At 51.8% G+C, this 140,155-nt stretch overlaps 5 protein-coding genes and 2 long non-coding RNA genes across 16 annotated transcripts; 6 read left to right on the top strand and 1 right to left on the bottom strand.

The window, feature by feature from the left end:
- The first annotated feature begins 18,065 nt into the window (after positions 1-18,065).
- LOC309614887 (cytochrome P450 11B1, mitochondrial-like) lies at positions 18,066-20,317 on the top strand. The gene is made up of 2 exons (XM_082363743.1): positions 18,066-18,918; positions 19,265-20,317. The coding sequence occupies exons 1-2, from the start codon at positions 18,680-18,682 to the stop codon at positions 19,422-19,424; spliced, it is 399 nt and encodes a 132-aa protein (XP_082219869.1). The 5' UTR covers positions 18,066-18,679; the 3' UTR covers positions 19,425-20,317.
- Positions 20,318-31,158: 10,841 nt separating this feature from the next.
- Positions 31,159-76,031, bottom strand: LOC309614884 (cytochrome P450 11B1, mitochondrial). Of its 5 annotated transcripts, XM_082363735.1 has the most exons (10): positions 75,680-76,031; positions 40,862-41,041; positions 40,367-40,522; positions 39,296-39,495; positions 39,005-39,208; positions 38,582-38,736; positions 36,869-37,035; positions 36,355-36,433; positions 36,063-36,260; positions 35,618-35,862 (listed from the first exon to the last, which is right to left on the bottom strand). In XM_082363735.1, the coding sequence occupies exons 1-10, from the start codon at positions 75,907-75,909 to the stop codon at positions 35,749-35,751; spliced, it is 1,683 nt and encodes a 560-aa protein (XP_082219861.1). In that variant the 5' UTR covers positions 75,910-76,031; the 3' UTR covers positions 35,618-35,748. The 5 variants fall into 5 exon arrangements, with proteins under 5 accessions (XP_082219860.1, XP_082219862.1, XP_082219861.1 ...); XM_082363734.1 differs by having other exon boundaries at positions 31,159-35,862; positions 36,063-36,433; positions 75,281-75,806; XM_082363737.1 differs by lacking the exon at positions 75,680-76,031 and having other exon boundaries at positions 40,862-41,577.
- Positions 44,359-58,544, top strand: GML (glycosylphosphatidylinositol anchored molecule like). 3 transcript variants are annotated; one of them, XM_082363739.1, is made up of 4 exons: positions 44,359-45,168; positions 52,120-52,200; positions 52,805-52,912; positions 57,964-58,544. In XM_082363739.1, exons 2-4 carry the CDS (start codon positions 52,140-52,142, stop codon positions 58,257-58,259), a joined length of 465 nt encoding a protein of 154 aa, XP_082219865.1. In that variant the 5' UTR covers positions 44,359-45,168; positions 52,120-52,139; the 3' UTR covers positions 58,260-58,544. The 3 variants fall into 3 exon arrangements, with proteins under 3 accessions (XP_082219865.1, XP_082219866.1, XP_082219867.1); XM_082363740.1 differs by having other exon boundaries at positions 44,359-45,334; XM_082363741.1 differs by lacking the exon at positions 44,359-45,168 and having other exon boundaries at positions 51,925-52,200.
- On the top strand, positions 73,098-75,711 carry LOC309614890. The gene is made up of 3 exons (XR_014236453.1): positions 73,098-74,197; positions 74,615-74,752; positions 75,067-75,711. It is a non-coding gene; the product is annotated as an uncharacterized lncRNA (long non-coding RNA).
- A 13,840-nt stretch (positions 76,032-89,871) lies between the features above and the next one.
- Positions 89,872-94,039, top strand: LY6E (lymphocyte antigen 6 family member E). Of its 4 annotated transcripts, none has more exons than XM_082363744.1 (4): positions 89,872-90,030; positions 92,421-92,531; positions 92,911-93,030; positions 93,117-94,039. In XM_082363744.1, the coding sequence occupies exons 2-4, from the start codon at positions 92,480-92,482 to the stop codon at positions 93,335-93,337; spliced, it is 393 nt and encodes a 130-aa protein (XP_082219870.1). In that variant the 5' UTR covers positions 89,872-90,030; positions 92,421-92,479; the 3' UTR covers positions 93,338-94,039. The 4 variants fall into 4 exon arrangements, with proteins under 4 accessions (XP_082219870.1, XP_082219871.1, XP_082219872.1 ...); XM_082363745.1 differs by having other exon boundaries at positions 89,874-90,030; positions 92,426-92,531; XM_082363746.1 differs by having other exon boundaries at positions 89,899-90,030; positions 92,405-92,531.
- A 6,416-nt stretch (positions 94,040-100,455) lies between these two features.
- Positions 100,456-103,082, top strand: LOC309614889. Its single transcript, XR_014236452.1, has 3 exons — positions 100,456-100,809; positions 102,494-102,526; positions 102,668-103,082. It is a non-coding gene; the product is annotated as an uncharacterized lncRNA (long non-coding RNA).
- A 15,121-nt stretch (positions 103,083-118,203) lies between these two features.
- On the top strand, positions 118,204-130,224 carry LY6L (lymphocyte antigen 6 family member L; the record flags this gene model as incomplete). Its single annotated transcript, XM_082363205.1, has 3 exons — positions 118,204-118,276; positions 118,356-118,603; positions 119,385-130,224. 3 exons carry the CDS (start codon positions 118,204-118,206, stop codon positions 119,667-119,669), a joined length of 606 nt encoding a protein of 201 aa, XP_082219331.1. The 3' UTR covers positions 119,670-130,224.
- Positions 130,225-140,155: the final 9,931 nt, after the last annotated feature.

Below are 140,155 nucleotides of genomic sequence, written 5' to 3'. Positions count from 1 at the left end.
GGTGTCTTCTTGGAGCGACAGGTGAGCTCAGACTTGGTGCTGCAGAACTACCACGTCCCGGCCGGGGTGAGTGAGGCCGCAGGGCTCCTCTGTCAGACACCCCGCCCTCTGACCTTCACCCACAGGGCTTCTGACCCTGCCCCCCCCCACCTGTCTGCAGACGTTGGTGAAGGTGCTACTGTACTCCCTGGGTCGAAACCCCGCCATGACCAAAACCCTCTTCTAGAGACTGGTGACCTGGTGCCCACCTAGCTTTGATATGGAACTCTTGAATCCAGGGCAGCAAAGAAATGAAAAGTACTAAGTAAGAAATGTACTAACGACACATGTTACAACTTGAATGAACCTTGAAATATTACACCAAGTGAAAGAAGCCAGACACAAAAGGCCATATACTGTACGATACCTTTTGTGTGAAATATCCAGAGTGATGGGTGATTTCACGTCTCAGCTTAGCTAAGCTATGGTGTTCAGTTCACTGGCCAAACACCAATCTTGATGTTGCCCTGAAGATATTTTTAAATGCGATTAGCTCTTTCATCAGGAGACTTTGAGTACAGCCAATTATCCTCCATAACACGGGTGGGCCTCATCCAATCCGTGGAAGGCCTTAAGAGCAAAGACCCACCTTGAGAGGCGGCTCGAGTCACGCGGGGCGTGTCTTTCTGAGCCACGCAGGGCACTGGACACAGTCTCTATGGCAGGCCCAGACAGTCCACATACCACCGCATCTCCAGGACCCTGGTCTGCTTCCGTTGTCCCCACCTGAAAACTGGGAGGATGCAGGCTCAGGTGCCTCGGGTACCCGGGGTCTGAGCAGACCTGGCGCCACTCTCTCAGGGGGCACGTAGACTCTGCCCTGTGACTGTTTTGCTTTTATTAAAATATCCCATCTCTGCTCCCTAAAGTGGCAAGATATTTTTGTCTATGTGTGAGATGATGCCTAATGAGGGAAAAAGGGATCAAATGCTAAAACCACAAAGAAGTCTCTGAGTCCACAGTACCCAAACAATAATGCTGTTTATTTCTCACTTGAAACAAGCCCTCAATGGGTAACTCGCCAAGGGGGGCCCTGGGGGGTCCGTGTCTCTGGCTCACAAGAAAGCAAAGGACCACCAACTCATTCTGCGAAACAGGGAGACGATCGGTCCCTCCACAGGGGCTTCTCACGCCAGTGTTTTGCTGACTAGGATGGAGACAAAGCTCAGGAACAAGGTTGACCCCCCCGGTCGCACAGTTCCTTCCAGTTCCTCCTCAACTGTATAATCGGGTAAGATGTCCCTCTCAAGATTAGTAGGTCCTCCATAATTGCAAGTCATAGAACTACAACAACTAACCCAGTAGAAACTGTTAGTAAGAAAATATCTTTTTCTGGGGGCTTCAGGAGGCTGATGGGCTGCATACACAAACGTGCAGTTGTCTGTACAGTTCTTGTAAACGAGCAGTTCCCGAGGACTCAAACCTAAAAATGAAGTAGAGATGCAAATCTTAGATTTCACGATTTCTACTTGCAAATATCAAAGCACGTTTATCTTAACTAGCTCCATCCCCCAAATGTTGTTACACTGCCTAAAATTCTTGACTGAGCAAGAATATTCAAGCCCACTAGAGGTTTTGGTTATTCCGTGAAGAACTTCCCCTGGAGATGTCTTTCAACCTACACTGCCACCTCATCTAGGCATCTGGCCTCCCTAAGTAGTTTTATGGTCCCTTGGCCCGTAGCTATACCAATGAGTCGTCCTGTTCGTTGTTTGTCATAAGGATTCCAGGGACCCAGAAATAAAATGGAGACCTGGACACATGTTTTGTTTGGATCCCAAAGATCACACAGACCCTCAAGCAGAGAGCCCCTATACTAGGGCCTTCAGCTGATTTTCTGCAGTTGGCATGGCCCCTCTAGATGAGCTCCTGCTGAGCCCCTCTGCCTCCTGTTCCCAGCTCCTGGCCCAATATAGAAACGCTGATGCCCCAGGGCAGACCTGACGCACCATCCCAGGCAGAGCCCCACGAACACTGTGATGACCTTCGCTGGAGGGCTCACCAATGGCCTAGACCAACCAATGCTATCTGATCAGGGCTCCCCCTGAGACCTGCCTCGTGAATCCCTGCGTTAAATTCCACAGGCCTCATTCACCTGTTCTGTTCCCCTTGTGTCTCACAGCCTTTGCACAAATACTTCCTTTCCTCCTGGAGCTAGCCAGGATGGATGTACCCACTCGTGCATCTGATGTCACCTCTTTAAACACATCAGAACGAACTAACGGCTACACTCCAGTCACTTGCTTTTCTTTATGTTTCATATGTGATAAAGAGCTCATTAAAGTCCAACATTCAAAAGAAAAGTGCATAATCGTAGGCCAACATCTTTAATGGATTTTCACCAAGTGCATATCACCATGTGACAGCACCCAGCTCAAGAAACAGAACTGGGTGGAAAGCCCCGAATTCCTCCCTCCGTTCCTCCATTCAGGCACTAGAAGTGCCATGGCCAAAGATAAGAAGGAAGTGTCTGCATTTCTGAGCCTATACATGAGTTTGCCTGCTTCTGAATCAATGCCCATGAAATCCTACTTTGTTTTTGCGGCTACCTTCTCTTCTCTGCTGGTGTTTGTGAAATGCGTCCCTGCCTTTGTACATGGTTGTATGTTCTTCACTCTCGTAGTTGTATACTTGCCATTGATGAATATAAACCACAGTTTACTGTTGATGGACATTAAGGCCGTTTCTGGTTGTAACTACCCCAGGTGGTGCTGCAGTGAATATTCCTGTCCTTGTCTTGAGGTGGGGCATTGCGAGTGCTTCAGGAGCTCCGTACCCAGAAGTGGTAATGCCGGGTCTTTGACGTGCTTGAGTACAGCTTTGGCAGAGGCTGTTGAAGAGATTTCCACAGAGTGTACCTGCTTATACTCCACACGATCCTGCACACTTCAAAATCTCGCCAACACATGGTGTGGTCGTCATTGAATGTTTAGTCATTCCCATTGGGGTCATCGTATTGTGGTTTCAAGTTGCATTTCCACCAAGAGGAATCGTGTTCAACAACTTTTCTTATACTTATTACCCATAAACATTTCACATCTGGTAAACTGCCTTCATGCCTTTTGCTCAAATTTCTATTGGATGATCTACTATTTTAGTTACTGATTGGTAGGAAGAAGTTCATTCTATATTCTGAATACGAGTCGTTTAGCAAATATGTGTTTGAAGTGCTTTCTCCTCATCTATGGTGTGCATTTTTACTGTCTTATCAGTACCTTCTCAGGGGCAGACGTTATAAAGTTTTAGATAATGCCAGTTATCATTTTTTCTTATGTGACCAGCAGAATTTTGTTCAGTTTTGAAAATTCTTAATTTTCCAAAGGGCATAAAGATAGCCGTCTACATTTTCTGTTTTAACAACTTCATTTTTGAGTATTTATTAAGATCCACTAATTTCCCGCACCTGCTTCTTTTGCGTGGTGTGAATACCGTGTACCTTATCTCATGTATCCACCACTCATCAAGGCAGTCAAGAGTCTATCCCCACTCAAGGGCAGGGTCGGCTTCGTCAGGAAGCCCGTAACTAGATATATGTGTTTTCTGACTTTGCTTTTCTCCTCTGTTGGTCTATTTTTCAATCCTGAGCCCACTCCCACACTGTCTTCATAAATGAAACGATATAAATGCTCTTGGTAGTTGAGTGTGCAAGTCCTCCAGCGTTTTTCTTCTCCCACTAGCTTGCCTTGGCTAATCCTAGCCCTTTCCATTTCCATAAACACTTGAACATTTGGAATCAACTTCACGCGCCCGCATATACACACACACACACACACACACACACACACACACACACACACACACACATAGCACCTGCTGAGACTCTGACTGCAATTTCATTGAACTTGTCGATTAATTTTTACTCCATTGGGACTCACCACCATAAGCTTGCTGTATCCTTCTATTGGTTTAAGGCTTTAACTTCCATAGTGTTTTTGTAGTTGCAGTGTGGAAATCTTGCACAAATCTAGTTGGATTTCTTCCTAGGTAGTGATACTTTTGTGTTTTTTGTAAATTTCACTTTCAGTTGGTCAGTCGTTGGTGTATAGAAACACAATCGATTTTTAAGATTGATTGCTGAATACTGACCTTGTATCCAGGGCCTGTGCTAAATTCACTTGTTGTTTCCAAAGCCTATGGTCTTTGGTGACTTGTAGCAGTGTAATTCCTGTCTTTCCAATCACCATGTGTTTTGTTTGTTCCTCTGGCCTAACTGAACCGACCATGAACTCGGTCCCACGGGGAGCAGAGGTGGTGATGGCAGGCATGTGCACCCTATTTTGACTCAGGAAAATCCTCCCACCCTTCTATTGAAATATCATAATTTCTATGAGATAAAATTCCCTTCTGCTTCCATTTCCTTACACTTTTCTTCTTAACTGGGAAAGGGTATTGGATTTTAACATAAAAATTTCTGCATGTTGATCAACACTCTATGATGTTTCCTATTTTCTTTGTTAATGTGGGGAATTGAACTAGTAGGTTTCAAACTGTAAGCCACAATGCAATTCTGTAATCACTCCCCTCTTGTCTGTCATCACACTTCCATGGTACATTAGTCCCAAATGATGAATGAATATTAATAAATTCTTATTAACTCAACTCCACACTTATTCAGAGCTCATTCATTTCCCCTTTTTGTTCTTGTCCTATTCCAGAATCCCATCCAGGGTAGGCATGCATTGGGCATCCAGCAGGTCACGTAGACAAGGGTTTTTTGGCAAATGTTTGGTTAGTACCTTTGCATCTCTAGTCATAAGAGATGATGGTCAGAGATTTCCCACTCTTCCACTGTCTTTCTCGGGTTTTGCGTTAGGCTTAAGCTGCTATGGTAAATGTGCTGGGGAGCAGCCCCTCCCTGTTGGTTATCTGGAGAGGATTGTGGAAGATTGGAGTGATTTCTCCCATGAAACTAGTGAGGTATTTGCCAGGGAAGCAATCTGTGGTTCATAGGTTTTTTGGAAAGTATGATGGACACTTCAGCCTCCCAATCTCACTGGGAGGCAGTTATGCTTAACAGTGTTTTTCAAGTTTTTCCCCATTTCATCAGGAATCTCACATTTACCACAGGGAGCCTACACATAACAGCCCCTTATTTTCTTTGTAAGGTCAGTGAGGGCTGATTGATGCCTCCCTTTCCATTTTGATATTGGCAATGAGAATTTTATTCTTCTTCTTTGTGATCTCTTCTTCTGTTTTATCAATACCATAAATCCTTCCAGAAAACCAACGTTGGCTTTGTGAATTTACCTTGTGTTCATTTCTGCTATCCTCTTTATATTTCCTTCTCATTTCTTTGGGTGGATCATCTATTCTTTTTCTAACATCTTGAATGGAAGCTGAGAAAACTTTCACCCTGTTCTCTCTTCTACTAGATGCCTGTGATGTGATATATTTTGCACTAAGCACTTTTTCAGCTGCTTTCCCCACACTTTTAACTTGTCATAACTTCATAATCGTTTAGACCTTACTATTTCCCAATTTCTGTTGGGGCTTGTCTTCTGTGTAATTGGTTTAGAAATGCCCTGAATGATCACTAAGCAGTTGGGGATCTCTTGGTTCTCTTTGGAGTAATGATTTCTAGCTTAATTTCACTGTAATAGAGAAGGACCTCTAGGTAATGTCAATCATTTGAGACTTGTTGATGCTGGGTTATATCATGGCATGAACTCAACAAGTAGAGTCATGTGTGACCCTGTAAAAAGCTGTATCTGGTCATCTCTGGGTCTGCTGTTTTATGTGCTGATTGTTCCTAGTTTGTTAACAGAGCTGTTCAGACCTTCTGTAGCAGCGGTTGGCAAACAGGAGCCTTGGGACAAACCCCATCCACCAACCATGTCTGTAAATAAAGCTTTGTTGGAACACAGGGACGATCATATGTTTACTTATCCTGTATGCCTGCCTCTATCCCGCCAAAGACAGTGTTTTGTAGTAGTGACAGAGACTAGAAGGCCTACAAACCTGAAAACATTTGCTGTCTGCTCCTTCCAGGAAACGATTACTGACCTGAGTCTACCACTGTGGTAAGTTTGTCTCCTTATTCCAGCATCCAAAAGCTGGGGAGAATCTTTTGTGTGGTAGGTGTTGTCCCAAGGAGTCCAAGGTGCATCTACTTCTTGGGCCTGCTTTGCTGGAAGGCCTCGCCAGAGGACCACAATCCAAAGGGCGACAAGGAATTGCCCAGGCCGCACTGGGGCATCGACCCACATGACCAGGGACTGCCAAGGCGCGGAGGCCTTGAGGTGCAGCTGTCCTCCCAGCCCCTGGAGACATCGCAGGTCACGTGTGCACAGGAGGCTCCACCTGGCAGGGTTTGTGTCTCTGTAAGAGGCTGCTACTGCCCGTTCCTGGGGCTGAGCCTAGTTCTGGGAACATGCTCTCAGGATGGGGACAGAGGAGGCCATGGCCAAGGGGCTGGGCACAGAGAAAGGACAGAGTGGCCCTGTCCCTGAAGCTGCTCAGGTGGGGTGACTAGTTCACAGGTGTAAGAAAGATAATCAGGTACTTACGAGTGGAGACAGTCAGGCAGCGCCTGAATTCATAAGGACACTCTCTAACATTTGGACAGGTGAAGCTGTTTATGGCCCAACAGTCATGGCATTTCAAATTATAGGTCCCTAGATAACAGAGGGCAGTGTCAGGCTTCTGCTGCGACGTGCCTTTTCCTCTTCGTTGCCACCCGCTGCACCCATCCGGCAGCTGTCCCCTTCCCTCAGCACCAAGGGCTCCCCGAGGCTGCACAGCTGAGCCGTCCGTGGGCCCTGAGCCAGGGCAGGATGGGCTCCCTGGACAGAAGCCGGCTATACCCGGGCGTTTTTCCTGTTCTCAGAGACAGCTTCCCAGGAACACCTCCAGGCGGCCAGGTGTGTGAAGCCTCTGCTCTGTTGATTGGACCCACCTTTTCAAGGAAGGCCTGGTGGTCATAAGAGGCCAAAGCCCCCCTGAATTCCCTGAGCTCAGCCACTCCTGCCTGTTCCAGATGAGGAAGGGCCACAGCTGGAGGCTGCCCCGCCCCCTCAGGCCCCAGGGTCCACTGGTCTTTGGAGGAAGCCTTCCTCCTCCCTGACCCTCCCCTTGCTCACGGACACCCGTGCCCCCCAACGGCACTGATGATGGAGATCTCAGCTGGCTGAGATGATGAAAGTTCCATTCACACCCTTAAAATGACCCCAATTAAGAGAAGTCTCATCCCCTCCAAGACACAGAAGGCCTGATACTCACAGGCTGAGTCAGCGAAGCCCAGGGGCCAGCCCGGGAGGAGCAGTAAGGCCAAGAGGAGTATCGTCCCTGTGGGGCTTCAACCTGCAGGTGAGGAGACCCGGGGGCGCAAGTCAGCGGGGGCGTGGCTCCCCCCGGGGGCTTCCGGCTCCCAGCTGGACCAGCACGCGAGTGCCAGCCCCCTTCCCGCCTTCCAGCGCCTCTCGCTCCGGGCTGGGCGCTCCTCCGCAGGGACCGGGCAGCAGCCCTTCCCACACACGATGGCTGCGCCCAGCTCAAGCCTTCATCCTGGACGAAGGCATCCTGCCTGCTCTCCACCGGCAGGGCGCAGCCGGGTCAGCGAGGCCCCGGGGCTGTCTCCACGTGGCCACACGGCCGCACGTGTCCGCTTATCTGCTCGCTGTCTCCCGATCTCAAGGGCGCCTCGTGCAACGAGCTCGAACATCGCCCACTCGAACATCGCCCACGGAGCTATATCTCCCGCTTGCACAAGCACCGCGACAAACGCAGGGGGCGGTGACTAGAGCAGGGGAAGGAGTGCAGAGGCGCCGGGAGCCTAACGTGCCCTGTGGCTACGAAGCGTGGACCCCGTGCAATCATGTCTCCCGGGCCTGGGCATCACAGAGCCACGAATTCCCAGCAGGGGAGGGTCTGGGGCTCGTCACACCCGAGTCCAGATGCCAGCACCTGCTCCAGGGGACGCCCGCCAGGCGCCAGGCAGGGCCCGCATCTGAAACACTTCCGTGCGGGGACCCATGTGCACCCCGACTGCTGCCAATGCCCATGGTTCTCCTGGAAACTGCCCCCCCCGGCCCTAGGCAGCCGTCTCCCTGGGGCGCCCCCTCCCCCTTGCCAGGAGCAGGACGTGCCCTCAGTGCCCAGTGGGGCTCCTCTCTGAGGGACGCTGCCTCGCCTGCTGCCGCCCGTCACCCCGAGGAGACCCACCCAGCTGCTGGCAGCCCCTGACGTGCACCTGCCACAGCACCAGCTGAGGGGCTCGGGACGGGGGCTGACGGTGCAGAGCCAGCCGTGACCCTGAGGTGGGGACCATACGGGTTCCTCCCCGGCCCCCCTGCCTTCCCAAGTCCAGCTCTCTCAGGGAAGGCTAGGCCTCGACCCTGCTTGTAGCCAAAGGCCCTCCCGCTTGGGATGAACACGGCTGAAGCACCCGGGTGCGGAGGGCCGGGGTGGAGGGGCTCAGCGGCAGTGTCCGGCGGGGCTGCTGATTCGCTCAGCCAGTCGGCCGCCCACGTGGATGCCCCCACGCCCAGGCCCTGCTTCCCCACTGCCCCTTCCCACGCGGTGCTGCCTGCTGTCCCTCATCTGTCCCCTCGCTCATGCCACCCTTGCTCCCAGGGCTGGTCTCACCAGCGGCTCATGACCCAGAGTCAACGCCCAGAGGCCCTCTTCCTCTACTTGCCACGCCACTCTGAACCCTCCTGAACTGCAGATACCCGAGTGGATGCTGACCAATTCCTACCAAATGTCTTCACTGACGCCCCGCTGAGACCTTTAGGCTGATGGGGAAATACTCAAGAGCTAGGATGAAGTACACAGCAGAAATCAGACCGGAAAGTGTCCACGAGCAGTACAATTTCCTGCACCGTTTGTTACCCCCCAGCGCTCAGAGATTCGGGGTTTGACAGCTGAACAGGTCCTGGAGACGAAGCCAGGGCCCCTGAAAGGTGAAGAGTGGGGACTAAGATTCTCACACCGAGCAAACAGGATCCCCCAGGAGTGAAACAGGAGCAAAGTGTCAGAGAGCGAGGTGGGCCGGCGAGTGTGGCCTGCGGGCACAGAGATGCCTGGCGAACTCACGTGGGCCTGGGCTTCAAGGAAAAGCACGGAAGGAGCGCGCGTTTCTCCACAGCAGGCCTGGGGTCAGGAGGGACGTGACTGTGGGACTGTAAACTTCGGGCAGGAAAATCGCTTTGCAAAGGTCATGAACGTCCTCGTCCTGGGAAATGTGGCAAAAGCATGAGAAACCCCCACTGGAGGGACATGCCTTCCACTCGGTCACTCGGCCTCCAGGCAGAGTCGTGATGACCAGTGCAAGCTGACCACAACGAGAGAGAGGCAGGGTGCTACTCGGGCTGCCACAACCAGGAAACCCGGCTAGGTTTAAGTCCCATTTTTTGAGCTTTAGGACAGATGTGGAGGCACCAAGGCCCAGATGAACTGAAACTGCAAAGAGGGACGAGCCCTTCCCAGGGGAGTCACTGTCATCCCAGGTCCTTTGGCCTGTCTGGCCACTGGCTGAAAACCAGGCTGGCCTCAGGCAGAGGGAATCTGGTAGGGAAGGCCAACCAGGAGGGCTGTCTGCGCTCACGGGGGCTGGCGAGGCCCGCAGTCTCCAGGACCCATAAAGACCAAGCAGATTTTCCCACGGCAGAGCCTCCAAGAGCTCTCGGTGGATCCTGGGAGACCAAGTGCTCTGGAAGTGGAGCCTGTGCCCATCACCCCACCAGCATCTGCCATCAGCCTCTGGTCCACGTGTGACAGGTGTCGGGGAGGAGGTGAATGAGCTAAAGTCAGAAGGCAGACAGGGAAAACCCTTGGAACTGAAGATTCCAAGTGCTTAGAGGTGAACCTCACTCTCTAAGCACTTCCTCTAAGGTCAGGAACAAGAAAAGGATGTCCACTTTTTTTCAGGATAGTTTTGGAAGCTCTAGCCACAGCAATCAGAGAAGAAAAAGAAATAAAAGGGATGCAGATTGAAAAAAGAAGTCAAACTGCCACTGTTTGCAGAGGACATGATCCTATACATAGAAAATCCTAAAGATGCTACCAGAAAACTACGAGAGCTCATCAATGAATCAGTAAAATTGTAGGATACATAAGTAATACACAGAAATCTCTTGCATTTCTATACACTAACAATGAAAGATCAGAAAGAGAAATTGAGGAAACAATCCCATTCACTATCACGTGAAAAGAATAAAATACCTAGGAATAAACCTACCTAAGGAGACAAAAGACCTGTACTCTGAAAACTATAAGACGCTGATGAAAGAAATTGAACATGACACAAACAAATGGAAAGATATACTGTGTTCTTGGATTGGAAGAATCAGTATTGTCAAATTGACTATAATACCCAAAGCAATCTACATATTCAATGCAATCCCTATCAAATCACCAATGGCATTTTTCAGAGAACTAGAACAAAAAATTTTTAAATCTGTATGGAAACACAAAAGACCCTGAATAGCTAAAGCAATCTTGAGAAAGACAAATGGAGCTGGAGGAATCGCACACCCGGACTTCAGACTATATTACAAAGCTACAGTCATCAATACAGTAACGTACTGGTAGAAAAACAGAAATATAGATCAATGGAACAGGATAGAAATCCCAAAATAAACCCACCCACCTAGGGTCAATTAATGTACAACAAAGGATGCAAGAATATAAAATGGAGAAAAGACAGTCTCTTCAATAAGTGGTGCTGGGAACACTGTACAGCTACATGTAAAAGAATGAAATTAGAACATTTTCTAACACCATATACAAAAATAAATTAAAAGTGGCTTTAAGACCTCAATGTAAGACCATGTACTGGACTTCCCTGGTGGCGCAGTGGTTGAGAATCCGCCTGCCAGACATGTGTTTGAGCCCTGGTCCGGAAAGATCCCACATGCCGCGGAGCAACTAAGCCCGTGCACCGCAACTACTGAGCCTGCGCTCTAGAGCCCGCGAGCCACAACTACTGAGGCCCGCGCACCTAGATCCCGTGCTCCGCAACAAAAGAAGTCACCGCAATGAGAAGCTCGCAGACTGCAACAAAGAGTAGCTCCTGCTCACCACAACTAGAGAAAAGCCTGCGCACAGCAACGAAGACCCAATGCAGCCAAAAATAAATTAACTAATTAATTAAAAAAACAAAGAAAAAAACCCAACCAGGTACTATAAAACTCCTAGAGGAAAACATGGGCAAAACACTCTTTGACATAAATCTCAGCAATCCCTTTTGGGGTCCATCTACTAGAGTAATGGAAATAAAAACAGAAGTAAACAAATGGGACCTAATCAAACTTAAAAGCTTTAGCATAGCAAAGGAAACCATACACAAAATGAAAAGACAACCTACACAATGGGAGAAAATATTTGCAAACCATGAGAGAGACAAGGGATTAATCTCCAAAATATACAAACAGCACATACAGCTTCAATATAAAAAACAACAAAAACAATCAAATCATGGGCAGAAGACCTAAATAGACATTTATCCAAAGCAGACATACAGATGGCCAAAAGGCAAATGAAAAAGAGGCTCAACATCGCTAATTATTAGAGAAATGCAGATCAAAACTACAATGAGATATTATACCAGTCAGAATGGCCATCATCAAATAATCTACAAATAATAAATGCTGGAGAAGGTGTGGAAAAAATGGAACCCCCCTACACTGTTGGTTGGAATGTAAAGTGGTGCACCCACTATGGAGAACAGAATGGAGGTTCCTTAAAAAACTAAAAATAGAGCTACCATATGATCTTGCAATCCCACTCCTGGGCATAAATCTGGAAACAACCATAATTCAAAAAGATACATGCACCCCAATGTTCATTGCAGCACTATTTACAATAGCTAAGACATGGAAGCAACCTAAATGTCCATCGACAAATGAATGGATAAAGAAGATGTGCTATATATATAAACTGGAATATCAGTCATAAAAAGAATGAAATAATGCCATTGGCAGCAACATAGATGGACCTAGAGATTTTCATACTAAGGTAAGTTAGCCAGACACAGAAAGATAAATATCATAGGATATCGCTTATATTTGGAATCTAAAAAAAAAATACAAATGAACTTATTTCCAAGTCAGAAAGAAATTTACAGGCATAGAAAACAAATGTATGGTTACCAAAGGGGAAAGGGGGGTGGGGGAGAGACAAATTAGGAGGTTGGGATTAACAAATATACACTACTGTATATAAAATAGATAACCAACAAGGACCAACTGTATATAGCACAGGGAACTGTACTCAGTAGTCTGTAATACCATTTAAGGGAGGAGAATCTGAAGAGGTATATATATGTATATCTTGATATATATATATTTATATATGAATCTCTGTGCTGTACACCTGAAACTAACACAATACTGTAAATCAACTATACTTCAATTAAAAAAGAGATATGTTAATTGCTTGGGAAGCATTGTCAAACAAGTGATGCGAAAACACCCTTAGATTATGTTTTTGTGGATATATGTTATTAGTATAAGTATTCCAGCAATTATATTAAATTCTTAGACATCTGATATGTTATCACTTGTAAGTCTACCTATTATCTTGAGGTGTTATCTGTCACAGAAATAACCCACTTTCTTTGACAGTTGTAACTCTCATCGGATCTTTACCTCTGGCCATTTTTTAAGTCTTCTGGCACTTACAGTTATTGTTCTACTCTGATGCTTTTATGAAAGTGTTCCTGCAAAAGTGCTTCATCTTCAGGGAGATTCACGGAAAGGACTCGGACAAGCACTCTAGAAAACACCTTTCTGATAACACTTCAAATCATACCACTGAGCTAGGGAAGAGTTTACAGAACTCTAAGGGAAACACCGATGGCTTCAGAAAACCTCTCACAAAAGAAAGATCAAGAGCAACAAGAAAACTCACACAAGGAAGACCAATCTCAGACGTACCACAGCTGAACGGTGGAAAGCGATTTTTAGTAAGAGAAAATCTGCACATCAGCCAGAGGAAACCCAGGCCGCACCTTTAGGCAGCCAAATCCCAGCCATGTCTGGTCTTTCCACAAAACCAGGAGAAACAGAAAACCTCACGGACAATCACTTCCAAACGCTGTAGAAAGAAGACACCGATCACCAGGACTTCTATTCTAAGGAAGGGAAAATATGCTCCAAAAAGGAAGGTAAAATGAATATGGTTCGACACAAAAACAGTTCGGCTGTCGCCTTACCAGCAGATCCCACTACAAGGCATGTTTACTGCACATCGCATTTAGAAATAAAGCATTTGACAACAAGAGCCCCACGCAGAGGGGGTAACAGAATTGAGATGTGGAAACAGCTCCATTAGTATCAGCCAGTGTAGACTTCAAGGCAAAAAGTAGCGTGAGAGTTAAAGGCAGATGGAGATTTCACATCCATAAGGGATTTTTGAAACTCACTCAGATACCTTTCCTGACTACAGCGGCGTTAAGCAAAAACCAGTTGCTTCATGTGTTCGGACATTAAGAACAATTCCAACTAATAAAGCCTCCACACCCCTATCACTCCCAGGAGAAAACAAAAACTATTTTGGGCAGCACGATAATTAAAATACTACACAACAAAACCAGACCTAATCAGCCCCAAGGCGTGGCAGGAAAGGAAGGGAGGCCAAGCACACATCAGAAAGGCAGAAAGGCTGAAGCCCAAGGATCTCATTTTCCATCTCAAAAGTCAGGAAAGTGACAGCAAATTCAGCCCAGAACAAAGGGCCTGAAAAAAGACGCAACGGAAGCTGGAATGGGGAGGGGCCGCTTCCTGGGAGGTTGGAGGTTCCTGTAACCAGTGGAGGGGCGGCTAGGGGGGTAGGGGAAGACCAGAGACCCCATGGGTGGGCCTGCTTTGGGGTTCGGTTGGCTGACTGGCGCCCGCGGGATCCCGGAACCTTGCTCGAGGGGGTAGGGCCGAACCTCAGGACCGGCAAACGCTGACCGGAGGCCGAGTCCGAGCCTGTTACACGGCGCCCACCGCCCGTGACCTGCCCAACCTTCTAGAAACGTCAACGCTCCCCGTGTCCTGCCCGGACCTTCTGGAACCTTCTCCCCATCCCCGTGTCCTGCCCGGACCCTCTGGAACCTTCCCCTCCCTGCCATCCCCGTGTCTTGCCCAGACCTTTTGGAACCTTCTTCGGGACCCCGTGTCCTGCGAAGACCTTCTGGAACCTTCCCAGCCTGTGTTCTGCTCAGACCTTCAGACCCTCCCTGTGGCCGCATTTCCTGCCCAGACCTTATGGGACGTTTTCCGCCCCCCCACGACCCCCCCACCAACGTCCGACCTTTTGGAACCTTCCCCGTGACCCCGTGTCCTGCGAAGACCTTCTGGAACCTTCCCTGATGCCCGCGTCCTGCCAAGACCTCTAGAACCTTCCCTGTGGTCCCGGGTCCTAGCGAGACTTTGGAACGTCCGCCGCAATCCCCGCCCCCTCACCCCGCCCCGCCCCGCCCCACCCCGCCCTTCTTGCCCAGACCTTCTGTAAACTTCCGGGCACGCAGGACTCGTCCAAGCTGTAACCTAGGCGGTAACTTCCAGGTCCCCAGCGAGCCTGCTTTCCTGTCTCCGCCATACGAGGCGTCATCACCGGATCTTGTCGCTCCTCCGCCTTTGATCCTATTTGAAACAGTTATTTGGTGCATGTAATTGTCTAGTTCAGTTCAGATGCAAAGTGTATCATGATGTTGCAGACTTTTGATATGTGTTCTCACTCATTCAATGTTGTCTTGGTAGCTCGTCCTTCTATAGTTGGTCATCCTTCTTAGTGCGTGTCCTGTAGCAAATCCTTCCACCGTTGTTAGCAATTCAGTCGTGTGACTGTAAGAAAAGGGCTCACGGTCTGTGCTTGTTCATGCTTATTAAGATAAGTATGGGCTTCCCTGGTGGCGCAGTGGTTGAGAATCTGCCTGCTAATGCAGGGGACACGGGTTCAAGCCCTGGTCTGGGAAGATCCCACATGCTGCGGAGCAACTAGGCCCGTGAGCCACACAACTACTGAGCCTGCGCGTCTGGAGCCTGTGCTCCACAACGAGAGGCCACGATAGTGAGAGGCCCGCGCACCGCGATGAAGAGTGGCCCCTGCTTGCCACAACTACAGAAAGCCCTCACACAGAAACGAAGACCCAACACAGCCAAAAATTAATTAATTAATTAATTTTTTTTTAAGAAAATCAAGTTGGCATAGATTACTGCCATTAAAAAAAAAAAAAGTATGTAAGTGAAAGGTAAACCTCGTTTACATCACTCGTACAATTCAATTGTGTGAACGTTCCACTTTTAATTTTTATTTATTTATTTTTAATTTTAATTTTTTAAAAAAGTTTATTTATTTATTTTTTGCTTCGTCGGGGCTTCGTTGCTGCGGTGCGGGCTTTCTCTAGTTGGGGTGAGCGGGGGCTACTGTTCGTTGCGGTGCACGGGCTTCTCATTGCAGTGGCTTCTCTTGTTGCGGAGCACTGGCTCTAGGTGTGCGGGCTTCAGTAGTTGTGGCACTCAGGCTCAGTAGTTGTGGCGCACGGGCTTAGTTGCTCTGCAGCATGTGGGATCTTCCCAGACCAGGGCTTGAACCTGTGTCCCCGGCATTGGCAGGCGGATTCTTAACCACTGTGCCACCAGTGCCACTTTTTAAAAATTGAAGTAGAGTTGAGGTCCAATACCATACAAGTTACAGGTGTAGAATATAGTGATTCACAATTTTAAATCTTATACTCCACTTAACTTATTAGCTTAAAATATTGGCTACATCTCCTGTGCTGTACAATATATCCTTGTAGCTTATTTTATGCATAATAGTTTGTACCTCTTGATCCCCTACCCCTATACTGTCCCTCCCTCCCTCCCCCTCCCCACTGGTAACTGCTAGCTGGTTCTCTATATCTGTGAGCCGGTTTCTTTTTTGCTACAGTCACGAGTTTTTATTTCTTAGATTCTGCGGATGCGTGATAACATACAGGATGTGTCTTACTCTGTCTGACTTACTACACTTAGCATAACGCCCTCCAAGTGCATCCATGTTGTTGCACATGGCAAAATTTCATTCTTTTTATGGCCGAGTAGCAAGTTCATTCGGGGTTTTCCGTAAGATGGCATGGAAACTAGCTAACTAACTTTTTGGACACCCAATATGTGCCACGTTGTCCTTATCCATTCATCTGTGGATGGACACTTAGGTTGCTTCCATGTCGCGGCTATTGCAAACAGTGGTTCTAACATCGTTTTACATTAGCGTGTTTAGTTTTTCGGGTATGTACCCAGGAGTGGAACCGCTGGGTCATTCTCCGTCTTTTTCTCTTGGACACAGACTGTTAGTAACCGCATGGACCTGGGAGCAGGCGTCCCGGGTCGCGGGGCCTGTGAAGTCCAGGCTTCAAGGAGAGGGCAGGCCCTTGCCTCCTCCAGGCGGTCCTGGCTGGCCTCACGCTGCAGTTGGCATTCCCGCCCCCAGGCGGCGGCCAGGAGGGCAGCCATCCCGGCCAGCGGGTCCTGGGGCTCTGCGTGGGCAGGCAGGTGGGGCAGGGGCTGGGTCGCTGCTGGAGCTCCGGTTGCCTCCCCCAGCGCAGGGCAGAGGGAACAAGTCTGGGAACCTTCCTGGGGCTCAGGCTCCGTGCCTGGAGTGGAGATAGGCAGGACCGGGGATGAAGTGTGGAGAAGCCGGGACCCAGCACCCGGGGGAGGACGCAGGTTCTGCTTGGGAACGTCCTCCATATTCAGGGCCACCGTGCGCTGGCCTTGCCCGGTGACGCCTCTGACCCGCGTTCCTCTCCAGCCAACACCGGCGCGCCCTCACCAGGGTAGGAGAACGTCAGGGCGGCGCTTCCCTCTCAGGCCCCTGGGCCTTGTGGGGCTGGGCTGGGCCCTTGCCCACAGCTGTGCCTCCGGGGAGACCTCCCGGCTTGCTGGGCCTCAGCACAGGAGGAAGTCTGCAGGGAGGGGCTGCAGGCCCACGGGGCGGTGACACGGGGAGCAGGGCCCTGAGAAGCCTCTGGTGTCTTCATCAGTGAGGAGCCATTGCAAGAAGGCTCTCCTGGCACCTGCACCTTGGATTCAGGGCCGGGCGGTCTGGGAGGCACCAGGACTTCAGCGCAAGTACCGGGGCCTGTGGTGCCGGCGCCTCGGGGTGCAGCCGCCTCTGCAGTTCCTCGCGGCAGGGGGTCGGCTTTGGGCTGAGCTGTATCTCCAGCACCCTGCGGCAGAATGTGTAAGGACGGGGAAAGCTGGCACACGGCAAAGCCCCGACAGCCCCAAGGGCAGACCAGGAGAGGCCGGGAGGGGCCGCGGGGTGGAGGGCACACAGGCAGGAACGGGCAGCAGGAGGCTGGCCAGAGTGGCCTGGGCCGATGCGCCAGCACACCAAGGGCAGGCTGCGTCTTCTCGGCCCAAGGACGGCTCTTACACCATTTGGGGATGAGGCACGTCGTACATCTCAGCTTGACGAGGGGCCTTGGCGGTCCTGACTCACCACCCCAGCCGAATATTCCGCAAGGAAGCGTCAGGAGCGGAGAACGGATCAAAGTAGAAGGACCAGTAACCCTCAGGTCATCAGCCACCTGCTAAGCCCACACGTACCCTCCGTCCTGCCTCCAGAGCCTGCGCTGCGCTGGCCTCACCATCCCACCCCCAAGTCAGGGTCAGGGCGCTGGGGCCCCTCTGGCACACCGGGCGGGACGGGGGACCTTGGGAGGTGACAGAAGCCCCGGGCGTCAGTTGCCTGTTGAGAAAATGGGAAGGGCGACGGCGCTACCCAGCTCAGGGGAACGCTGCCAGGCATGGGTGAGACGAGCCGGGGCCCCAAACCGTGGACCCCCTCCTAGGGTCGGCTCTTAGGCTTGGCTCTGGCTGCATGCTTGCTGGCCAGGGTCCTTGGGAGAGGGCGGAGTCCATGACCACACCCCCGTCATCGACTCTGCCCACCCCGGGAGCACAGGTTCCAGCGGAAAGGAGGGTGTGGGCCCCGAGCACAGGCCCCGTGGGGAGGCGGGGACCTCCACCCTCCCGCCTGAAGAGGGGCTTGCAGGCCACCCCCCCAGTGACCCCGCCTTCTAGGTGTTCTCTGCTCCTCAGCTGGACCAGCAAGGCCAGGCAGACAGGGCCTCGGCCACATTAGCGCCCTGGCAGCCCCAGTGCCCCCGCCTGTGGTGTCTTTGGATCCCCCTCTCTGCCCCCGTGAGACTGAAAGCCCCCCTTGGGAGACCCCCTTGCTGGCTCCTGCCTCCACTCCCTGGACCCAGCACAGGGCCCGGGGAAGAGTGGACAAAACACACGTGGCCTCAAGAAATTAGAGCAAAGCCCTCACCACTGCTTCCCACTCTGGTCCTTGTAGAAAAGGGCTGAAAATACCCAAGGTCCCCTTTCATCCCTTGCTAAGATAAGGCACCTATCCATCTTGCTTGTTTCCCTCACTGGAGGGGGAGGGAGGCCTCTCGCCCTCACCCCCACCCCATCGGGTCCCTGCTCCAGACCCTGCCCCTGCTCTCAACAGCCACCCCCCAGCAGGCCTGCGTCACTGCCGGACTAGGCGCCCATCCATCTCTTTCCTCCCCCCGCTGGAGGCCTCCAGCCCTGACCACTGCCCCGGGTTTCCTGGTCTGGCCCAGGGACAGTTTCTCCTCTGACGTGATCCAGTCGGCTGGTCCAGCGAGCCAGGCGAGATAAAAGGATGGGGCTGAAGGGGGCGGGGGCGCAGCAGGATGGCGCTGTGGGCAAAGGCCAGAGTGTGGGTGGCAGGGCCCTGGCTGTCCCTGCACAGGGCACGCACACTGGGCACCAGAGCCACTCCGGCCCCCAAGGCGGTGCTGCCCTTCGAAGCCATGCCCCGGTGTCCTGGCCACCAGTGGATGCGGGTGCTGCAGATCTGGAGGGAGCAGGGCTCTGAGAACATACACCTGGACATGCATCAGACCTTCCAGGAGCTGGGGCCCATTTTCAGGTAAAGCTCTCCCTGTCCACCTGGCGAGAACACCCTAACTTTCTGTCCCTACTGGCAGCTGAGTCCCTGCTGGGCGCAGGGGCGCCCCAGGAGTGGGGGGAAGGGGCAGGAAGGGGGCTCAGCGGGGCAGGTCTGTGCCTTTGATGCTGCAGACTGGGGCCTTCGTGAGCACGGAGCCCTGCGTGGCTCGCGGCTGGGAGCACAGAACGCAGACCCCCAGAGGAGGGGAGGCTTCAGTGAGGCGGCGGGAGGGACCGCCCGCTCCGGGCCAGCGGCGGACTGGCTCTGCAGATGGGGCCCCGGGGAGGACCCGGCACCACGGCAGGGCTGGGAGCTTGTCCCACAGGTACGACGTGGGAGGGAGACACATGGTGTTTGTGATGCTGCCCGAGGACGTGGAGCGGCTGCAGCAGGTGGAGAGCCCTCACCCCCGGCGGATGTTCCTGGAGCCCTGGCTGGCCTACCGACAGGATCGTGGGCTCACGTGCGGCGTGTTCTTGCTGTGAGGGCGAGTGGGGATGCGGACGGAGGGGGCGGGCAGCCTGGGCGCAGGGAAGAGGCGAGCCAGGGAAGACCCTGAAGCACGCCTGCCCGGGAACCATCTGGGTGGGTGGAGAGAGGGTGACCACTGGCTCCGGATGCAGATCGTGCCCATGCCCTGGGGGGGGGGTCGTGTGTGCCCTGGGGCCGCGGAGGGGAGCCCGGCCCCTTCCTGCAGGGCCAGAGGAAGAAGGGTGATGCCTGCCGTCAGGGAGCCCGGCACCTGCACAGGCCTCCGAGGGGCTTGCGTGTGGCTTGGACTTCTCCCCTGGTCCATCAGGGCCCCGTGGAGGCCCTGCAGGCAGCCCCCCGTTGGCACTGGGCTCTGTACTGTAGACAACTCCGTGATCGCAAATTACTTCTCATCAACAGTTCCCTCTCCATAGCTTCTAGATGCTGGAGCTAGGAGGAAAAACTTGTCACAGCTATAGACCCAGATCAACAATCGTTTCCTGAAAGGACCAGAGAGCAAATGTTTTCAGCTTTGTAGGCCTTCTGTATCTGTCACTACTACAAAAGATTGTCTTTGGCGGGGTGGAGGCAGGCATACAGGATAAGTAAATATATGATCGTCCCTGTGTTCCAACCAAGCTTTATTTACAGACACGGCTGGTGGATGGGGTTTGTCCCACAGGCTCCTGTTTGCCAACCGCTGCTATAGAAGGTCTGAGCAGCCTCATTAACAAACTAGGAAAAATCAGTATACATAACAACAGACCCAGAGATGACCAGATACAGCTTTTTACAGGGTCACATATGACTCTACTTGGTTGAGTTCATGCCATGATATAACTCAGCATCAACAAGTCTCAAATGATTGACATTACCTAGAGGTCCTTCTCTATTACAGTGAAATTAAGCAAGAGAGGCCGCGATAGTGAGAGGCCCGTGCACTGCGATGAAGAGTGGCCCCCGCTTGCCGCAACTAGAGAGAGCCCTCGCACAGAAACAAAGACCCAACACAACCATAAATAAATGAATTAAAAAAAAAAAAAAAGAAATGAGGAAGGAAATATAAAGAGGATAGCAGAAATGAACACAAGGTAAATTCACAAAGCCAAAGTTGGTTTTTTGGAAGGATTTATGGTATTGGTAAAACAGAAGAAGAGATCACAAAGAAGAAAAATAAAATTCTCATTGCCAATATCAGAAATGGAAAGGGAGGCATCAATCAGCCCTCACAGACCTTATAAAGAAAATAGGGGCTGTTATGAGTAGGCTCCTGTGAAAAATGTGAGATTCCTGATGAAATGGGCAAAAACTTAAAAAACACTGTTAACCGTAACTGCCTCCCAATGAGATTGGGAGGCTGAAGTGTCCATCATACTTTCCAAAAAACCTACGAACCAGAGATTGCTTCCCTGGCAAATACCTCACTAGTTTCATGGGAAAAATCACCCCAATATTGCAAAAATCTCTCCAGATAACAAACAGGGAGAGGCTGCTCCCCAGCACATTTACCATAGCAGCTTAAGCCTAACGCAAAACCCGAGAAAGACAGTGGAAGAGTGGGAAATCTCTGACCATCATCTCTTATGACTAGAGATGCAAAGGTACTAACCTAACCTTAGCCAATAAAATCCTTACCTATGTGAGCTGCAGGACCTCCAATGCATATGTATGCTGGATGGGATCCTGGAACTGGACACGAACATTGAGGGGAAATGAATGAACTCTGAATAGAAGTGTGGAGTTGAGTTAATAAGAATTTATTAATATTCATTCATCATTTGGGACTAATGTACCATGGAAGTGTGATGAGAGACAAGAGGGGCGTGATTACAGAATTGCATTGTGGCTTACAATTTGAAACCTACTAGTTCAATTCACCACATTAACAAAGAAAATAGGAAACATCATAGAATGTTGATCAACATGCAGAAATTTTTATGGTAAAATCCAACACCCTTTCCCAGTTAAGAAGAAAACTGTAAGGAAATGGAAACAGAAGGGAATTTTATCTCAAAGAAACTATGATAGTTCAGTAGAAGGGTGGGAGGATTTTCCTGAGTCAAAATGGGGTGTGGATGCCTTCCATCACCACCTCTGCTCCCCGTGGGACCGAGTTCATGGTTGGTTCAGTGAGGCCAGAGGAACAAACAAAACACATGGTGATTGGAAAGACAGGAATTACACTGCTGGTAGTCACCAAAGACCACAGGCTTTGGAAAAAACAAGTGAATTTAGCACGGGCCCTGGATACAAGGTCAGTATTCAACAGTGAATTTAAAAAATCAATTGTGGGGACTTCCCTGGTGGTGCAGGGGTTAAGAATCCACCTGCCAATGCAGGGAACATGGGTTTGATCCCTGGTCCAGGAAGATCCCACATGCTGCGGAGCAACTAAGCCTGTGCACCGCAACTACTGAGCCCACATGCCCTAGAGCCCTCGCGACTTAATGACTGAGTCCACACACCGCAACTACTGAAGCCAGTGTGCCTAGAGCCCGTGCTCCATAACAAGAGAAGTCACCCCATGCACCGCAAGGAAGAGTAGCTCCCGCTCGCTGCAACTAGAAAAACCCCTCACGCAGCAACGAACACCCAAGGCAGCCAAAAAAAATGATATAAATAAATAAATAAGTAAGTAAATAAATAAATAAATACAAATAATAAAATAAAAATCAATTGTATTTCTATACACCAATGACTGACCAACTGAAAGTGAAATTTACAAAGAGCACAAAAATATCACTACCTAGGAAGAAATCCAACTAGATTTGTGAAAGATTTCCACACTGCAACTACAAAAACACTTTTGAAGTTAAATCAATAGAAGGATACACCAAGCTTATGGATGGTGAGTCCCAATATAGTAAAGATTAATCTACAAAATCAATGAAATTGCAGTCAGAGTCTTAGGAGGTGGTGTGTGTGTGTGTATGTGTGTGTGTGTGTGTGTGTGTGTGTGTGTGTGTAGCTGATTCCAAATGTTCAAGTGCTTATGGAAATGGAAAGGGCTAGGATTAGCCAAGGCAAGCTAGTGGGAGAAGAAAAATGCTAGAGGACTTGCACTCTCAACTACCAAGAGAATTTGTATCATCTCATTTATGAAGACAGTGTGGAGTTGGGCTCAGGTTTGAAAAATAGACCAACAGAGAAGAAAAGCAAAGTCAGAAAGCACATATATCCAGTGACAGGCTTTCTGACGAAGCCGACCCTGCCCTGGAGTGGGGATAGACTCTTGATTGCCTTGACGAGTGGTGGATACACGAGATAACATACTCGGTATTCACAGCACGCAAAAGAAGCAGGTTCAGGACATTTGTGGATCTCAATAAATACTCAAAAATGAAGTTGTTAAAATGGAAAATGTAGAAGGCTATCTTTATGTCCTTTGGAAAATTAAGAATTTTCAAAACTGAACAAAATACTGCTGGTCACATAAGAAAAATAACTGGTATTATGTAAAAATTTACAATGTCTGCCCCTGAGAAGGTACTGATAAGACAGTAAAAATGCACACCATAGATGAGGGGAAAGCACTTCAAACACATATCTGCTAAACGACTCGTATTCAGAATATAGAATGAACTTCTTCCTACCAATCAGTAACTAAAATAGTAGATCATCCAATAGAAATTTGAGCAAAAGGCATGAAGGCAGTTTACCAGATATGAAATGTGTATGGGTAATAAGTATAAGAAAAGTTGTTGAACACGATTCCTCTTGGTGGAAATGCAACGTGAAACAAGAATACGATGACCCCAACAGGAATGACTAAACGTTCAAAGACGACCACACCATGTGTTGGCGAGATTTTGAAGTGTGCGGGATCGTGTGGAGTATAAGCAGGTACACTCTGTGGAAATCTCTTCAACAGCCTCTGCCAAAGCTGTACTTGAGCACGTCAAAGACCCGGCATTACCACTTCTGGGTACGGAGCTCCTGAAGCACTCGCAATGCCCCACCTCAAGACAAGGACAGGAATATTCACTGCAGCACCACCTGGGGTAGTTACAACCAGAAACGGCCTTAATGTCCATCAACAGTAAACTGTGGTATATTCATCAATGGCAAGTATACAACTACGAGAGTGAAGAACATACAACCATGTACAAAGGCAGGGACACATGTCACAAACACCAGCAGAGAAGAGAAGGTAGCCACAAAAACAAAGAAGGATTTCATGGTCATTGATTCAGAAGCAGGCAAACTCATGTATAGGCTCAGAAATGCAGACACTTCCTTCTTATCTTTGGCCTTGGCGCTTCTAGTGCCTGAATGGAGGAACGGTGGGAGGAATTCGGGGCTTTCCACCCACTTCTGTTTCTTGAGCTGGGTGCTGTCACATGGTGATATGCACTTGGTGAAAATCCATTAAGATGTTGGCCTACGATTATGCACTTTTCTTTTGAATGTTGTACTTTAATGAGCTCTTTATCACATATGGAACATAAAGAAAAGCAAGTGACTGGAGTGTAAAAAGCAAGTGACTGGAGTGTAGTCGTTGGTTCCTTCTGATGTGTTTGAAGAGGTGACATCAGATGCACGAGTGGGTACCTCCATCCTGGCTAGTTCCAGGAGGAAAGGAAGTATTTGTGCAAAGGCTGTGAGACACAAGGGGAACAGAACAGGTGAATGGGGCCTGTGGAATTTAACGCAGGGATTCACGAGGCAGGTCTCAGGGGGAGCCCTGATCAGGTAGCATTGGTTGGTCCAGGCCATTGGTGAGCCCTCCAGCGAAGGTCATCACAGTGTTCGTGGGGCTCTGCCTGGGATGGTGCGTCAGGTCTGCCCTGGGGCATCAGCGTTTCTATGTTGGGCCAGGAGCTGGGAACAGGAGGCAGAGGGGCTCAGCAGGAGCTCATCTAGAGGGGCCATGCCAACTGCAGAAAATCAGCTGAAGGCCCTAGTATAGGGGCTCTCTGCTTGAGGGTCTGTGTGATCTTTGGGATCCAAACAAAACATGTGTCCAGGTCTCCATTTTATTTCTGGGTCCCTGGAATCCTTATGACAAACAACGAACAGGACGACTCATTGGTATAGCTACGGGCCAAGGGACCATAAAACTACTTAGGGAGGCCAGATGCCTAGATGAGGTGGCAGTGTAGGTTGAAAGACATCTCCAGGGGAAGTTCTTCATGGAATAACCAAAACCTCTAGTGGGCTTGAATATTCTTGCTTAGTCAAGAATTTTAGGCAGTGTGACAACATTTGGGGATGGAGCGTGCTTTAAGATAAACGTGCTTTGATATTTGCAAGTAGAAATCATGAAATCTAAGATTTTCATGTCTACTTCTTTTTAGGTCCCAGAGTTCATGAGCTATATGTTTACAAGAGCTGTGCATACAACTGCACGTTTGTGTATGCAGCCCTACAGACCCCTGAAACCCCCAGACAGTTAAGAACTAACAGTTTCTTTTGGACTCGTTGCTGTAACGGTATATTTTGAAATGAAGGAGAACCTACCGACATTGAGAAGGACCTCATACACGGTAAACAGTTGAGGAGGAACTGGAAGGAACTGTGCGACCGAGGGCGGGGGGGTCAACCTTGTTCCTGAGCTTTGTCTCCGTCCTAGTCAGCAAAACACTGGCGTGAGAAGCCCCTGTGGAGGGACCGATCGTCTCCCTGTTTCGCAGAACGAGTTGGTGGTCCTTTGCTTTCTTGTGAGCCAGAGACACGGACCCCCCAGGGTCCCACCTTGGCGAGTTACCCATTGAGGGCTTGTTTCAAGTGAGAAATAAACAGCATTATTGTTTGGGTACTGTGGACTCAGAGACTTCTTTGTGGTTTTAGCATTTGATCCCTTTTTCCCTCATTAGGCATCATCTCACACATAGACAAAAATATCTTGCCACTTTAGGGAGCAGAGATGGGGCATTTTAATAAAAGCAAAACAGTCACAGGGCAGAGTCTATGTGCCCCCTGAGAGAGTGGCGCCAGGTCTGCTCAGACCCCGGGCACCCGAGGCACCTGAGCCTGCATCCTCCCAGTTTTCAGGTGGGGGCGACGGAAGCAGACAGGGTGCCTGGAGATGCGGTGGTATGTGGGCTGTCGGGGCCTGCCATAGAGACTGTGTCCAGCGCTCTGTGTGGCTCAGTCAGACATGCCCCGCGCGACTGGAGCCGCCTCTCAAGGTGGCACCAGGCTGCCTACAAGGGACGGATCGTTTCCCCAGATGCTGGCATCTGAGAAGGGCGAGGGGCCTGAAGGCCAGCTGGTGACCGCCTTGAAATGGCAGGGAGAGAGGTCCGGGGTGCTGCTGTCACTCTCCATGCCCCCATGGCCAGTATTGGGAGAAGGTGTGGACGGAACAGAAAATCAGACCGTCGTTGCTCTCCTCCTCCTCCTTCTCCTTTAACTCAATACCTGAATTGAAGTGACTGAGATAAAATTCACAGAACATCAAATTCATCATTTTAAAAGTGTGTACTTCAGGGTCTTTTAGCACCTTCCCAGTGTCGTGTAACCATCACCACTGTGTAATGCCAGAATATTTCACACCCAAAGAAGCCCCACGTCAAGCAAGCAGCTCCTGCCCGTCTCCACAGGCCTTGGCAACCACTGATCTGCCTTCGGTCTCTGTGGATTTGCCTGTGCTGGGTCTCTCCAGCAGGGTTCTCCAGAGAAACAGAACCCGCAGGAGACATAAATCGACGTCGTGAGAGAGGAGGGGACGGAGGGAGGGATCAGCGGACAGAGAAAGAGAAGGCATTGGAAGGAGACAACTATTTTCAGGAATTGGTTCACACACTTGTAGGTGCTGGCAGGTCTAAAATCTGTAGGGCAGGCTGCCACGTTAGAAATTCAGCTAAGAACTATGTTGCAGCCTTGAGTCTGAATTCCGCAAGGCTGTGGGCAAGAAACTCAGGCAGGGTGTCTGTGCTGTAGTCTTTCAAGGAGAATTTCTTCTACTTGGGAACCTGGGTCTTTGCTCTTAAGGCCTTCCACGGATTGGATGAGGCCCACCCACATTATGGGGGATAATCTGCTGTACTCAAAGTCTCCTGATGAAAGAGCTAATCGCATTAAAAAATATATTCAGAGCAACATCGAGATTGGGGTTTGGCCAGTGAACTGAACACCATAGCTTAGCTAAGCTGACACGTGAAATCACCCATCACTCTGGATATTCCACACAAAAGGTATCATACAATATATGGCCTTTTGTGTCTGGGTTCTTGCACTGGGCATAATATTTGAAGGTTCATCCCTGTTGTAGCATGTGTTGTTACCTTGTTTGTTTGTTTGTTTAGATAGCTTTACTGAGATATAATTCACATAGCATGCCATTCACTCATGTAATGTATAGAATTCAATAATTGTTAGTATATTCATAGCTATGTCAACCATCACCATAGCCCATTTTAGAATATTTACCTCACTTTGAAAAGAAATCCCATACCTATTCGTGATTATCCCTTTACACTGCCCAGGCTCAACCTCCCATCACTAGGCAACCACAAATGTACTTTCTGTCCCTATAGACTTCCCTGTTCTGGACATTCTCTGTGAATGGAATCATATAACCCAGAGTCGATTGTGATTGGCTTCTTTAACTTGCCTTAGAGCTTTCAAGGTTCATCCATGTTGTGGTGTGTTTCAGTACTTCCTTTTCCTGGCTAAATAATATTCCATTGTGTGGTTGTGCCTCATTTTGTTTATCCGTTTATCAACTGAAAGACATTTGGCTTGTTTCCACCTTTGGTCATTATGGACAATGCTGCTACCAGCATACATGTGAACATCTTTTATGTGGACATAGGTTTTTAATTCTCTTGGGTGTATGCCTAGTAGTGGAGTTGTTGGGTCCTGCGATCACTCTCTAACCATTGGAAGAACTATCAGGCTATTCCCACAGTGGCTGCACCATTTTATGTCCCCACCAGCAGTGCATGAGGGTTCTGGTTTCTCCACATCCTCACCAGCACTTGTTATTTTCTGATTTTTTGATTCTAGCCATCCCAGTGGGTATGCGGTAGCACCCCTCTGTGGTTTCATTTGCGTTTCCCTGACGGCTCATGAGGTTGAGCACCTTTTCATGTGTGTGTGGGTCATTTGTGAGTGCATCTTCCTTGTAGAAATGTCCATTCAACTGATTTGCCCAACTTTAAATTGGGTTGTCTTTTTTTTTTTTTTTCCCCTGAGCAGCATGTGGGATCTTAGCTCCCTGACCGGGGATCGAACCCTCGCCCCCTGCTGTGGAAGCGCAGAGTCTTAACCACTGGACCACCAGGGAAGTCCCGTGGATTGTCCTTTTATGACAGAGTTTTGAGTGTTCTTTATACACTCAGAAAACAAGTATCTTATCAGACATATGATTTGGAAATACTTTCTCCCATTTTGTGGCTTGTCTTTTCACTCTCTTGGAAGTGTCCTTTGAAGACCAAACATTTTTAACTTTGATGAAGTCCAAATTATCTAGCTTTTCTTTTGGCGCTCGTGCCCTTGCTGTCATATTTAAGAATATTTTGCCAAAACCAGGATCATGAAGAATTACCTTTATGTTTTCTTCTAAGATTTTTACAGTGTTAGCTCGTATGATTAGGTCTTTTGTGCATTTGAGTTAGTTTTGTTTTTTTTTTTTAATTTTTTTTTTAAATTTATTTATTTATTTATTTTTGGCTGTGTTGGGTCTTCGTTTCTGCGCGAGGGCTTTCTCTAGTTGTGGCGAGCGGGGTCCACTCTTCATCGCGGTGCACGGGCTTCTCACTATCGCGGCCTCTCTTTGTTGCGGAGCACAGGCTCCAGACGCGCAGGCTCAGTAGTTGTGGCTCACGGGCCTAGTTGCTCCACGGCATGTGGGATCTTCCCAGGCCAGGGCTCGAACTCGTGTCCCCTGCATTAGCAGGCAGATTCTCAACCACTGCGCCACCAGGGAAGCCCTTGAGTTAGTTTTTGTGTAAGGTCTGAGTGAGGTAAAGGTCCAATTTCATTTTCTCCCACGTGGCTATAAAGTTGTCCCAACATCATTCCTTGAAAATATATGCTCCCCAGTGGATAATCTTGGCACCTTTGTAAAAAATCAAGTGACCACAGATGTATCACTTCATTTTTGAACACTCAGTTCTCCTCCATTGGTCTGTCTGTCTGTCCTTGTGCCAGTACCACCCTGTCTTGATGATTGTGGCTTTGTAGTAAGGTTAGAAATCGGGAAGCTTGAGTCCTACCTTGTCCTTCTTTTTAAAGATTACATTGGCTACATAGATTCCTTGCATTCCATGTGAATTTTAGAATCAGCTCGGCACTTTCTACAAAGTCAGCTGGAATTTTCATAGGGGTTGCATCACATCTGGAGACCAATATGAGGAGTATTGTCATCATAGCAATATACCAGCTTCTGACCCATGGATGCAGGATGCTTTCCAACTCTACAGATCTTCTTTCATTTCTTTGACGGTGCTTTGTAGTTTTCCAAGTATAGAGTTTGAACATCTTTTGCTGAACTCATTCCTAGGTGTTTCACGTTCCTGCAAATGGAATGGGTTTCTTAATTTTATTTTCAGATTCGCCCTTACAAATGAAGAGAGATATGATAGATTTTTGTATCATGCACGTGTATCTTGAAGTATTGCTGAACTACTTTATTAGATATAATAGTTTTAAGATGATTTCCTTAGGATAGTCTATATACAAGATCATATGATCTGTGAATCGAGATAGGTTTCCTTCGTCCTCTGCAATCTGGATGACTTCTGCTTACTGCCTAACTGCTCTGGCTAGAACCTCCAGGACCACGTTGAGTAGGAGTGGTGAGAGCAGACATCCTTATTCCTGGTCTTAGGAGGAAAGCAGCCAGTTTTTCACTGTGAAGCATGATGTTAGCTGTGGGTTTTCCATAGGTGCCCTTTATCTACTCCTAGTTTGTTCCGGATTTCTTACCACGATGAAGGTGTTGAATTGCGTTAAATGCTCTTTCTGTGTCTCTTGAGTTGGGGAGAACGTGAATTTTCTTTTCTATTCTACTGATGGGACTATTGTCCTCTTACAATTAATTGACCTTTGGATATGAAACCAACCTTTTATTCCTGGGATGAATCCCCCTGGTTCAGAATGTCTACTTCTTTCTATATGTTGCTGAATTTGGTTTGCTGGTCATTTGATGAGGATTCTTGAAGGAGGTGGGGAGGGGGGTGAGCCTGAGCGGGCCCTGGAGAATGCAGGGGACATGCAAAACGCCAGGCGAGGGGCTCTGGGTCCTTCTCCATCCCCAGGGTGTCAGCTAACTGGGGGACGTCCTTGCAGTGGAGCTCCCCTGCAACGGTGGCTTTCACATCCACTCTGTGTCTGCCCACTCATCGTCCTGCCTGGCACGCCCTCCACTTTGCTGGCCCAGCCCCACCAGGCCTGGTCTGGGGCAGAGGATGAGTAGTTTCTCTAGTGGCTAAGGCCATGACCCAGGGCTCCCTCCTCGGGTGACAGCTTCCTGGATCCCTGCCTGTGCGGCCGTGGTGAGCCTTTGACTCTGTGCCCCAGCCGCCTCCCATAAAGTGGAGAGAATCGTGGTGCCTGTGAAGGGGACCAGACAAGTCAGTGTTTGCAAAGCGCTCAGAGCTGTTTCTGGCACAGAGCACGTGCCATGTGTTTACCAGTAAGTGGGCAAGAAACTGTTCTCCAGCTCGGGAAGGCACTCCCATCAAATGCCTGGGTGGGGTGAGAGGGACATTTCTTACTTAGTACTTTTCATCTCTTTGCTGCACTGGATTCTGAGTTCCATATCAGAGGTAGGTGGGCGCCAGGGCTCCGGTCTCTAGAACAGAGGCTGGTCACCCTGGTTGAAACCTACCCCAATGCGGACAGAGCGGTGGCCACACGGTGAGGTCCCCAGAGGGTGTCTGTGTCACCTCTGCTGCCACACCCTGACCACTGCCCCCGTGTGGACAGGCCCTTCTTGCCTCCCCAGATGGGGGTCACTTCCTGGGGGACTGTGAGGACACCCTGTTCTTCTTCTGGACTGAGGCCAGTGCCCTGTCTGGACCGTTCCGGAACCCCAGGGCCCCTTGTGCTCATCTGGCTTCCTGTGATTGGGGTTCACTGCTCCCCCTCGGAGCGGCTCTCGGATGGCGGCTGATTCATGAGTGCCTTTCCCTCCTGCCACAAGAATCAGCCTTACTCCCTCTGGAATCTTCTCTGGTGACTAGGCAAGGCCCTGCCAGGCGCCTCACCTCAGCAGAGACCAGGTCAGTGGCTGCCCACCTCTGTGGCTTCGACCCGACGACGTCCGCCGCGAGGGGTTTGGTCAGGCTCCCAGGCACCTGTGTCACGCGAGGCGTGCCCCCCGGCGTCCTGCGGGGTGCGGGCGCCCTCTTTCCAGGCAGCTCTGGGCTTCGGCCCTGGCTGCTCCCGCAGACCTCACGGGAAGGAGGGCCTGAGGATTGGAGGCGATGGCTGTGCAGCGGGTGTTGGAAGGAGGAGCACCAGACCCGTGACAGGGACCATCGGGAGGCCCCACGCGTCGCGAGGAGCCACAGGCGCAGGTGCCTGGATGGAGGCGCTGCGGGCGGTGACTGTCTCTGTCACCCGAGACTCTGTTACCGGTGGTCGCCGGGCATGACCACAGCACGGCGCCCTGAGTGTCGTGCGGGGCGTGCGTGCGGGGCTCTCCTCGCGTGGGTGGGTGCTAGCCGGGGGCAGCCTTTGGTGGGGGGGGTGTTAGTCCTGTTGGCAGCAGCCCGTTTGCTGGGGGCCTGGGGTGCCTGGATGCTTGTTACTTCAGCTACTGAGGCCCTGGCGGAATGCTGGCCGCTCGGCCCCTTCGCCACCGAACTCCAGAGTCCGTCCCAGCTGGGGCCTGGAATCCTTCAGCCTGTCTAGCTGGGGTCAGCTTCCCCAGGGCTGTTCCTCCTCACGCCCCCTGACCTCTGACCCTCCCTCCCCTGGCAGGAGTCCTCTCCCCTGCCTGGCGTTTTGGGCGAGCCCGGGCGGAGCTCAGGCCCTGCAGTCACAGGGATGAGGGTTCCCATCCCCACTGACCCGTGGATTAGCCCTGAACCCTCGGACAAAGACCCTTGTTCTCTGGGCCCCATTTTCTGATGGACGAGATGGGACAGTGACAGATCCTCACTCACAGCCGCGTCTGGATGGGACGGATACAAAATGTGGATCCGGTAACACATAAGTGCTCCAGATTGCTAGTGGCTGATACGTTAAAGCCATACTAGTGTGACTATGCCGTCATTATTCCTGTAGCGTCCTTGCAGATTTAGGAGTGATCTGGAGGATTAGAAGGAGTTCCACGGCTTTTCCAAGCTCACACAGCTGTCGCTAAAACGGCCACTCAGGCTCCTGAGTCTCCCCAGCAGGGAAGCCCGAGGCTGAGGGCGCCTGGCCCTGTCCAGGAGCGTCCGGTGCTGGAGATAAAGGGCCTCGGCACATGCTGAGGGTTCAGAGGGGCTGGTTCTGAAAGCTGAGGAAGAGCGCACATCACAGCAGGGAAGCGACTCTGGAATGCTCTAAGTACTTCAGTGCTAAGTCCTGGGGGGCGCATACACCCGCGCCCACAAGATCTGTGCCCTTGGACCTCTCCACAGTCAGGGATTAATCGAATGTAGCCGTGCGTTGTCAGCTGCTGGGCTCACACTCCCACTTTAAATCCCGCATCTTCTCTCTAGGGTCCGCGTTCCTTCCGTTGAAGCAAATTCCGGGTAGCTCTTTTGGTGAAGGTGTGACTAGCGAACTGCTTTTGTCACTCGTCTTTTCTTTGAAAATGTTTCCCTTAGCCAGTATTCCTGAATGGACATTGAGCGGATTTAAATCCACTGTGGATGGCCATTTTCCCTATACCCGCGAGTGTATTGTTCTGATGTTTTCTGACATCTAACGGTGTTGTCGTGACAAATCTACTGGACACTTGTCTTTGATTTCCAGAGGTTTTCTGATAGTTCTCCTCACTGTTAATGTGCTGCTTAAAACACAGTAGAATATAGGTTTATACTGTGGTTGTGTGTCTGTCTGGGGCTGTGGGTGTATCTGCAAGAATGTGTGAGCCCATCCGCATCCTGGTGTAACTCTGGGACTCGCCTTTTTCGTTAACACCTGGTGAACACCGTCCTATACAAATGCTTGCACATGGACCTCACTTTTTCATTTCACTGCTGGTTAGGCTTCTAATGAACAGACACACCGAAAGTTAGCCATCCTTTTACTGAAAGAAAATTACATTGTGTCCATTTTTGACATTATGAAAATTATTGAAATAAATATCCATTTCTATAGTTTAGACTCATAGGATATAATCCCACTGAGGTCTTGTCTTTCTCACTACCATATAGCACAGTGCCTGACACGTAGAAGGTCCCAGTAAGTATGTGTTAAGTGGTGAATGAAATGGGGTACAGCCATTTTAAACTTTGGCTAGCAATCGTACCATTGTCCCACATTCTACCAAGCACATACAACCACCAACCAGTAATTCTAGGACCTCTCCTGCAAGGCAGGCAACTCGTTCCACAAGGAAGCTGAAAAACATTTTGCAGAGATTTGAATTGACAATTATGGGGATGCCCGGTCCTCCCCCGGGGCAGCCGCAGACGGAGAGCCTCCAGACACCGACTGCCTATTTAAATGTGCCACTGAAGGTCTTCAGGTTCGAGCAAAGGAATGGAGCTGATACTCTGAAAATCCTCCCACTCCAGCAGCTCTACAGAATCAAAAACATGTCAAGAGTGCATTTCTGGGCTGGCAGAAAGGACAGGACCTCTTCAGGATCCTGAAACAAGGAGGGACCTGGGCCAGGGAGGAGGGAGCACAGAAACCAGTACAGCAGCCAGCAGGGGAGGGCTGGGCACAAGTCACCAAGTCTAGTGATCTGGTGGCCCCAGTTAGAGGGGGGAAAGGACGAGAGGCGTAGGACACAAGTAAGATTAGAAACTGTGATCAGAACCCCACGGAAAGGCAAGACTTTTAAAACACTACAACAACACTGAAAATGCAGCCTGGAAACCTGCCGTCCAGCACTATGGGGAGGCGAGGAAGAAGCCTAGCTTCCTAAGGCTGGGATGGAGGACGGTACGTGCTCCCCCCGAGAACTGAGAAAAGGCCCCCACGCTGGTTTAGGATTTATGTTACTCATGCCTCAGAGGAAACCCCAGGCTGCGTAATTAATACAAACAGTGGCCCTGGGAAAGCGATAACCCTTGGGCGACTGGAGGACACAGCCTCAAACCAGGCCCCAGCGGCACACGGACCATGGAAGATGTTCCAGGTCTTGGCATCGGGCTTCTTAAAGGCAATACTATTTCTACCTTGAAAGATGTGAAGAGGCATAAGAATTATGTCGATTACACAGTAGACTGTTGAGATAACCTGGAAGACTTTTACAAAGAGCCAGATGGACACTCACACTGGAAAGGCATGGGAAATTCCAAGCAGGATAAAGAAAAAGAGACTCCTACATAGGCTTGATACGGGAAAACTGGAGAAACACGGAAAACCAAGAGACGATCTTGAAAGCATCCAGAGATGCTTTAAATTGGAGGTTGTCTCCAAGATGTGCACGATCACTCCCAAGCCAAGGTCCTTCAACGGGAAGGAGATGCACTGAGGGCCTTAGAGATGGGATTGGCATCCTGGCTTCGGTGGTACCCCTGCCAAGGATGCGCTGTGAGACTCTAGCAGGTGAATGAACTCAGCTTCCTCGCCTGCAAAATGGGGATGAGCACAGTGGGTGCCTCTTAGGGCTGCTGTGAAGATCAAGCAAACACACGTGCCAAGCTTCACAGAATGACACACCTTCACCCCAGGGTAACGAGGTTTTCATTCCATTCCTGCCATCACACACCCTCCACTCTCCACAGAGCAGGGCCACAAACAAGGAGACAACTTCTGAGCAGTGGGAGAAGAAATCCCCATTTATTCAGTGCCGGTCGAGCCAGAAAGCTGGGCACTTCCCGAGCACCAGTCTCCCTGCGTGGCCTTGAGGCCTGGTGAAATCGTAGTTATATCCCCAGAGGAAGAGCTTGTGGCTCAGAGGGATTGAGGGCTGGGCCCACGTGCTAAGCCAGGGCTCCAGCTTGTGCCTGTGTGACCACAGAGTCTGGAAACTCCTCTCTTCTCCGTGATTCTCCAAGTCTCCCTCCACAGTGCCGGACTGGGGCAAGCGAAGACCACACTGGTGGCAGCAGGCCTCTTCCGCTGCGGGTGGAGCGGAGTGGCCAGGGGTGTGCAAGCTCTTGTTCTCCTCCAGGGATCTTTGCACCGAACAGATGCCATCGAGGTGGCTCAGTGCCAGCAAGGCCGGCACAGCCAGAAACACAACTCCTCCTGCCCTACTGCCTCGCCATGACTGAGTACCTGCTTCTCACCAGACGAGGTGGGAGTGGGGAGGGAGGGAGAGTGGAGAGGCCCCACCACCCCCTCTTGCCTCTGGGCCCCCTTTCTACCTGGGGGTGTCACCTGACCCCAGGTGGCATGGGACAGACATGCTCCTGCCAACTAGGGGACCCCAGCTGGTTCTCAGTTGTTCAAAGCCTCTTCCACCCATGAGGTCAGGGTGGCCGCTCTGCTCTGGGGCATGGGGCACTGCACGAGGGCCGCGGGGCCATCCAGACCGGCTCCGCTAAAGGGAGCACGAGATGGCCCCACGACCTCCTCTAGAGGCTTCTCTGCGGCCCCCGAGCTCCTGCCAGAGGCGGTCAACATCCCTCCTGCTGTCAGATGTGTACCATTGACCCAGATGTCCAAGTTGGCTCTTTGGTAGCTACTCTTCTAGTAAACATGACTGCTGACCTGCCTATGCAGGCCCTTGGCTGGGCACTTCGGCCACAGTCCCAGAGGACCGGCTCTGCCAGGAGGAGCCCACGCGGCCTGAGTGGAACAGGTAGATGGACAACTAACAACCCAGCTTGAAGGGCGAGTCCACGCCAGAGCACTGCAGACAAAAGGGCGGCATTTGAAATGGCAACGAGCAGGGCAGGGGACGCCCAAGTTGTCAGCTCCTGCAGGGGGGCAGAGTTTAGCACAGAGGGCATAGAGACTGGACAGGGAGGCAGAGGGCGGCGTCTGAGGCCCCTTTGCTTGGATGGACTCACGGGGAGCCTGGAGCTAGTGCTGGGGCGACAGGGGCTCCAAGACCCTCAGATGGTGCCCCCTGCAGGACAGGGCCCTGGTGGGACCGGGCACATGACCAGGACCTGAGACCAAGTTTCATCCCCAGCTCTGCCCAGGCCTCGCTGCACAGGCTGGCAAGCCCTGACCCTCGGAGGGCTGGGCTGTTGCATTTGTGCAACGTGCGGCCTGGACGGTGGTGTGGCTCAGGAAGCAGGGCCCATGGGAGAAAAGAGGGGTGGCCTGGGCTGAGGCAGAGGGAGCGTGTGGTGTGACTAGCCCGACCGAGTGGCGACGTGACTAGCTGATGGCCCTGAAGGTGAGGAGGGGGAGGGTAGAGGGCATCAATACGAAGCGGTAGATCATCTTTACGTCCTCTTGCACCAGCGTCTCCACCAGGAAGTTTTTCAGCACCTAGGACAGAGGCGCGGGTTCTGCCTGGCCCGGCCTCCCCTGCCTTCCAGGTCCCGGAGGGTGGGTGCCCCAGGAGCAGAAGCCTGAGGTTCCCGACCAGGCTGCCCGCCCAGGCCCCACCCAGGCCCCACCCAGGCCCCATCCAGGCCCCGCCCAGGCCCCATCCAGGCCCCGCCCAGGCCCCGCCCAGGCGCACTCACGTGGTGCAGCAGAAGCAGCATCTCCGCCTCTGCCAGGCGCCGCCCCAGGCACTGGCGCACGCCAAAGCCAAAGGCCAGGTGTGGGAACCTGGTACCAGAGGCCCGGCTGTCCAGCCAGCGCTGGGGATGATAGCGCTCGGGCCTGGCGAACATGGCGGGGTTTCGACCCAGGGAGTACAGTAGCACCTTCACCAACGTCTGCAGACAGGTGGGGAGGGGCAGCGTCAGAAGCCCTGTGGGTGAAGGTCAGAGGGCGGGGTGTCTGACAGAGGAGCCCTGCGGCCTCACTCACCCCGGCCGGGACGTGGTAGTTCTGCAGCACCAAGTCTGAGCTCACCTGTCGCTCCAAGAAGACACCCACGGGGTACAGCCTGCGCACAGGGGCGGCCGACAGGGCCCTCAGCTGGGACAGGGCCCTCGCTTCCCTTGTGCAGCCTTCCTAGCCCGGCGCCCCCGGCCCGAGGGCAGCTCCCCCAGCGCCCTCACAGGCCGCTCCTGGCACCGGGAAGCCCAAATCCCGAGGGGCTGCTTCCTTGCATCTCCTGAGTCAGCCAAAGCTGCCCCGGCCTGAGCAGCCCCGGGCCAATGAGGACACGACCGACGATGGTCCCGGGACACTGAGGTGGGATCCCAGAGGGAGCAGCACCCCCATCCCTCTAGGGAGAGGAAGAGGAGGTGCAGGGGGACGTGGCCTTGGGCCAAGCTGCCGATCAGCAGCCCCGGCGTCCGCCTGCAAGCCCCGGCGAGCGGGCTGTCCCGACGGCGGGGCCAGGGCAGCGGGGGTAGCCCAGGTCTACCACGCCTACCTCAAGGTCTCCTTGAGGGCCGCCCGCAGCAGGGGCAGCTCCGTGGTTGCCCTCTGGGGATCTTCTGAGACCCTGGCCTCGGCCCCCAGGCTCTCCTGGCGCAGGGCCTGCTGCACTTCCGGGTTCCGAGCCAGTTCAAAGAGAGTCATCAGCAAGGGGAAGGCCGTCTGCAGGAGCCACGGGGCCAGGGCTCAGACCTGGGCACAGGCCGTGCCCCTCCACCCCCAGGGCACCCCTCCCAGAAAGATGGCCGCCGTCCCCTGGGGCAGGGACCTGTGTGCCCGGAGATGACAAAGCCCAGAGACCTGAACCCCAAGATCCTAAAGCCACCTTGTCTACTTCCCCTGAATCCCTCGGGGAAGGTGTCCCCAACCTCCGTGAAGACCCAGGCCTCCTCCAGCCGCGTCAGAGCCCGGCTCTCACCCTCCTCTGGGCCCAGGAGGCGCTCACTCTTGCCATCTATTCAGCGGGGAGGGTTCAGGGGCCCCGGATCCATCTGCTGCCAGTGGGTCACCTCCCTGGCCAGCCACAGGCAGGTCCGAACACGGGGTCCTAACATGAACCAGCCACCCCAGGCCCCAACCGTTTCCTCCTCCTGGATCATCTCCATGTGCAGGGAGAGGTGTCCGCCAGCCCAGCCTGAGATCTGGGAGGCTCAATATCTCCTAAATGCCATCCCCAAGGCAGTGCGGCCCTGGCATCTCCGGATATGCAGATACGGCTCCCTGCTGCTCCTCAGCTTTAGTCCGTGCTCTGCCCTGTGGCCCGAGAGGGTGCAGAAGTCTGAGCGAGACACTCCCTACACTGGCTTCCTCTGGCCTTGGATACAGGCCTGGTGCCCAAGGCCCCTCCTGACAGGGGCCCTGACCCCGCCTACCCTCCTCTGCCCACTTGCCCTGTTCCCCCCACTCAGCCTCACAGCCCTTCCTCGCTGTCCGCTCTTGCAGGCCCTGGCCTGCTGCCCTCCCAGCCTCCTCTTCTTGGCCTAACTTCTGTGTGGTCCTTCCACATCCAGCGCAAAGGTCTCCTTCTCCAGGAAGCCTTCCCAGAGCTACCTCCTGAGGCACAGGCCCTGCCCTGGGCTCTCACCTTGTGGTTGCATCACAGCCCCTGCTCAGGGAGTGTCTGCACCAGGGGTCTGTGCCTCTGCTCAGGATCCTGGGTGCCTGGCCCAGAGCAGGCCCTCAGAGATGCTGGCGGGCGCAGGTGCGGTCCAGAGGCAGGCAGCTTCGGCTGCACTCACGCCCCGGGGCCCACCCTGCCCACTGTACCGTGTTGCCAGACACCTGCTCTCCCGCCCACACACTGGAGCCCCTTGCTGTCCTTCCCATCAGTCTGTCACTGCCAAAGGATCTTGAGTGAGAGCCAAAGGTACTCTGTCCCTGGGAAAGGTCCCTGTGTGGGCCTCCAGCCGCGCCTCAGCCCTTCCCCGCGCCTCCCCCGCCCCTGCCGCAGGACCTAGATGGCCCCCGGGGTCTCTGCTGCATGTCCCTGGGCCTCGTCCACTCTGCACGCTGCCTGGAGCGTGGTTTCCCACCAGAGTAACCACAAACCCCTGCCTTTGAGGCTTGGCTCCCGTGCTCCCCCTTCTCAGTTCGGAAGCTGGAGCCGTAGACTGGGGAGGGGCTCGGAGGAGACGTTTGCCATGGGAGGGGGCAGCCTGGAGGCAGGAGGGCTCCCTGTTCCATGGGAAGGGCTGGGCGCTGGCCTGACCGTGTCCACGCTCCCAGCAGTGAGGTCGATAGAGTTGGCCTTGATGGTGTCCAGGGTCATGTCCGCACGCATCAGCAGCTCTGCCACGATGCCGCTGTAGTGCCACGGGTGGCCGAGGGCCAGCTCCTGATATATTCTCCGGATGGCTCTGTTGGCTGCGGGACACACAGAGACAGAGGCCCTGGGTCTGGTGCTGGGAAGCACTTTTTTTGTCATCCTCCTACCCTTCAGCCCTCAATACCCCCAGGTCTCCATGTCCTACCCCCATTCTCAGATCGGCCCAGTCCAGCCTCACTGCCAACTCTCTTGGGGACCATGAAGAAGCCACAGGTCCCTCCTGTGGCCTCCGTTCTCCCCAGACTGTGGTGCATGGAGGAGGCCCTGGGGCCCCTGGTCGCAGCGCTTCGCGACCGCCGCCCTCACCGTACTGGAAGATGTAGTCCCAGGCCTCAAAGTGCTCCTGCCACATGCTGCTGCTCGTCCAGCGAGACAGCCTCCTGGGCACGAACATGAGCTGCACGGTGGACTTGAACATGGCCTCCAGAGCGTGGATAAAGTTCAGGCTGTCAGGATTCGGGTGCTGGGCAAAGAGGCCCAGCTGCTCTCCATAAAGGACTAAGTGGCTGGCTGCGGGGAGGAGGGGGTTCCTGAGCCCGAGGCCGCCCAGGGCCCCACGACCACCTCCCCCGGCCCGCCCCGGTCGCGAGCCCACACCTTCGATGGCGTAGTGGAAGATGCTGGGCCTGACGTCCAGGGTCAGACTGCCCCGGGCGTTCTGCAGCACCCTCGCCTTCAGGGCCCGGGAGAAGTCCCTGGCCGCCCGATCCACCAGGGGCGCGTACTTCTGCACAGCCTGCAGCGACAGCACGTCTGGGTTCAGCCGCAGCCGGTCCAAACGCCACTGGGGCCCGTTTCTGTCGAGCAGGGAGCGGGGCATCAGGGCGTCCAGCGTCAGCAGCTGGCCGCGGCCCTGTACCCCACCTTCCTTAACCCAGAGGGAAGCGGGCGAGGCGGGGAGCCGCCTGTTGGTTCCTAGGGGGCAGGCTGCCCGCGTCTGGGCCTCGGCGGCACCTCTTCCTCAGGGCGGCCTCGTGCGCTTCGCCAGGGGAGACGGGCGCCTCTGCCTGAGCCTGCTGCGGGGGTTTGTGCAAACTGGCAGGCCCCGTGCCTGGCACACCGTCTCCCACCCGGGCCCTCTCTGGGGCTGAGGCTTTTGCTGTGAGGAAGGGGGCTGAGCCCCCAGGCAGGCCTGGCCCAGCTTTGCTCTCGTCACACCCCAGAGCGGGCGAGGCCCCTGGAGACCTTCACCTGCCGGCTCCTGCGATGCTGCCTCGGTGCCAGCCCCACCTGCCCCCTCCCTGCAGAGCCTCTGCTGCTCCGTGGCAGGAACCAAGTCGTGTCTCTCCTAATGTCCACGCAGAGCCCGGTGCCGACGGGGTGCTGCCTGCAGGGCCTCCACGGGGCCCTGATGGACCAGGGGAGAAGTCCAAGCCACACGCAAGCCCCTCGGAGGCCTGTGCAGGTGCCGGGCTCCCTGACGGCAGGCATCACCCTTCTTCCTCTGGCCCTGCAGGAAGGGGCCGGGCTCCCCTCCGCGGCCCCAGGGCACACACGACCCCCCCCCCCCAGGGCATGGGCACGATCTGCATCCGGAGCCAGTGGTCACCCTCTCTCCACCCACCCAGATGGTTCCCGGGCAGGCGTGCTTCAGGGTCTTCCCTGGCTCGCCTCTTCCCTGCGCCCAGGCTGCCCGCCCCCTCCGTCCGCATCCCCACTCGCCCTCACAGCAAGAACACGCCGCACGTGAGCCCACGATCCTGTCGGTAGGCCAGCCAGGGCTCCAGGAACATCCGCCGGGGGTGAGGGCTCTCCACCTGCTGCAGCCGCTCCACGTCCTCGGGCAGCATCACAAACACCATGTGTCTCCCTCCCACGTCGTACCTGTGGGACAAGCTCCCAGCCCTGCCGTGGTGCCGGGTCCTCCCCGGGGCCCCATCTGCAGAGCCAGTCCGCCGCTGGCCCGGAGCGGGCGGTCCCTCCCGCCGCCTCACTGAAGCCTCCCCTCCTCTGGGGGTCTGCGTTCTGTGCTCCCAGCCGCGAGCCACGCAGGGCTCCGTGCTCACGAAGGCCCCAGTCTGCAGCATCAAAGGCACAGACCTGCCCCGCTGAGCCCCCTTCCTGCCCCGCCCCCCCACTCCTGGGGCGCCCAGCAGGGACTCAGCTGCCAGTAGGGACAGAAAGTTAGGGTGTTCTCGCCGAGGTGGGCAGGGAGAGCTTTACCTGAAAATGGGCCCCAGCTCCTGGAAGGTCTGATGCATGTCCAGGTGTATGTTCTCAGAGCCCTGCTCCCTCCAGATCTGCAGCACCCGCATCCACTGGTGGCCAGGACACCGGGGCATGGCTTCGAAGGGCAGCACCGCCTTGGGGGCCGGAGTGGCTCTGGTGCCCAGTGTGCGTGCCCTGTGCAGGGACAGCCAGGGCCCTGCCACCCACACTCTGGCCTTTGCCCACAGCGCCATCCTGCTGCGCCCCCGCCCCCTTCAGCCCCATCCTTTTATCTCGCCTGGCTCGCTGGACCAGCCGACTGGATCACGTCAGAGGAGAAACTGTCCCTGGGCCAGACCAGGAAACCCGGGGCAGTGGTCAGGGCTGGAGGCCTCCAGCGGGGGGAGGAAAGAGATGGACGGGCGCCTAGTCTGGCAGTGACGCAGGCCTGCTGGGGGGTGGCTGTTGAGAGCAGGGGCAGGGTCTGGAGCAGGGACCCGATGGGGTGGGGGTGAGGGCGAGAGGCCTCCCTCCCCCTCCAGTGAGGGAAACAAGCAAGATGGATAGGTGCCTTATCTTAGCAAGGGATGAAAGGGGACCTTGGGTATTTTCAGCCCTTTTCTACAAGGACCAGAGTGGGAAGCAGTGGTGAGGGCTTTGCTCTAATTTCTTGAGGCCACGTGTGTTTTGTCCACTCTTCCCCGGGCCCTGTGCTGGGTCCAGGGAGTGGAGGCAGGAGCCAGCAACGGAGTCTCCCAAGGGGGGCTTTCAGTCTCACGGGGGCAGAGAGGGGGATCCAAAGACACCACAGGCGGGGGCACTGGGACTGCCAGGGCGCTAATGTGGCTGAGGCCCTGTCTGCCTGGCCTTGCTGGTCCAGCTGAGGAGCAGAGAACACCTAGAAGACGGGGTCACTGGGGGGGTGGCCTGCAAGCCCCTCCTCAGGCAGGAGGGTGAGAGGTCCCTGCCTCCCCCCACGGGGCCTGTGCTCGGGGCCCACACCCTCCTTTCCGCTGGAACCTGTGCTCCCGGGGTGGGCAGAGTCGATGACGGGGGTGTGGTCATGGACTCCGCCCTCTCCCAGGGACCCTGGCCAGCAAGCACGCAGCCAGAGCCAAGCCTAAGAGCCAACCCTAGGAGGGGGTCCACGGTTTGGGGCCCCGGCTCGTCTCACCCATGCCTGGCAGCGTTCCCCTGAGCTGGGTAGCGCCGTCGCCCTTCCCATTTTCTCAACAGGCGACTGACGCCCGGGGCTTCTGTCACCTCCCAAGGTCCCCTGTCCCGCCTGGTGTGCCAGAGGGGCCCCAGCGCCCTGACCCTGACTTGGGGGTGGGACGGTGAGGCCAGCGCAGCGCAGGCTCTGGAGGCAGGACGGAGGGTACGTGTGGGCTTAGCAGGTGGCTGATGACCTGAGGGTTACTGGTCCTTCTACTTTGATCCGTTCCCCGCTCCTGACGCTTCCTTGCGGAATATTCGGCTGGGTTGATGAGTCAGGACCGCCAAGGCCCCTCGTCAAGCTGAGATGTACGACGTGCCTCATCCCCAAATGGTGTAAGAGCCGTCCTTGGGCCGAGAAGACGCAGCCTGCCCTTGGTGTGCTGGCGCATCGGCCCAGGCCACTCTGGCCAGCCTCCTGCTGCCCGTTCCTGCCTGTGTGCCCTCCACCCCGCGGCCCCTCCCGGCCTCTCCTGGTCTGCCCTTGGGGCTGTCGGGGCTTTGCCGTGTGCCAGCTTTCCCCGTCCTTACACATTCTGCCGCAGGGTGCTGGAGATACAGCTCAGCCCAAAGCCGACCCCCTGCCGCGAGGAACTGCAGAGGCGGCTGCACCCCGAGGCGCCGGCACCACAGGCTCCGGTACTTGCGCTGAAGTCCTGGTGCCTCCCAGACCGCCCGGCCCTGAATCCAAGGTGCAGGTGCCAGGAGAGCCTTCTTGCAATGGCTCCTCACTGATGAAGACACCAGAGGCTTCTCAGGGCCCTGCTCCCCGTGTCACCGCCCCGTGGGCCTGCAGCCCCTCCCTGCAGACTTCCTCCTGTGCTGAGGCCCAGCAAGCCGGGAGGTCTCCCCGGAGGCACAGCTGTGGGCAAGGGCCCAGCCCAGCCCCACAAGGCCCAGGGGCCTGAGAGGGAAGCGCCGCCCTGACGTTCTCCTACCCTGGTGAGGGCGCGCCGGTGTTGGCTGGAGAGGAACGCGGGTCAGAGGCGTCACCGGGCAAGGCCAGCGCACGGTGGCCCTGAATATGGAGGACGTTCCCAAGCAGAACCTGCGTCCTCCCCCGGGTGCTGGGTCCCGGCTTCTCCACACTTCATCCCCGGTCCTGCCTATCTCCACTCCAGGCACGGAGCCTGAGCCCCAGGAAGGTTCCCAGACTCGTTCCCTCTGCCCTGTGCTGGCGGAGGCAACCGGAGCTCCAGCAGCGACCCAGCCCCTGCCCCACCTGCCTGCCCACGCAGAGCCCCAGGACCCGCTGGCCGGGATGGCTGCCCTCCTGGCCGCCGCCTGGGGGCGGGAATGCCAACTGCAGCGTGAGGCCAGCCAGGACCGCCTGGAGGAGGCAAGGGCCCGCCCTCTCCTTGAAGCCTGGACTTCACAGGCCCCGCGACCCGGGACGCCTGCTCCCAGGTCCATGCGGTTACTAACAGTCTGTGTCCAAGAGAAAAAGACGGAGAATGACCCAGCGGTTCCACTCCTGGGTACATACCCGAAAAACTAAACACGCTAATGCAAAACGATGTTAGAACCACTGTTTGCAATAGCCGCGACATGGAAGCAACCTAAGTGTCCATCCACAGATGAATGGATAAGGACAATGTGGCACATACTGGGTGTCCAAAAAGTTAGTTAGCTACTTTCCATGCCATCTTACGGAAAACCCCGAATGAACTTGCTACTCGGCCATAAAAAGAATGAAATTTTGCCATGTGCAACAACATGGATGCACTTGGAGGGCGTTATGCTAAGTGTAGTAAGTCAGACAGAGTAAGACACATCCTGTATGTTATCACGCATCCGCAGAATCTAAGAAATAAAAACTCGTGACTGTAGCAAAAAAGAAACCGGCTCACAGATATAGAGAACCAGCTAGCAGTTACCAGTGGGGAGGGGGAGGGAGGGAGGGACAGTATAGGGGTAGGGGATCAAGAGGTACAAACTATTATGCATAAAATAAGCTACAAGGATATATTGTACAGCACAGGAGATGTAGCCAATATTTTAAGCTAATAAGTTAAGTGGAGTATAAGATTTAAAATTGTGAATCACTATATTCTACACCTGTAACTTGCATGGTATTGGACCTCAACTCTACTTCAATTTTTAAAAAGTGGCACAGGGACTTCCCTGGTGGCACAGTGGTTAAGAATCCGCCTGCCAATGCCGGGGACACGGGTTCAAGCACTGGTCTGGGAAAATCCCACATGCCGCAGAGCAACTAAGCCCGTGCACCACAACTACTGAGCCTGAGTGCCACACTACTGAAGCCCGCACGCCTAGAGCCCGTGCTCCGCAACAAGAGAAGCCACTGCAATGAGAGGCCCGCGCACGGCAACGAAGAGTAGCCCCCGCTTGCCACAACTAGAGAAAGCCCACACCGCAGCAACGAAGCCCCGACGCAGCAATAAATAAATAAACTTAAAAAAAAAATTTAAAAAAATAATAAATAAATAAAAATTAAAAGTGGCACATTCACACAATTGAATTCTACGAGTGATGTAAAGGAGGTTTACCTTTCACATACATACTTATCTTAATAAGCATGAACAAGCACAGACCGTGAGCCCTTCTCTTACAGTCACACGACTGAATTGCTAACAACGGTGGAAGGATTTGCTACAGGACACACACTAAGAAGGATGACCAACTATAGAAGGACGAGCTACCAAGACAACATTGAATGAGTGAGAACACATATCAAAAGTCTGCAACATCATGATACACTTTGCATCTGAACTGAACTAGACAATTACATGCACCGAATAACTGTTTCAAATAGGATCAAAGGCGGAGGAGCGACAAGATCCGGTGATGACGCCTAGTATGGGGGAAACAGGAAAGCAGGCTCGCTGGGGACCTGGAGGTTACCGCCTAGGTTACAGCTTGGACGAGTCCTGCGTGCCCGGAAGTTTACAGAAGGTCTGGGCAAGAAGGGCGGGGTGGGGCGGGGTGGGGCGGGGCGAGGGGCGGGGATTGCGGCGGAAGTTCCAAAGTCTCGCTAGGACCCGGGACCACAGGGAAGGTTCCAGAGGTCTTGGCAGGACGCGGGCATCAGGGAAGGTTCCAGAAGGTCTTCGCAGGACACGGGGTCACGGGGAAGGTTCCAAAAGGTCGGACGTTTGTTGAGGGGGGGGCGGGGGGGGGCGGAAAACGTCCCATAAGGTCTGGGCAGGAAACGTGGGCACAGGAAGGGTCTGAAGGTCTGAGCAGAACACAGGCTGGGAAGGTTCCAGAAGGTCTTCGCCAGACACGGGGTCCCGAGGAAGGTTCCAAAAGGTCTGGGCAGGACACGGGGATGGCAGGGGCGGGGAAGGTTCCAGACGGTCCGGGCAGGACATGGGGATGGGGAAGAAGGTTCCAGAAGGTCCGGGCAGGACACGGGGATGGGGAAGAAGGTTCCAGAAGGTTCGGCAGGTCACGGGCGGTTGGCGCCGTGTAGCAGGCTCGGACTCGGCCTCCGGTCAGCGTTTGCCGGTCCTGAGGTTCGGCCCTACCCCCTCGAGCAAGGTTCCGGGATCCCGCGGGCGCCAGTCAGCCATCCGAACCCCAAAGCAGGCCCACCCATGGGGTCTCTGGTCTTCTCCTACCCCCCGAGCTGCCCCTCCCCTGGGTACAGGAACCTCCAACCTCCCACGAAGCGGCCCCTCCCCATTCCAGCTTCCGTTGTGTCTTTTTTCAGGCCCTTTGTTCTGGGTTGAATTTGCTGTCACTTTCCTGGCTTTTGAGATGGAAAATGAGATCCTTGGGCTTCAGCCTTTCTGCCTTTCTGATGTGTGCTTGGCCTCCCTTCCTTTCCTGCCACGCCTTGAGGCTGATTAGGTCTGGTTTTGTTGTGTAATATTTTAATTATCGAGCTGCCCAAAATAGTTTTTGTTTTCTCCTGGGAGTGATGGGGGCGTGGAGGCTTTATTAGTTGGAATTGTTCTTAACGTCCGAACACGTGAAGCAGCTGGTTTTTGCTTAACGCCACTGTAGTCAGGAAAGGTACTCTGAGTGAGTTTCAGAAATCCCTTATGGATGTGAAATCTCCATCTGCCTTTAACTCTCACTCTACTTTTTGCCTTTTAGTCTACACTGGCTGATACTAATGGAGCTGTTTCCACATCTCAATTCTGTTACCCCCTCTGCGTGGGGCTCTTGTTGTCAAATGTTTTATTTCTAAATGCGATGTGCAGTAAACATGCCTTGTAGTGGGATCTGCTGGTAAGGCGACAGCCGAACTGTTTTTGTGTCGAACCATATTCATTTTACCTTCCTTTTTGGAGCATATTTTCCCTTCCTTAGAATAGAAGTCCTGGTGATCGGTGTCTTCTTTCTACAGCGTTTGGAAGTGATTGTCCGTGAGGTTTTCTGTTTCTCCTGGTTTTGTGGAAAGACCAGACATGGCTGGGATTTGGCTGCCTAAAGGTGCGGCCTGGGTTTCCTCTGGCTGATGTGCAGATTTTCACTTACTAAAAATCACTTTCCACCGTTCAGCTGTGGTACGTCTGAGATTGGTCTTCCTTGTGTGAGTTTTCTTGTTGCTCTTGATCTTTTGTGAGAGGTTTTTTGAAGCCATCGGTGTTTCCCTTAGAGTTCTGTAAACTCTTCCCTAGCTCAGTGGTATGATTTGAAGTGTTATCAGAAAGGTGTTTTCTAGAGTGCTTGTCCAAGTCCTTTCCGTGAATCTCCTGAAGATGAAGCACTTTTGCAGGAACACTTTCATAAAAGTGTCAGAGTAGAACAATAACTGTAAGTGCCAGAAGACTTAAAAAATGGCCAGAGGTAAAGATCTGATGAGAGTTACAACTGTCAAAGAAATTGGGTTATTTCTGTGACAGATAACACCTCAAGATAATAAGTAGACTTACAAGTGATAACATATCAGATGTCTAAGAATTTAATATAATTGCTGGAATACTTATATTAATAACATATATCCACAAAAACATAATCTAAGGGTGTTTTCGCATCACTTGTTTGACAATGCTTCCCAAGCAATTAACATATCTCTTTTTTAATTGAAGTATAGTTGATTTACAGTATTGTGTTAGTTTCAGGTGTACAGCACAGAGATTCATATATAAATATATATATCAAGATATACATATATATACCTCTTCAGATTCTCCTCCCTTAAATGGTATTACAGACTACTGAGTACAGTTCCCTGTGCTATACAGTTGGTCCTTGTTGGTTATCTATTTTATATATAGTAGTATGTATTTGTTAATCCCAACCTCCTAATTTGTCTCTCCCCCACCCCCCTTTCCCCTTTGGTAACCATACATTTGTTTTCTATGCCTGTAAATGTCTTTCTGACTTGGAAATAAGTTCATTGGTATTTTTTTTTTTAGATTCCAAATATAAGCGATATCTTATGATATTTATCTTTCTGTGTCTGGCTAACTTACCTTAGTATGAAAATCTCTAGGTCCATCTATGTTGCTGCCAATGGCATTATTTCATTCTTTTTATGACAGATATTCCAGTTTATATATATTGCACATCTTCTTTATCCATTCATTTGTCGATGGACATTTAGGTTGCTTCCATGTCTTAGCTATTGTAAATAGTGCTGCAGTGAACATTGGGGTGCATGTATCTTTTTGAATTACGGTTGTTTCCAGATTTATGCCCAGGAGTGGGATTGCAAGATCATATGGTAGCTCTATTTTTAGTTTTTTAAGGAACCTCCATTCTGTTCTCCATAGTGGGTGCACCACTTTACATTCCAACCAACAGTGTAGGGGGGGTTCCATTTTCTCCACACCTTTTCCAGCATTTATTATTTGTAGATTATTTGGTGATGCCCATTCTGACTGGTATAATATAATATCTCATTGTAGTTTTGATCTGCATTTCTCTAATAATTAGCGATGTTGAGCTTCTTTTTCATTTGCCTTTTGGCCATCTGTATGTCTGCTTTGGATAAATGTCTATTTAGGTCTTCTGCCCATGTTTTTATTGTTTTTGTTTGTTTTTTATATTGAAGCTGTATATGCTGTTTGTATATTTTGGAGATTAATCCCTTGTCTCTCTCATGGGTTGCAAATATTTTCTCCCATTGTGTAGGTTGTCTTTTCATTTTGTGTATGGTTTCCTTTGCTATGCTAAAGCTTTTAAGTTTGATTAGGTCCCATTTGTTTATTTTTGTTTTTATTTCCATTACTCTAGTAAATGGACCCCAAAAGAGATTGCTGCGATTTATGTCAAAGAGTGTTTTGCGTATGTTTTCCTCTAGGAGTTTTATAGTACCTGGTTGGTTTTTTGTTTGTTTGTTTTTTTAATTAATTGGTTAATTTATTTTTGGCTGCATTGGGTCTTCGTTGCTGCGCGCAGGCTTTCTCTAGTTGCGGCGAGCAGGGGCTACTCTTCGATGCAGTGCGCGAGCTTCTCATTGCGGTGGCTTCTCTTGTTGCGGAGCACAGGGTCTAAGTGCGCGGGCCTCAGTAGTTGTGGCTCGCGGGCTCTAGATCGCAGGCTCAGTAGTTGTGGTGCATGGGCTTAGCTGCTCCGTGGCATGTGGGATCTTTCCGGACCAGGGCTCAAACACGTGTCCCCTGCATTGGCAGACAGATTCTTAACCACTGTGCCACCAGGGAAGTCCAGTACCTGGTCTTACATTGAGATCTTTAAGCCACTTTGAATTTATTTTTGTATATGGTGTTAGAAAATGTTCTAATTTCATTCTTTTACATGTAGCTGTCCAGTTTTCCCAGCACCACTTACTGAAGAGACTGTCTTTTCTCCATTTTATATTCTTGCATCCTTCGTTGTACATTAATTGACCCTAGGTGGGTGGGTTTTTTTTGGGATTTCTATCCTGTTCCATTGATCTATATTTCTGTTTTTCTACCAGTACGTTACTGTTTTGATGACTGCAGCTTTGTAATATAGTCTGAAGTCTGGGTGTGCGATTCCTCCAGCTCCATTTGCTTTCTCAAGATTGCTTTAGCTATTCAGGGTCTTTTGTGTTTCCATACAGATATTTTAAATTTTTGTTCTAGTTCTCTGAAAAATGCCATTGGTGATTTGATAGGGATTGCATTGAATCTGTAGATTGCTTTGGGTATTATAGTCAATTTGACAATACTGATTCTTCCAATCCAAGAACACAGTATATCTTTCCATTTGTTTGTGTCATGTTCAATTTCTTTCATCAGCGTCTTATAGTTTTCAGAGTACAGGTCTTTTGTCTCCTTAGGTAGGTTTATTCCTAGGTATTTTATTCTTTTCACGTGATGGTAAATGGGATTGTTTCCTCAATTTCTCTTTCTGATCTTTCATTGTTAGTGTATAGAAATGCAAGAGATTTCTGTGTATTACTTATGTATCCTACAATTTTACCGATTCATTGATGAGCTCTCGTAGTTTTCTGGTAGCATCTTTAGGATTTTCTATGTATAGGATCATGTCCTCTGCAAACAGTGGCAGTTTGACTTCTTTTTTCAATCTGCATCCCTTTTATTTCTTTTTCTTCTTTGATTGCTGTGGCTAGAACTTCCAAAACTATCCTGAAAAAATGTGGCGAGAGTGGACATCCTTTTCTTGTTCCTGACCTTAGAGGAAGTGCTTAGAGAGTGAGGTTCACCTCTAACCACTTGGAATCTTCAGTTCCAAGGGTTTTCCCTGTCTGCCTTCTGACTTTAGCTCATTCACCTCCTCCCCGACACCTGTCACACGTGGACCAGAGGCTGATGGCAGATGCTGGTGGGGTGATGGGCACAGGCTCCACTTCCAGAGCACTTGGTCTCCCAGGATCCACCGAGAGCTCTTGGAGGCTCTGCCGTGGGAAAATCTGCTTGGTCTTTATGGGTCCTGGAGACTGCGGGCCTCGCCAGCCCCCGTGAGCGCAGACAGCCCTCCTGGTTGGCCTTCCCTACCAGATTCCCTCTGCCTGAGGCCAGCCTGGTCTTCAGCCAGTGGCCAGACAGGCCAAAGGACCTGGGATGACAGTGACTCCCCTGGGAAGGGCTCGTCCCTCTTTGCAATTTCAGTTCATCTGGGCCTTGGTGCCTCCACATCTGTCCTAAAGCTCAAAAAATGGGACTTAAACCTAGCCGGGTTTCCTGGTTGTGGCAGCCCGAGTAGCACCCTGCCTCTCTCTCGTTGTGGTCAGCTTGCACTGGTCATCACGACTCTGCCTGGAGGCCGAGTGACCGAGTGGAAGGCATGTCCCTCCAGTGGGGGTTTCTCATGCTTTTGCCACATTTCCCAGGAAGAGGACGTTCATGACCTTTGCAAAGCGATTTTCCTGCCCGAAGTTTACAGTCCCACAGTCACGTCCCTCCTGACCCCAGGCCTGCTGTGGAGAAACGCGCGCTCCTTCCGTGCTTTTCCTTGAAGCCCAGGCCCACGTGAGTTCGCCAGGCATCTCTGTGCCCGCAGGCCACACTCGCCGGCCCACCTCGCTCTCTGACACTTTGCTCCTGTTTCACTCCTGGGGGATCCTGTTTGCTCGGTGTGAGAATCTCAGTCCCCACTCTCCGCCTTTCAGGGGCCCTGGCTTCGTCTCCAGGACCTGTTCAGCTGTCAAACCCCGAATCTCTGAGCGCTGGGGGGTAACAAACGGTGCAGGAAATTGTACTGCTCATGGACACTTTCCGGTCTGATTTCTGCTGTGTACTTCATCCTAGCTCTTGAGTATTTCCCCATCAGCCTAAAGGTCTCAGCGGGGCGTCAGTGAAGACATTTGGTAGGAATTGGTCAGCATCCACTCGGGTATCTGCAGTTCAGGAGGGTTCAGAGTGTCTGGCGTGGCAAGTAGAAGAAGAGGGCCTCTGGGCGTTGACTCTGGGTCACGAGCCGCTGGTGAGACCAGCCCTGGGAGCAAGGGTGGCATGAGCGAGGGGACAGATGAGGGACAGCGGGCAGCACCGCGTGGGAAGGGGCAGTGGGGAAGCAGGGCCTGGGCGTGGGGGCATCCACGTGGGCGGCCGACTGGCTGAGCGAATCAGCAGCCCCGCCGGACACTGCCGCTGAGCCCCTCCACCCCGGCCCTCCGCACCCGGGTGCTTCAGCCGTGTTCATCCCAAGCGGGAGGGCCTTTGGCTACAAGCAGGGTCGAGGCCTAGCCTTCCCTGAGAGAGCTGGACTTAGGAAGGCAGGGGGGCCGGGGCGGGACCCTTATGGTCCCCACCTCAGGGGCATGGCTGGCTCTGCACCGTCAGCCCCCGTCCCGAGCCCCTCAGCTGGTGCCGTGGCAGGTGCACGTCAGGGGTTGCCACCAGCTGGGTGGGTCTCCTCGGGGTGACAGGCGGCAGCAGGCGAGGCAGCGTCCCTCAGAGAGGAGCCCCACTGGGCACTGAGGGCACGTCCTGCTCCTGGCAAGGGGGAGGGGGCGCCCCAGGGAGACACCTGCCTAGGGCTGGGGGGGGGCAGTTTCCAGGAGGACCACGGGCATTGGCAGCAGTCGGGGTGCACATGGGTCCCCGCACGGAAGTGTTTCAGATGTGGGCCCTGCCTGGCGCCTGGCGGGCGTCCCCTGGAGCAGGTGCTGGCGTCTGGACTCGGGTGTGACGAGCCCCAGACCCTCCCCTGCTGGGAATTCGTGGCTCTGTGATGCCCAGGCCCGGGAGACATGATTGCACGGGGTCCACGCTTCGTAGCCACAGGGCACGTTAGGCTCCCGGCGCCTCTGCACTCGTTCCCCTGCTCTAGTCACCGCCCCCTGCGTTTGTCGCGGTGCTTGTGCAAGCGGGAGATATAGCTCCGTGGGCGATGTTCGAGCTCGTTGCACGAGGCGCCCTTGAGGTCAGGAGACAGCGAGCAGATAAGCGGACACGTGCGGCCGTGTGGCCACGTGGAGACAGCCCCGGGGCCTCGCTGCCCGGCTGCGCCCTGCCGGTGGAGAGCAGGCAGGATGCCTTCGTCCAGGATGAAGGCTTGAGCTGGGCGCAGCCATCGTGTGTGGGAAGGGCTGCTGCCCGGTCCCTGCGGAGGAGCGCCCAGCCCGGAGCGAGAGGCACTGGAAGGTGGGAAGGCGGCCGGGACTCGCGTGCTGGTCGAGCTGGGAGCCGGAAGCCCCCGGGGGGAGCCACGCCCCCGCTGACTTGCGCCCCGGGTCTCCTCACCTGCAGGTTGAAGCCCCACAGGGACGATGCTCCTCTTGGCCTTACTGCTCCTCCCGGGCTGGCCCCTGGGCTTCGCTGACTCAGCCTGTGAGTATCAGGTCTTCTGTGTCTTGGAGGGGGTGAGACTTCTCTTAATTGGGGTCATTTTAAGGGTGTGAATGGAACTTTCATCATCTCAGCCAGCTGAGATCTCCATCATCAGTGCCGTTGGGGGGCACGGGTGTCCGTGAGCAAGGGGAGGGTCAGGGTGGAGGAAGGCTTCCTCCAAAGACCAGTGGACCCTGGGGCCTGAGGGGGCGGGGGAGCCTCCAGCTGTGGCCCTTCCTCATCTGGAACAGGCAGGAGTGGCTGAGCTCAGGGAATTCAGGGGGGCTTTGGCCTCTTATGACCACCAGGCCTTCCTTGAAAAGGTGGGTCCAATCAACAGAGCAGAGGCTTCACACACCTGGCCACCCGGAGGTGTTCCTGGGAAGCTGTCTCTGAGAACAGGAAAAATGCCCGGGTATAGCCGGCTTCTGTCCAGGGAGCCCGTCCTGCCCTGGCTCAGGGTCCACGGACGGCTCAGCTGTGCAGCCTCGGGGAGCCCTTGGTGCTGAGGGAAGGGGACAGCTGCCGGAGGGGTGCAGCGGGTGGCAACAAAGAGGAAAAGGCACGTCGCAGCAGGAGCCTGACACTGCCCTCTGTTATCTAGGGACCTATAATTTGAAATGCCATGACTGTTGGGCCATAAACAGCTTCACCTGTCCAAATGTTAGAGAGTGTCCTTATGAATTCAGGCGCTGCCTGACTGTCTCCACTCGTAAGTACCTGATTATCTTTCTTACACCTGTGAACTAGTCACCCCACCTGAGCAGCTTCAGGGACAGGGCCACTCTGTCCTTTCTCTGTGCCTAGCCCCTTGGCCTTGGCCTCCTCTGTCCCCATCCTGAGAGCATGTTCCCAGAACTAGGCTCAGCCCCAGGAACGGGCAGTAGCAGCCTCTTACAGAGACACAAACCCTGCCAGGTGGAGCCTCCTGTGCACACGTGACCTGCGATGTCTCCAGGGGCTGGGAGGACAGCTGCACCTCAAGGCCTCCACGCCTTGGCAGTCCCTGGTCATGTGGGTCGATGCCCCAGTGCGGCCTGGGCAATTCCTTGTCGCCCTTTGGATTGTGGTCCTCTGGCGAGGCCTTCCAGCAAAGCAGGCCCAAGAAGTAGATGCACCTTGGACTCCTTGGGACAATGCCTACCACACAAAAGATTCTCCCCAGCTTTTGGATGCTGGAATAAGGAGACAAACTTACCACAGTGGTAGACTCAGGTCAGTAATCGTTTCCTGGAAGGAGCAGACAGCAAATGTTTTCAGCTTTGTAGGCCTTCTAATCTCTGTCGCTACTACAAAACATTGTCTTTGTGCAGGTGGAAGCAGCCATACAGGATAAGTAAACATATGATCGTCCCTGTGTTCCAACCAAGCTTTATTTACAGACACGGTTGGTGGATGGGTTTTGTCCCAAGGCTCCTGTTTGCCAGCCGCTGCTATAGAAGGTCTGAACAGCTCCGTTAACAAACTAGGAACAATCAGCACATAAAACAGCAGACCCAGAGATGACCAGATACAGCTTTTTACAGGGTCACATATGACTCTACTTGGTTGAGTTCATGCCACGATATAACCCAGCATCAACAAGTCTCAAATGATTGACATTACGTAGGGGTCCTTCTCTATTACAGTGAAATTAAGGTAGAAATCATTACTCAAAAGAGAACCAGGAGATCCCCAACTGATTAGTAATTATTCAGGGCATTTCTAAACCAAATACACAGAAGACAAGCCCCAACAGAAATTGGGAAATAGTAAGGTCTAAACGATTATGAAGTTATGACAAGTTAAAAGTGTGGGGAAAGCAGCTGAAAAAGTGCTTTGTGCAAAATATATCACATCACAGGCCTCTAGTAGAAGAGAGAACAGGGTGAAAGTTTTCTCAGCTTCCATTCAAGATGTTAGAAAAAGAATAGATGATCCACCCAAAGAAATGAGAAGGAAATATAAAGAGGATAGCAGAAATGAACACAAGGTAAATTCACAAAGCCAACGTTGGTTTTCTGGAAGGATTTATGGTATTGATAAAACAGAAGAAGAGATCACAAAGAAGAAAAATAAAATTCTCATTGCCAATATCAGAAATGGAAAGGGAGGCATCAATCAGCCCTCACAGACCTTATAAAGAAAATAAGGGGCTGTTATGAGTAGGCTCCCTGTGAAAAATGTGAGATTCCTGATGAAATGGGCAAAAACTTTTAAAAAATTGTTAACCGTAACTGCCTCCCAATGAGATTGGGAGGCTGAAGTGTCCATCATGCTTTCCAAAACACCTACGAACCAGAGATTGCTTCCCTGGCAAACACCGCACTAGTTTCATGGAAGAAATCACCCCAATCTTCCACAGACCTCTCCAGATAACAAACAGGGAGGGGCTGCTCCCCAGCACATTTACCATAGCAGCTTAAGCCTAACGCAAAACCCGAGAAAGACAGTGGAAGAATGGGAAATCTCTGACCATCATCTCTCATGACTAGAGATGCAAAGGTACTAACCAAACATTTGCCAGAAAAACCCTAGTCTCCATGCCCTGCTGGACGCCCAATGCATGCCTACCCTGGATGGGATCCTGGAATAGGACAAGAACGATAAGGGGAAATGAATGAGCTCTGAATAAGTGTGGAGTTGAGTTAATAAGAATTTATTAATATTCATTCATCATTTGGGACTAATGTACCATGGAAGTGTGATGACAGACAAGAGGGGAGTGATTACAGAATTGCATTGTGGCTTACAGTTTGAAACCTACCAGTTCAATTCCCCACATTAACAAAGAAAATAGGAAACATCATAGAGTGTTGATCAACATGCAGAAATTTTTATGTTAAAATCCGATACCCTTTCCCAGTTAAGAAGAAAAGTGTAAGGAAATGGAAGCAGAAGGGAATTTTATCTCATAGAAATTATGATAGTTCAGTAGAAGGGTGGGAGGATTTTCCTGAGTCAAAATGGGGTGCGGATGCCTTCCATCACGACCTCTGCTCCCCATGGAACCAAGTTCATGGTCGGTTCAGTTAGGCCAGAGGAACAAACAAAACACATGGTGATTGGAAAAACAGGAATTACACTGCTAGTAGTCACCAAAGACCACAGGCTTTGGAAACAACAAGTGAATTTAGCACAGGCCCTGGATACAAGGTCAGTATTCAGCAATCAATCTTAAAAATCGATTGTGTTTCTATACACCAATGACTGACCAACTGACAGTGAAATTTACAAAAAACGCAAAAGTATCACTACCTAGGAAGAAATCCAACTAGATTTGTGCAAGATTTCCACACTGTAACTACAAAAACACTATGGAAGTTAAAGCCTTAAACCAATAGAAGGATACAGCAAGCTTATGGTGGTGAGTCCCAATGGAGTAAAGATTAATCGACAAATTCAATGAAATTGGAGTCAGGGTCTCAGCAGGTGGTGTGTGTGTGTGTGTGTGTGTGCGCGTGAAGATTCCTAATGTTCAAGTGTTTATGGAAATGGAAAGGGCTAGGAATAGCCAAGGCAAGCTAGTGGGAGAAGAAAAATGCTGGAGGACTTGCACTCTCAACTACCAAGAGCATTTATATCGTCTCATTTATGAAGACAGTGTGGGGTGGGCTCAGGATAGAAAAATAGACCAACAGAGGAGAAAAGCAAAGTCAGAAAGCACATATTTTCAGTTACAGGCTTTCTGATGAAGCCGACCCTGCCCTGGAGTGGGGATAGACTCTTAATTGCCTTGACGAGTGGTGGATACACGAGATTACATACTCGGTATTCACACCATGCAAAAGAAGCAGGTTCGGGACATTTGTGGATCTCAATAAATACTCAAAAATGAAGTTGTTAAAACAGAAAATGTAGAAGGGTGTCTTTACGTCCTCTGGAAAATTAAGAATTTTCAAAACTGAACAAAACACTGCTGGTCACATAAGAAAAAATGATAACTGGCATTATGTAAAACTTCACAACGTCTGTCCCTGAGAAGGTACTGATAAGACAGTAAAAATGCACACCATACATGAGGAGAAAGCACTTCAAACACATATCTGCTAAACGACTCGTATTCAGAATATAGAATGAACTTCTTCCTACCAGTCAGTAACTAAAATAGTAGATCATCTAATAGAAGTTTGAGCAAAAGGCATGAAGGCAGTTTACCAGATATGAAATGTGTATGGGTAATAAGTATAAGAAAAGTTGTTGGACACGATTCCTCTTGGTGGAAATGCAGCTTGAAACCACAATACAATGACCCCAACGGGAATGACTAAACATTCAAAGACGACCACACCATGTGTTGGCGAGATTTTGAAGTGTGCGGGATCGTGTGGAGTATAAACAGGTACACTCTGCGGAAATCTCTTCAACAGCCTCTGCCAAAGCTGTACTCAAGCACGTCAAAGACCCGGCATTACCACTTCTGGGTACGGAGCTCCTGAAACACTCGCAATGCCCCACCTCAAGACAAGGACAGGAATACTCACTGCAGCACCACCTGGGGTAGTTACAACCAGAAACGGCCTTAATGTCCATCAACAGTAAACTGTGGTTTATATTCATCAATGGCAAGTATACAACTACGAGAGTGAAGAACATACAACCATGCACAAAGGCAGGGATGCATTTCACAAACACCAGCAGAGAAGAGGAGGCAGCCACAAAAACAAAGTAGGATTTCATGGGCATTGATTCAGAAGCAGGCAAACTCATGTATAGGCTCAGAAATGCAGACACTTCCTTCTTATCTTTGGCCTTGGCGCTTCTAGTGCCTGAATGGAGGAACGGAGGGAGGAATTCGGGGCTTTCCACCCAGTTCTGTTTCTTGAGCTGGGTGCTGTCACATGGTGATATGCACTTGGTGAAAATCCATTAAAGATGTTGGCCTATGATTATGCACTTTTCTTTTGAATGTTGTACTTTAATGAGCTCTTTATCACATATGGAACATAAAGAAAAGCAAGTGACTGGAGTGTAAAAAGCAAGTGACTGGAGTGTAGTCGTTGGTTCCTTCTGATGTGTTTGAAGAGGCAACCTCAGATGCACGAGTGGGTACATCCAGGAGGAAAGGAAGTATTTGTGCAAAGGCTGTGAGACACAAGGGGAACAGAACAGGTGAATGAGGCCTGTGGAATTTAACGCAGGGATTCACGAGGCAGGTCTCAGGGGGAGCCCTGATCAGATAGCATTGGTTGGTCCAGGCCATTGGTGAGCCCTCCAGCGAAGGTCATCACAGTGTTCGTGGGGCTCTGCCTGGGATGGTGCGTCAGGTCTGCCCTGGGGCATCAGCGTTTCTATGTTGGGCCAGGAGCTGGAAACAGCAGGCAGAGGGGCTCAGCAGGAGCTCATCTAGAGGGGCCATGCCAACTGCAAAAAATCAGCTGAAGGCCCTAGTATAGGGGCTCTCTGCTTGAGGGTCTGTGTGATCTTTGGGATCCAAACAAAACATGTGTCCAGGTCTCCATTTTATTTCTGGGTCCCTGGAATCCTTATGACAAACAATGAACAGGACCACTCATTGGTGTAGCTACGGGACAAGGGACCATAAAACTACTTAGGGAGGCCAGATGCCTAGATGAGGTGGCAGTGTAGGTTGAAAAACATCCCCAGGGGAAGTTCTTCATGGAATAACCAAAACCTCTAGTGGGCTTGAATATTCTTGCTCAGTCAAGAATTATAGGCAATGTAACAACTTTTGGGGGATGGAGCTAGTTAAGATAAACGTGCTTTGATATTTGCAAGTAGAAATCGTGAAATCTAAGATTTGCATCTCTACTTCATTTTTAGGTTTGAGTCCTCGGGAACTGCTCGTTTACAAGAACTGTACAGACAACTGCACGTTTGTGTATGCAGCCCATCAGCCTCCTGAAGCCCCCAGAAAAAGATATTTTCTTACTAACAGTTTCTACTGGGTTAGTTGTTGTAGTTCTATGACTTGCAATTATGGAGGACCTACTAATCTTGAGAGGGACATCTTACCCGATTATACAGTTGAGGAGGAACTCGAAGGAACTGTGCGACCAGGGGGGTCAACCTTGTTCCTGAGCTTTGTCTCCATCCTAGTCAGCAAAACACTGGCGTGAGAAGCCCCTGTGGAGGGACCGATCGTCTCCCTGTTTCACAGAATGAGTTGGTGGTCCTTTGCTTTCTTGTGAGCCAGAGACACGGACCCCCCAGGGGCCCCCTTGGCGAGTTACCCATTGAGGGCTTGTTTCAAGTGAGAAATAAACAGCATTATTGTTTGGGTACTGTGGACTCAAGAGACTTCTTTGTGGTTTTAGCATTTGACCCTTTTTCCCTCATTAGGCATCGTCTCACACATAGACAAAAATATCTTCCCACTTTAGGGAGCAGAGATGGGGTATTTTAATAAAAGCAAAACAGTCACAGGCAGACTCTACGTGACGTGCCCCCTGAGAGAGTGGCGCCAGGTCTGCTCAGACCCCGGGCACCCGAGGCACCTGAGCCTGCATCCTCCCAGTTTTCAGGTGGGGAGGACGACGGAAGCAGACAGGGTCCTGGAGATGCGGTGGTTATGTGGACTGTCGGGGCCTGCCATAGAGACTGTGTCCAGCGCCCCGCGTGGCTCAGGCAGACACGCCCCACGCGACTCAAGCTGCCTCTCAAGGTGGCGCCAGGCTGCCTACAAGGGTCGGAACGTTTCCTCAGATGCTGGCATCTGAGAAGGGCGAGCGCCTGAAGGCCAACTGGTGACCGCCTTGAAATGAACTGTCTCCTTTCATTTACCTCCCGGGAGCAGGCCCCCCGGAGTCCGCGCAAGGCTGCTGCGGGCTCCGGGGCGGTCACCTGGCGCGCTCCCCGCGTGCCGTTACGCAGCGGTGGCCGCGCCAGGCCCCGCAGAGCGCGCGGGGAGCCCCCCAGCCAGCCCTGACCCGCCGCGCCGAGCTCGCCTTGCCGGTAGGTAGTTGTAAGCGAATAAGCCTGTAGCTGAAGGTCAGGCATTTTAAGAGCTCCGAGGAGCTGGTGAGGACGGGGCAGGGGCGGATTTCCAGGCTGCAGCTGGAAACAGGTGGGCACCCGGGGCCGGTGCGGGAGGCTTGAGAGAGTCCGACGCGTGTCGCTGAAGCACCGAAAGCCAACGTGCGCTGGAGCCCCGAGCGCTGAGGGTGAAATAAATACCGCGAGGGAGATCCCGAACCAGGGCGAGCCACGGCCTTCAGGAGGGACACAGGCTCTGCAAAACCGCAGCAGGGTGTGGCGATGAATGCTCTCCCACCTCCAGCCGTCAGGCAGCTATTTCCGTTGCGCTGAGCCCAGCACGAGGCCGGAAGACAAGGATGCCCTTCAAGGCACCCAGATGCCACCCGCCACCCCCCGGGGCTCGCAGCAGCGCGGCGGAGGCAGGACGTGGGTCTGGAGCGCCAAATGGCAGAGGGGACCCTGGTCTCATCACCTGCCGCAGCGTGATGACGATCCAGTGCTAGAGCTGAGACATCCCCTGCCGCAGGACAGAAGCAACGGAAGCAACGGGAACGGGAGCTTCCTCGGCCCCCACCTCTGTCGCCGACCCGGGATTAGGTCGATAACCAGAGCCCCTCTGCTCTGTCCACGTTCCCTCACTGTCTGCCCGCACCTCACCCTCATTCCTGAGGTTCAGAGTCCTGAGTGGCCCTCTCTTCATAGGATTTCTCAATTTCCTATTGGCCTGGGCTACTGGGCAAAGGACAGCAGGGGGAAGGGACCCAGTGACTCAAGAGCACAGACGCAGTCATTCCTGCCCCTTTTGTGAAGCTGCAACCTTCTATCCCATAGTAATCAGGAAAATCGCCCAGCTAGGACAGTGACCCATTTCCCTGTCTGGAGGGGCCCCAGATGGCTGGGGCAGGGCATTGGTCTCAGTTCCCAGTTTCACAGGAGCCATGAACAGGTTTCCTTGGCCTTCCTTTGTACCTTTTGAGCCTCAGTCTTGCCAAGGCGAGGGGACGCTGGTATGATGAGTAAACTGGCTTTCTGGCCCACATCGCCCCACCTGTCTCTCCCCAACCGCTCATTCGGGGCTTGCAGGACGAGGCCTGCAACCACAAGCCCCAGAGGCAGGAAACTGTAACTATTTTTAAACCCTTACGTCAGAATCCCTAAGGGCATAATAGCGTAGGTTGTACTTTCACTTCATCTGGCACAATTGGGGTTCACAGTGAATGCTGCCATATTGCCTAATGGCAGAAACAGCCCACTGGTTCTGCACCCGTGTAACCCTGCCCTAAATGGCCAGGAGTGGATGGAGCAGGCAGGACTCAGAGTAGAATCGCTGCAGTCTAGACCAGCGCAGTGGCCCTACCCTACTGTCCCTTCCAAAGGTGGGAAAGTTTGGGTATAAATGGAGAGGAAAAATAATAGCTGAGGGTAAAAAGATAAACACAATGAAAGAAATCCAAGATTACATGCATGCTTCAAAAGGGGCGCCCTTACGAAACCATCTTTTAGCCCCACTAGATGCCTGGAGGGGTGAAGCCACACTTTGCTGAGACCACCTCTGATCTTGAAACGAGGACAAGATCAAGGAGAAGCCTACGGACCCGAGTGAGCTCGCCCTGGGAGACGTTTCCGACAGTGTCAAGATGGGCTGGACTGATTGTTAGTGTTTGAGTGGGACTCTAGTTACGTGCCAGCATCGATTCTCTTATTTTCAGTCTACACCTGACAAAGACTCCCTCCTTGGCCAAACTCAAAGCGGTCTCCTCTGAGCCCTCTTCTCAACTGGGCCTCGACATTGACCCCAGTCCTGTCTTTGGCCTGTGTCTCCTCGTTTTAGCAAAGAATCCTGCTACATCAGTTCAGTGAGACTGCTCCCACCTTTGATATCTGATCAAGTTCCACCCTCAATGTCCAAGTCCTCGGCCTGCCATCAGCAAGAATCCCCCACCCTTGATGTCTCCTCTCAGCAAAGTTCCATCCACTGAGCCCTCACTCTGCTCGTTGGATATAAATCCCCAGCCGTCTCTACTGTATTAGGAGTTGAGGTCAACCTCTTTGCCCTCTTGCAATCATTTTTGACCCCTATTGCAATAGTCTTGAAAAAAGTCTTTCTTGCCAGTTAAACAACTGTCAGAATACTTTGTCTTTAACAGGCTGGTACCATGACTCGAAAGGATGTGACTCATCATTGGACCCCAAGCCCACGTGTGCACCTGGGGAGCCTTTGCCTTCACTCCTGGCTGGTTGATGGTGGGTCCAACAGTGAGTCCATATAAATGGAGAGCTGGTGCTCTGGATGAAGCACGGTAGAGACAGATTCTGGTTTTTAAGGTTCTCAGTATTCTCTTGAGGCTGTGTCAGAGTCCCAAGGTTTTTTGAAAGGTACTGTATTCATTTTCTAGGGGTACCATAACAAAATACCACACACAGGCTAGGTGGCTTAAATAACAGAAATTTATTTTCTCATAGTCCTGGAGCCTGGAAGTCCAAGATCAAGGTGTTGGCAGGGTTATTTTCCCCTGAGGCCCCTCTCCTTGGCTGGCAGATGGCCACACTCTTGCTACCCCTTCACTTGGTCTTCCCTCTGTGCCTGTGCACCTCTGGTCTCTCTCTGTCAGTTCAAATTGCCTCTTCTTAGGAGGACATCATTCTGACTGGATTAGGACCCATCCATATGACCTCATTTAACCTTAATTACTTCTTTAAAGACCCTCTCTCCAAATAGTCACATTATGAGGTACTGAAGGTTATGAACTGAGGGGCATTATTTAGTCCATAACAGGCATCATTGGTTTAGAACATGGGAAATCCTCACTGGGATATCATTTGGTTGGAATTCAGCTCTTTGTTATTTGGGGCATGTTTTCTTTGTAGACACCCTGTTCGGATTGTCTTCCTTTGTCGCCGTTACTTTCACACTTCTCTTCCCCATGGGAAGTTCTCACTCTTTCGACCTCCTCTGAAGACTCCCACTGGCTATATGGTTGGCCACTATGGCGGCAACCACTATGGCGCCAACCATGTCCACTTCCCTCCTTGTTGTCAAATCCTTCATTAGTAAAAATCCTTGATTTTACTAAGGATAGTTTGGAGGCTCAGTGGCCTCATAGGGAAACTTAAGATCCCCAAGTGGTTCATCTAAGTCTTCTCCCTTCCCATCACCTCCTCTCCTTCTTCCTTCCCCCCAGGCTCCTTGAATCCTCTGATACGTCCCTCTTCAAACCCCAATCTCCCCCCATCCCTCTGTTCATCTGTTGGACCTTCCCCTTCCCACTCCAGCCCTCAGATCCCTATAGTCACTCAAATTTTAGGCTGCCCACCTCCAATGGGGGGCTCTCAAGGGACCAGAGACCCTAAAAGCAACCACCTCAGGCTGAGAAGCCTGAACGGAAACAGATTGAATGCTTTATCTCCTTAGCTGAGCTTTGGGGACGCCCAGAAACTGCTTGGTATCCCCTCAGCACCTCAACTGAAATTTAGTCCACAGCTCCTGTAAGACTACATGTCACAGCGAAAGAAAATCTTGAGAGTCTCTTCCACGGCGTTGGTGGGACGCTCTAACCTGCAGGTGGAGCAGGTGACCTCAGATTGCCTCATCTGCCAGAAACACAATGCACGTAAAGATAGAAAGTGGGGCAAAGACAAGAGCCAACTCTTTTTATAAACCAGTGACGTTTGCATCCCTATGTTTATGCCTGACTCATGGCTAGGATTTCAGAATGAAAGCTCTAAGACCCTGTTCGTATCTTCCTGTATGCTTATGTATGTATGTACTATGCTACATATATATGATATTTTCCTACCTCCAGATATTATCAAATTAATTTATAAAATCCCATAAAGAAGCTTGTTCTAGTATAATTGACTTAGACATAAACAAGTTCTTACATACATGAAATATTTCTAAAACTCTCATAAATATAGAAACTAACCCAAATGCTGTTCTAGTTCATGTGATTTGGCTAAATCTTGGTTAATAAGATCAGATTTAATAAGATTTAATTTAAAAAAAAATTAAAAGCTGTGTCTTCTGAGTTATCAGCATTGAGTCACATGAGCAAACATTTTTATTCTATTTAGATTTACTAGTCAAATAAGCTAATGTTATACCTACTAGATGTTTAAGGTTATAAAAATTATAAATGCAACAAAAGTAGAAGTAAAGATGTATTAGAAATGAATTACTTGATGTCCATTAGTTCATGTACATCAAATGCAGCAGTAAAACAATATATATATATTTTACATTTAAATTTTTTTCTGCTTTTGTGATTTTGGAGGTACTTGCCTAACATGCACATGCTATAAAAATAGTTAACAGGAAAATAACTTGAGATGATGGCTAGCTTAGTTTAATATCTTATGAAATTTTCATGATTAATCCAAACATATTTGTTAATACCACATGTATTAAGTTGATGTAAACGAAACAAAAGTTTTATGAATGGACATTTCAACAATTACTATGTTTTATAATATGTCTGCTTTAAAAAGTTTCCAAAATCTTCTTGGCACTTTGTAACTTCAGACTTACGCTCCATTAAGTAATAGATATTCATTAAATACCCAGATCATTTTTAAGTAGAAACTACTGAAATATTAATGACTAAACATAAGTTTACTTTTATATACTTTGGCTTCTTGTTTCTAAATATTACAGAAGTTCTAAATATATTTTATTCTGTTAATAAACTTTTTTTTTTGCTTCATTGAAAAATTGTACTATGAGGAAACATAGGCCTATAAAAGTTGTGAGATAGTATAGTCATGAAATTTGCTAGCCTGCTACAGAATGCTAGTATATGACAAACAGTTCACAGTTATCTACTCCCTAGTTTTCTCTGTAAAATAAATTTGCTAGGTTAAAAATTATGTTCAATATATATAAATGAAACTATTAGAAACAAAAAGGGTGAAAGGAAATAATTTTCTATACAATGTATTCATGGAAAGTAGGATGAGTTTGAAAAGGAAAAGTACACAAGGAAAGTAAGATGCTTTTATAGAAGGTAAAAAGCAACTTGCCCCACAGTAAAAAGCCCGGTTGTTCCAGATGGAGAAGGAAAATGTAGAACAAAACCCAGATGAGTGTTGAACGTGTCAGGTTTGTAGAAAAGGAGTCATATAGATGTAAATATAGATACAGATAGATTTAAATTTTTTTAACTATAAGAGAATTCGAACAGACTATTATAAAACAGAATACTATGCACAGTTGTCTGCATATAACAAAAGGAATCTTATGTTGCATGGTCAAAGCTGGCTAAGGTTGGATGGGCTTATTTATAACATTTTTTAAATGAACTTTAGTATCGAGAGTACACTAATGTAAAACTAGAGTTTGGTTTTCTCTCTCTGTTAAAAAGATGACATTTTCTCAGTTTACTGGTCTGCTCTTAGAAAGAGATTGTAAAAGAACCCTCTTTACCTTGTGAGTAATCTGTAATCTGCCCAGAAAACAAAAATTCTGTGTTTTATCAGAATAATTTCCTGTGCTGGGTGTTGACTTTATCATGTTCTTGATTAAGAGAAATGAAGTCTTCTCATTTTAAAAGAGCTAGAGTATTGTTGGTTTTTTTTTCCTTACAGTTGTGTTACCTCCTATATTTACTTTTAAAGTCTTGCATTGTCACTTTGGTTAAATAGGTAACTAAGTTTTGTTTCACAGACCTATGATCCTATTTAGTCAAGTGTTCAAACCTTTTGACATTTCTGGTAACGTTGCCTTCCCAAATCAAATCCTAAAGAAATCTTGAGAATCTCAAACAGACATTAAGATTTCCCAGAGGGGGACTTCCTTGGTGGCGCAGTGGATAAGATTCTGCACTCCCAATGCAGGGGGCCTGGGTTCAATCCTTGGTCAGGGAACTAGATTCCACATGCATGCTGCAACTAAGAGTTCGCATGCCACAACTAAGGAGCCTGCGTGCTGCAACTAAGACCCGGTGCAACCAAATAAATAAATAAAATAAAAAATAAATTTAAAAACGATTTCCCAGAGGGTCCCTGGAAAATCAGAATGGGTTGATTCTTTCACCTTGTAAAAAGAGAGACATCAGAAATAATGAGATTTATTTGATATGTTGAGTTGCATGGGAAGCATTGCCAAATAAGAAGAGATGCTTAACCTTCCCTAGGTTATATTTGTATGGATAAAATGTTAGCAAATATAAATAATTTAGAAATTGTCTGATATTCCTAGAAATTTGTCAGTATCTATTACTTCCCTGTCCATCAAATGTTCCAGGACTTCTTTGTCTATTAGACAACTACGATATAATGTTATCAGTCATAATTCCAGTTATTATTTTTAACGTTTTATGCCACAAAAATAGCCATATTTCCTGTCAATTGTGTCAATTTTTTTAATGCACTCTCATCAGATCTTTAAGTCTTTTGTCTTCCATAGATAGTTTTTGTTTCACTCTGATTCTTCCCTGAAAGCATTTGCAACCAGCTACAGGCGAAAGTGCCTTGTCCTCAGTAAAAGCAATGGTCTCAGAAAACCACGGAAAGGACTCTGACAGCTGCTCTGGGCACAATCGTCTGAAGGCATTGGTTACGTAACTTGGAGATGGTACCACTGGACTGAGTGGGGCTTTCCAGAACTCTAGTGGAGAAGCAGGTGGGTTTATAAAACTTCTAAGCCAGGAGCAAACAGAACAAAAAATCATGACATGGGACTGAGTAGACAAACAAAAGATGATTATGCTTTTGTTTCTAGACATAAGGAACTCCTTTCTATGTTCTTGTTATCTATGACTAGTAACAATTTAGTAGACTGTACTTTCATAAACAGAAATGAAACATTTATCTTTTTCTTCCTGCCTGGTCTTCCCAGAATTCAAAAACTCCTATTGGGTATTCTTCTCTTCAAGGCAATATAATTATTTACATAGGTTCAATAAGAATCTGTCTTCCTTGGGACTTCCCTGGCTGTCCAGTGGTTAAGACTCCATGCTTCCAGTGCAGAGGGCATGGGTTCAGTCCCTGGTTGGAGAACTAAGATCCCACATGCTGTGCAGTGTGGCAAAAAAAAAAAAAAGAATCTGTCCTCCTTGTAACAGGGCATAATTGGAAACACTGATTACATAACCAAGTCAAGACATTTGACTGGAATGTCATATGGAATGATGTGCACAGAATTATATGTGACCAATTTTAAGGAAGTGAGGTTGACTTTATGGACCAGTGTTCACAAAGCCCTCTTGGGAAAACCCACCTGGTACCCCACTTACAGGGTTCCCAGCGTTACAGGTGAGAGGGAAGGTCACTTCCTGGGAGGCCCGGGAAACAGGATATTTAGGGGGATCTCAAAGAGAGAGGAATTCACCCAGTTCTACAGGTACTGCAGGCAAAGTCTGGTGTCAAGTTCTTTGCTTGACTTCCTAGCCTCAAGAAGCTTTTAAAAGTTCAACCTGAGATTTCACGTGGAAAGTTCAAGCAAAGAAAACCCGCAAAAGGCCCATGTGGTCAATTACCATTCTTGCTGCACTTATATAAATAATCAGGCCAAACCTAATGAGAGCAGACTTATTTTGTAAATGAGAATAATCTTACTTTGATTATCCTTGATCGAGAAGGGGAGTGACTGTGGAGAGAAATTTTATATTTCAATAGAAAACTATGGCACACCCCATGGGTTAACAGATTCTGGTCCTGATCAATGTCTTTGAGACTTTGTCACTTATCTGCTAACTGGATGGGACCCTGCCGGGTTTGTCAGACCCTACAAGAGTCTCGATTTTTCTAGTTTCCTTCAATATCTGACTACAGTTCTTCAAACATTTCCAAATTTTCTCCCACTCTCATCACTGAGAACTAAAAGCCTACTGCCCAGATCCTTATTGAGACTCTAGATTGTCTCAGAGCTGGACTTTTCCCTCAAAATCTAAAGAAGCCCTGTGAAGGAGGCCAGACAACTCAACCTTAAAAGCTCATCACCACAGCCGGTCATGGATGGGCACTTTTCATCCTCAGCTCCTACTGTGCAGGCCTCTAGGAAGTGCACCAGAACTCCCACATCTTCTAGGTTCTGCTCCAGGAAAAAACCATGACTGTGGCAATTATACCAAAACCTCTCTGATGTCTATGCCATCACCAAAAACATTCAAACTGCAAACAAGTGAATCTGCCAGATTGCCACTGTCACGCTTATTCCACCATCTAAAGAGCCTTTGAGCCCAGCGTCTAGAAATCTTCTCTACTAAGTGTTCTCTGGAACACTGAGTTTATAGTCTGCTCAAACCATTAACCCTATTTTTCTCATATTTTCATAGAGATCCTCCTCATTAAATACCTGATGGCTCATGCCATCCATCAAATATTCTCTACTACCAAGTCTCAACATGCCAGTCTCAGCTGGTCCTTAACAAACAAAAGACGATCGAATGAGAAATGGATGTACACTGTGCAGAGGCAAGAAGAATGTCTCTTCTTTCCTTGAACAAGAGGAGGAACTCAGAAAGACTCCCGCCTTGACCAAATTCTAGACCAGGCCTCAACCTTGACCCCAGTCCTGTCTTTGGCCTTCCAAGTCCAGTTTTAGCAAAACATCATGCTAAGTCCATTTAGCAAGAACCCCCCTACCCTCGATATCTCTCTTAGTAATTTCCCATCCACTGACCCCCTCACTCAGCTCATTGGCTATAAATCCTCTGCTGTCTTGGCTATATTTGGAGTTGAGTTCAATCTCTTACCCCTACTGCAATAGTCTTAAAGAAAATCTCCCTTACCATTTTAACAAGGGTCAGAATCATTCTTCTTTAACACATCTACCATAATACAATATAGTATTACACTGGCACTGTTGTAAAATTATAACACAAATACTGATAGTCAAACGTATTAGGAAATTGAGTTAAAGGCTTCCTACCCCTTCCCCTCCTGCCTCCACCAAATATTGCTGTGTCCCTTATGCTCCCACGCGTGTGCCCCTGTTACCATAGGGTCCATGGTCAAAGATGGGGGCAGCCGTGATAAAGTAAAGAGCATATCTGGTCTCTGTCTCCAGTTCCGGGCACAGAGCTTCAAAACCTTGGGAATTTGCTGAGTGATAGGAGTGCCTTCTTATTCATAATGAACTGTTCTTTGGTTTTTTTTTTTTGGCTGTGTTGGGTCCTCGTTGCTGCACGTGGACTTTCTGTAGTTGTGGTGAGCGGGGGCTACTCTTCGTTGTGGTGCACGGGCTTCTCATTGCAGTGGCTTCTCTTCTTGCGGAGCACAGGCTCTAGGCGTGCGGGCTTCAGTAGTTGTGGCTCGCGGACTCTAGAGCACAGGCTCAGTCGTTGTGACGCACAGGCTTAGTTGCCCCGCGGCATGTGGGATCTTCCCGAACCAGGGCTCAAACCCGTGTCCCCTGTATTGGCAGGCAGATTCTCAACTACTGCGCCACCAGGGAAGCCCCATAATGAACTCTTTTCAACCACACTTCAGTTTATGCTAATGTGATGACTTATGGTGGGCCCTTAGATAGCTTCCAGCAAGGGGCTGGACACCCCCAAAAGGCCAAGCACATGATTAAAGGGTCAGAACTTTTAGCCTGACTCCTGACCTCTGGGGAGAGGAGAGGGACCGGAGACTGAGCTCAATTGATGACAACAAGTTAATCAATCACGTCTGTGTAATGAAAGCTCAATAACATCTCTGGACAGTGAAGCTGGGAGACCTTCCTGGTTTTCGAACCCACTGATGTGCTGGGAGAGTGATGTGCCGGGACTCTCAACGTGAGAACCTTGTCCTATCCGTCTCCTCCTGTTGGCTGTTCCTCAGTTGTATCCTTTATAATAAAACAGTAGTCTAAGTACAGAGCTTTTAGTGAGTTCTTTGAGTTGTTCTACCAAATCATTAAAACTAAAATGGGGATGGAGGTCACGGGAAGTCCCAATTTGTAGCCAAGTAGGACAGATGTGCAGGTAGCCTGGGGACCCCACTTGCAGCTGGGGACCTTGCCCTTTAAGCTGTGGGATCTGTGTCAACTCCAGACAATTAGTGCAGGAACTGACTTGGGTTGTGGGACCCACAGCTGGTGTCAGAGAACTGAGATGCAGTAGTAAATAGATTGAAGGTAAATGATGAGAAAAGATATACAATGCAAACTGTAAGCCTAAGAAAGCTGTTAATGCAATTAGACTCCCAAGCAAAGAGTATAACTAGAGATAAAGTCAGACTTTTCATAATGATAAGGTAGCAATTTATCAGGAAGACATAGCATGTATGCACTGACAACTAAAAAAAATGCACAACCTAAAAGCTGAGAATCATGTTTTATTTGGTGGACTTTCTGAGGACTTCAGGCCCAAAAGACAGCTTCACAGATAGCTCTGAAGGTCTGCTCCGAAGCGATCAGGGAGGGGCCAGGATATATAGTTTTTGCAACAAAGACCAGGTAGCATATAGTAAATAAATAAATAAAAAGCACCTGAATTTCTACTAGCCACATGTCATGTGCTCAGTAGCAACTATCCAACTGACAACACAGAAATACAAAGGATCATAAGAGATTACTATGAACAATTATAAGTCAATAAAATGGACAACCCAGAAGAAATGGACACATTCCTGTAAGTGTACAATCCCCCAAGACCGAGTCAGGAAGAAATAGAAAATGTACAATCCCCCAAGACTGAGTCAGGAAGAAATAGAAAATATGAACAGAACAATTACCAGTATTGAAATTGAATCAGTAATTTTAAAACTCCCAACAAACAAAGGTCCAAGACCAGATGGCTTCACAGGTGACTTTTATCAAACATTTAGGGAAGAGTTAACAGCTATCCTTCTCAAACAATTCCAAAACATTGCAGGGGTTAAAGAACACTTCTGAACTCGTTCTACAAGGTTAGCATGACCCTGATACCAAAACCAGACAAAGATATCACATAAATAAGAAAATTATAGGCCAATATCACTGATGAACATAGATGCAAAAATCCTCAACAAAATATTAGCAAACTGAATCCAACAATACAATAAAAGGATCATACACCATGATCAAGTGGGACTTATCCCAGGGATGCAAGGATGGTTCAATATCCACAAACCAATCAATGTGATACAGCACATTAACAAACTGAAGAATAAAAACCATATAATCATCTCAATAGATGCAGAAAAAGCTTTGACGAAATTCAACATCTGTTTATGATAAAAATAAACTCTCAACAACGTGGGTATAGAGGGAACATACCTCAACATAATAAAGGCCATATATGACAAGCTCACAGCTAATATCATACTCAACAGTGAAAAACTAAAAGCATTTCCTCTAAGATCAGGAATAAGACAAGGATGCCCATTCTTGACACTTGTATTCAACATAGCATTGGAAATCTTAGCCACAGCAATTAGGCAAGAAAAAGAAATTAAAAGAATCCAAATTGGAAAGGAAGAAGCAAAACTGTCACTGTTTGCAGATGACATGATACTACATATAGAAATTCCTAAAGACACCATCAAAAAACTACTAAAGCTCATCAATGAATTTCATAAAGTTGCAGGATACAAAATTAATATATAGAAATCTGTTACATTTCTATGCACTACCAATGACCTATCTGGAAGAGAAATTAAGAAAACAATCACATTTACATTCACATCAAAAAGAATAAAATACCTGGGAATAAATCTAACTAAGGAGGTAAAAGACCTGCACTTGGAAAACTATAAGATACTGATGAAAGAAATTGAAGATGACACAAACAGATAGAAAGATATTGTGCTCATGGATTGAAGAATTGATATCATTAAAATGAACATACTACCCAAGGCAATCTATTGATTCAATGCAATCTCTATCAAAACACCAATGGCCTTTTTCACAGAATTAGAACAAATAATTCTAAAATCAGTATGGAAACACAAAAGACCTTGAATAGCCAAAACAATCTTGAGAAACAAAACAAAAATAACATTTCCTTATTTCAACCTATACTGCAAAGGTACAGCCATCAAAAGAGTATAGTACTGTCACAAAAACAGACAAATAGATCAGTGGAGCAGAACAGAGAGCCTAGAAATGAATCCATGCTTATATGGGTCATAATCTACAACAAAGGAGGCAAGAATATACAATGGTGAAAAGACAGCCTCTTCTATAAATGGGGTTGGGAAAACTGGACAGGTACATGCAAAAGAATCAAAATGGACTACTTCCTCACACCATATACAAAAATAAACTCAAAATTGATTAAAGTCTTAAATGTAAGACTTGAAACCATAAAACTTCTAGAAGAAAACATAGGCAGTACACTCTTTGACATCAGTCTTAGCAATATTACTTTGGATATGTCTCCTCAAACAAGGGAAACAGAAGCAAAAATAAAGGGGACTAAATCAAACTTAAAAGCTTTTGCACAGCAAAGGAAACCATCAGCAAAACAAAAAGGCCAACTACGGAATGGTAGAAGATATTTGCAAATGATATATCCAACAAGGGGTTAACATCCAAAATATACAAAGAACTCATACAACTAAACATCAAAAAACAAATATCCAGATTAAAAAATGGGCAGAGAACCTGAATAGACATTTTTCCCAAGACATATATATGGCCAACAGGCACATGAAAAGATACTCAACATCATTCATCAGGGAAATGTAAATCAAAACCACAATGAGATGTCACCTCACACCTGTCACAATGGCTATTATCAAAAAGACAACAAGTAACAAGTGTTACTTGTTGGGACGAATTGAGAGTAGCACTGACATATATACACTACCATGTGTAAAATAGATAGCTAGTGGGAAGCTGCTGTATAGCACAGGGAGCTCAGCTCAGCGCTCTGTGATGACCTGAGGGGGGGATGGGGGGAGGGGGGCTCAAGAGGGAGGGGATATATGTATACATATAGCTGATTCAGTTTGTTCTACAGCAGAAACTAACACAACATTGTAAAGCAATTATACTCCAATTTTTTTTAAATGACAAAAAAAAAAAAAGAACTACCACATGATCCATTGATTCCACTCCTGGGTATTTATACAAAGAAAAGGAAAACAGTAATTAGAAAAGTAACATGTATCCCCAATGTTTATTGCAGCATTAATCACAGTAGTCAAGTTATGGAAGCAACCTAAGCACTCATCAATAGATGAGTGGATAAAGAAGATGTGGTATATACACAATGGAGTATTACTCAGCCATAGAAAAGAATGAAATCTTGCCATTTGTGACAAAATGGATGGACCTAGAGGGTATTTTGCTAAGTGAAGTAAGCCAGACAAAGACAAATGCTATATGATTTCACTTATATGTGGAATCTAAAAAACAAAACAAATGAACAAATATAACTAAACAGAAACAGAGTCACAGATACAGAGAACAGACAGGTGGTTGCCAGAGGGGAGGGGTTGAGGGGAGGAGAGAAATAGATGAGGGAGATTAAGAGGGCCAAACTTCCACTCATAAAATAACTAAGTCATGGGGATGGAATGTACACTGTGGGGAATAGAGTCAGTAATTATATAATTCCTTTGTATGGTGACAGATGGTAACTAGACTTACTGTGGTGATCATTTCAAAATGTATGGCAATATCAAATCACTACGTTGTATAATGGGAACTAACCTAGAGTCATAGGTCAATTATACTTCAAATACAAATTCATAGAAAAAGAGAAGAGGTTTGTGGTTACCAGAGGCGGGGTGAAGGGAGGGGGAATTGGATGGAGGTAGTCAAAATGTACAAACTTCCAGTTACAAGATAAAGAAGTACTAGGGATGTAATGTACAACATGATAAATAGAATGAGTGCTGCTGCAGGTTATATATGAAACTTGTCAGGAGAGTGAATCCTGAGTTCTCCTCACAAGGAAAAAATTTGTTTCTATTTCTGTTTTTCATCTATGTGCGATGATGGATGTCACTAAATGTACCGTGGTCATCATTTCATGATGTGTGTAAGTCACATCATCAGGCTGCACACCTTAAACTTATCCAGTGCCGAATGTCCAATTATGCCTCAATAGAACTGAAAGGAAAAAAATATCCTCCATTGTGAGTTCTTGCTCCAGTGTTTAACACCTGTCTCCCCGTCCTAATCCGAGCTCACACTCAAAACTAGCTGCAGCTCGATAACCAGGTCAGCCCCGGGACTTCGCTTCCTGCTTTTTCCTGCTTGCTTTGGAACAACCTAACCCTTGACCCCGGGAAAGGCTCTGCCCACAGATCCTTTCTTTCTTTGCTCCCCACCTGTTCTGTGGGGTACCTTGCTGGCTATGCTCCTCTGTGGCCCCCACGCACACCGTAGCCCCCTCTCTGGGACCTGGAGTATAATACACTTCTTCCTTCCAAGTCTTTGCCTTGCCCATCCAACATTTCTAATAGGACAGCAGCAGGATGGACAGGCAGGGTCTGCCCCAGAGAGATCTCCGGAAATGGAGCCTGTGGGGACAGCAGGGCTTTGGGGGCACAGCTAATTCAGGAGATGGGTGGACAAACACTGCCCCCCCCACATTGCAGGGAGCAGCCCCCGGCGGCATCCTCACAGGTCCGTTTTATCCCACAGGAAGGACAGGATCCTCCTGGTCCAAATCCTTCATCAGGCGGGCACCAACAGCAGGCACTTTGCCGGCCGAGCTGCCAGGAAGGGGCTTGCTGGGAAGACAGTAAGTGCCCGGGGAAGCTGAGGACAAGGAATACCCAGGAGGGGGCTTCCCCGCAGCTGTGTGGGGAACGCACAGAGGACTGGAGGCGGCCTGTGGGACTCGGGGCTGGGGGCCCGGAGAAGGAAGGGGGCCGGGAGACGGATGATTCTGAAAGGTCTCAATTTTGCAGTTCTGAGGAAGGGGGAGCCGCCCAGCTTCCTTCCTCCTGGGATTTACCCAAAGCGAGGGCTTCTGAGGAAGAAAGAGGTTGGATGTCTGCCAATCACTCCTTCCCACCAGGGCCCAGGTGACACCCATCCTGCTGGTCTGGGACTCAAGGTCCTGGATGAGGTCTGACAGGTGGATGCAGGTGGAGGCAGGTGAGCCCAGCCCTGCATTCCTATGGGTGGGGCACAAGGGCTCTGGGGGATATAGCAGTGGGCCACCAGGGAAGAGGCTCCAGATGCTGGCTTGCTGAAAGGAGTCTGAAGCTAGTGGTGAGTTGACACAGGAGGGAGGTGTGCTGGGGGGTCAGCCAGGGAGGGGAGGCAGGAGCCTAAACCTGGGGCACCCCAAAGGGGCCCACGGAATCGTGCCGTTTCCAGGCGTCATGAAAGGCCCCCATCTCGTCCTTTTGGTCCTCCTGCTGTGCTCGGAGCTCTGTGAGTGCCAGGACACCCGAGGGACCTGGCCCAAGGGCATGGGTGGCAATGCCCTGTGAGAAGCTGTGCTTGTGCGCATGTGAGGGGTCTGCCTTCCAGAACCTGAGAGTGTGGAAAGGGGCCACAGTTCCTTCAGAGGGGCCCAGAGGCAGCCGTCCAGAGGCCATGCTCCCACACAGCTGTGGTCCTGTTGTGTGGGAGTCTGAACCCAGCCTTCCCGCCCTCTGAGCTTGGGCCTGTGTCCCTGCCCAGCCCCAGCCCTGAGCCTGTGGTGCTACACCTGTTATGGCATCAGCAATGTCGGCAATCTCAGCCAGTGCCAGCCCACCCAAGGCAACTGGAGTCCTGCTGTTTGCTTTAGGGGCGACCTGACCACAGCCATAGGCAGTGGTGAGTTCCCAGCACCCAGAGCGTGGGGATGGGTTGAGGGGGGCTCTGGAAATGGCAGGGGGCCAACATCAGTGTCACCTGGGGCACAGCCCTGCCCCTCACCGGCCTGCCTCAGTGTCCCCATCTGTACAGAGAGGGGCTAGCTCCCAGAAGCCTCCTGGAGGGGGCGGGGCTGGGGTGTGCCTGGTGGAACAGGACAGCCTCCCAGCAGAGGAATGGAGGGCCCAGCGGGTCTGGGGAGAGGGTGAGGAGGGACGACCCCAGGAGGGTCAGAGGGAGTCTCCCACCCCGAACGGCTCCTTCCGTGCCCGCAGGGAAGGTGGAGTCACATTGCGCGGACTGTGCCGTTTCCTGCGAGATAGCTTCCACAGCCACGCGGGTGCTGGCGGCGCCGATAACCCCTAAGTCTGAAGCGCGGGGCGGGACCTGCTATGCAAAGGACCTGTGTGATGGAGTGGCCCCGGCGGGGCGCAGCCTCTGGGCCCTGGCCGGGGTGGGGGGGGGGCTCCTGCTCAGCCCGGGCCCTACCTTCCTCTGGGCCCTGCTGTGACGACCCCTGCGGCGAGGTCGCCTGCGGCGAGGACTCAGATGGGGAGGGGCATCGTTCTCGATCGCGGCTCCGCGGGGGCGGCACGGCGGTCCCAGAGCAGCACGCCCGCGCAGACGTGTGCGCTCAGACCCGCGCGTGCTCAGCAAACACAGGCTGTGCCGGGACTCGTCCCCTCGCAGGGCCCGGCGCAGGGGCCCCACCCACCCGGCCAGCCCAGCCCCAGGCGCCCAGCGCCCTGCTGTGCCAGCAAGCCTGACATGTTTTGCAAACGCCATCAATTAACCACTGACTCAAGATGCAGAAACTGAGGGTCGCTGGCTGGACTGGGGCCTGTAGGAGACCGAAGGCCACAGCCCATCCGGCGGGGTTCGACTCACAGCGAAAATAAACGCTTTCCACAGCCTCCTGATCTTTGCGTGCTGTTCAGCACCATCAGGGAGAGGGTGGGGTCCCCTGTGACCCCCCCCTCGAAGGGAGACTTTGCTTCAAGCCCGTTTTCCCTGGGCCGGGCGAGCTCCGATGGCCGGGGGCTGGGAATAGGGGCGCCTGTCCCGGAGGGGCCAGCTCTGCACAGCGGTGGGGGTCCCCGCTCTTCCCCGTGAAGCATTTCCTCCTCCGCGCGCCCCTGCGCGTCAGCGCCAAGCAGAGTGGGAGCGGACCAAACTCCTCCCGCCTTCTTCACTCCCTGAGCTGAAAACAAGGGAGACTCAGCCTAAAGCCCTGAACATGGCGCGGCCATCCCAGACTTGAGGAGGGTGGGGCGGGGGCCTCTCCCCACTGGGATGGGCCTGGGGGCGGGTCTGGGCAGGGCCTCTGAGGCCTGGAAATCCAGAAGCCTCTCCCTCAGCACCCTGCCCTCCCGCATCTCCCCAGCCTCAACAGGGCAGTCGGCTGCGGGTGGGCGGTGACACCACACAGGCACACAGTGGGGCGGTCCGGGGGTGGGCGTGTACGGGGTAGGAGCTGCTTCTCGGGAAGAGGGGTCTGAAGACCCCATGCATACCTTGCTGGCCTCCAGCGGGCCTGCACAGGTACCCTCCCCCCCAGCCTGGTGGGCCAGTCTCCCTCCTCCTGACCTCGCGGTCCTGTCCCCCTGGGTGACCCCGGGCAAGGGCTGTCCCCTCTGGCCTGCGGGGTAACCAGGGACCTCGAATGTAAGGGTGTTGGAGGAGGGGCCTTGGGGGGGGTGACAATGTGGGCAGACCCATCTGTGTAGGGAGTGCCTGGGGCGTGGCAGGTGAGGAGCCCCCAGGAGAGCCCCTGGTGGCCCCTGAGGAGAGTCAGCGGAGCCTGAGGGACGTCCCAGGCAGGGTACTCCTTCTCGACAAGGAGCTTCCAGTCATCCCCTGACACTTTTAAGAAAGATGTTTCAAAAAACTCTCCCATTGGCCAGGTCGTGGGTCCCAAGAACCCCAGGAACGGCCCTTGCCGAGAAATGCACCTGTGAGAAAGCCAGGCCTCAGAGGGTCCAGCGCCCAGCCAGAGCCCCACCCCATGAGGACCCAGGGCCACCGAGACACTCCCCCGCCACCCAGATCAATCACGTCTAAGACAACGGCAACATCTGCAGACACAGAGGGTTAGGCCCGGAGACCTTCTGGTCACGGGTACCCTGTTGGCTGGGCACTTTGGTTTATGGAAATACAATATAGTCCCCCACATTTGTGATTCTTCATTAATTGTTACAGAGGAAATCTTCGTCAGCATTTTAGCCATACTTAATGAAAACGTCGGTAAACATCTATGATACGATCTGTGGGAATTAAAACCTTGAGCTCGCCATTTGCCCTTGCTCTGGGGACAGAAAGCAGTCTGGCAAATGCTCCTGACCCCAAAGATGAGTTCTTAAAATAGTTTTCAAAAGGGGCAAGTAGTTTTTCCAAAATATCAAGAGTTTGTTTCAGTGATTGAGAAGAGCATAGTGATAGGGATAGAGAAGGATAATCAGGGTCAGCTCGAAAATCCCGCCAGGGGATCGTAAACAGAGAGGAAATTTTAGGTGGCTTTGGGAGACCGCAGTCAGTTCGTGATCACTTGAGAAAGTAATGAGAAAATCCTGAAACAATGTGGGCTTGCTTGACTCATAAGGCAGAGCAAGTCGCTTCGCATCAAAGCCAGACAGGCCCGCCTAACAACAAAACCAAGCTAACTTGCTTTACCAAAAAAGCCATGCAATGAAAGTGCGAGTCATGCCTCAAGGCAATAAAACAATAGTGGGAAGATAAGCCATACATCCTGCGCAGTGACATCAACAAGGTAATGACCCCTAGGACACGCTCTCTGCACACACAAACACAGTAATTTAGGGAAAGGTGACATTTCAAAATGAAACACCCTCATTATACTGAGACCTGAAATAATTTTTCCATGGTGCCATGAAAGTCCCGGATGCACCATATAGGGTCAAAAACTCCCCTGCTCGACATGTAGGAGGAGTTGACGTTGGAAGACTCGAAGAACGAGGAAGAAGGTGGTCTTCTCCCCCTCCCCTCTTTTCCTTTGATTCGAAAAATATAACCCCCTAAGTACTCAGGGCAGCGCAATGTGTAAGCCTCACAAACATCCTATTCTAATAAATCACTTCTGTCCACTACTTTGCCTCTCGCTGAATTCTTTCTGCGCTGAGACATAAAGAACTGGAGCTCCTCGGACCACCACCACCACCCACACCCACCCCCGCCAAAACACCACCTAGCGGTTTCAGCAGGTCTGTAATTTGAAGACTAAGAATGTCCATCACAGACACTGTACCGTGGCGAGTGGTTTTCTCACTTATATTTCCATGTTCTCAATCACATTTCTCAGAGGAGCTGGTTTCTGCCACCAAACTTGTGTCTAATTAACCACCAGATACAAAATTGCTCCTCTACAGAGAATTAGACAGACCAGTATGAGAACCAGGCATGTGCTTCCCAGGTCAGAGCGCCATTCCTCCACGTATGAAGGTTGGGCAAGCTAGTTACAGAGGTGTCCTTGGTAGATTAACATGACAACAGATGTGGCATCTAGCTTTTCCAGATCAGCCTTCTTTGCTGTGTGTTTCTAGGACCACTGATGTGAGGGAAGCCACTGGTCCGGACAGGTTTCTGGCACACGCAGGGCAGGCAGTGCTGGCTGCCGACGCAGGAGCCCCACCCGCACTGCGCATGCCTGTGGTTTTGCCGGGCGTGAGGAGCTCAGGAACCAACGTCACCTCCCTGCTCCCTGTGCAGCCGGGGGCAGGTCGGAAGGGGCAGAATTGGCATGATTGAGTAAAGCATAGCGAGAGGGAGGTCATAAGACCCCTCCCCAGGAAGCCTCTGGAAGCCACCTCCTCTCTGGACAGTGAGTACTTAACAGGAGGGGTGGGATAAGGCTGGGCACCTGCTGTGGGTGGCGCCACCTGGGGAGGTAGAGGCACAGTCTGCTGAGGACCCAGGTCCCCAGTACCAAACTCTGCCCACCAGAGCAGAAGGGGCCCTAGGGTGAGGCCATCCAGGAGAGCAGTTCTCTCCTGGGAAGCGGCTTTAAAGCACTTCTTCCCCTACAGACACACACACACACACAAGTGTAAGCAGCTTTTGGCAGGAAAGAGTTCTCTGCAGGAGGTCCCCTTTGTCTTATCACTGACTTGAAACCGGGCTCCCGCCATGCTCTACTCATCTCTGGCTCAAGCACACCTTCCAAATGTTTTGATCACACGATACCTTGCTAAACTGCTGGTTCTTTCTGTGGATCGAAGAAGTAGAAATGAAGACTAAGTAACCAATGACCAGGTAATGATTTTCGAGCAGTGAGCAGCCGGGCCTGAGTTTGGTAACACACATACACACACACACACACCAGATGCCCATACACAGGCACACGCACACATACACACACACGCGGAGATTCACACATATACCTACACACACGCACACACGCATGCACGTCTGTCCTATCTGGGACTCACTGCTGGCATTGGTCTCCTGGGATATTCCATAACCTTCGTTTTCCTAGTACAGGAACCACCCCTCCCTCCTGGCCACCTCCTTGCCACCACTCTGCCTGGAGTGCAGATGGCAGCTGGAGGCTGATTCACTGTCCTGGGACCAGGCGGCGGCCACGATCACGGAAACCACACGCTGAGGGAGCCAGAGAAATGCACGAGGCCTCTGGGCCTCGGGCACCATGGCCTCCAGCAGTCTCACCACGCGAGGGGAGTATGAGCCCCTCTGCGGGAGGACTGACCGCTCCCTGCAGGACGCAAGGGGCCCACGTGTCCCAAGGGGCGGGAGCCAGGCCCCGTCCTCCTGCAGAGGCCTGAGGCACAACCATCAGCCTGGATTCCTCCGCCAGGCAATTTCTTGGGCTTTTTAATCTTCCATCGTGATGAGTGGCTACTAATTATTGAAAGAATCTTCTTTCAGCCTGCCATCTCTTCTTTTCTTTTTGATTGCTGTATCATGATAACAGGCAAACTTTTTTCACCGTTCGTATTCTTGAACGTATCGGTGGATTACTTAAAAATGTTTTCTGTTACTACGTGAAGAGGTGGTCTTACGTTTCTTCTAAAGACCTCTAAGTTTTCCACTTGCAGTCTGAGTTTTGATCCACCTGAAATGTTTTCTCCGTGACGCCCCTACCCAAGTCCCAACACGGTTCATCTTCCCTCCTCTGAGCTGCAGGCCGGGGCCCCCCCACCCCGGCCTCCTACGAGAACCCCCAAAATCACTCAGCTCCCGCCAAGCCCACTCCGTGCTGCTTTTAAAACATTTTTAACTTTTCATTTTTAAATCAGTTCACACGTACAAAGATGTTTCAAAAATAATGCAGCGTTTCTAGAATTGCTTCCCTCATCTTCCCCAAATGTTAACTTCTTACATAACCGTAGCACTGCCGCCAAAAACAGGAACTCAGCACCGGTGCCAGACCCTCAGGCCCTTTTGGAATCCCCCGCCGTCCATCAGTTCTTCCCTTGGGTCCACAGCCCAGTCCGGCACCACACCTCCACACTGTGCCCTGGTCTTCTCACCCCGACACCGCCCCTAGAGGCCCCGGCCACTCCCTGCCTCCCAATGCCCATGGCTGACATTCCAGGGCTTTCACTTCGCCTCGTTCTAAGACCCCCTAGTCAATCATAGCCGTCCGTGTTTTTGGCAGCTGACGCTCACAGGTTTGCCCAGCGGTCTGTGAGCTAGAAACACCCCCCAGGAGCCACACACACTGAGGTCCCAGGTCCCAGCCCTTCACCCCCCAGCCCCCAGAGCACCTCCTGGGAACATCCGAATCTGCAAGGCCCGTGGGCACAGACCTGCACAGTGGCCACCTTGGGAAAGCTGGCTGACTCGAGTCTGTCTGTCCCACTGGCCCCGCTGCCCAACCAGGAACAAGAGCCCCCGGCCCTCTCCTCTGGCTCTTCTGTCGGGGGGCAGGTGCCTCACTTCCCTCCGTGGCCCAGACGCTGGTCACCCTCGGAGGGAGGCCTCCCGGAATACAGGGTACCAGAGGGAGCAGTGTGCGTGTGCCTATGTGTGCATGTGTGCGCTGTGTGCACGTGTGTTCTAAATTAAATTTTTTTAATATTTATTTGTTTATTTATTTATTTACTATTTATTTTGTCTGCGCCAGGTCTTAGTTGCAGCATGCGGGATCTTCGTTGCAGCATGCAGGCTTCTTAGTTGCGGCATGCATGCGGGATCTAGTTCCCCGACCAGTGATCGAACCTGGGCCCCCTGCATTGAGAGCGCGGAGTCTTATCCACTGGCCCACTAGGGAAGTCCCTGCACCTGTGTTCTGTGTTTGGTGTTGGTGTCGTGTGCACAGGGCTGGTGCTGGCGTGTGTGCACAGGGCTGGTGCTGGCGTGTGTGCACAGGGCTGGTGCTGGCGCGTGTGCACAGGGCTGGTGCTGGCGTGTGTGCACGCTGTGTGCTCAGTGAAGATGCAGGGCTGGGCATCCCACCAGAGTGTGGCCAGGGCACCCCTCCAGTTTCCTTTTCCTGGCCCAGCATGGGCAACAGAGGAGAGGTGAGGGGCACCAAGACGGGCGGGTGGCTCCTTTGGCCCCAAGGAAGCAAGCCAGGGGGCTGGGGACCCAGTGGGGGAGGGGCCGCCCCTGCCCACCCAGGACAAGAGGGTCTGGGGCAGATCCCTCTACCCCACTTCCCTGGCCACTCCTGCAGTGGGGGATTCTGAGTGAGGCAGAGGTGAAACCTGTGCCATGAGGGGAGAGCCAATTCCCAGAAACAGTGCAAAAGTCGGCCCTCAGGGCCACATGGCCTGGCCTCTGCTGACCCGTCCACAGCCTCCCCTCCCTTAGAGAGTGATGGCCAGCTGGTGAAGACCCACTGCGAGCCAGACAGCACTCCCCCAGGACCCTCCATCTACTGGGGAAGGGAGGGGGACCAGAGACTCCACTGTGACTGTGCAGCCTCCCCCAGAAAGGGGCTGCCAAGCTCAGCCAGGACAGGGGCTGCAGGGGAGGGAGCTGGGCGTGCAGAGGTGGTCCTGAAGGACCAGGACCCCCAGGAACTGAAGTTAGTGCCCTAACTATGCTGGTGATAACAGGCGCGTTGGGAAGTAGAATTAGAAACAAATCTCCTGCCAACCCAGAAAACCTCTGCACGTGAATTGTGTTACTGAATCAGCATTAAACAGAGTGCCGGGCACGTCACGGGCGGTCGCTAAGCTGAGAGATGGCAAAGACGGTCATCTCCCCTGCTGCATGCCAGTTCTCCAGGTCTACCGTGACTGGTCCTCGGGGCACTGCAGCACTGACACGCGGCTCACCCCAAACTCACCTTTTAAAAGGATTTAACTCCATCTCAAGTTAGCTCAGTTCTCAAGAGAGAGAATTCATCACGACCAGTTTTCAAAAGTGATTGCTCCAAGAAGAGAGAGGCAGGAAATTTCCTTCCTTTCTTGCTCCAGGGAGGATAATTTTTTGCCTTATTTCTGATGTGTGCCCCGCACGTGCAGGATGAATGATGACCCTGTGCCGGCGTCTGTGTTTGTTCTGTTGCTCACTGCCTCTCAGTAAAGGGTGGCCAAGCTCCCATCTAATGTGGCTCAAATCAAGTTCATTTCCATTTTACATTCCATTTCTTTCTCCAACTCAATGCTTTTATTACATAAATTACTCTGTTTCCTATAGAGAGCTCTAATAAGCCATCTGAAAAATAAATGTCATGAACTAGGGGCTTTGTCCCTAAGGTAGAAATGGACAGAATCAAAAATACCTAGTGCCTCCACACAGCAAGAATTTATATGTGTTGGTCATAATGAGAAATATATTTCTCATGGCAGATGTTGGTCAAAAACATGTAAGAGGGGCTTTCCTGGTGGCGCAGTGGTTAAGAATCCGCCTGCCAATGCAGGGGACATGGGTTCGAGCCCTGGTCCGGGAAGATCCCACATGCCACATGCCGCGGAGCAACTAAGCCCGTGAGCCACAGCTACTGAAGCCCGCGCGCCTAGAGCCCGTGCTCCGCAAGAAGAGAAGCCACCGCAATGAGAAGCCCGCGCCCCGGGACGAAGAGTAGCCCCCGCTCGCCGCAACTAGAGAAAGCCCACGTGCAGCAACAAAGACCCAACGCAGCCAAAAATAAATTAAATAAATAAATTTATTTTTAAAAAAACAACCATGTGAGTGTGTACTCGCTCAGGCTGAGCCTCCTGGAGGGGTGGGAGGGGCTGGGGACCGCCCCAGGTAGGAGAAGGACTGTGCCTGGGCGCCAGCCACATGCCCTGTGCTTGACCAAGGCTGGGCCTCACCCATAGCCTGAGTCCCACCCAGGGCCCAGAGAGAATTCTCTCCGGGGACGCAGGCTGAGGCCTGGCTCTTGGGGGCCAGGAACAGTGAACGCTCCCTTCTTTTGCCAGACCCTAAAGCCATGAGACATACAGTAGAGTAAATGTTGTCAGGACAAAGCCCGTTTTTAAACAATTTCCCTCCCCCCCTTCCCTTCCCCAGTACCCAGGGAAGTCCCTTCTAGAGAGAGCCCGCGTGCGGAGCGGTTCCAGGAGCCCAGGCCTTCATGGCAGCGCTGAGCGGGGGCCCCGCCAACACCCACCTGCTCTTCCAGGGGCCCCCATCTCCTGGCGGGGTCCCCCCTCCATCCCTGCCTTCTCCCCTCCCTCCTTCCACAGGGCTGGCCTGCAACGTCCTGAAGCTTCTCCCATCTGACCCTGCCCCTCCTCCCTTGCCCTTCACAGGCTTCCGTCCAGATCCTGCCCTTCTCTCTCTCCCTGGGGGTCTGCTTCTCAGAGCACCCAAACTGACACCCCCCTCCCCGCCCCTCGCCTGCCCTCCCCGGCATGGAGGAGTCATGGACACGGGGTAGTGAGGCGGGTGTAGGGAGACACGGGCGGGCCCTTGACCTGGGGCAAAGGGTGTGGGCGGAGCAGAGAGGAGGTGGGTTTGCGCTTCTCGGGACGCGGGCAGCCCCGGGGTGGGGCACACTCCAGTGCAGCTTATCGCCCAGGGGCGGGGGCTGGGGACGACCCGCTGACCACCTCCTTCCCCGGGGGGTGCTGAGGGCCGGCTTTTCTGCATTTCCTAGTAGAAATTTTACAAACAAGCTGGTTTGCAAAAGGTCTCATGACAGCAGCAAGAGACGAGAAGAACAGAGAGCCTCCTGCGCGCTCCCCGACTTCTGCTGCCGCTCGCTGGCTCGGCGCGGCAGGGAACACATCCCATCTCCCCCAGAGGAGCCAGTTAGGACAGCGACAGGGCATGGACGGGCACTTGAGCCGCGCTGCCTCAGCCCAAAGGGAGCCTCCTCTGATGGACAACCCGCTGGCCAGGCTGAGGCTTGTGAGAACTGCGCTGAAGTCCGAGTCTGGAGTGACGCTGGTGAAGCAGCGGTGGGTGTGAGAGGCACGTCCAGCCTCCGGCCATCTGGGCTCCCAGTGGCCAGGGATGGCTGATTGCTGCCCCTCAGGCGGCACAGGGGCCAGGCCCGGCCTCCCGGCTGCGCTGTTGGAAGAGCTCAGAGCCGGCCCACCCGGCCCGCCGGGCAGAGCTGCCGGGAGGGTCCGCAGGGTCCTGGTGCCAGCGCCCCCCTGGACATCCGGAGCCCACTCCCAGGCAGGACATCAGAGTGTCCCCACGGAAGGGCTCTTCCCCACCCCCAGGACACCTTGTGGAGCTTGAAGCAGAGATGCTTGTGAGAGTAAAACCCCAAGACTCAAGCTGGGGAGAACTACAGGGGCACCTGACCAGGGCCCAGGGCAGGAGCCGCCTGGAGGCCTCTGAGATAAAAGCAGCGGCAGGGAAAGGATGAAGCCGGCCTGTCCCCGGGACCGTGTGAGTGAATCCACCGTGTCCGGGAGAAAGGAGAACAGAGAACAGCGAACAGCTTCAGGGGAAACCGGCCGCGGCCTTGAAGCCTGTGCAGGGTGCACTGCACGCTCCGGTCACCAGAGGGCGAACGAGGGCAGAAGGGCGCGCGAGGGGCGGGGACTGGGGACTGGATGGAGAGGGGCGGGGGGAGGAGACTGCGGACGGGGGGCGGGAACAGGGGACTGGGGACTGGCTGGAGAGGGGCGGGGGAGCCGGAACTGGGGACTTGGGGAGCGAGGTGGGGTGCAGGACGCCAGTGGAGCCGACTGGGGAGGCGGGCGGCGCCCTCACCCGTGCGTTCTGCCGCGTGCCAGCCCGGCCCCGGCGAGCACCAGGGACAGGGACACGTTCCGCCTCCCGAGGCCCCGCCCTGGGCCCGGCCGCCACCGCAGGCTGAGCCTGAGCACCGTGCAAAGGCAGACAGCAGCTGACACCCGGCGCGGGTGGATGTCCTTCCCTTCGCAGGATGAAACCAAAATGCCCGAGAGCGACGATTGCCCCATCTGCACCCCAGCCGCCGCTCCCCCTTGGCGCCGTCAGCCCCCATCCTCCGCAGACGCGAGGGCAGTGGCTCCAGGCTCCCTGCTCAGACACCGCCGCCTCGCCCGGTGACGCCTGATACAGACCCAGGACAGGACTAGGGGCCATCCAGCAGCAAATGTGCCCCCCCATAATTCAAAGTGTGCGTCACCCAAACCTCAGTAGTCTCTGCCAGCAGAACGTTCCCCAGGAATCATGAGTTAGGAGTACAGCCCGGATAAATTTTACACACATCCTGCGGGGTGGAGGGACCTGCCACCTTCCGCCTTTGCCCTGCTGGGCTTCCCTCCCCCACTCCCCCAGCAGGCTCTCTCTCTTTAGAGGGAGTGTCACCACCCCATGGCACATACCAAGAAGGAAGGCTTCCCCCATCTGAGCCCTGTACCCGTCTGACATCGCCCTGGACTAAAGGGGCAGCTGGAGCAAAGCCTTGAGGAATGAAGCGTGGCTGAGGGTGGGAGGGCTGGACCACCAGCACAGATGCTGCTCAGCCTCCGCGCTGGAAGATCTGGGCCGCTTCACTTCCTGCCTCACCTGCCAACCTTGCAGGGCTCTGGGGCACCAGCACCTGGCACCAGAGGGCACTCCAGGCCCAAGGGGTGCCCAGACCTCCTTCAGGACAGCCAGGAGAAGGGACGGGCGAGCAGGAGGGAGGCCTAGTGACTTCTAAAGGGGGGATAAGGATTGACGGGCCAAAGGGGTCGTTCCCTGGTTTCCTGGACCAGCCTGACTAGCGTGGGGACCTGGGAGCAAGCAGGCCAGTGAGGGGGGCCATGCAGGAGGACACTTGGCCAAGGCTGCATCCCCCTCTACCCATTGGGCAGTGCTCAGGACAGGGGCTGCCCAAGAAGCTGTGAGGCAAACTGGATCGGAAAAGCAAGCAGCCCTGGAGATCGGCAGTTTGCGAAAAGCTCAAAGAACTTGGCAAGCTCAGAGCTTTCAGGCAGCCTTAGAAGAGGGAGCAAGGCAGCATGGAGAGTGTACAGAGTGACCCCAGTGAGGACTTAAAACATTTTTCACAACCTAAAAGTTGAGAGTTATGTTTTACTCGGCCGGACGTTTTAGGACTTCAAGCCTGGGAGGCACCTCAAGTAATCCCAAGAGAACTGCTCTGAGGAGGCCAGGCGGGAGCCAGTTGATATGCACCTCAGCTGTCTGGGGCCAGTATCCTGTGTTTTCACATCCTGAGTTTCCTCAGGGCTCACCGTAGGGAGTGGCTGCAGTCTGATGGCTGCTAGATGGCAGGTATTCCTTTCAGCAGCCCTGAGTTTCCTCAGGGCTTACCGGCTCCTGTGGGAGGGCTGCAATCGCTGATGACTGTGACATCCTTTGTTTACTGATATGGCAGGAAATACTCCATTTCTCACCAGAGACCAGGGGAGTGCTGGGAGGGGCGCCAGAACTTGGTGGGGGGGTGTCCATGTGCCCCCACTGCAGGGGCCTCACTCCAACCAGGCCCTCTGATAGTGGGGATGGAGCCTGTGGCCTTCCCAACCTGCCCAGCCCCGCCCTGGGTGTGCATGGGTCGAGGTCCCAGCCAATGCTGGTATGACCACACCAGAAAGCCAGGCACATGGGTGCAGGCAGCTTTATGTAGAATTCCTCCTGGTCAGAACCATGGACTGTTAGAATCCAGAAATCAGGACAGATCACGGGGGCTGGCCACCTTCTGGACATTCTGAGGAAATTACACTCTGTCTGTAAAAGGTCACTCTTGGGGACAAGAAGTCCTTAGAGGACATATCCTCGGACAGGAACTGGCCCAGATGAGAGAAGACTAAAAGCACTGGGGATTTCCCTGGTGGCCCAGTGGCTAAGACTCTGTGCTCCCAATGCAGGGGACCCAGGTTCGATCCCTGGTCAGGGAACTAGATCCCACATGCCACAACTAAAGATCCCGCATGCCGCAGTTTCCTATGTGCTGCAACTAAGACCTGGTGCAGCCAAATAAATAAATAAATATATTTTTTTTAAAAGACTAAAAGCACTGGATGCTGAGGGGCCGTATAAACCTAATCCCAACCTCAAGGCAGGGAAAATCAGTAAAACGGAGCAGGGAACAAGGTGGTTGGCCAGGATGCCCCAGTCCTGGCCAAAGTGTCCAGGCCCCAGGGTGCCTGTGCCCCTCCAGGCCATTGCCTGCCAGGTCCCTTGAGACCCTATGAGGTGGGCGATTCCGTGCCCAGGGGAGATAGAGAGAAAGTTGCAGCTCTGAGCCAAGCTCGCCCAGAAATCCCACCCACTGCCACGTGTCTGAGGTGCTTCCGAGAGGAGAGGTTCAGAGTGACCCAAAGGCACCCACCTCACGGTGGCCGCGGGACTCTGGGCCATGATGAGACGAGCAGCTCCCGCCCCAGGCACACTGTGGATGGCCACTGTCATCACGTGGCACCCAGCCGGAGAGATCCAGGTAACCGAATTTCCCCTGCTGGCGGTCCTACGTCATGTCTGCCCTGGAAGGATGTGTATGCGAGGCCCAGGTGGCAGAGATGACACACCTGGCGAGTTCGGACCTGCTTCCCCAGCATAGGGAGGCTTAGTTAGAGATAGCTCATTGGACTCACTGTGTGCCTGCTCCCCTGGCCACCACGCTTCCCCTGAACTGCCCCGTCACAAGCCCCAAGTGCACTGCAGGGGGCTGGCCTGGGCATTTGGGCCTCCTGGGATTTGTGACATGTGGGACTGGCAGCACAAGGTCAGATTTTAAGGTCTGTGTGGAAAGGAGAAGCCGCAGGGTCACAGGGGGCGTGGGCATCTCTGGCGGGGGGGGGGGGGCAGGCCGGAAGGAAGGGAAGCAGAGACAGAGGCAGAGGTATCTGCAGAATGACTAGACCCGAGAGTGGGGAGATACACACCTGGCCATTCCAGCAGGTGTCCAGTGGGTGAGAGGCAAGTTCCCAGAGCCCAAGGTTGAAGGAGGGAGACTGAGTGGGCCCCCCAAGGGTGGGTGGGCCTTTTAGGAAAGCCCCCGTGGCATCACTTTGGTCCCAGGAAACGCCCCTGGCTGATGAGCCTGGCTACTACGTCAAGCTCATGGATATAGACCAGGAAGTCACACCTCCCAGGGCTGCCATGTGTTCGAGGGCGTGGCCTTCTGAGTGCAGCAGGCTAATCTGGCCGCCCCCTCAACACACACCCCACCCTCACCCCCATCAGACAAATCTGACTGGACCGTATGCTGAGAGCAAGCATCAAGCTCAAGGGAACCAGCCGTCCGTCCTCCTGGCCACAGTTTTCAGATTATGTTGAGGGGGAGGGGGCGGAGGTGAGGCAGTTCCTCCCCAGAGGTGAGACCCAGAAGGGGGCTAACCGAAGGCCACAGCCTACTGCATGTCCCTGGGCCCCAGGGCTGTGTAACCCCGAGGATGTCATCACTCCTCAGCTGGGACATCTCATGACACACAGAGTCCCACCGTCAGCCTCCAAGGAAAAAGCCCCGAAAGCCTCTCCAAGTCGATCTATCCCACTCTCCTGTCATCTGGTCATCAAAGAAGACCATAGGAGAAGCTGACCCGACCCAGAACTCTGAACACACAAACCCACTCAGCAGACAATCACACAATCACTCGTATCCATGCATAATCACATGGTGCCTCGTGTACCCCTACCTTGCCCATGGGACTCTTCTCCTGTTACAGGATCCCTCTTCCCACCCTGCTCCATCCTGGCCACCCCGCCATCCTGCCTCAGTCCCTCTCCCTTGTATAGTTAAGAGGCCACTTCTCCTGGGGCCCTCCCCCACTGTCACCGCTGATGCCACCAGCAGATGACACCCAGAAAGGCTGCAAGAAAAGGTCACGTGCAAAAAACAGCTCCAACAGGAAATGTGCTGTGAAAGTAAGAAGTGCGAATCTGCAGGGACCCATCAGGCGCTGAGAGGACTCTGCACGAAGAGAAAGGAACCAGCAGACGGTGACACGTACAGGAAGGGCGCTCTGCCTGGCAGCCCCCGCCCACGGGCAGGCCTTGGCACCTCCAGCTCCCGCCGGCTGCGAGGCTCTTCCACCCCCGCCAGGGAGAAGCAGGAGCAGGGCCTGGGGTGCTGCAGAGCCTGGCCCCTGAGCCTGGCTCACAAGCCCGGCGTGGGGGACGCAGGGCCGCACACAGTGGGTGCTCTGGGAACGTTTGCTGAAAGGCAATTAATGGCACCTGGAGACAGAACACAGGAAACGCACTGGCGTCAGACTGAGCGCGGCCCGCTTCACTCTAACAGGGGCCGCTCGGTTCCGCGCTGAGAGGGTCAGGTCAGGCTGGCGTTGTGAGGACGCGCCCCGCACCCAGCCCCGGATGCAGGGGAGCACCCAGGGGGCTCTTGAGTGCTGCTGGGCTGAGGGTCGAGACGCTGGTGCGGCCCGGATCTCCTGCTGGAAGGCACTGTGGCCCGCAATCACTGCCCCGGAAGCCCCCTCGTCCTGTCACCTCCCCCCCTCCCCCCCCCCCCCTCCCCCCGCAACCACGGGACGGCTAACAGCCGGGCGCCAGGCGAGCCCGGGGCCCGGGCGCGGCGTGCTGAACGCCTCTTCGCAGCCCCCATCCCACTCTGCAGAAGGGGTTCCGAGTACTGCCCCCTCGGCCTCCCCGGACGCATCCCCTCCCCCGAGCTCCACCTCAAAAGTGTCCGGCCACCTGGGGGCCTCCCCCACCCCTGCCCAGCCTGGCCGGTCTATCGCGATACGTCCCCGCCCAAGCGGACCAGACGGACCGGCTGCGACGGGCCCTGCGCAGGGGTGAGGCTGGTGGGCGGGGCCTGGGCGCCAAGTCCCGCCTCCCGCACGCCCCCTGCGCTCGCGCGCCGCCTGGCCGCCCGGGAGAGCGGGGTTCCGCGGTCTCGGGCTCGGGGGCAGGCTTGACTGCGCGGCCGGGCCGGGGATCTGCGTCCGCCTGCGGTGAGTGAGGGCCCGGGCCGGGCGGACGGGGGCGCGGGGACCGGGCCCTGCCCAGCGAGGAGGGGGAGCGGGCGAGTGGGGCGCCAGGGAGGCGGGAGAGGCCTGCGTGAGGCAGGGGGTCGGGGTTGCGAGCGGCCCCGGCCCCTGGGCCCCTCGCCTCCAGTCCCGGCCCCCAAGCCTCCCGGCCCTCCCCAGTATTTCCAAAGGACGAGGGCGGGAGCGGGCGGAGACTGCAGCCGGGCGCCCTCCCGGGCTGGGTAGCCTAGGGCTGCGCAGGCGCCGGGAGCCCATCGCCCAACTCTAGGGCCCATCCCCTGACCCCTCACATGGGGACTGGGGAGGGGCCAGCCTTCCTGACTTGAAGGGGCTGGGATCTTGGCGCGCTGGCAGGAAGGAGAGAGTTAACTGCCCTGGTGGGTCACCATGGGGACGGGAGCCTGCCTTGGGAAGAAGTGGAAGCACCTTGTTTGGCATAGATTACGCAAGTATATGAGGTGCCTAGGAGCCCAGCCCCCTGCGCTGGGCCACCTGGCCCCTTCCATCCCTGGGGTCCAGGACGTGCTCCTACCTCTCTTGCTGGCCCAGCGTCACTGAATGCCAGGCTCTCCCGGAGATCAGCCCTGTGAGCCTGGGGGAGGAGTGCAGAGTCTGGGTCCCGAATGGCCCTGCCCGCAAACCCACGGGCTCCCCTCCGGGCGCCCTTCCGCCTGGCCCTGCTAATGTGGACACATTAGTCTCCAGTGCCTGGACTCAGCCCAGCAGGGCGCACTTGGTGGGGCGCCCGGCAGCAGGCAGTGGGGATGCTGGCCGTGACCGCGGAGGTGCGCCCCAGAGCTGCCTTCAGGACAGCTCAGAGCTCCTCCCGCCGGGACTTCACTTCGTGGAGGAGGAAACCGAGGCTCCTTCCTCCCTAACTGCCGGGATCCCGGAAGAGGCCCCGGCTGGGCTTGGCGCTGTTCTTGGACCTCTGCAGCTCCTGCTCCCAACCCCAAGACGTCAGCCCCTGCCCAGACCTGAAGCCCATTCTCAGGGTCTCCACCAGCCCCTCCCAAAATCTGTCCTCTCCCTGGCATTCTCCTTCCTCCCGGTGCCTGGGGACTAGCCCTTCCCCCGCCCGCCCACGGCTGTCCCCAGCAGAAGGTACCAGACTGCTCCTCCCACACGGCGCCTCCTGCAAAACAGAGAACCAGAACCCCAGCTGGTCGCATTCAAAGTGCTTTCTCCACCCACTGCCAAGGACCTCTGCCCAAGGGAGGGTCCTGGTGCAGGACAGCCCCCAGGGACTCACCGCCACCTGCCAGAGCCTGTGCCTGTTCCCGCTGGGGTGACTGGTGGCACACTGCTGGGTCTCCCTGAGCCTCCCCCAGCCACGAAGTGGGGGGAGTAGCAGATACGTATGGGGTCATTGTCTTCAGCGTTAAATAACACAGAATGGGAGAGCCCCTCGCCCCTGCCCCAGCACAGAAGCTGCCCAGGTGGATACTCAGCTAGATATGCCTCATGCCCCCAGCCCATCTCTAGGTCCCCATGTCAGGCACGGAGCTGGCCCCTGGAAAGTTCTGGACGCAGGTCAGCTAATATTACTGGTCGTCATCCCCCCCTAGGGCCCTTGGACTCGAGAAATTGCTAAGAGGCCAGATGAGAATTCCAGGCAAGGCTTTACTGGGGCTCGAGCTGCAGCACAAGGAAGCAAAAACAAGGAACAGCTCCCGAGAGGAGCTACTTGAGTCCTTAAATGGGGTGACAACGGGGCAGATCTGTGGGTCAGGCAGGAGGCAGAGCTTAGGTGGCCTGTCCCCCCCTTGGGGGTACTGGGCAGGAATGATGTGCAGTGCCCTGCTTTTGCTCCCAGCACCTCAAAAACGTAGTCTGTGGCTTCTTGTACCCTGTCGCCCCACTGCGTGGGCGCAGTTATTTTTAGTCACTTATAGTTTCTTCGTATCTTGTTGCTCTAGGGGACGTTTGTCCAGGTGCAAGCACTCTGATAGAGGATCCCAGGTCCCAGCCTGTCTCACCCTCACCCCCAGGACCGTGGGCAGGGGCCACTCCCTTGACCTCCCTTTCTAGGTGATTCTGAGAACCTTAATGATTTCCCTCATCTGGCCTCTAGTCCCCCCTCCCCCAGCAGCAAGTGCCGCAGACTTGGGGAAGGGTCTCAGCTAGGAGTCTGCACTGAGCGAGGGGAAGGTTGGGAGCGGAGCAGAAAGACCCTCTGTGCTCTGGCCCTGCTGCTGGAAGCTGGCAGCTCCCCCCATCTACGAAGTGGGGACACCAGGCTGCCCCCAGGGCCAGTGTCCCGGACCCCACTGGGAAGATCAAGGCACTGCCCCTGCCCCAGGGCCCTGCGCAAGGGGTGGTGAGCCCCGCCCTCCAGCGAGCTGTCTCTTTAGCGCAGGGCTGACTTCTTTGGCTTCGTGAGACCCCAGCCGGGACGCCAGTCCCCTCCAGAATGAAGGTCTTCCTGCCGGTGCTGCTGGCTGCCCTCCTGGGTGTGGAGCGAGGTGAGGTGCCCTGGGGCCCCAGGCCTCTGAGCGGGCTGTGCCCTCCTCCTGGACTCCCTCTCCCCTTTCTCTCCCGAGCGGTGCCCATGTCACCTACTCTGTGCCACCTCACAGCTTCCTCTCCCACGGCGAAGCGGTCCCTCCTACCCCCGCCCCCACTGGCGGCTCAGCCCTGCCTGGACACTTGGGGCATCACTGGAGCTCCTCCAGAGCCAGGGTCTGGTGTCCTTGTCTTCTGGGTCTCCAGCCCGGGCCCAGGATACCGTAGTTGCTCAGTCAATGCCTGCACAGGATGGGGTGTCCTCATGCCTCTGGGTCCGGGCTGGGAGGGGACACAGGAAGACTCCTGGGCATGAGACAGGCATCCCTCCTTCTGCAGCCCACTCCCTGGTGTGCTTCTCTTGCGTGAATAAGAACAGCAACTGGTACTGCCTGAAGCCCACCGTCTGCTCCGATACAGACAACTACTGTGTGACCATCTCTGCATCCGCGGGCATCGGTGAGTGCAGACGCAGGCCGGCCAGGCTTCCCCCACCCGTCCTGTCCTCTCTGCCCCTCCACTCACAACCTCGTTTTCCTGTGCAGGGAACGTGGTGGACTTTGGCTACACCCTGAACAAGGGCTGCTCCCCGATCTGCCCCATCCCGAGCGTCAATCTCGGCGTGGCGTCCGTGGGCACCCACTGCTGCCAGAGCTTCCTGTGCAACATCAGTGCGGCCGACGGTGGGCTGCGGGCCAGCGCCACTGTGCTGGGCCTCGGGCTCCTGCTCAGCCTGCTGTCGGCTCTGCTACGATTTGGCCCCTGACCCCCGGGACCCTGTGCCCGGCCCAGACTCCCAAAGCTCAGGAAGGAAGGAAAGCCCAGCTCCTCCCAGACCCAAGAGGATCTCGAAGCCCCCTCCCCTAGACCCCTCACCCTGCTGAGTCCACCCTCTAGGCCCCGGGTCCCCACAGGCAGGCCTGCCCCCTGCACCCACACACCTGCCGGCTGCCCTTACTTCCCGGTCAGCCTTCCAGAGGGAACCTGGGAACGGAGCCTGAGGGCCCCAGAGTCAGAACCACGTCCCAGGGACATGCTGGCAGGGGCACCTGGTCCCAGGCCTGCGCCTGTCCAGGCGCTGTCCGCCCGCAGGTGCGGAAGATGTGCTGTGTGGGCAGGCGTGTGGTCTGTGTGCCCTGCCGGGCACGGGTGAGTGTGTGGCCAGGTCTCGGCCTGAGTGGGGGGAGGATGGGAGTAAAAGCGTCAGGAGCCCGGCATCCGCAGCCCCTAGAACCCCAAGCGCCAGCACAGAACCCCTTTCCCCTGGCGTCTCTGCACGCCTCATTTCACTCACTTCGAGGGCAGCCTTTAGGAAGACAGGCCTTCCACTGTCCCCAGGTCTAGGCTGCTGACCCAGGAATCTGCTCCCAGCCCGAAATCCAGCTGCTCTCGGGCCCCTCCCTCCACCGCCACACCGGAGCCCTCCTGCTGCTTCGTGCCTCAAATAAACACAGATGTTCCCACCCTTTCCCGCTCTAGGTGTGGCCCACAGCCTGAGACCGCCCCTCCCATCAGGGTCCTACTGAGGGGGAGGGGGCAGCAGAGATGCAGAGCCACAGGTGTAGAGGGTCTGAGGGTCCCCACCCTGAGGCCCACTGGGAGGCAGTAGGGAAGAGGGTCGCGGGAGACCACAGCTAGCTGCCCTCGGCCGGGCAGGGTTGGGAAGTTTATCCTCCGGACAGGACTGGACTGGACAGAGAAACTAGCAGAGGTCAGCCTGCTTCTGGGTGGAAGGCAGGACCCTACAGAGGGAGGGATGGGGTTGGGCGGGAGGGGAGGGGACCCCCCAGCCGGGGTTCCGGGACTTGGGTACCGGGTGCCTGGGCCAGTCAGGCTGAGGAGGACACAAAGCATGGTGGGGAGGGGGGCAGGAGCTCAGTAAGTGGGTGAGTGAGATGTCCATCCCAAGGACCTATGGGAGGAGTGGGGGGGGACTCCCCTGGAGAAGGCCTGGACCCTGGCTGGAGGGCAGGGGTGCTGCTCCCCGAGCCGGCAGCCCTCGCTGCTACAGGCCTACTCCCCCGGCAAGCCTGACTGTGGTCTGTGGCTAAGCCAGGGGTTCCCAGCGTCTGCACTGGGGGAGTGTCTGAGTTCTAAGCCAAGGGGATTCTTTGATTGGGCTGGTGGCCGAGGAGCAATGAACCAAGGGCTGCAGCTGGGCGCCTTGCAGAGAGTGATACGTTTATCCTTCAGGATGCTGTCATGTCTCCTGGGTGGTGGGAGGGAACACAGCAGGGCTGGGTCCAGGCTGGCCAGAAGCTCCGATGTGCCTGGGTCCAGGGTCCAGGCATCGCTGTGCAGCAGGGCGGGACAGTGGTCCCTGCGAGGGCTCGGGTTGTGGCCCACATCCCGGGCCTGGGTCACAGGAGCAGGTGAGCAGCTCTGCGCAGAATGGGCCCCGTGACACACATGAATACAGCGTCCTCGTCCTCGGCGTCACTGCCACCAAGGGGGATGCCAGCCAGCCCTTGGGGTTGAGCGCCAATGCGATGATAGAGCTCAAGGGAGGGACGGAAGGAGCGGTCTGCCCCAGGAGATCAGGACGACAAGGGGAAGGAGACCCAGGCCCAGCCAACATCTTGTGGAAGGGTCCAGAAGCACATCACAGCAGTCTGGTTGAGACTCATGGGGTGGTAGAAATGTTGAGATTCACTTGAGTGGATCAGACCAGCATTAAAAACCAAAGCAAGGAAAAGAATTCAAGGGGATGAAATCAGAATGTCCCCCAGGAATGCTGGTTACTCCTGAAGTTCAGAGTCCTGTAAACAGAATGTTGCAGGGACTTCCCTGGCGGTCCAGTGGTTAGGAATCTGCGCTTCCACTGCAGGGGGCACGGGTTCAATCCCTAGTCTGCTGTGTGGTGCAGCCAAAAAAACCCAAAAAACAACAAAAATGCTGCCCACCATTCCAGTTCCACGAGGATTAATTTGCAACCCACTGCAGTCGCCCACCAGCAGTGTGCCCTGAGGCGAATTCATGATAGGGAAAAACAAGAGGAAGGTGCTGTGCTTTGGATGTGGGCCCCTAGTTAAGATGTGGATCTAAGGGAGAATTTCAATGACCCCCGATTCTTGCATCTTCCCATACATAGAAGGCACTAAAATCATTAACTTGAGATGTCTGTCTTTTGTGATTAGTAGTAATCTTTTACCAAGATGTATGCTTGACCGCCTGTATTTCCCAATCAAAAAATTCATATATATCCTGGCTCCCCTACCTCTTCGGAGCTACTGAGAGGCTGTCTCCCAGGCTAGAGTCCTCGGTAAAGTCCCCGCAAAAAACTGAAACTGTGTAAGCAGATAGGTTAGGGGATCCCCAGAGAAAGAGAACCAGGCATGGCTTTCTTGACATAAGAGAAGCCATTTTGGCCTAAGCCATTTTGTGATCCAAGCCTGGCCACAATGCTTGCCCTTGAACAGGTCTCGGTGATCAATGATCTTAAGGGAACAAAAGAATACAGGAACAGAGGAAAAGCAGTCAAACAATAGTGCAGTGATGAAGCGGAGTCCTAGTGCCTCCTCAAGGGATAGACATAATCTATCTATCTTTGAGTTCTGTGAGGAACTAAGGCCCCCACCCAGGTGGTGGGTGGGGGATGATGATGTCCCTTCTGACTTCAGTCAACCCAAGCCTGGACTCTGCCAACCTTTGCCCCGATTCTATACTGAATAATCCTCTGCTCAAGCCCCTTCCTGAATATGCACGGACCCTTAGCTTAAAACTTCCCCAGTGTCGCCGTTGGGGAGACTCTGCTTTGGGTGAGATCCCTGGTGTTCTCCTTACTTGCTGCCCGTAATACATCCTTCCTTCTCCTGCTCTTTGGCATGGTTGTGGCTTTTGGCTCCACACCTACCAAGAGGTGAGCCCAGTTTTCAGTTAACAACTGCTTTCACATTGTGCATTTTGTTTGCTTTGTTTACTGTTGACAGTCCCCACATAGAATGCATCCACTGTGTTGTTCACTCAAAACAAATCACAAGCAGCTTTGCTAAAAGGACTGAGACCAGCAGGGTGGGGCAGTGGTGGTGCTAGGGACAGAGTGAAGGGACAAAGTAGGCGATTAAATAGTTACTCCCACTAAGGGATCATAAGTAAAGAAAAAAGTATGGGAGAACCCTGTAAGTTAATGATCACGCCAGAAAGCAGGCTTGCTTAGCATCGAAATTAAGCAGGCTTGCCTAGCAACAAAACCATGCAACAGAAGCACAAGACATGCCCCAAACAGTGGTGGGGCAAGACCCACATCCTGCCCAGTGAGGTCAGTAAGGTAGTGATTCCTAGCACATGCTCCTCTGCGCACACTAAAAACAAAACTATAGGCAAAGGTGACGTTCTGCTGCAACCTGAGATGATTTACCTCATTTTAGTATATGTTACCACCTTTTTGCCCATTTCCATAGCACCATGACAGTCCTGGTTTGACCATGTAGGGACGAGAAAACTTCCCTGCCTGACGTGGGGGAGGAGCTGATGATGGAAGTTTGACGTCTACTCAAGAATGAGGAGGAAGGTGGTCCTCTTTCCCTCACTTTTTCTACATTATAAAAATGTAGCCACCCAGCCTTCATCACGGCGCTCCCTTGCCTGCCCGCTTGCATCTCTCACAAGCGTCCTATACTAATAAACCTTTTCCTTACCTGTCACTGCCTCTCGCTGAAGTCTTTCTGCACTGAAGAACCTATGCTCTACTGAGTCCCAAAACGCGTTCTGTCGTTTCAGCGGGGCCAGGCCAGAGGAAGATGCACAGGTGGACTTGACCATCACAGTCGGAAGTTTGGATTTGACTCTGGGGACACTGGGAGCCAGGGGGCGGGGGGTCAGTGGCAGGACAAGTATGTAACAAACGCTCTGTTCCCGCTAATGCTAACCTCAGCTTCCATCTCTGTGTACCGACTATTTTGCAGGTGATATTGATCTGTTATACTCTTCCCACAACTACAGTGAGAGATGGTTACCTCCAGGTTTCAGAAGTGAAAACCAGGGCTCAGGGTTGAAGCCACTTGTCCTACTGGGTCTATGACCCTGGGGGTACCCAGCATTTCCTCTGCTCCGGGTTGGAGGGCAAAGTCCCTTGAGGGCTGGCTGGGTTCAGAGGCAGCTGGACCTCCTGGGTGCGGCTGGTTCCGGCTGCGCCTCCCTCCCTGGGGTGGGGGGAGGCTGGAAGGCACAAGCTGTGCAAAAGCAGAGGGAGGCTGGGTGGGGCTGGGTGGGGCTGGGCGGGGGAGGAGCCCAGGGCTCTGAGTTTCCATTTCCTACAGCCTGAGGGAGGGCAGGGAGGGAGGGGAGGGAGGTGAAACCCCAGGAGAGGGCAGGAAGGGGAACGAAGCGACAGAGGGGAGGGAAAGGAAAGCTTTTCTCGGGCTCCGCCCGGACTCTCGCTCCCCCTGGCATCTGCCCGGGCTTCAGGGAGGTGCCAGGCGCAGCACTGTCTGTCCCGGGCACACTCTGGCCGGGAGCCTGGACTCTAGTCTCAGTGCCCAGGGGCCGGAGTGATGCCTGCCATTTCTCTGTAGGCAAATTCAGCTCCGTCCGGTCTGGCCCCTGCCCCCTCGCCTGCCCCTCCCAGGCTGCTCGGTCTGCCGCCTGACCCAGCTGGCCTCCGGGACGAGGGGGTCCTGCCCAGGGTCTGCCCTCTCCCACAACGCTCCTGTGATGCCCATGGCCCGGCCCGGGAGGGCCCTGCGCCCCCTCCTCCCCAGTCCTTGGCATCACCTTCATTGCCCCGCTCCTGCCCTCCTGTGACCCAGGACCCAACCTGCTGGCGGGGGCCCCTCGCAAAGGCTACCTCACGGCCCGGCCTGGGTTTGCCCTGCCGGAGCTTTCAGAGTTCCTCTGGTCCCCTGGCTCCCCCCGGTCTGGTGCCGTTGGCGGGGGGGGTGGGAGGTGCGGGCACCAGACCATCCCCAGGGCTGGTGACGGAGCCACAGCACAGATGGACCTCCCTTCTCTGAGCCCCACCCACGGGTGCTTTCTGGGACCCCTTGAATGGAAGGTTAATAACCTCAGCAGAGGGTGTATTCTGGGAGGACAGCTCCCTGGAGAAATCTGAGTGACACGATGAAGTCCTGGGAAGGAAAACATTTAAGGTCGGAGTGGAAAGTGCAGGAGGAGCGCTGCTCTAGGTGCCCGAGCTGCTGGGACTTGGAGACTCTGAGTTAGCCGGCGAGGCGCCGTCCCCTGGCGGCCGCGAGCGGAACACGGACGACAGGAGCGCCAGGTCGCTCGAGGGGGCGTCTGCCCTCCGCCCTCAGCCCTTCCGTTTAGCCTCCGGGGCAGAGCAGGGCGGGGCTCTCCGCGGGCCCGGGGGGGTGGGCCCAGGCTGGGCGGAGCTACCTCTTCTAACAGCTGGCCTCCTCCTGAGGGCTAGAGGGGACGCCAGGCTGAGGGTCCCCAGCCCCCGTCCCTCCCCCAACCCTCAGCTCCTCTGCTGACAGCCCCCCTGCTGACAGCTCCCCCAGCCTGAGGACCCCCCCCAGGGAACTGGAGAAGCCTGTGGGGACACAGGCACCCGCTTCCGGCTCACCTGAGTCTGGGATTAGCCAGATGTCCCTGAGCTCTGCCCCCCCAGGCCCAGCTTTCACAAGATGCCCCGTCCACCCCTCACACACACACACACACACACACACACACACACACACACACACACACACACACGGTCCCAGGGTCAGGACTTGGGACACTGATAGCACCCCAGGCCTGGACTGGGGGTGGGCAGGAGAGGGGCTCAGAGGCTGGAAGGGTGGGTTCCAGTGGCTCTCACCCTACTGAACCCAGGGGCGTCTGGCTCCCTCCTCACATTAATGCCTGGGGTGGGGCTGGGGGGCAGGGAGGCAGCTCTTGGCCGCTCATGGGCACCCCGGCCGGTTCTGCCCAGAGGAGTGAGCAGAGTCTTGCCATCCTGAGGGTGTCACAGAGATGGGTTCACCCGCCGCTCCACCCCCATCCCCCTCCCCGTTCCCACAGCTTCTGCTGCACTGGGCCTGAGACCCTCATAGCCTGGGGTCTGGAGCCGGTGAGGGTCAGACTAGCAACCCCGGGCTCCCAGTGACCCCAGCCTTTCCTGCAGGTCCTTGTAATTTGCGTCCCTTCCCCCAGGATCACCAAGAGCGCCTGTCAGAGAAGGGGATGGAGGAGCTCCCGGCTCTGGGCCAGTCCCGAGGGGACTACAGCATCCTGCCCCCCCGAGGCTCTCCTTGCTGAGCCCCCTGCTAGGAACAGACCTCCCAGGTCCCCTCACTTGCTGGCGCCCGAGCTCCCCTGGGAAGGCGGCCTCGCTCTCCCTCCCGTGGTGTCTCAGATTTGTGACTCGGTTTCCTCAGTGGTCTACTCGTCCTCAGGCCCCAGCCCTCCTCCCCCGGGGCCTAGTGAGAGCTGTGGTCCCCGTGGGAGGGACGCTGTGGTCCCCAGCAGGGTGGACAGGCCAGGGATGACCCGGGCCACAGTGTGAGGGCAAGCCCCCAGCCCCGCCTCCACCCCTGAGGGTCCTCCTGTCCACAAAAAAGTAATCAACAGTCATTCTAAGAAAAGAGAATTTTAGTGGCGCCAACCTGAGGATTATAAGCTGGGAGACAGTCTTTCAGAAAACTCTGAGGACTCTTCCACCCGCTAAAGGTCAAGGCAAGGTTACATGTTTCTGAGACAAAGGGTTATACGCCAGATGGTGTATTATTGACAGTTTACACAATCCAGATCTACATGTACAAAGCGAGTAGTGGGTCATGGTGTTACAGCAGGCAGGTAGCTAGATACGAGCAGAGGAAGGGGGGCACGGGCCAGATGGCAGGAAACCATACATCTTGTAAACAACGGTGGCCCTTGGACAGACAGAGAAAAGCAGGAACCTCTGGACTGACAGGAAACCACACATTTTGGGATGGCAAGTGCCCTGGAGACAGACAAAGAAAGATGAGAAGAGGCTGGAATCTCCAGAGTCCAAAAGTAACCTTTTGCTCATTATACTCTGATTACAATAAAATTAGCCTCCCAGATAAGAAATACCCATCGGGCACCGAAGCCATGACACTCATGATCAAGGCTAAATAAAGAAGAAATGCCTCCGCCTCTTGGGAAGGTGGAGCTGGGAGGAAAATCAGGGAATACGACCCCAAACCCCTCCCTCCCCAATGAATATTCCGCCCCTTCACTTCTGCACCCCACATGAGCAGCTTGCCAAAGAAACTCCGCACAGCTACTCACGTGAGTCTGCCCGCTGTCGCACTGAGAGCGCGCTGTCGCTTCGTAAATCCTCACTTTACTTTCTTGACCTCTGTGTCTCCTCTCTGAAATCTTTGTGTGAGTGTGAGTGAGACCTGTAACTTGTATTCACCATAGAAAGTGCACAAGGGAAGGGACTGTAAGGATACAGTTAAAGTTCCTGATCAGTTGACTTTCCGTGACTCAGAAGGGAGCTGTTTTTGGTGACCTCACAAGTCCTCTGAAGTGCCCCCAGCAGCACAGGCTCTCTGCTGGTGTGGCGCTGCCAGGAAATGAACTCTGCTGCTTTTTAAACTCATCACTCTGTGAGATTCCTATGTTGCTGAGTGTAGCAGTAGAGGATTCTTTTTCATTTCCATGTAGTATTCTATTGTGTGCCCATGCCAGCATTTATGTATTTATTCTGCCCTTAATGGGCGTTAAGGTTGTTGACAGGTTTTGTTTTGTTTTGTTTTTTTTTTATATTTATGGCTGTGTTGGGTCTTCGTTTCTGTGCTAGGGCTTTCTCCAGTTGCGGCGAGCGGGGGCCACTCTTCATCGCAGTGCGCGGGCCTCTCACTGTCGCGGCCTCTCCTGTTGCGGAGCACAGGCTCCAGAGGCGCAGGCTCAGTAGTTGTGGCTCACGGGCCCAGTTGCTCCGCGGCATGTGGGATCTTCCCAGACCAGGGCTCGAACCCGTGTCCCCTGCATTGGCAGGCGGACTCTCAACCACTGCGCCACCAGGGAAGCCCCCTGTTGACAGGTTTGATGCTCATGAATAATACAGCTCTAAACATTCGTGGGCATTTATCTTGGTGAACTTTTTTCTCGAGTACGTACCTGGGAGTGGAAATGCTGGGTCACAGGTTATGTGTATGTTTAATGTCGACTGAAAGGAAGCATAACCTAAAAGTTGAGAATCATGTTTTATTTGGCGGCCTTTCTGAGGACTTCAAGTCTGGGAGGCAGCCTCTCAGAATAGCTCTGAGTTTCTGCTCGGGAGAGGTCAGGGAGGAGTGAGGATATACAGAAGTTTTGCAGCAAAGACAGGTAGTCGGAGCATCAAAAGACTATTGGAGTTATTTGTTTGTTTTGTTTTAAGGGCCGATTTTATTTATTTATCTTTGGCCGCACCGCACAGCATGCAGGATCTTAATTCCCTGACCAGGGATCAAACCCGTGCCCCCTACAGTGGAAGCCAGACTCCTAACCACTGGACCACCAGGGAATTCCCAAAAGATTATTGTTAATTAAAGAAAACCAGACATCTCAAGTTAAGGAATGTAGCGCTTTTCTATGAATAGGAAGATGTAAGAGCCTGGGCTCATTGAAATCACTCCTTTGATAGGCATCTCAGCTTCTAGGGCCAGTATCCCGTTCTTTCCCATCATGAGTCCCCTCGGGTTGCACAAGTGGGGCAGCTGCGGCAGCTGAGGGCTTGGCAGTGGGCACCCTCCTCGTCTCCATCCTGCGTTCCCTCAGGGCTCACCTTCCGGGGGGCGGTGGTGGTTGATGGCTGCAACATCCTTTGGCTGCTGACATGGCAGCAACATTTTCCATCCACAGGAACCTTAGCACATTGTGCCAGTTTATAGTGAGACTGGTAAAGTGTAAGCTCTCCAGCTGCTCCACATCCTGCACAGCTCCGGGTTATTTTCAGTACTTGTTATACTAGCCATTCTTGTTTGGATTTCTTCCTCTCCAACTTTCCTATATTTTGTTTTCCTAGATTAACTGCACGATTGAGTATATGATATATTTGGTAAGTGTTCTACATGCACTTAAATATGGATTCACTTGTTTGGTATGATGTTCCATATATGTCCATTATGTTAATTTTTTGCAATCTTGTACAAATTTATGTATTCTAAGTGACGTTCTTGTCTGCTTGTTCTATTGTTAGGGAACCATTGACCAAAACTGCCCGCCTTGGCCAGGCATGATAATAACCACTTTCACACAAAAGGAGGTCCCAATAAGGAACACGATGCTGCCGCAGAAAACTAACCAGGAGAATTTGGGAGGGGCCAAAAGGAGAGAGGAGACGCCAGCCCATAGCACATCCTGCCAACCTCCCAGAAACCCTCCGACTGGAATCCATCTTAACTCAGAGATGCACGCACCACCAGGAAGCGCCCTGAGTCAGACCAAATATGGGCACAAGTAGGATAATTGGCCAGAGACAGCCCAGAAAGTAACCCCATCACCATAAAACCCGAGACTGCGAGCCACGTGGCAGACCAGTCCTCCTGGGGCCCCTTACCCTCCTGCTCTCCGCCCGGCGCCCCTTCCCAATAAAGTCTCTTGCTCTGTCAGCACATATGTCTCCTCGGACAATTCATTTCTGAGCGTTAGACAAGAGCCCGCTCTGGGGCCCTGGAAGGGGTCCCCCTTCCTGCAACACTATCAGTTACTTAAAGGATTTATGTTAAAATATTTGTGTCACTGTAGATTTGCCTCAACTTTCACTTCTGCCATATCTTGCTTAAACATTTTGAAGCTGTTACTAGTTGTATACAGAGGTAGGATTGACATATCTTTGTGTTATATTGACTTTTTATCACTATGAAATATCTTTTAGTAATATTTCTTGCCTTAAAGTATACTTTATATGGCATTAATAGGGTGAAACAAGATTTCTTTGGATTACTGTCAGCATGATGTTTTTCCCACTCTTTTTCTTTTCAGCTATTCTGTGTCCTGATTTTTAAAGTCAGAGTTGTAACCAGTTTAGTGTTATTTTGTATCCAGTCTAAACAATTTTGCTTTTACTTTGGAATGTTAAGTCCATTTACATTTAACATGAGAACTAACATAGTTGGGTTAATGTAGTTCAGCCCTGACACTTGGTTTCTTTTTTTCTTTTTCTTTTTTTTTTTTTTATAAATTTATTTTATTTTATTTATCTATTTTTGGCTGCGTTGGGTCTTCGTTGCTGCACGTGGGCTTTCTCTAGTTGTGGCCAGCGGGGGCTACTCTTCGTTGCGGTGCACAGGCTTCTCACTGCGGCGGCTTCTCTTGTTGCGGAGCACGGGCTCTAGGCGCCCGGGCTTCAGTAGTTGTGGCATGTGGGCTCAGCAGTTGTGGCTCGTGGGATCCAGAGCGCAGGCTCAGTAGTTGTGGCGCATGGGCTTAGTTGCTCCGCGGCATGTGGGATCTTCGCAGACCAGGGCTCGAACCCACGTCCCCTGCATTGGCGGGCGGATTCTTCACCACTGCGCCACCAGGGAAGCCCCGGTTTCTCTTTTTCTAATGCAAGGGCCTGACCTCAGCTTTGCAGGCACCCACTCCCAAATGACTCTCTAGAATAAACACATTGCCAGCCACAGGACTAGGTAGGAGCCAGACATGCCCACCCCCAGGCTCCTTTGTTTTAGAGCTCTTAGTTGGTTTCTATAACTCACCATCCTGGGCTCTAGTTTTTCCTCTACCCATGCTTTAAATCCCCACTCTTCTGTTTCAAAGTCACCAATAAAGAGTGAGCCCACCAAACCCTAGGCCCCCACCCTCGACTTCATAAAAACAGAACCCCAGGCTAGTGCTAGCTCTCTCTCCCCAAGACCTCACATTGTGCCTCCAGGTATGCCTCAGGGTCTGTGATCAGCTCAGGTACAATTCTCTGATTGGTTGATGGTGAGGTAAGAGGGTGGTTAACATTATCAATCCTTAGGTGCTTGTAGGTTTGGGGCCTCATGATCATCAAGGAGTTTATTTCTTCCATTTGGTGGTGGTTTTAGCATCCATAAAACAACTCAGGAAATGTGCATCAGATACTGTTATCTGGGTACTTCAGAGAGGAGCTACAGCAGAGGATATGGGAGGAGGGTCTGTCCCGGGAAGACCCCAGAGGGTCCTGCTCAGTTACACGGAGTTATCACTCCTGCTTCTCTGCCCTTCTTCCTAGAGTTCCATGTTCCCATTTGTAATCATTTCACTTTACCTTGAAGAGCTTCCTTTTTTATTTCTTGTGGTTTGAGTCTGCTGGCAATGAATTATCGCAACTTGTGTATAAATCAAACTCTTTTGTTTTCTATATCTCTGAACATTATTTTTGGTTGGCATAGAATTCAGGGTTGCTAGACTTTGTCATTCATCACTTTCAAGATACAGTTTCAGTTTCTTCTGGCTTTTTTGTGAAAAGTCAGCTTTAGCTCTTAATTGTTGTTGTTTTGTAGATACTGTGTCTCTTTCCCCTGGCTGCTAAGAGTATTGTTTTTTGGTTTTCAGCATTTTGATTGCAGTGTCACTAGTTGGGATGACATTCTTTGCATTTATCCTGCTTAGAGTTTTCTGCAATCCATGGATCTGTGAATTATCTTTCATGGATTTTGAACAATGTTATCTCTTCAAGTATTTATTTATTCCCTCTTTCTTCCCTGTGGTACTCCAATCTCATGTAAAGTTAGACCATTTGACTGAGTCTCACAGGCCCTTATGCGCGATTAATTTTTTTCTATTGTTTTTATTCTCTCTAAGCTTCCCTTGGGCAATTTTATACTGTCCTGTCTCTACCTACGTTCATATCGTCTTCTGCTCTTAATTCATCCAAACGAGTTCTTAATTTCAGATATTTTATTTTTTAATTCCAGAATGCGATGGTTAATTGTATGTGTTAACTCGGCTGGGCCACAGTACTCTCATATGTGGTCAAACACTATTCTGGATGCTTCTGTGGGGATGTTTTTGGATGAGATTGCCATTTAAATTGGTGACATTTGCGTGAGGCAGACTGCTCTCCATAATATGGGTGGGTCTCATCTAATCAGCTGAAGGCCTGAATAGAACAAAAGACTGACCTCCTCCAAGCAAGAGGGAATTCTGCAGCAAACAGTCTTTGGACTTTAACTGCAGCATCAGCTCTCCGGCCTTCTGGCTGCAGGGGAGCAGAATTTGCCCCCCTAAAATACGTCTCTTTGGCACATTCATTGTTTTCAGCTGGTTATTTTCTGAGAAAGACATGGGAAGGGCTCTGACAACCAAGTAGGAGTTGACCTTTTTTAAGAAACATTTACATTTATAAGGGAAATCTCCATTTGGGATGACCAAATCTCTAGAAACTCTTATCATTGGAGAAGGCAGTGACTTAAATCTGCCTCACAATCCTGGTCACCTGCCATAACTGACTCTCCCCACCTTCAACAACCTGTTTTGTCTTTAGCTGAGGATGTATTTAAGGTGAGGGCTGCGGCCCCTTTGGTGAGTTACTCAGTTCTCCTGGGTCTCTCCCATGTAGACATGTTGTTAAACTTCTGCGTGATTCTCTCCTGTTAATCTGTCTCACGTCAATTTCATCCTTAGACCAGCCAGAAGGGTACAGGAAGACTTCTTCCCCCCCAGCACAGCCCATCCTGAAGATTTTGTCCCTGCAGCCAGTTCCTTAAAATAAATCTCTTTTTGTTTCTACACACATTCTATTGGTTGTAGAATCCTGGCCAATACAGAGAATATTTATTTGATTTGTTTCATAAAGTCCTATTCTCTGTCAAAACTCTCAGTTTTTAAAGTCTATTATTGAACATACTTGTCATACTTGTTACTTTAAAGTCCTTTTCTGCTCACTCCATTGTCTGGATCATCCGTTGGTCTGTGTCTGCGGCTTTTCTCCCCTATTGCTATTGGTCACCTTGGGGCCTTGTATAAATAAGAGCCAGAGGCCACGCATACCTCTGTAGTAGCGGTTCCCTCGTTTCCTCATTCACCAGGTCAACTCCATCACAAGTTGAGCTGGGTTGGGCTGGACCGCAGCAGCTTTAGGAAACTCATACCCCCTCCTGTCCCTCTCCTCCTAGGCTTCCGGTGGAGACTCGCGCAGGCCTGTCTCCTGGTCCTGGAAAGCGTGGCAGATGCCCTTCACGTCTGTGCGCCCTGCTTTTAAGCCTCCCACTCCCAACTCCTGCGGCCGCTTTAGACTCTGGCAAGTCTCTTCAGAGCAAGATCAGATGTGTGTTTGGAGCAGGCCTCTTTCCTCGGGTAGGAACTTGGCTCCTGAGAGCCGTGGGACTGCCGCGGACGTCACTCTTCCCTATACACGCCCCGCCCTGGGTACCACCGCCTGCATCCGGGACTCAGCGCGCATTCCGGTTTGGTTTCTCGTAGGTTTCGCTTTCCCGGAGCTGAGCGTGCTCGCCCCTCCCCCCTGGTTTGTGGATACAGTCCCGCTGGTGGTTGGCAAATCCCCAGGAAGGAAAGACAGGGCAGGCTGGCAGCGTCGGCTCAGCTCGGGGGACTTCCCCACCTCTGGAAGCCAGTCCGGTTGGTCCTTGTCCCTCTCAGCTCCCCAACTCGTTTACTTACGACACCTGCAACCTGCCTGTTTTTTTCTTCTTGGTCCAGTGGGAGCATGTGACCGCCAGTCTACTTCATCCTCGCAAATCCCGGACGCCCTCTGATGGCTACTGAATTTTATATGCTTACTTTGCATCCTGATTCATTACTGATTGTTTTCCAAATTTGTTACTTTTATTCCTTATTCTCTAGGATTTCCAGGTATACTGCCGTATCATCTACAAATGGACCTGGTTTTACTTCTTTTTCCATTCTAAAGCCTCTAATTGTTTAATGTTTTCTAACTGTATCAGTGAATACTTCTGACTGAATTTCAAATAGTGATGGGAATGCTTTTCTTATAATGGGTATTTTTCTTCTAATGTAAGATGATAACTTTTTTAAAAAAAATAAATGTTACATTTTATTTTGTTTATTTATTTATTTTTGGCTGTGTTGGGTCTTAGTTGCGGCATGTGGGATCTTAGTTCCCTGACCAGGGATGGAACCCAAGTCCCCTGCATTGGAAGGCAGATTCTTAACAACTGGACCACCAGGGAAGTCCTGTAAGATGACAACTTTAAGAGATTATATTCCTCTTGAATATTTTTAATTAAGAAAGGATAGTTAGTCTATTCAAAGGTACTTCAAAGTCTATAGATTTACTCCTATGACATTTATTTTCATATCTATTAATAGGATGAATTACATTAACAAATTCCCTGATATTTAATTATCACTGAATCCTAGGAATATATCCTACTTTGTCATACTGTATTATTTTCTTAATGTGCTGTTGGATTATGTTTGTTAATATTTCTTTAAGATTTTTGCACTGATATATCTAAGAGATGTTGGTCTGTAATTTTCTTTTTACAATTTTTATTAGGTTGGTTATCAATATTATACTGGCTTCATTAAAAGAATTTGGAAGTCTTCTTTTTTATGTTCTCAAACAATCTATGTGTCATTAGGAAAATCTGGTCTTTGAAGATTTTGTAGAATTTTTTGTGTGAAATCATCTGATCCTGGTTGTTTGTGCTGGGTTAGTTTCTTATTATGTTTCTTTATTTTCTACTGAAATTGATCTCTTTAAGCTTTCTCTCTCAACTGGGATAAATTTTGCTTAAGTGTATTTTCCTAGGTAGTTATCCCCTTCATCTGAGGTCCTGTATTTGTAGAAGGGTATATGAAATAGTCTGTTATCATTTAAAAATTTTTTCTCTCTTTCAATAATTACTTCACTCTTAGTATTTATTATTTGTATATTTGTACTGTCCCTCTTTTATTGATTAGGTTAGTTAGTTCCTCATCTAGTTCTTTTAATTTTTCAGAAAACCAAGCTTTTGCTTTATTAATCACATCTGGCTTTGTTCTCTGCACCATTTACTTCTGCTTCTAGCCTTATGATTTTCTTCTCCATGCTTTCTTCTGTTCGCTTTGGTTCCCCCCCTCCAGTTTTTTTGAATTGGGAATTTGATTCGTGTATTGTCATTTCTTTTCCTTTTTTACTAAAATCGAAGTTTAGGGCTTTAAAAACTTTTTTCTGTAGCACTGACGCTTGGTTATACTCTTGACTACATATAAAATCCTTGGTTCAAACTTTATTTTCTTTATTTTTTAATATTTATTTATTTATTTGACTGCGCCGGGTCTTAGTTGTGGCACGTAGGATCTTTTAGTTGTGGCACGCAGGATCTTTAGTTGCAACATGAGGGATCTAGTTCCCTGACCAGGGATTGAACCCGGGCCCCCTGCATTGGGGGCCCACTGGACCACTTAACCACTGGACCACCAGGGAAGTCCCCAAACTTGAGGGTGATTTTTTTTTTTTTTAATCATTTCTGCTTCACTGCGTCTTGAGGAGTCTGATACCAACCTATTTTTTTCCCTTACATATATGTTGTGGGTTGTAGGCACTAAGGGGCGCTTCTGTATCTTTTACATTTTTTAATATTATTTTTATTTTATTTATTTATTTTTGGCTGCGTTGGGTCTTCGTTGCTGCGCACAGGCTTTCTCTAGTCGCGGCGAGTGGGGGCTACACTTTGTTGTGGTGTGCGGGCTTCTCATTACGGTGGCTTCTCTTGTTGCGGAGCACAGACTCTAGGCACGCGGGCTTCAGTAGTTGTGGCACGTGGGCTTCAGTAGTTGTGGCACATGGGCTCAGTAGTTGTGGCTTGCGGGCTCTAGAGCACAGGCTCAGTAGTTGTGGCGCACAGGCTTAGTTGCTCTGCGGCGTGTGCAATCTTCCCTGACCAGGGCTCGAACCCGTGTCCCCTGCATTGGCAGGCAGATTCTCAATCCCTGTGCCAGCAGGGAAGCCCTGTGTCGTTTGCATTTTCTACTAGCATAGTCTTAGCGCTCACCATTCTAGGTAGTTTTTACAGGAACAGGTGAGCCCTTTTAGTTCGGATTTAGGTTGCTTTGTCCTCTTGTTTGCCTGCCTTCCTGCCTCAGTGCCTCTGCTACAGCTTCCGACTTAACGATCTCAAATGCCTGCTCCCTTGGAACTTTGTGAGACTTTATTTCTAAGCTGGTCTTTACGTTTTCCTCCATTTGTTTCCTCACTTTCATCGTTTTTCATCTCATGTCTTCTTTTTATTGCCTACTGTTGTTTTGAGGTTCTGAACTTCTGATGCAAGGTGTTCCTTCATATTTTCAAATGTTTTGACTCAGGCATGAGAGATTTATTCTGCTTCCTGGTTCGTTTTCTGAGACATTTTTCAAGAGAAAAGTTTTATTCTCGTTTTAATTTTCCCTGCAGTGTCTTCCCACAGATGGGTGCGCAGTAGGACGCGGCCTCCTGGCGCGAGGCCGCCCTCTTCCGGCTGCGCGATGAAGTGCCCCTGTTCCTGCGTCCGTGGTCTGGCGGTGGGAGGGGTGGGTGCCTGCCAACATCAGGAGTCTCTCTGGTTGCTGCAGCACTTAATTTCCCCTTCTTCCTTCCTTCTTTCCATTTGCCGCCAAGCCTGCAGGGGTTTCGCCCCTCCTACTGGTCTGCTTCCCAAGAAAGGATGCATCTCCCATTGCCCCTGCATCCCTGCATCTTCTCAAGCCCATCACCTGTAGCCAGGCCGCTGGCCAGCAGCTCTCAGTCTGGCTCCCAGCATCCCCACGAGGGGAGCTGGACCTTCTCTTTCTGAGGATGCTTTTGTCCAGCCCATCACTCTCAGACCCTTGGTTCCTTTCTCCCGTTTCCGTCCGCTCTCTCCAGCGATACCCACGCTGCACAGCAGGTGCCCCAGGTCCAAAGACGGCTCTGCCAGAAGTTTGTGTTCGTTTTTCTACATGAAAGTAAATGACATCTGTGGTCTCTCCATCTCCTATGCATGCTGAGGTCATGAGGGGCGTGGAGTCTTGTTCCCTTGCTCTGTTGATCTGAATTCCTTTTCTTGCTAGAAAGAGTAAATGGAGTTGGATGTAGGCAGCTGAAATGATCCTAGGGCCAGAACTCAGTGGGGTTTTTAAAACTTAAGATTCCAAATTTATTATTGCAAATATATAGAAATACAATTGGTTTTAATCTTATAACCAATGACCCTTCTAAATTCATGGATTAATTCCAATATTTTCTCTGTACATTATGTTCTAAACTCAAAATCACATGATGTCCAAATGATAAGAAGTTGATTTCTCATCTTTTTAAAAAATCTTTATTTATTTATATTTTCGGCTGCATCGGGGCTTAGTTGCATGGGATCTTTGCTGTGGCACGCAGGATCTTTTCATTGGGGCACACAGGCTTCTCTCTAGTTGTGGCTCGCGTGCTCTGTAGTTGCACACGCGGGCTTAGTTGCCCTGCGGCACGTGGGATCTTAGTTTCCAGACCAGAAATCTAATCCACGTACCCTGCATTGGAAGGTGGATTCTTAACCACTGGACCACCAGGGAAGTCCCTGAATGAGTAAAATGATGATCCCCTTGTTTCTCTATCCAGGACAGAGAGAGTAGAACGGGTGATAACAAGGGGGGAGGTGTTCAAGAGTTCACCATAAAGATGATGCAAGTTAGAGCCGGTTTTATAGTGACCTTTATCAGATTAGAAAGATCCCTTCTGTTCTTAGTTTGCTGAGAGAGTTGTAATCACAAATTGTGCTGAATTTAACAAATAATTTTCTGTATATATTGGATTATATAGTATGTTTTCCTTTTTGTGGGCCATTGGTGATTTTCCAATATTATGTTTAGGATATGTTTTCATTAATTTTCATGGGCTATTGCTCTGGAATGTTCACTTTTTGTAATACCTTATCCATTTTTATTTAAAAATCAAGACTATGCTAGCTTCTTAAAATTAATTAGGAAGTGTTCATTTCTTTCTTTCCTCTGAAAGAAGCTTGGAAGATTGACACTATCTTTTCTTTGAATGTTTGGAAGAATTAACCAGTGAGAGCATCTAAATCTAGAATTTTCATTTGCAGAAAGTTTCTTTTAAATCAGCTTTTTGAGGTATTATTTGTAAACAGTAAAATTTATGAATATTAAGTATAGTTTCATGAGGTTTCAGAAATTGTTTTGGCTGTTTTAACTGCTTTGCATTTTCATATAAGTTTTTGAGTGGCCTTATTAACCTCTTCACAAACACCAGCTGGTGGGTTGATTAAGATTACATGGAATATATAGGTCAGTTTGGGGAGACTATAAATAATATTGTCTTCCAATCCATGAACATGCTATATCTCTCCATACATTTAAGTCTTCTTAAATTCCTTTGGCACATTTTTTTTTAAATATTTATTTATTTATTTAATGTTGGCTGTGCTGGGTCTTAGTTGCGGCACGTGGGATCTTCGTTGAGGCACGCGGGATCTTTCGTTATGGCGCTCGGTCTCTTTGTTGCGGCGCTCGGGCTTCTCTCTGGTTGTGGCATGTGGGTTTTCTCTCTCTAGTTGTGGCGTGCGGGCTCAGTAGTTGTGGCGCACGGACTTAGTTGCTCCATGGCATGTGGGATCTTCCCGGACCAGGGATCGAACCCAGGTCCCCTGCATTGGAAGGCGGATTCTTTACCACTGGACCACCAGGGAAGTCCCAGTATGTCACATTTTTGATGATACTCTAAATGACATTGATTTTTCATATTTTTGTAATTTAATTTAAAATTTTTTAATTGAGATAAGGTAGATTCACATAGAGCTTTAAGAAGTCATGGAGAGATCTGTGTACACTCTACCCAGTGTGTACGAATAGTTACCGTTTGCAAATGGATTGGAAGACTCGGTACTTTGGGGGTTTATTATTCTCCCCAAACTGATCATATATTCCATGTAATCCCAACCAAGCTTCCCTAGAGCCCTCAGAGAGAACACGGCCCTGTCTGCTGTTTAGTATCGGACCTCTAGCGTCCAGAACGGTGAAATCATAAACTTCTTTTAAGTCATCCAAATTTGTGGAACTTTGTTACAGCAGGCCTCGGAAACATATACCTCTGTTGGTGTAAAGTGTGTCCCTTTGTCTGCGGTGATGTCATACGAGGCTCCACGGAGTAAATCACTCTGCGAGTTCTCAGGTGATGCTGCTGATCGAGGCACTTGGGCAAAAACACCAGACCCATTCCTGATCTCTGTAACAATCCCAGCAGGGTGAAAAATCACACCCTGCAGTGTAGAAATGGCACAAAAGGGTCAGCCCCCCCCCCCAGGAGGCTGGTTGGTCTCAGGAGGGATGGAGCCGGACGGAGGGCTCCGTCCCTCCTGCTGAGATGTGGCGGCTTCAGCGTCAGCAGCGGCCAGACCTGGCTCGGCAGGGCATCCGCGCTCCCAGACCCAGGCGCAGCCCCCGTCCCTGCCTCCGTCACTGCTCCACTCATGCGCCCACCGGCACAGCTGGCCCCCGGACGGCACGGCTCCACAACCGGGCCGGGATGTGGTCATCATCGCGTCAGCCTGCAGTACCAGGGAACCCGTGACGGGGCTGTGGAGGTGGCAGCTGCAGGGAGCAAAACCCCTGGGGCAAATCAACGGGCAGCAAGCAGAGACCTGCCAGCCAGTTTTCAGACCTGGAACCCTGGGCCCCCAGAAGAAAGCAACTGCCACACACACGTTACAGGTGGTGACCCCGCCCTTCCTGAAAGGTGCCCACAGCTTTAACTCGGGACTGTACCCTAGGCACGGCGACACCCGGACGTTTCAAGAGCTGTGAGATGCGGGATGTGAGCGGACGGCCACGCCCAGAGGCCGGAGCATCGTGCCCGACGTCCCCCGTCCCCCGTTAGAGCAGCAGAGCGGGCGCTCCAGGAGCTCCAGGAGCTGTGGAGGAGTCAGAAGAGGTGATTAAACTAGAGCCACCGTGGAGGCACCGGAGCTGCTGCCCATCACTTCCTGCGACAGTGTGACAGCAGCCAAAGCAGACAGAAACGCCAGCACAACACGTTCCACTTCCTCCCTGATCTCACTGCTGAGGCTCCTGCATTTTTCCGACCCAGAGGTGGCGAGAGAGCGGGGTTTGGGGCGGAGGGCGAGGCGTGGGAGAGTGCTGAGGGCTGAGCAGGGGGAAGCATCCGGAGGGCCCCTGGGCTGGCCTGCAGGTGGGCCAAGAGCACAGCCAGAGGGCGTGAATCCTTGCTGGCAGCGCCCTGAGTCGGGTGTGGGGGGCACTTCTCCCACGAGGCTGGCAGTGAGCCCACACCTCAGCTGCACCCCAATTTTTCAGGATCTGAATGAGAATCACAGGCTCCTGTCTGGATCCGAATGGGTGGGACTCTGAGGGGTGGGGCCCAGAGCCAGGTAAGGGGTCTGAGGCAGTGGTGGACCGAGGCCACCATCAAGGTCACTCCCAGCGCGATGGATGACGGGGCCTGGAGGGTGGGAACTGGGGGTCTCAGCTGGTTCCAAGCCAGGGAGGAAGGCCTCCAAGCGCGGTCGCACTCAGTCGCCCTGTGGCGGGAGGTGACACAGGACCCGGGGGCTCCTCGCGCCCCAGGGTGGGGCCACGCTGTGCAGCCTGGGCTGCAAACCCAGTGCTGTTATCAGGCAACTGAGCTCGGGAACCCCGAGGGCGTGTAGGGCCCGGATGGTGTGGCCTGGGTCAGTGGGACACACAGGGCCACCCCTGGGGAGCCTGTCAGTGCAGCCGGGACCCAGCAGACCCACTGGACCGGGCAAGAAGCCCCTCAGGATCGGCCTCCGCCAGCTCTGGAGCCTGTCCGGCGTGGCTGGCAGTGGCAGCGCCTAGCAGGCCAGCTTTGTCCTGCTGCTTCCGCGCTTCCGGACGGCAGGCTGTCCACGCACAGGCCCGGGCAGGGGTGGGGTCTGGATTTCCAGGGGCCATCCTTGGGGGCAGGGGATCAGGAGGTGACAGGCAGTGCACCTGCTTGCTCCGGGATGGAGGGCAGAGGCCAGTGGGCAAGTGGGCAGTCTCGTGGGTAACAAAAACGTTCATCAAGAGCAGAACTGATTTTATCCGAAGGCCCCGTCCTCACAGGGGGCCAATCTGAGGCTGGCCAGCGGCCCAATCACAGGCCAGGAGTCAGGAAGGCTTGTTTCCCTCCCCAGGACACCCCCATCCCCAGAATGACCCTAACTGCAGCCGTTGTGTCAGCGCCATGACAGTGGGGATTCACAGGGACGGAAGGGGCCCACCCACCGCCAGGCTCGGGTAAATGTCTGGGTCGTGGTGGCCTGGTCTTGGTGCTGGGGATTTCAGGCACAGGCCTGTGGTCACCGAGGGACACGGGGTCCCCTCGCCCCCAGTCGTGTCTGTTTCTGGAAGCCCAGAGGACCATCAGGGCCCCCTGCCCGTCCCCAGCCCACAGCTCCTTGTGAAAACAGCGGGCTTTGTCTGCTGGGGGAGCTGGGGTGACTAGTGACCAAGGTAATTTATGATCCGACAGAGGATTCGAGAACAGCCCCTGTCCCCACCCCTCCTGCCGCCACAGGCTGACCCCAGGCCCCGCCCTGTCTGCCTCTGAGTCTCCTCCCAGCCTCTCCTCCCAGCCTCTCCCAGCACCCAGGACCGAATGAGATCAGAAAGGAGGCCAGGAGGGCATCTGGACATTTAGCGACCACTGCCCACTGTGCCCCCTGACACCCCTAGTCCAGTGCCAGAGAAACAGGGTCACCTTTGAGGATGGCCCATTCCTGCCCACAGGGGCTGACATCGGGGAGACCCGCCGTGGCCGGGACCGCGTGCCTTCGGCCCAGCTCCAGGTAGGGCTTCTGTCCCAAAGAGTCCTCCTGCCGCCCGCCCCACGCCCACCCGGGCTGCTTCATCACGCCCACATCCAACAGCACCATGCGATCTGGGGTTTTCGAATTTTTCACAGATTCACATTCAACTCCATTACGGCATGAAATGACACATGAATAAACGCACAACGTAAGCCCAGATCCTCCCCCCGGGCATCTCCAGTTTCACCCCTTCTGTGCCCACCTCCAAGCCGGGCCCATGCCCGGGCAGAGGCTGGACAGCAGGGAGGGCTGGAGTGGCACCCAATAAAGGGAGGCTCTGGGTGCACCAGCACCAAGGCGGAGGCTGCACCTGGCCAGGCATGGTCCCTAGGACGTGCCAGGCAAGAGGGGCCGGGGGACAGTCCTGCTGGTTGGACCACTGGGTGAACTGGAGGGGAAATGACCCCAACCAGCTGCACACCCTCCTTCATAACCAGCACTTCCTCCCCCTGTGGCAACGGGAAGCTGGGCGTGCAGGGCGTGCCGAGGCCCCCAGAGGCCCGGTGGCTGCGAGTGGAGGCGACCGGCAGCAGTCACCCGGGGGCCAGAGGCAGCCCGTCCAATCGCCCTTTGCCTACTAGTCGCCCCTTTTATCCTCCGGGCCCGCTCTCCTCCTGCGAGACCCCTGGGGGCAGGGTCACCCACTGCAAGTCCAGATCCAGGGCCCACACCCTGCCTGCTCCTCAGGGGAGCTCAAACGGGCGTGATCAAGGAAATAAAGGCAGGAAGGGAAAAAAAAGAAAGAACCTGGGGAAAGATGCTGGCAGGACATGGCGTGAAAAACTGTGAAGCCACCTGACACGCAGGTGCGGGCACCTGGGCATGGGCGCTGCCTTTAAGGGACAGCCTTGGGAGGCAGGGGTCCCTGGGGGTCAGAAAAGAGGGCAGCCTTTCCTGCCCACACCTGGACTCAACGCAGGGCCCTTAGACCTGCCCGGTCTCCAGGTGAGGTTGTGGCTGGGGTGATGGTGCCTCCAGAGGGGACGGGGTCCCACTCCGGACCACCGCCCCTGCCCTCAGTGGGCTCTGTGCTGCTTCATCTGTGCCGTGTTGTTTGGTGACAACGATTCTTTGCTTGACCAAACTTTAGTCAGGCTCCCAAACCTTCTCCTGGGCCCATCTGGGCACTTCCTTGTAAAATCCAGTTTTAACAAGAACCTTCCCCAACTCAGTATCCGATGGGGTTCCATCCCCTCCCACCCCCCCAGGTGAGGACTGAGCACCGGCCCTGCCTTCAGGGAGATCCTGGCAGGTTTGTTTAGCCAGAATCCCCCTACCCCTGAGGTCTCCTGTTAGTGTTTTTCCATCCATTGACCACACCGGCTCCTTGGCTGTAAATCCCCACTGCCTCTGCTGTATTTGGAGTTGCCCCCAATCTCTCCCTGCACGACCCCATCACAGTGGTCCCTGCGCCGGTCTCAAGAACCCCGCTAAGATTATTCAGTCTTACTGAGCTTTAACAAGTGTCATGGAATTTTCTTTCTTTATCACTGGTTCTGGTGAGGACAGGTTCCTGGGAACCCCGGGGCCGATGGAGAGTGGTTCAGTTCACTAGGTGCTGAAAAACAAGAATAAAGGACAGGACAAAGGGAAGAACTTGCAGGGGACTGCGAAGGTGACCTGGGTGGGAAGCAGGTGGGGTCTGGTCTGCACCGTGATGGGAAGAGCTGCCCTCCACACTCTGTGTCCAGGTCTCTGCCAGGCAGGGGGAGATTTTGGAAAAGAAGCTTGATGGGGCCCAAGCACAACTAAACTACCTGACAGACCCAGTGGGCGCATCACAGGGACAGCCAAGGGGCCCAAGAGACTCAGGTGCGGGAGGAGGATGCCCTGGCCGGAGCTGAGGAGGCTGCTGCCTTGCCTGGCGCCTGGCGAGAGGGAAGGAGCTGAGGGGCGTCTGGCTGAAGGCCCTGCCTGCCGCTCGGGCTGACTCAGGCTCCAGCCCCGTGGAGCACTGACGGGGGGGGGACAGAGCTGGGGGACCCGTGGAAACAGCATCTCTGCAGCCTTGTTCCGGGAGCTCCTGACGCTCTCCTCCCTTCTCCTGGGGTCCCAGACCCCGACTCACTCAGGGAGTCACGAGAAAGAAAGAAAAGATTCAAGTCTGTCATCTGACCCCTTCTTGCTGCTCTCCGGACTGCCTGTCCTGCCCCTCCTTCCCCCTCCTTCCCCTCTCCTTCTCCTCCTCCTCCTCTCCTTTCTCTCCCTCCCCCTTCTCCCCCTCCTCCTCCTCCCCCTCCTCCTCCTCCCCTTTCTCCCCTTTCCCCTCCCTCCCCCACTTGCCCTTGACACTTAATTTCCCTGTTTCCTGCTCTGGGCCTGGCTCTTGATGCTTTCCCTCTGGACGGCCCTGCACTTCATCTCTGATTGCCCAACCGGCCTCCCGTTCTCCAGCCCCAATGATCCCTCCTCCCCCTTGAAGCCCTCCATCTCTCTCCTCCACCTCCAACACCAGACCACTTGCCACCACACCTGCGGGGAGTTTCAGCTCTCCTGAGCCTCTGAGGCAGGGACTCAGTGTGGTCCTGTGTCCCCAGGGTGTGAACCGGGCCCTGTTCCGCAGGGGTTTGTTACAGGACGAGAGGGACGCATCAGAGCTGGCACGGGGTGGAGGCTGGCGGAGGGGATGAACCCACAGGGGAGACGCGCTCCCTACCCGCCTTCTCTGCTCCAGCAGGAAGTGGCCATCCTCACGGACCCCAGGAGACCCTCCCACGAGCCCGAGCTGTGAGCAGGGGCTGACAGGCCTCCACAGCCGGCCCCTCCTTCAGCTGCCTCTCCTCGAAGGGCCCCGCGCCCTGAAGCAGGGGAGGGAAGGTTCAGGAGGAGGCGTCCGGCTGGGAGAGGGGTGCCGCGAGAACCAGGATCTGAGTGGCCTCGAATGAGGAGGGTCCAGGGCGGAGAGACCGAGGGGATGGGCGGGGGCGACGGGGAAGGTCCGGACAAAGCCTCCTTCTCTGCTCCTCCGCCCCCCTCCCGCCCCCTGCAGGCTGAGCCGTCTGGCGTCATGGGGGAGCCGGTTCTAGTCCTGTGGGCTCTGCTGGCGTCTTTGGGCTGTGCTGGCGGAGCCACAGAGCCAGGCAAGGGCAGCCCTCTGGGCTGCGGGGGGCTGCGGGGGCCGCGGGAGCTCCGGGGCGCGGCGGGCGCATCTCTCGGCAGCGGAAGGCCTTTGCGCCCCGGGCAGGTGCGCAGCGCGCTCCACCGCCGCCTGGTGCTGCCCCGCAGGTGAGAACCTGAGCTGTTACCAGTGCTTCAAAGCCACGAGCCGGGAGTTTTGCGCGCCCGCCGCGTGCGCCTCCACCGACCGGGTCTGCGTCTCCCACGCGGTGACCATCACCCTGAGTGAGTACCTGGCCAGCGCGGAAGGGGCCTGTCGGGGACTCTGCGCTGGATCCTTTGGGGTCTCTGCGGGGAGCTGAGGAAGGCTCCCTTCAGGGGCCCCCTCGCCGGCGCCGACCTTTGCCTGATGGCGCCGACCTTTGCCTGATCCCGGTCCTGAGCACATGGAAGAAGGAGGCAGCTGCTCAAGGTTGAGCCCTGGGGGCTTCCGGAGGAGGCTGGCCGTCTCTTTCCTTCTTTTCGGTTACCCTAAACCAAGTGCCACTGAGCAGCCTATGATATGATGTAATGCAATGCATACAATTGTCATATAATAAATATAATAAGGTTCAGTGTAGTGAGATACCATGCACACAATAGATACAGCAAAACAAACACAGCACAGCACAGCACGACACTAGGAAGGTGGACGCCACCCAAGAATATCTCTTCTTCTATAGCTTGGGTTGTTTTGAGTGTCCTGCTTCCCTCCGGCGCTTCGTTCAGAGGTCTCTGCGCGTCTCTAAGTGAAGGACGGAGGGGGTGGACGGGAGCCCAGGCCGGGTGCAGCAGGTCCTCTGGTCACCATCGCTTTTCTCTCTGCTCTGCTTCCCCCGTCTCCCCGGGACTCCCAGACCCCTGGCTACCCGGCTGTCCAGGCCACGTGTGGTTTCAGGGAAGAGCCCCGACCAGGGCCAGCAGTCCTGAACCCTGTCTTTGCTGTGACCTTGAGGGTGACCCTGGGCAGCTGTGCTCCCACTGCTGTGTAGGGCCTGGCCTGTGAAAGGGTCAGGAGAAGGTATCTGGTAGACGTTTCAGGACCAAAATTCTCTGACCCTGAGGTTTGGTTCCAGCCTTCCCTGCCCACAGGAAAGCACCCTTCCCAAGGCTCTTCCTCTTCCTGAACGCTGTCTCCTCTTTTCTGCAGGATTACGGGTGGGAATTTTGCTCAGCAAGCGCTGTGCTCCGAGGTGTCCCAACGCCAACATGAAGTCTGAATGGTCGTCGGGCCCCGGGATGCTGGGCAAGATCGTCAGGCAGTGCTGTTCCAGATCTCTCTGCAACAGGGCGCCCGCCCCGCAGGAGGGTCCCTGGGCCCTTCCAAGGGGGTTCCTGCTCCAGGCGGGCTTTGGCCTCCTCTGGGTCCTGCTGTGAGCACCTTCCCCTCGGCCCCAAAGCCCACGCTGTCCTCCCACCTCTCTCCTGCCCCCATCGCTCTCAAGACCGTGGGTGGGACGTTCACCCCTGAGATGGTAGGAGGTGCCATCACCTCGCCCTGGGCCCGGCCGCCTCTCCTGTCCCCAGCAGGGGCCCTTCGCTCACACAGCCTGGGACTGTAGCCCCACTCCGTGGGGATCAGGGATGGGGGCATGTAATGGGCATTTCTCAGTTTGGGGTAACAGCCCCTGCCCTGAACAGAAGCTCCAGGCCCCTGTGTTGGGCAAGAAGAGCCCGGCAAGGCCAGAGGGTAGCTCAGCCTGGCTCTGGCTCTGATTGGCTCTGTGGTCTTGGCCCCTCCACGTCCGCTGTTCTGGCCACCTCTGTCCCTGGCCCAGGCAGAGTCCTGCAGTGGGACCACGACCTTCACTCCTTCCAGAGACAATAAAGTCGTTGCTTGACCACACCCCCTCTTGCTTCTTCCTCGTCTCTACCCACTGGGCCCAGACTACAGCCCTCTGGCCTGCTCTCCCCCGACTCTGTGGTTGTGCGCTGTCCATGGTTGGAATGGTGGACAAAACTGTCCAGCTGGGCTACAGCCAACCAAGCTGGGGACAGGACCAGCACTGGGCAAGCAGGTGTCACAGGCTCAGGGTCGGGTCCTCAGGAGGGCCAGCTGGCCAATGGTGGGGTGGAGGGTCGGAGTCTGGGGCACAGGACAGGGGTCAGTGGTGCCTGCCTAGGAGAGTGGGGTGGAGAGATGCTGGGAGGGGACGGCTGGGCAGCGGGGTGGATGGGACCCATGTTTGGTGCACAGCGGGGCTGGATAGAGTAGGGGCTGATGGAAGGCCTGGAGGTGCCCAGGATGGCCCCATGCCTGGCTTGGGGGAGGGTCACCCAGGAGAGGGGCACAGGGGAGGAGCAGGTTGGGACAAGTGGAACTGATGACAAGCTCATAGACACATCCAGGGGAACATCCAGGGAGACATCCTGGAGGACGGGGAGATAGAGGACAGCGGCCAAGAATCTGTGGGTGGGGGGCAGCGTCACCAGGCAGCAGGTCCCCAGAACCCAGAAGAACGCTGGGTCCACACACCTGTTCCCCAGTCCTGGTTCCTCAGGCTTACCCCACCCCGGAGTCTGCACACCTCCCCCCTCCAAGGTCTGCACGCCCCCCTGCCCAGGGTCTGCACCCCCCAGGGTCTGCCCAGCTCTGGTTCCTTACACCTGCCTCCCCCATCGCACACCTGACCCCAATCTCCAACTCCTGGTCGTTTCCCCCGTGGACCAGGATGGGCCTGGCTGCGCCTCGTGCTCTGGGGCCTTTGTGCATTCCCAGTCCTGGGCTAGGCTCCGCTCTGTGCCGAGGAGACCGATGGAGTGGCCAGGAGCTCTCTGGATGAGAGTCCCAGAATGCCCAGCTTAAAGCGGGACCTCACTCCCCTTCAATGCAGTTGTGAATTTTCATGCTGAATTTAAACCCCTAGGCTGGCCAAGCAGGCTGGTCACCATCTACTGCTTCCAACTCCCCACATGAGGTTCCTGGCCCATTGAGGCATCAGGAACCTCTGACTTCCTGAGTCGAGGCCAGTCCACAAGGCCAGTGCAGAGGGGAAACAATCACCCGGTAGGGCCGTGGTCTTCTCTCCAAGCTGCCTTCTGCTAGGAAATACGTGTATGGGATCCGGGTCAGGGGCCGCCACACCCTGTCTCCCCACGACTGCTGTACTAGCCACTCCCTGCTTCCCTCTCCGTGAACATGACCACCTCTGGAGCTGGGCGTCCTGGTCCTACCTCTGGACAGGGGACCCAGGATTGGAGGCCCTTCTGGGAAACCTCTCGGCTAGAAATCAGAAACTTTGCTGAATGAACGGAGAAATGAGTAAAGAATGAGTGAAGGAAAGATGAAGATGATTGACAACCGAATGAGAAAGGTATTCTTGAGACGTGAATAGATGCTTCATGAGGGCTGAGCACGTGAGGTGAGGAGAAGATGGAGCCGCCCTCAGCCGTTCAGCTTCCCCAAGTCCCTCTGACCTAAGACAATGGCGGGTCACATCCTTCCTGGGCACCACGGCCCTCCCCCATTCCCCAGGGCCCTGAGGAACACGTGGCCGCCACGGAGCAACCCAAAGCTGGTCTGAGCCGGCCTCAGGACCGCCAACGTGCGGGCACTGCTATAGCCACCATTAGTTTCAGGATTTTTGCCGTGGATTCTTTAGAGACTAGGTTCTTTTTCACAGTCTCTGCTGGGAAGCTCAGATCCGGCTACAACCTGCGCTCCAGCAGGCTTCCAGCTTCGTGCTGACACTCAGATGTACCCAATCCCGTCTCCATCCTGGCCACGTCTTGCCTTTCTTTTCTTCTACCCCACCTCCTTCAAAATTATTCGAGTTTCTGATTCTCCTAGTTTGTACTACCTTAACTCTTTTAACTATAAAATGGATTTGGTGAGTCAACGTGCATGATTTCCCCTTCCCTTGACCTCTGTTCACTGGCTCTGCCTGCAGGATACTCCCTGTCTTCGTCCTGCTGTGGGTCCTGATTCCACGGATGGAGCCTGGGTGTCTCCCCAGACGGCCCACGTGAGGGCGGGGCGCTCGGGAGGCACCGCAGGACAGCCCGATGGCAGCGTGTGTTGGGATTGTGAAGACCTAGAAGGGAAAGCCAGCAGTGAGGGCGTACCAGATGCTGCTTCCACTCCCCTTGCCCTAAAAAAGAGACCCAAGTCTGCCATGTCTGTGGTACAGAGTCGTGAGTCAGGTCGTGTGTGAACTCCACATGCAGCAGAGTCCAGAACGGCCTGTGTTCTCCCGCAGGTTCTGTTCCCCCGCCTCCACCCCACCCCCGAGGGTACAAGTACCCCCGCCCAAGGTCTGCTCAACCTTGAACGGAGCCATCCGGTACTCTCATTTTGTTCCAAATGTCCAGATTTTTATCACTGAACAATAAATTACCCCATAGACAATGTTCTCTGTCCATAAGCATTTAAATTAAACATCTATAACAAAGCAGATACACTTTTAAATCCCAAATATTTCTAAACTAAATTATTACACTTTGATTAGTTCATCTGTTGAACAAGGAATTATAATAGGAATTTTTTTAATTCCTTGATCTGAACAGTAATAAAATCAGGACAAACATTTATTTTAAAAAGAAAACGGCACTGTGAGGAAAATGGATAGGTTAGATCCTTATGTTACAAAAGAAGAGGGGCTGAAACATCAATAAACCATGTGTTTAAATCTAGAACCTGGAGAAAGAAAAACAAATTAAACCCCCCAAAAAACCAAAAAACAAAATTAAGCCAGAAATGTGATTTAGTGAAATAGGAAATCAAAATAAAATACAGAAGATTTACAAAGCCAACAGACTAACAAGATGGTGACATTGGCAAGATTGAAAATGGGAATAAAGAGGAAATACAAATAAATGACAAAAATGGATGAAAGGGCCACATAATGCTAATCACCCATTCACACAAAATTCTAGCAAAGGGACATGTTAACAATGAAAGCAGTCTTGCGGGCCACACAAGGAGGTAGCAGGGCATCCCTGGGTTAAGGTAAATGCTCTATGTCTTGACTGTGTTGGTGGTTCTGTAAGTGTTTACATTTGTCAAACTCACCGAACTATCCACTTCAAAGGGGTGCTTTTTATTGTGTGTAAATCACACTTCAGGAAAGTTGACTGAACTATCACAAGAGAGTCATTGCATACCTCTATGGGATAGGTTTGAAAATTTAGATGCAATGAAGTATTTCCTAGTGAAAAATACAGATTACCAAACTCGACCCAAGAAGTAAAATTTCCAAGTTCCTTTTACAAAGCAAGCATAATACTGATAGCTAAACCTGATGATGATACTAAAAAGGAAATTACAGCATTTTTGTGGATCAATGCAACAATCTTAAATAAAATAAAATATTAACAAACCAAATTCAATAGCATATTATACAATAACATGACTGTGTGTATGTATCAGCCCTGAAGCCAGGAACTTAACTGTATGAGGAAGTGCTGGATGCAGTCTTACGATGGTGCTGAACTAAAGGATCAGTACTTTCTAACACTGTATGTGAGACATAAGCAAATGAAAATAAACAAGAGAAAACAATCAGAGGCATGAGAGTTAGGGAAAGCACAATCTCTATTTTTAACTAACTTAATAGTATGTTTCAAAAACCGTAAAAGATCAGTGATAAAACTAGCAAAGCCAATAAAATCATTCAATAAGGTAGTAGAATATGAAACTAAAATGAAAGTTAATAGCCTTTTTATACATGAGCAATAGCCACCTAGAGGCTATAGTGGAAGAGAAATTTTTATTTACAATTGGGGAATAGAGAGCTAATGCTTAAAAATAAATCTGACTGGGCTTCCCTGGTGGCGCAGTGGTTAAGAATCCGCCTGCCAATGCAGGGGACACGGGTTCGAGCCCTGGTCTGGGAAGATCCCACATGCCACGGAGCAACTAAGCCCGTGTGCCACAACTACTGAGCCTGCACTCTAGAGCCCGTGAGCCACAACTACTGAGCCCACGTGCCACAACTACTGAAGCCCAGGCGCCTAGAGCCCGTGCTCCACAACAAGACAAGCCACTGCAATGAGAAGCCCGCGCACCGCAACAAAAAGTAGCCCCCACTCGCCGCAACTAGAGAAAGCCCGTGCGCAGCAACAAAGACCCAGTGCAGCCAAAAATAAATTAATTAATTTAATTAATTTTAAAAAATAAAATAAGAAAATAAATCTGACTAAAAATATGCAAAGTCTAAAGGAGGAAAATTCAACCAACTTCCAAGAGATGCAACAGTAGCCTCGAACAATTGTAAAGACACTCCTTATTCTTGGACAACTCTAAATATCATTAGAATGGCAGTTCTCTCAGGACTTCCCTGGTGGCCCAGTGGAAGACTCTGCACTCCCAATGCAGGGGGCCTGGGTTCGATCCCTGGTCGGGGCACTAAGATCCCACATGCCGCAACTAAGCACTCACACCATAGCTAGAGAAGCCTGTGTGCTGCAACGAAGACCCAGCACAGCCTAAATAAACAAACAAACAAATAAATAAATGTCAGTTCTCTCTAATTTATAAGATTTTTAATTTAATGTGATTACCATAAAAATAACTGTTTTTTTTTTCTTGAAATGGGCAAGTTGAAAGATATGTAAACAAAAACATTCAAGATCAGTTAGGAAAAAATTAAGTTGTGGGAGTAATAAGTACTAGCACAGGTTAAAACATAATTAAAAAAAAAAGTTTAGGGGCTTTCCTGGTGGCAGAGTGGTTAAGAATCCACCTGCCAATGCAGGGGACACAGTTTCGAGCCCTGGTCCGGGAAGATCCCACACATCGCGGAGCAATTAAGCCTGTGTGCCACAACTACTGAGCCTGCATGCCACAACTACTGAGTCCATGTGCTGCAATTACTGAAGCCCACGTGCCTGGAGCCCATCCCAGGAGGGTGGGACGAATTGGGAGATTAAGTTTGACATAAATACACTACCATGTGTAAAATAGATAGCTAGTGGGAACCTGCTGTATAGCACAGGGAGCTCAGCTCAGTGCTCTGTGACGAGCTAGATGGGATGGGGGTGGGTGGGAGGGAGGTCCAAGAGGGAGGGGATATAGGTATACGTATAGCTGATTCACTTCATTGTACAGCAGAAACTAACAGAACATTGTAAAGCAATTTTACTCCAGTAAAAATAAATAATTAAATAAATAATTGGTTTGTGAACAAATAAATGACTATTTAGAAAAAGTCAGAATTAGATCTATACACATGCATCCATACATCATACATGAGAATAAACTAAATATTAAACAACCAAAACTATACAAATACCCAAAGAACTCACACGTGAATATCTTTATAACCTGGGTGTGGAAAACGTTTTCCTATGTATAATTCAAAATCCAAATGCAAGAAAAGAAAAGATAGACTAATTTGACTCTATACAAATATAAAGATTTTCCACACACACACTCCCCAGGGGATATATATAACTCTGTAAACATTGAGGGTGGGAGAACAGGGCTAAAGCAAATATGAGTGATACATGAAAAAAATTAACAAAAATGATATGAAATACCACTTAAACATAAGAAAATACGTTTGCCTTCACTTGTGAAGGAAATTCAAATTAAACAGGGAAGATGGTGCAGCCCCTGCTGTAGAGTGTGCTGTTCAGAGTGTAGGGGGCTACACCGTCAGGGCCAGTCCTGCCTCAGAGTGAGATGGCTAGACGCTGTCCTTTGCCCAGCCACCTCTCCCACAGAATGCAGCTATAAACCCAGAATGAAATACATGGAGAAGCTATATGAGGACTCCAAACAGAAAATAGTAGCAGAAAGATTGGGGAATAAGACAAAACTTTGAAGTGCCACCAAATGTGTGGTAAGTTTCCCCTTTTCATTTCCTCTGGTATTCTCTAGATTTGACTCAAGACAGCCCACATCCTTTTTTTTTTTTTTTTTTTAAGAATTTCACTTTATTTATTTATTTTTTGGCTGTGTTGGGTCTTCGTTTCTGTGCGAGGGCCTTCTCGAGTTGCGGCAAGCGGGGGCCACTCTTCATCGCGGTGCGCGGGCCTCTCACTATCGCAGCCTCTCGTTGCGGAGCACAGGCTCCAGACGCGCAAGCTCAGTAGTTGTGGCACACGGGCTTAGTTGCTCCGCGGCATGTGGGATCTTCCCAGACCAGGGCTCGAACCCGTGTCCCCTGCATTGGCAGGCAGACTCTCAACCACTGCGCCACCAGGGAAGCCCCCCCCCCTTTTTTTTTTTTTTTTTACCACACTGCACAGCTTGCAGGATCTTAGTTCCCTGACCAGGGATTGAACCTGGCCCTGGCAGTGAAAGCACCCGGGTACTAACCACTGGATCACCAGAGAATTCCCAAAACAGCCCACATTCTGAAAGTGAATACCAGAACATGGACAGAAGAGGTCCATTAGAACCCCTCTTGGTCTCACTTAATGAGTGGGAAAAGCAGCAACTTCAGCAGCTCCCAACAGAGCCTGCAGGTACCTAAAGTTCTGAGAGAAGGGAACTGGTCCCTCCAGTCAGAGGATCTGTGATCCCAAGATGATGGGGTAAAACCCATTGACCTTCTTCTCTCTACATCTTCCCACCTCATGACCCCAGATGTGGTTATAGGGGTGGGAACTGTGCAGCACTATGGAATAACTAAGCTCCAGCTTTCTGACTAGATGACCGAAAAGAGGAACTGCAAGTTACTAGAAAGTGCCAGAGAGACCGCAGGGATTGAGAAGCTTGGGAAAGAAATCCCATGAAGATGTTTATGAAAACCCAGGCTCATTCTGAGCTGTGCATACATGGAGTTGGCCCTGAAAAACATAAACTATGAGAACTGATCTATGGGACTGACTTCCACCAAGGGATCAGATTGGCCACTGTGTCCAAAACACTGCAAAGCTTTTGAAAACTGAACTGACATAGAAGCCACAACCCACATAAGGTTGATCTTCACTTGAAGCATAAACCCAACCAGGTAGATTGCCTGCTAAAACAAAAAGATTAACATTCTCCATAAGATGGAAATAAGATTCAGCCTCTCATAATGCAAAATTCAAAATATCCAGGATATAATCCAAAATTACTCTTTGTACAGAAGATCAGGGAAAACCTCAAGTAGGAATTATCACACACAGTCTTTAAAGCACTTATTTTAAAAATGCTCCAAGAACTAAGGGCAAACACTCTTGGGATAAATGGAAAGATACGTCTCAGCAAGGAAGTAAAACATATAAAGAATAACAAAATGGGAATTGTAGAACTGAAAAATACAATAACAAAAATAAAATACTTTCCACTGGGCTCAATAGCAGAATGGAGATGAAAACAGAAAGACCGAACTTGTGGATACATCATAGAATCTGAACAACATAAATAAAAGATTTTTTTTTTTAATGAACGGAGCCTAGGGGAAATACCAGAAAGTCCAATATCTGTGTAATTGCTGCCCTAGAAGGAGAGGACAAAGACTGGAGTGCAGGAAAAATACTTAAAGAAATAATGACTGCTAATTTTCTAGTTTTGAAGAAAGACATAAAACTATAGATTCAAGAAGCCCAGTGAATTCCAAATAGGAAGAATCCAAAGAAATACACACTTGGACCTATCATAATGAACTGCTTAATACATTGATGTTGTCACAAGACAGGATTCTCTCTGTAGGAGAAACAAAAAGTACGGGGCGGGGCGGCAGGGAGGAAATGGGAAATACAGTGGTGACTGGAGAGGTATTAGCATGAATATATATCATCTGCGTGAAACATCCTAGTAGGAATAAGCATACATTGGTCCAGATCTTGGTTTTCAAATACAATAAAATGACATTTCCTTCTCAATGGACTCTGAACCGTTTTAATGAATAGGTAATCCCAGCGTGTGGGTAGGAGAAAGAAAGTAAAACGCAGTAGAATTCCAACTAATCAATGTAGAGAGAATGATAGAAATACATAATCACCATTTGGCAAAAAGCCACAGTGATCATTGTTTGTGGGGGTCCTCAACCCGGAAAAGGGCGGCCTACAGTGTCCTGACCCAGACGATTGGCAGGGGATGGAGGCTGCAGCCATCAACGCCCCTCCCGAACTTTGAGCTCCTGTCAGGAGTCCACAGTGGGGACACGGCCCTGGGGTGGGGTCTCTGGTGGTCCTTCCCAAAAGGCCTGGCCATGACTATGGGGGTCCTGGGGGGTGTTTTAGGCACCAGAGCGGGCTCTGTGTGTGAGAGAGAGAGTGAATGCGTGTGTCAGAGAGCATGTATGTGACTTGCAGTGTGAGTGTGTGTAACTACAGGGCAAACACCTGGCAGGTACCACCGTGGTTACAAGGGACCAAAGCCAACATCACCAGTGAGTCAGCACCCCATGCCCTCCTCATGCGATGCGCTGAGAAGGACACAACCACATTTCCAAGATATTGTTGCTAAAATGCTTCAGCTGAATTTAATCGTGAATAAACAAGCCCAAATGAACAGACTTTCTACAAAACAGTTGGCCATCACTCTTCAAAAGTGTCGAGGTCCTGAAAGAAATCAAGACGGAGGCCTGTTCCAAATCAAAGGGACCTCAGGAGGCAAGACCAGCAGGTGGTGCATGAGGTTGGGTCGACAGTGGGCAGGAGAAGGGAGAGGGGCACTGGGCAGAATCGCATAAGGTCTATGGACTAGATAACAGTTTTGCGTCAGTGTTAACTTTGTCATTTTGATCGTTGTACTATGGTTATGTGTGATGTTAAAATTTGGAAAATCTGTGTAAAGGGTTGTGTAGTATAATTCTATACTTAGTATAATTCTTTAAAAAGTTGCAAAGTTGTTTGCAACTTTTTTATAAATCTGAAGTTATTCCCAAATGAAAAGTTTAAGCTATGAGCCTCTTCACAGAATATTAGTCTTTATTGTTCTTTCATATAAGTAGAGAAGGATATAAATTTTGTCCAAACTATCACCCTTCACTGCATCCCAAACATTTTGAGAAGTAGTATTTTCCTCATTCATCAATTCTGGGTCTTTAAAAAAATATTTAAGACATCCTCTTCTAAAAAACTGTGCTAGGGACTTCCCTGGTGGTCCAGTGGTAAAGAATCCACCTTCCAATGCAGGGGATGCGGGTTCATCCCTGGTCGGGGAACTAAGATCCCACATGCCTTGGGGCAACTAAGCCCTCAAGCTCGCGCACCTCAACAAGAGAAGAGAAAACTGGCACGCCACAACGAATCCCACATGCCTCAACGAAGATCCTGGGTGCCGCAGCTAAGACCCAACGCAGCCAATAAATAAATAAATAAACAGATTTTTTTTAAAAAACTGTGCTAATTTGAAATGTGTTTCTTCTTCATTTCTACATGTGAAAAGATTGTATTTATCTTTTTTGTTATTGACTTCTAACTTAATTGCATCTAAGTCAGAGAATACAGTCCTGAGATATGACATAAAGAGTTCTAAGAAATGATAAAATCTGGACACTTTAAACAAATTCAAAGTACTGGAAGGTCTTGTTCAAGTCTCAGTTCCAACATCTGAGTGCCAGGGGCAGGGGTGTTTAATTACTGCCACAGAGAGAGTGCCTGAGGGAGCCCATTGGGCCATTTGTTTTATGGACCATGAACTTAATATGATGAACTGTCGTTTCTCACCCCATCCCTTGGCCGCCCTCTTTCAGGCACTCAGGGGTTTCTGGGTCTCCCCCTCAGCCATCTGTGGACCCCTACAAGTCTCTCCCCCGTATCCTCCACAGTGTGGAACTCCTTCCCTGCTCCATGGGGTCTGTTACACCAAAAAAGTTGCATCAGAGCTGCCGGCTCAGCCTGAGGCTGGCCCAGGTGGGTGGACCCCCAGGTGGGGAGACCAAGTCCCCACCCCCTTCTCCCCCAACACCCAGCTGTGACTCAGCTTCCTCCCCCTCCCTGGGCCTCAGGGGCTGCCGACTTAAGAACCCCAGGAAGCCTTCCCAAGAGCAGGGTTGATTCTGACTTGGAAGGTGTAGGAGAGGGGGGTCAGGTGAGGGTCCCAGAATCAGGACCCACATCCGGACAGAGGAGCAGAGAAGCTAGGAGGACGTATGCAAACGGGAATCAAGGGTGTGTGCGGGGTGTGAGACCGAGGGAGAGGGGAGGAGAGCGGAATCGGAGGTGCCCAGGCCAGGTTTGGGGGGCGGGGCTCTGGATCAGGCTCTTTCTCTGCCTCCACCGACTCAGGCCTGACTGACCGCACCATGAGAGGGGTTCTCCTGGTCCTGCGGTGGGTCCTGGTGTGCGCAGATAGGGGTGAGGCCAACTGTGGCAGAAGGGAAGGCCTGGTGGGTTCTTCAGTGAGGGGAGGGCTGCGTGGGGCGTTTGCTCGTGTGTGTGTGTGTGTGTGTGTGTCTGTGTGTCTGTGTCTGTGTGTGTGTGTGTGTGTGTGTGTGTGTGCATGCGCACGTGCACGCGCACGCTCCCCCGGGCCTGCAGGGAGCTGGGGGTGATGACGTCAGCCTGCAGGTGTGAGTGTCTGACCTGGGTCCCAGGAGGCCCTTGTCTGGGGGTGGGGGGCGGGGGTTGTCACTTGGGGCTCTGCGAGCCCACGGTCGCCAAGGGTCTTCAGCGGGCGGTGCTGTGGCTGTCCCCGGGTGCGCCCTGAGCGAACTCTGCTCTGTCCCCACCTCCCCCCAGACCCCAGCCTGCGCTGCTACCACTGCTTGCAGGTCAGCACCACCTCTCGCTGCATAAAAGCTGCCTGTACCCCGATCGTGCACTTGTTTTGTCACTCCTACGAGGTGGTCTTCCAGATGGGTGAGTCCAAGGCCGAGCTCAGCTGCCCGGCCCGGCGGTCCCTGGGCTGCTCGCTCCAAGGGGACTCCGCCCCGTGAGCTGGGTCGGGCGTCTCCCCCTCCGTGGACCCAATGTTTGGCTGCTTCCCTCCATGTAAAGCTCACGGGGACATCCCAGGACGAAGGAGGGAGTGACCTGAGTGACCTCAGGAGGGGGTGCTCTGGAGGGGGCATCAGGTCAGGGGGCCAGGAGGCCTTCAGAGCCACACAGAGCCCTCTCCATTTTTATTGGGCTCAGGGGGCTGTCACTGCACTACCCTCCCCGCCCCCCTGTCCCCTCCTCCCTGCGGCTCCCCCTCGGGGTCCCCTCCCTGCCTCTGCTCTTAAGGAAGTGACCCTGGGGAACACATGCCCCTTGGAGAGGCTGGTCCCGGCCTACGTTCTTCCCCTCCCCCTCACCTGTCCTTCCATCTCTACTCTCCTGGGGGGTGGGTTAGGGGGTGACAAGGACCCCTCAGGGTGAGCCCAGGAGGAGGGGGCACGCTGCCGGGAGCTGCTGGGCCTTCAGGCCCTGGCCTCCTGCCCCCACCTGCCCAGGCTTCCTGGGAGACGGACCCTCAGGCCTCCGCAGGGGTTCTAAGCTGTGCTCCAGCTGGAAAGCCTCCTTCTGAGGTTGGGTCTCTCCTACCACACCCAGTGACCCTTTCTCCTACTTGGGGGCTGTTTGGTGATTTTCTTTCCCTTTGTGGGTTGTCAGAAGGGAGCCCTGCAGACAGGCCCAGGCAGACACGCGTCTAAACGTCTCCATCGCGTACAGGTGAGGACTGGGCCGAGCCGGGGTCCAGGTGCCCGCAGGGGCGGGGAAATGCCCTGCTCCCCTAAGCTCTGCACACACCCGCTCCCACACACCCCGACCCCTCCCTCTCTGTGGACGGGGTGACAGGGCCGACCCTCTGAGATGAGGGTCCCCGATGGGGGAAGGGCAGACTCACTGCCGCCCTAGCCTGGCAAGTCTGAGATCCGGCCCAGGCGCACCTGTCCTCCTGGCCCCGGCATTCCGCCGTCCACTCTAAGAGGGCCTCTCCCCCGCAAGCGCCAACCCTGTCCCTTCTGTGCTGGTGACATGGGTGGGGACAGTTGTCCCCCACACGGACCCTGCGGTTCACGTCCCCCAGGGAAGCCTGGCTGGCAATGGGAACATGGATCGATAAAGCAAAAGCAAGCAAGGAACTGACTGATGAGTGGAGGTCGGGTGGAGATGGGCGAGGGCTGAAGCACACTGAATAATTTAATGAGGAAGGAGGCCTTGAGTAGTGGGGAGACAAGGCGTGAGTGACAAAGCTGTGGGAGAGCCCTCAGGGAAGATGTGACAACAGCAAAGGGGGGCCTCTCACTTAGCTGGCGCCCTCTGAGCCAAGCCCCTCGTCCCTCCCCCCAACCCCCAACTACAGCCCACCCCAAGTCTCCCTGACCTCAGAGCACCCAGGTCACGGTCCTGACCAATCGTGGGCCCTGGGTGCTCTCCCAACGAGGCGACTTGAGCCGACGTGGCCACCGTGAGGCACTGACGGAATCTTGGGCTCCAGCCACACGGCGGGAGGTGAGCAGGCACCCATCCACTCACAGGGGCTGAGTCTTAACAACCTGGGCTCTGGAGACAGCTGACCGTGGACAAATACAGCTAGAAAAGACAGTTCGGTTTACCTCATACATGTAGCGGAATCGCTCATCTTGAGTGATGTGTTCCGACTTCTCTTCTAGATTGGGAAGGGCACCCCACATTCACTGCTGTAGCCCCTGGTTTACAGCAGCTGCTCAGATGTCCCAGTGCTCTCCCCTGCGGGCTGTCCCCATGGCCCAGCCGGAGCCTGAAGGGTGGGAGCAGTGTTTGCAAGTGGCCTGTGGCAGGTCCGAAGTCACAGCTTTTTGTTCAGTGCAAGAGAGCAGGATAGGACAGGTCAGAGGGCACCGGGCACTGTCCGGTCAGCGTTGCAGCGCGAGTGGTCTGTCAGTTCTGTCGAGGAGGTTGTGTACTCGCACACGTGTGTGTGTGTGTGTGTGTAAGCATGAGCTGTAAGGCCAAGTGTCTCTGATTCTTGCTAAGGTCAGAACCTTTCGCGATCCAGGGGCCGTAGACCGTGGAGCCACCGTCCCGCATTCCTCCAATTACTCTCACATTCACCTCTCGGTCCAGCAGAGAGTCCTGGGCCTGGCGACCCCTCCCGCACACCACAGCTGCCCCCAGCCCCGGGTGTCCCGGGTTACCTCCCAGCAGATGAAGCCCCCGGTCACCCTCGTGTGGAGGCCCCAGATCTATTGGTGCCCGCGGTCCAGGTTGTCCTCCCGGGGCCTCCTGTGTCCCATGTGGAGCTCTGGGTTCAGATGAGTCACAGACGAGTGTGGGGGAGGGGAGTGGCACTCCAGTCCCCGTTCCCCCAGGTGCTGAGGCCCTCCCCTCCCCCATCCACTGCGGCCAGACCTCCCCCCGCCCCCTCTCAGCCGCAGAAGGCCCTGGGCACTCCCGGCCTCCTCACCTGCCACACACACTGAGAGGGGAACCTGGGGTCTCTCCTGGGCACTGCAGCCCTTCCCCCACCACGAGGGCCACATCTGGGCACCGGCCAGGTCTCCATGGCGGAGTCCCAGCAGGACACAGCCAGAGCCCAGAATTGCCTTACACCACGTGGAAGATTCTCACAGGCAAAAGAGCTGGTTCCCAGAGCTACAGGGGCGTCTGCAAGGTCACAGGTCACATTTGTCCCCCAGGCGCACCTGAGCCCCATCAGCTTTGGTCTGTCCGCTTCCCAGAAGGTGGCCCTCGCATCCTGAGGCACCCTCATGGCGAGTCATGTGCGGTCCTTGAGAGAACCAAGAAAATAGCCGGCAAGCACCGCCTGGGCTCCGGGGCTCAGGAGGGAGCCCTGTTTGCGAAAGGCTGTGTGGGTCACGAAGCCGGTTTAGAGGTAGCAACCACTGCAGAAAACAACACGCATGAACATAAAAATGTCACATGAGCGTTTATGAAAGTCCTGCACAGACACATATATGAAAGGGTATTGAATGTGTGTACTTTGGTTTTTCATCTATAAATGTTGCGTTTATGTACGTGTTGGCAGGGGGTGGGGTGTTTTCCTGTCTGTCTGTATATATGACTACATACGTGCTTATCTTTCTTTTTCACTTCGAGTGCCAGGAAGCTCAGATCCCCATTTGCACCACCCCCAGCAAGCGTGTAAATCTCTAGGCTATTCATGTTTGCTTGTTTCATTGTCACACACCGGTTAACTTTCTTTCTTTTTCTTTTTTTTTTAAATTAATTAATTTATTTATTTGGTTGCGTTGGGTCTTAGTTGCAGCAGGCGGGCCCCTTAGTTGTGGCATGCAAACTCTTAGTTGCAGCATGCATATGGGATCTAGTTCCCGGACCAGGGATCAAACCCCGGCCCCCTGCACTGGGAGCCAGAGTCTTAACCACTGCGCCACCAGGGAAGTCCCCCTGTCAACTTTCTTTTTCCCCCTCCTTCTAAGACTCTCCAAGTCTCTTGTTCTCAGATCTGTGATGTCTTCATCCCCTCCTGGCCCTGCTTAGTTCTCTGTGTAAAGCTCAGTCTGGAAAGAGGGCCTATTTTAGTTCCTCCCCAGGTAGACGCCATAGCCTGCGATGGGCAGCCTATCTCTGACTTTCCCCTGCCACTTGCTGAAAGGGTAAAAATCAACCAGAGGATATGAGTGGAACTAGAATTAGATGGCAAACAATTGGGGCATCAAAAATATTCCTTGCCCACTTTTCATGCCCTGAGAAATTGACCAAATCCTCTAGAATTTAGGGCTGCCCCATGTGCAATATCTCGTGTTGTAGGAGAGTTTGCTATTGTCAATTCATTGAAATAAGAGAGGACAGTTCATTGTATTAAGTTCATGTTCCATAAAATTAATGGCCCAACGGGCTCCCTGAGGCACTCTCTCTGTGGCAGTAATTAAACACCCCTGCCCCTGGCACTCAGGTGTTTGAACTGAGACTTGAACAAGATCTTCCAGTGCTTTGGTTTTGTTCAGTGTCCAGATTTTATCATTTCTCAAAAGTCTTCTTTATCTCATATCTCAGGATCATAGTCTCCAACTTAGGGAAAATTAAGTTAGAAATGAATAACAAAAAGATAAATAGAATTTTAACACATGTAAAAATCTAAAAAACACATTTCAAATTAACACAGACTTTAAAAAGAGAGCATCTGAAATATATATTTTTTAATACCCAGAACAGACAAATGAGGAAAATACCACTCCCCAAAATGTTTGGGATGCAGTGAAGGGTGATAGTTTGGGCAAAGTTTATATCCTTCTGTATTTATATGAAAGAACAATAAAACTATTCTGTCGAGAGGCTCATAGTTTAAATTTTTCATTTCTTGCAGTGCAGATATGCTGGCAACGAATTCTCATACTTTTATTGTATCAAAAAAGTATTTATTTCACCTTCCTTCTTGAAGAATACTTTCACTGGGTATGGAATTCTGGGCAAATCAATTTTTATCTCAGCACTTTAAAGATATTGTTCCACTGTCTTCCGGCCTCAATTTTTTTGATGGGAAGTCAACTGATAATTGCGTTGTTGTCTCTCTGCTTAGTCAAGGGTGTTTTCCTCTGTCTGCTTTCAAAATTCTCTTATCTTTCGTTGTCAACAGTTTGACTGTGTTGTGCCTAAATGTAGTTTTTTCATATTTATACTACTTGGGATTTGTTGAGATTCTTAAATCTGTAATTTTATGCCTTACATCAAATATGGAAAATTTTTCACCATTATTTCTTCAAACAATTCTCTCTCTTCTTCTTTTTCAGGAACTCCTGTTACATTTATGTGAGCTTTTTAAAATATTGTTCCACAGTTCCTTGAGGCTTTGTACATTTTTTTCTATCTTTTTCTGTGTATTCTTCATAGAGGTTAATATCTATTGTTTTTTCTTCAAGTTACTAACTCTTTCTTCTATCACTTCCAATCTTCCGGTAAGCCCAGCTTGTGAAATTTTAGTTCAAATATTTTTCTCTTTTTAGTTCTTTCAATCCTGTTATAGTTTCTATTTCTCTGTTCAGGTTTCCTATCCCTTCATTCATTACAAGCATATTTTCCTTTATACCCTTGTACATAGTTATAATGTCGACTCTAAAGCCTTTATGTGGTAATTACAAAATCTGGGTTATCTCAGAGTTGATCTCTATTCATTATCTCTTCTTCAGAGTGTGGGTCATATTTTCCTGTTTCGTCATGTGTAGGTAATTTTAGATTGCTTCCTGGACATTAAGAATGATATGCATAGAAAGTCTGAATTTGTTATGTTCCTCTGAAGGGTATTAATTTTTAAAATCAGGCCATTAACTTGGCTGAACTCAACTGTCTCCTCTACAGAGGCTGACAACTAAAGCTTCAGTTCCATTCTATTACTCTTAACTGGGCTACTTGGAGTCTTCCCTGCCCATGCATGGTTCAGAGGTCAACCAGAGATTTGAGGAGACTTTCTACATGGAATTTTGGACTCCCCTTCTCTGGATCTATCTTTTTCGGATTTGCTCCCTCATATTCCGGCTGCTGTTGTGGTCATGCACTTTGCCCTCTAGTTCTTCAAGTCAACAAGAATGTGGATTTTCTACCTGATTTTTAGTCTCCCCATCTGGCACAGACTGGAAGATGTCCTCAGGCTAAAATCCATAACAATAGTAAACTTACCAGTGGTTCCCCTGCCCAAGTGTTGACTGCCCTTTGGTATCTGCCTGTTTTTGGTCACTCAGAGAGAACGTAGTCAGAGACAAACAGGCATGGCCAGATCCAACATGGTGGGTCAGATTTTTCCTGCAGGCTGTAGTTTGCCAGCCACTTCTATAATCTATAAATAATGACAGTTCAGTTTCTTCCTTTCCAATCTTTATGCCTTTATTTTTATTTTCTTATTTTGTTACACTATCTTATTCTATCATTGAATAGAAATGGTGAGAGTGAATATTTATGTATCATTCGTGATGTTACCAAAAATGCTAATAATGTTTCCCTGTTTACAATTGGTGGTAAGTTTTTTACATATAGCCATTACCAAGTTAGGGTAATACTCTTCTGGTCCTATTTATAAGAAGTTTTTCATGAATTTGTGTTAAGTTTTTTCCAAAAACTTTTTCATTGAATGACCAGGTGACTTTTATCATTTAGTCTGCCTCTGTGGTTAAAATTCACTTATAGATTTTCTAATTTCAAGCCTTCCTTGAATTCCTGGATTAAATCTACCTTGGTCATCTTGAATTATCTTTTTATACATTTTTTGGATTTAATTTGTTAAAATTTTGCTTGTAGTTTTGTTTCTAGGTTTTTGAGTAAATGGGCCAGAAATGTTCTTGCCATGATTTTCAGGCCTTCACATTGTACTGCAGTGCCTTTTGGATGAGCTGGGGAGTATTCTCTCCTCCTATTCTCGGGAAAGTGCATGAGGTTGAGGGGATCTGAAGGGCTGTTAAACCCACTTGTAAAATCATCTGGGCCTAATGTTTCCCTTAGGGAGATTTTTGCTTTAATTTATGTCAGCTATAGCACAGTTCATGTTATCTAATTGCGAGTCCATTTTTCAAGGTATTCTTTTCTATGAATTTTTCTGCTTCATCTGGTTTTTCAAATTGCCATATCAGCTGTGCTTTGTCTGTGGATGTGCTCTCTTTTTATCTTATATTATCTATATATGCCTTACCTCTTTTTAATTTCCTTGTTCAATCGTGTCAGGAATTTCTTCTGCTGGTCTTGAGATAATTTTGGCTCGCTTGATCATCCTATCATCTCTTTTTTATTTTTCATTTATTTCCACTTTTTCCTTTATTATCTCTTTTTTTGGATCTAATCTGTTGTTCATTTTTTAAGTTCAAAATTGGACACTTTCAGCTTCTCTTATTTTCTAGCATAAGTAGTTAAGGATAAAAATGCCCAATTTCATGCATCCCAATAATTTTGATACGTTGTTTTTTCCTTATTTTTCAGTTAGAGATAGTTTTACATTTCCATTGTGATTGTGATTTTTTTTTTTTTTTTTTTTTTTGGCCACGCCGTGCACAGCATGCAGGGTCTTAGTTCCCCGACCACAGATCGAACCCGTGCCCCCTGCAGTGGAGGTGCAGAGTCCTAACCACTGGACCACCAGGGAATTCCCCATTTCCATTGTGATTTCATTTTTCATCCTTAGATATACCAGAAGACTATTTTAATTTACTGGTATAAATTAATTTTTATGTATCTATTTGTATCAACATTTAAATTAAATGGGTGATGATCAGAGAGTGTGGTCATCATAATAAACAATTCATTTAGGAGAAATTTGGAACTTTAGAATGAAATTAAAGTTCTTGAATGTACTATTCAAGGTTCCATAGCAAATACCCACCTGTTCCTGGTGTGAGATTCATTAATTTTGCAGAGCAGGGGTACAGGTAGGGAAGCAGGAGGAACAATGGCCTGAGGAAAACCACCGATCCTGTCTTTTCGTTAGATGGGAAATTGAAATACTAAACTGTGTTCTTCATGAGTCAAGAGGAGACAGCTGACAGCCCTGGAGCCCCGAGATCTGGTTAAATGTTCAGGGTGTAGCCTGTGCTCATGGAGCACTTGTGATGCTCCTGCAGCATCTGGGCAACGCACCCCCGCCCGACTCGCATGAACCCTGAGGTCCATACGTACCTAACTGTACACTTTGCCTTGTCCCCAGACCACTGGAGGGAGTCTGAGCGAGACGCCGCAGCTTGTACAGTGGAGTCGGAATAGAAGGCAGAGCAAGGGTGGACTTTGTGGGCGTTGCTCTGTGCAGGGACCAGGAAATAGGAGGAGGGTCAGAGGAGCCAAACTGCCCCCATTTATAGCCAAAGAGTAAAGGACCACAGAAGCCGATGATCAGAGACTCCATGAATGGGAGGGAGAGGGGAAGGAACAGAAGCAAAGCTGGGCCTGGGGCAGTCACGAAGGCCGAGCCGCCGCCTGTGGAAGGTGCAGGGCGTGAGGCAGTCAGCACCGAGGTTGGAATCCCGTGTGAAGGAAACAGGACGGGTGCACCTCCTTGTGCCCAGGAGCCAAAGCAGAGCTAGGGCCCTAGATGCCAAATTACAACCCTACGTCCCCTCAGAGGAGACAAGGGGAACCAGGGGCTCCCTTGTATCTCCATGTGGGACAGACCTCTTGACATCATACTGGAGTCAATTCAAGGAAGCAGTGCCTACTGTTCTTTGCACGGCTATGCTGCGGGCTGGCGCTTGGCAACAGTGGGGTCATGGTACGCCCCATCCCATGATCCGGATTGAATCAGGGGTAACTCAGGAAAAAGATGGAGTTCAATCCTTTAAGCCAGTGGCCATGGAACTTTTCTGACCATGACCCATATCCAGAAACATGGCATGTGAGTGTACACACATACACACACACACACCCTCACACTCACGTGACTAGACACATATACACACACCTACACACGTGCATACACCCATACACATATACACACTCACATAAATACACACACATATACATACAAATATATACACACATACACATTCACACATACATGCACACACACAGATATGCATAATTGTAACACACACTCATATATACATGGAAAGGAAGGGTTAACAGCTAGTTGCAACCCTCCCTCCCTCCCCTGGGGATGCCTTGGAGAAGGAGAAAAATATAAAGAGAGGAAAAGGAAACCACCAGGCAAATTTCCTGTGGACTTGCTGCTCAGAGCTCCTGGTGTTCTTACTAGCAGACAGAGGAGTGTCCTTACCTTGGCCTGCCTCAGCTTGTGATAAACACATCTGGATCTGTGGGCCACGGCCCTGGGAAGGGTCAGATTCTCCCCTGAGGTTATTGGCGTTTGAAGGGCAATGTTTCACGATGGAAACACCCAGTGTTGGTGTCGGCCTCACACACCGCCAAGCACTCCTCAACCTGGACGCCAGCGAGGGAGGCGTCACGGGGAGGATGGCTAGGTCCTCGTGCTGCCCTGCATCTCACAGTGAACTGGCCAATCCAACTCCTGTGCCACCTCTGGCTGGTGCTGTGAATAGGATTGCTTTTTTAATGATGACAAGAAAAAGGAGTGGGAAAACCAAGGCACTGGGAGCCAGGATTCCTGAAAACCCATCCTTGATACAGAACAGTGGAAGTCTTGAGGCAGCTACAGAGAACAGGTC

Source organism: Balaenoptera borealis (assembly GCF_965194805.1).
Source record: "Balaenoptera borealis genome assembly, chromosome: 17".
Lineage (NCBI taxonomy): Eukaryota > Metazoa > Chordata > Mammalia > Artiodactyla > Balaenopteridae > Balaenoptera > Balaenoptera borealis.
Note: the sequence above shows the minus strand (reverse complement) of the source record. Positions and strands in the feature narration are given on the sequence as shown.

Coding starts and splice junctions, on each gene's coding strand:
- GML (XM_082363739.1), top strand. CDS start 52,140: ATGCTCCTCTTGGCCTTACTGCTCCTCCCGGGCTGGCCCCTGGGCTTC. Junction 52,201..52,804: donor GGGCTTCGCTGACTCAGCCT/GTGAGTATCAGG, acceptor TCTGTTATCTAG/GGACCTATAATTTGAAATGC. Junction 52,913..57,963: donor CTGCCTGACTGTCTCCACTC/GTAAGTACCTGA, acceptor CTTCATTTTTAG/GTTTGAGTCCTCGGGAACTG.
- LOC309614884 (XM_082363734.1), bottom strand. CDS start 40,980: ATGCCCCGGTGTCCTGGCCACCAGTGGATGCGGGTGCTGCAGATCTGG. Junction 39,496..40,366: donor ACGTGCGGCGTGTTCTTGCT/GTGAGGGCGAGT, acceptor CCTGCTCGACAG/AAACGGGCCCCAGTGGCGTT. Junction 37,036..38,581: donor CTGCTGGGAGCGTGGACACG/GTCAGGCCAGCG, acceptor TGGCTCCTGCAG/ACGGCCTTCCCCTTGCTGAT.
- LOC309614887 (XM_082363743.1), top strand. CDS start 18,680: ATGGCGCTGTGGGCAAAGGCCAGAGTGTGGGTGGCAGGGCCCTGGCTG. Junction 18,919..19,264: donor GAGCTGGGGCCCATTTTCAG/GTAAAGCTCTCC, acceptor CTTGTCCCACAG/GTACGACGTGGGAGGGAGAC.
- LY6E (XM_082363744.1), top strand. CDS start 92,480: ATGAAGGTCTTCCTGCCGGTGCTGCTGGCTGCCCTCCTGGGTGTGGAG. Junction 92,532..92,910: donor CCTCCTGGGTGTGGAGCGAG/GTGAGGTGCCCT, acceptor CTCCTTCTGCAG/CCCACTCCCTGGTGTGCTTC. Junction 93,031..93,116: donor CTCTGCATCCGCGGGCATCG/GTGAGTGCAGAC, acceptor TTTCCTGTGCAG/GGAACGTGGTGGACTTTGGC.